General features: G+C 42.8%; 3 protein-coding genes across 6 annotated transcripts; 1 reads left to right on the top strand and 2 right to left on the bottom strand.

Moving 5' to 3' along the window:
* Nucleotides 1-3,177: 3,177 nt before the first annotated feature.
* On the bottom strand, nt 3,178-17,701 carry CPN1 (carboxypeptidase N subunit 1). 2 transcript variants are annotated; one of them, XM_054983377.1, is made up of 9 exons: nt 17,235-17,701; nt 15,305-15,501; nt 14,148-14,303; nt 13,082-13,264; nt 7,531-7,642; nt 7,080-7,219; nt 6,566-6,665; nt 5,647-5,765; nt 3,178-3,470 (listed from the first exon to the last, which is right to left on the bottom strand). In XM_054983377.1, exons 1-9 carry the CDS (start codon nt 17,455-17,457, stop codon nt 3,339-3,341), a joined length of 1,362 nt encoding a protein of 453 aa, XP_054839352.1. In that variant the 5' UTR covers nt 17,458-17,701; the 3' UTR covers nt 3,178-3,338. The 2 variants fall into 2 exon arrangements, with proteins under 2 accessions (XP_054839352.1, XP_054839354.1); XM_054983379.1 differs by lacking the exon at nt 17,235-17,701 and adding an exon at nt 16,798-17,215.
* A 635-nt stretch (nt 17,702-18,336) lies between these two features.
* Nucleotides 18,337-78,814, bottom strand: ENTPD1 (ectonucleoside triphosphate diphosphohydrolase 1). The gene is made up of 11 exons (XM_054984155.1): nt 78,768-78,814; nt 51,740-51,846; nt 41,574-41,701; nt 36,096-36,213; nt 35,719-35,869; nt 32,761-32,920; nt 27,395-27,631; nt 26,285-26,545; nt 22,767-22,874; nt 22,511-22,648; nt 18,337-22,315 (listed from the first exon to the last, which is right to left on the bottom strand). Exons 2-11 carry the CDS (start codon nt 51,756-51,758, stop codon nt 22,109-22,111), a joined length of 1,527 nt encoding a protein of 508 aa, XP_054840130.1. The 5' UTR covers nt 51,759-51,846; nt 78,768-78,814; the 3' UTR covers nt 18,337-22,108.
* An 18,863-nt stretch (nt 78,815-97,677) lies between these two features.
* Nucleotides 97,678-116,177, top strand: TCTN3 (tectonic family member 3). Of its 3 annotated transcripts, XM_054983172.1 has the most exons (14): nt 97,678-97,860; nt 99,812-99,950; nt 100,948-101,069; nt 102,281-102,411; nt 102,686-102,794; nt 103,319-103,437; nt 105,021-105,056; nt 105,500-105,574; nt 105,683-105,808; nt 108,916-109,011; nt 110,501-110,595; nt 112,713-112,890; nt 113,472-113,594; nt 114,644-116,177. In XM_054983172.1, the coding sequence occupies exons 1-14, from the start codon at nt 97,692-97,694 to the stop codon at nt 114,875-114,877; spliced, it is 1,752 nt and encodes a 583-aa protein (XP_054839147.1). In that variant the 5' UTR covers nt 97,678-97,691; the 3' UTR covers nt 114,878-116,177. The 3 variants fall into 3 exon arrangements, with proteins under 3 accessions (XP_054839147.1, XP_054839148.1, XP_054839149.1); XM_054983173.1 differs by lacking the exon at nt 105,500-105,574; XM_054983174.1 differs by lacking the exons at nt 97,678-97,860; nt 100,948-101,069 and having other exon boundaries at nt 99,876-99,950.
* Nucleotides 116,178-118,195: the final 2,018 nt, after the last annotated feature.

The following is a 118,195-nucleotide window of genomic DNA, read 5'->3' as shown; positions in this document are numbered from 1 at the left end:
TAAAACGGAAGCAACCTCTATCTTGCCAGAGATGGTAGTCATTTAATAGAAAAGTAGGGTACAAATCTTTAAAATTAATTAAATAATCTTGAAATTCTGTTCAGCATCAAGGGTACAGAATGCCTGTACAGAAGGGTACAGAAATCCCCCAAAATTTAGGAGTCTAGTTATTGAGTAAAAGAATGATGTGAAGGGCTTGCGACACTTGGACATGTTGTCTTCAGTCTTGGTTTCACAAATGCAAAACAGGAGTAATAGTAATTTGTTTATTTTAGATACTTATACTCCCAGTTTTCTCCAGAATGGGGGCCCAAACAATTTCTTTCTCCCCTCCTCCATTTTTCCTAACACTAAACACTCTGAGGTAGAGAAGGCAGAGGCCAAGGGACTGGCCCAAGGTCACCCAGTAAGCTTGTATGTCAGAATGAGGATTCAGACCTGGGTCTCCTAGTATAACCACTACAAGCTGTTGTGAGGGTAAACATAAAGATTGTGGCACATTTTCCAAACAGGAGTGGCATATAAATGATGGTGGTGGAAAGTGCTGTCAAGTCATAGCTGATTTATGGCAACCCCTGCTGGAGTTTTCAAGACAAGAGACTAACAGAGGTGCAGAGAAGTTAGCCGTGTTAGTCTGTGGTAGCAAAATCAAAAAGAGTCCAGTAGCACCTTTAAGACTAACCAATTTTATTTTAGCATAACAGGTGGTTTGCCATTTCCTGGCTATGCATAGCTACACTGGTCTTCTTTGGATGTCTCCCATCCAATTACTAACCAAGCCTGACCCTGCTTAGCTTCCAAGATCTGACACGCTAAGGTTTGTCTGGGCTGCCCAGGCTGGGGTATATAAATTAGAGTGGTATGTATTGATTAACTAGGAGGAAAGGTAGTGATCAGATTTCTTGTTATGTAAAATAACTAGTACCAGATGCCTAACATCTAAATGCCTCATGCTATCTTTCTTTGTGTTAACATGTCATTGTTTGCACCTACAATTCTGACTACTGGATACAGTGTCCCGTGTGTTTTCTCGTATGTTTTAATGAAAGCTATGCAGTATACGGGGGCGGGGGGGGCGGCGGGATGTAACCAGTTGTTATGGCCCATATAAAATCTAAAACAAAAAACCCATGCAATATCTTTTATTGGACCAGACCCTTTTAAAAAGTTTCTTTGTAGACTTCTTTTCCATAGTATTGTTCTCCAGTGCCTCAAGAGGGCAGCATCATTTTTTCTCATGTTGACACTATTGAAGAAGACAGCTGTAGGTTTTCTAGAGGTGTATAAGGAAGTAACATCTACGGACATCTGTTTTTTTTTGCTACTGTTGACTAACATGGCTACCCTTCTAGAAAGTTCCTTGAGATTGCCTGACTTTTATAATTGCAGCAGTGTATAATCTGTTACAGGAAAAAAATGCAACGGCACTTTAAAGACTAACATTATTTCAGTATGATCTTTCATGAGTCACAGCTCACTAACTTATTTTTATAGCCTCATTTTCTGAAAAGCATAAGCATTTGTGGTCCGTTTGCCAAGTATCTTGCTGTCTGAGAGGGATTATTCTTAGAATTCAAATGTCTCTCCAACTGTACACATTGTCAGACAGCAGCATTTCTGTGAAAAATCATCATACTGAATTAAGAAGGTAATTTACTGTTCTCTCTTTCTAATCATGTATGGAGTTAAATGGCCATTATTACAAACTTATACACTGTATCTGTGAGGCAGAGATGGTCATGGACCTTCCCCCTCAGCCTCCTTTTATACAATTTGCATGAAAATGTTCGGAAATGAGTGCTCAGGTTAGTATTAAATAGTCTTAACCTGGTCCACCAACCTAAAAACTCAGTTTGTCTTAAACTATGAAAATAAATAAAAAATGGAAAACGTGGCATACTTTAGCAATGATTTCTAAACATATTTTGAATATTAAAAAAGAGAAAATATGACTGTTGCCAGAATGATAGCTGAGTTACTTTGCTTCAAACATCAGTTTTTAATAGATTTAAATTTTTTATCATTATTTTGAAGAGCTTTTAGTTAAAGCATTACTTTTGAAAGTGTGTTGATGTTATTGTCATTAGGTTAACAGTATGATTGATGACTTAATCAATGAATGAATTCTTTACCTCTTTCTACAATAAGCCAAGGTGGAGGATAGGAGGAGAAAAGACTTTCTCAGGGCTACTGTTGTTGTGCAAATAGCTTTCCAAAACTGATGATTCAGGATACTGACTTGGCCAGAGATCAGCATTTTAAGGAGGGCCGGAAGCAAAAGGAACCAATTAGAACATCCAGTTTGAGAAAATGCCAGTTAAAGAAAGAAGCCAAGTGGTTATAGCAGGTTCTCTTCACTCACAGTATGAACACAACTTCTCAGTTTGTGTAATAGATATGCAACTGGAATGCTGCTTCAGCCATTAGTTTGGCTCCTTGCTGCATTCTTCAGGTGAGCTGACTAATTTTTAAAAAATCAGTAAATCTATATCGATTATTTCATGAGCAATGTGAATGAATTTGGCTTAAATGGACCGGAACCAGTGCCTGTGACAAAAGCATGTTAACATTCCTCAGTAACCATGGATGTTTCCTCAAGGGGTGCTAAGTTGTTACGAAATGTTCCACAAAGCTTGGAAAAGGTGGTCCCACCTACTGAGAGGAGGATGTGATAAAAAGGACCATTTTGAGTTTAGGACAGACAGTAAGAGAAACAGAGAGAGAGCTGTGAGTCGGCTGAAGCACCTTGGAAGTGCAGAATCTCGTTCTCACTCTCTGTGGGGGTCTGATGCTGGGTACTGGATCTGCTGTCCTTTAAGAACACCTTTTTGCCTCCACCTATAAACTATTTTTACATCTGGAATTGGAAGCAAAGAGGTATGCTGGAGCAGCCAAAAGTAATAATATATTCAGAACTATCCATAGATGGCGGTCTCCCTTTCAAGTTGAACAATGCAGAACAGGTTTCTTCAGAATTCTCCCCAAAGAGGATGAAGTGCAGACTGTATCATATAGTCTGGAACAATCACAGTTAGGGTGTTCTCAAATGGCTTCTACTGTTCTGCAAATTTTATATCTGTCTGCATTCCTTAACCTACACTTCATATATAGTTACTTGTGGCCCAGCTGTAATGCTTATCCCCTTCTTTCTGAATGAATTTTCTGTCAGCACCTGAGTTAAATATTAGACATTTAATAAACAAGGAGGTCTGAGCTCATTCCATGCTTGTGGGGGACACGAAAGGGTGTGGGTGCCTTTTGGAAAGTTCATCTGCAGAGTTACTGACATCTCATGTTAAACATGACTCCATCAGCTTCTGTCTAGCTGAGGTCTGCCTTCACCGCAGTGTCTCCCATGGGGCAGCTCGTGGCACAACTTTCTTATGCAGACCTTTAGTGGGGGGGCCTTTGTCAGAAGCCTTTTGTCCAGGGGTGTTGTTTGCTGTGCTCTGTCTGAGTTGGAAATTTACCTGAAAGAGAGAAGACCATTGGAATGCAGCTGCCATCCAATGCCAAACCACACAGAATGTCCCTCTTACATCAGCCCTCTTCATATGTTCTATTGCACATGTATTGGACACGTGGCCTCAGAGCTTCACATTTTCTGAACAGAGCCCTTTGAGCATACAAGTGCACGTATGTGCATACTGTATACACAATCAGTGAGACTGCTGCAGCATTCCTGATCACATGGAAGATCCTATGCATGTACAGTTGCAAGCATATAGCACATGTTCAAATCTTCCACTCAAAACATGGAGGCTGGGGCACGGCCAACAACTACAATCCCATTCTCCTCTACATGGGATAAGTATTATGCTAGTTGATGTACTCTTGTTTCAGATGATCTAGATGGACCAATGGTGATTGATCTTAAGGCAGCTTTCTTTGTTCAAGCTCAAATTGTGCTTTGTTGCAGAACAAACACGTATCATGATAAACTTTACCAGTTTAAAGGGGGTCTTTTTAAAAGTGCTACTACTTATAACATGGACAATTACATTTTAATTGCTCCTGCAATAGTAGCTACCTACATGCAGCAAAAAACATACTGATGACAAAGTAGGGATAATAAGAGATAATTGTACACTGCTGTACAATCTAAGTAATGGCATTAGGCCCTACACTCTCACATTTATGTGTACAAATACTTAGGACCATGAGGTTTAAACATTAAAAACATTCATTGCCTTGAATTTCTTGCTTGAAAGGACAAGATCTCAGTAAGTTTTAATTGAATTTTTGGCTGTTATGCAACAGGGAGGCCTTTGCTAGGGATTAAGCAAGTCAGCAATTTGTCCATCTCTCCTCCTCCAAATACATTGCTCAGCCAAGTTCCTGAGTCATAGCTTTATTCCCCAAAATCAGCCTCTTCCTCTGTCAGGGAGAGGGTTTCCCTGGCAGTAAAGCCTCTCAGAAAATTATCAAACTATTTATTAAAAACATTCCAGAGAAATTGGCAGCCTTCTGAAAGCAAAATGAAATGGGGTGGGGGTGGGCTAGAAGATCTCAACCCCTCAGAGAAGGTGGGGAGAGCTAGGAGATACATAGCCACATAATCTGAGGAAGGCTATAGGCTATGTGGGTGGCAGCACGTAGCCTTGAGATCCAGGTGGGTGGCATGCTACATGAGGCAGAGGGTAATGAAAGGTACATTATCCCAGGGGGAGTGCTAGGCCAAACTTGCTTAGCCAATATAATGAATTAATGGCTCTTTATTGTTTATTCCCTTGTGTAAGAACACAAGGGCCTAGGCACTGAGAACAACCTGGCCTTTCAAGTGGTCCCTACCAGCCACTGAGATACAAAATCCACCTCCCATCCACCATCTCAAGGAGATAATAATGGGAGACAACTATGCAGATAATAATCATTCTAGCACCTCAGGATAAAAATCATACCCCATCTTATCACTCCAGCACTGTCATATGGAAACCTGTTATATTTTGTATGAAATAAGACAGCTGAGGCAAAACACTTGTAGTAGGACCCAAAATTATACAAGGTCCTGGGGGAAATAGACAACATGTTAAAGAACTGGGGTGGGGGGAATGGATATGTGTCTTTGAACTTTCTTTAGGTAGATGACATGGCTACATTCTTTGAGTGTTGCCATGTTCATCCCTACAGAGCTATAGAATATAGAGGTGAGATGAAAAGTTCTGTTAACTAAAAAGTCTGCTCATCGTTTAATCAACAGAGGCTTGACTAAGTAAGCATTTAAAATGATCAATTTTGTAACTTTGGCAACTCAGAGGTAACAGCCTTAGGAACTGAACTCTTTGCTTAGCTAAAGTTCTGGTGGGACACGAGATGTGCTAGGAGATAATGCATATATGAGATGGCCTCCTGTAAATTGAGCTTGGACCACTGGTTGTGTATTTAAGTGAAAAGGTAACAAACAAGGCAGTACCAAAGGGATCTCAGTAAGCCTCAGTGCCCTCCCCCCAGTTTGAAGGGGGAGGCACATGTTGAGTGTGGATGGCACAGAGATGTTTCCCATATTGCTAGTACTTGACCAGTTGTGTTTCAAGAGGTTACCAGTCAAAATGGGAGTTTGTAATTGCTTTCTCTCTGCTGGTCTTACCCTAATTCATGCCCTTATGGCCCACTTGAGGGAATCTTCAGCCTGGCAGCAGAACTTACCACTAAAGGTTCAGCTGGACCCACTGTCACCGTCATGGTCTGTGGCTGATAACCATCTGCTGATGCAGTGATGTCATAAGTACCCGGCAGCAGCAGTCGAAAATAGTCACCCTGCTCACCTGGAAGAAAGAGCAAGATGCTGAGAAGATGGAAATTATTAAACAAGAAAGCTCCATATCATGTCTGCTATAGTGAGGGTGTGCTAATTGCTCATCTAGTAGGTGTGTTGAGTTACAGATTCATTAACTGTCACTCAGCCATTATGTGCCAGGTCAGAGAACAAGCAGACCATTCTTAGAACTCAGCCATTAGATGCCAAATCTGTACCTGAAAAATACAATAAAAGTTCTGAACATTTTCATATCCAACCCTGGGAAAGTTGATTCTCAGGGTCACATGGAGTAATAGCCTTGCAAATTGGTGGGCAGCAAGGAAGGGGAAAAGGAGAAAACACTCTCTTCTATCAGTGCAGCGGGCTTCTAGATCCAGTCCTCCATCTCTAACCGTAATCGTCTCTGGTATCTCAGAAGAAGATGGATGAATCTTGGGGTGAGAGGAATCCCTTTCTGAGTCACGGACCACTTTTACCATATGTTATTTATATCAGAACAGAGACTGTACAGTACACCACAGACAGCACACAGTCTGTATCAGCCTTCTAACATCTGCTATATCCCTTTGCTTCTGTAGGACATATTGAAGGACAGGCTCTGCATAGCCATAAGAGGGGGGCAGGGTGTTCATGCAATGCTAAAAGCAGAATAATGTACTTTTCAAAGCAAACGGACATCCTAACTAATGGAGGATTTTCATTCAGCTTGATTTTCATTTAGCTCACACAAGCTGGAAATATTAATAAATGTAAAACAATGTAAGTTTTACTTAAGAAAACAACCCTGTGCTCAAGCTAGGTACCAACCAGAGGTGACATCATGGCCAATTCCTTGGACAGAAATGACAGCACCTGCCAGCTTATTGTTGTTCTCATCTGACACCAGACCTCTGATGCCTTGGTGAATCTGCAGAATACAAATGCAGAGAGACATTACAACTGGGAACTTGGCACTTGAGGAGCGTACAGCAGCATTTTCCTAATTCTATGAAACAGTGTTGGACTGTTGTGAACATGGGGCCTCTGGGACAAGCCCAAACTGAGGCCCTTTCCAAAGACTAGGAGGGTATCTACATAGAGAGGCATCAACGGGTATAGATAAAGCTAATTATAAAGGGTCGCAAACCCTCTGTGACCCCCTTTAGGAAAATGATTATTTATTGCACATTAGCACTTCAACTTGATTCAAGCACTAAAAATTATACACATTGATTCTTTGTTGATTGATCTTTTAATTTTGGTCTCAGGAGGGTTTTAGACCCTTTATAATTAGCTCCGAAGACTAGGAGGGGACAGGGTGGCTTTCAGGCAACTTCATTACCTCCTCCAAGTAGGTGATCAGTGCCTCTCGGTTTGCCAGCCACTCACGTTCCAGTTCCTCCTGTGGTGGGAACTTATTGCAGCTTAATTCAAGGGTAATCTCAAAGCAGTTGGTGTGCAAGTAATTGAAGTCCTGCATCCCTGCAAGGCAGAAGGTTGGGGAACAGTTGGAAGAACTGTCAGGGTATTAAACAGGGACACAGCAGGATTCTCCCCACACTCCTCCAGTACATTTCTTTATTTTAAATGCACCCCACCTTTCAGTACCACCCTCAAGGCATCTTAGAATACATTAAAAATAAATTTATTGGAGGAACCACACTTAATTTCTAAGCATAACCAACTGAAATACCAATCCATTTCTGTTCCACTCCCCTTTTCCATTTCAAATCTTTGCCTCCAAAATGTGCCTCCTACTCTTAATCTTTATGGCCTTGCCACATTGTCCTTACCTTTGCTGAGTGAATACCAGGAGGCTCCATTGGTGATACCACCAGGAAACATATCCCCACAGCTCAATCCTTGGTGCATCCATCCATGGGCATAGGAATAGGCCTTTGCCAGCTGCAAAGAAAATGACAAGTTGGTTAGTTGTATACTTCTAGCTCTTTGCTCTTTCATCCGCACCACAGAGCACATGCAACAGATCTAAAACTATTCAATGTGAGCAGAGGAAAAAAATTGTAACGATCATCCTTTGGAATTCTGGAGCCTTTTGTTACCCTGCCCCCCCAGCCCCTCCCCCAGAGTGCAATAATATCCTGTCCTTAAACTCTGACACACATCAGATCAAACCAAGAAAAGCCAGCACTCAGTGAAAGATGCCGTCACAATCAGAATATAGGGCTTGCTTTGTCCGGCTGGATCAATGCCCATTTAGTCTAACATTCAATTTTCCTGACAAGTTACTTTTCCATAGGAGAAGTGTTATTTACACAACAGGGTATTCACAAATGGGACTTCCTTGCCTGTATTCTAAAACTGAATAATCCCAGGAGTGCTGCCCTACATGCTCTTTCTGAAAGTGATTTTAGTTCCCAGCTCGTGAACTGACTCTTTTAAAAAGCCTCTTTCCAGCCATTTTCCAGCAGGACCAGAACTGCAAATAGCCCCAGCTGGGAGAAAACTGGCTGGGGAGGAGAAGGGTACAGCACTTTTTTTTTTTTTTGCACTTTAACCCCCACCCCCCACTGTAGTTTATGTGCAGTCAGCACAATCTGCTTTGTAACGTAGACCTGGGTTGCTGCAGTTTGACCCCTAGAGTCAAGTTGAAGGCAGACAAACAAGGCTGGATAAACAACCTTGCTAGAAAATAGACTTATATGGACATTTTGGCCCTGGTGTCATACTGAATGCAGCGAAGCAACTACTGCAAGGCATTAAGGAGTCATAAGAAGCTCAAACATAAAGCAACCTACTTCATGGTGATTCTTGTAGTGTAGGGCAAAATCCCGACTGGTCCACAGCAGCTTCTTACAGTTTGCACCTCTGACCATTCCCTCCCGTCTGCTTATGTTCTGTTCATCCCCCTCCAGCTCCCTCCAGCATGGTATCCTTATTTCATCTCCCTGCTTTCCTTAGTTTTACTTTTGCTGTTATACAGGTTTTCACCACCCTATTCCATGTTCTGATGCAGGCTGTTCTATCTATATACTTCCTAAAGTTAAACCTGTCCCTTGATATTATGCAATTAAGTTTAATCATAATGATGAAAGCTATTTACCAGACCACACAAAATTTTCCTGTCAGAAGGATTTTAATTCCACTATGTGTCAGGCTATGGATGGCAGGCTATGGCAGATAGATCCCTGTACCATTGTAGCAAGAAATCCAGGCTCTTGGTTAAATGGCTTTATTCAGAAATAAGATCATTTCCACAGATATGTCCATAGAGTTACTCAGAAGCAAGGTAAGCATTTAAGCAGTAAGAACAGGTTGACAGGAATGGTAACCTGCGGGAAAATCCTTCCTCTTAACACATACATTTGCTCCTTCCCCCTCCCACCAGTAAAACAGGACTTTTGGCACGAACTCATCCTGAGACCATCTCACATATTTGTACTACCAAGTCGAGACACTGAGAAAGCAAGAGATCAAAGTTGAGACATAGCAGTGCATGGGAGTGAGTAGTATACAAGGTCAGAAGCACTGAGAGTTTCTACAGTCCGTTAGATAAGACACCTGCAGCTTCAATAAGCCTGTGAAAGGAAACAGTTATGGCATTGGCAATATGACATCAAGTTATAGCATGAAACATTGGTTCAGAAACAACAGGTCAAAATTGGTTCAGGAACAGAACTGGTTCAGGAACAACAGGTCAGTAAACAACAGGTCAGCATTAAGTAGTGGCATGGATGGGGCACAGACATGACACTATGCTGTGTTTTGTTTTTCTTTCTTTGTTTAAAACATTTTTATGCTGCCTTTCCATCCGAACAGGGTTTCCAAGGCAGTGTATAGACAAACTTTAAAACTTTTGAACATTAAAACAGCATTTTTAAATAATATATATTATATATAATATTTTATATGTAAATAATATATAAAATAATTCAATAAAACATATAAACACTCATAACACCAAAACCAGGGAGGAGGGCCAATAACATTTATTGGGGATATGCCAAATGAAACAAAAAAGTCTTTACCTACCAGCAAAAGACAATGATAAAAGGAGACAGACAGATAAATCTCCCTGGTGATGGAGTTCCAAAGTTTTGGAGTCATGACTGAGAAGGCCCTTTCTCAGGTTGCCGCTTAGATGATGGGGGTACCCGAAGCAGAGCTCCTGACTGGAGTGGACAGGTAGGTTCATATGGGAGACAATGGTCCTTAAGGTATGCTGGCCCCAAACTGAATAAGGTTTTAAAGGCTAATATCAGTACCTTGAATTGTCCAGAAGCAAATTGGGAGCCCATGTAGATGAAACAATGCTGGAGTGATATCGTCCCTATGACCCACTCGAGTCAGCGCTCAGGCTGCAGAATTCTGTATCAACTGTAGCTTCAGGACAATCTTCAAGGCAGCCTCACGTAGAGCTCATTGCAGTAATATAATCTAGATGCCACTGGGGCATGCACCACAGTGGCAAGATTGTTCCTGCCCAGGAAGGGCCACAGCTGACACTCTGGCCACCACTGCCACCTGGTTCCAGCAGCACCCCCAAGTTACAAACCTGCTCCTTTAGGGGGAGTACAGCCCCATCCAGAACAGAAGATATCCCAGTTCCTGGGCCAATACTTCCTCCCACCAGTAGCACCTCCATTTTGTTGGTATTAAATTTCAGTTTGTTAGACCTCATCCATTCCAAAACTGTCTCCAGTTCTTGTTGATAGTTTCCACAGCCTTCCTGGGAACTGTTGGAAGCACAAGATGGAGGTGAGCGTCATCCACATTTCAGTGGCAGCTCAGCCCAAATCTCTGGATGACCTTTCCCAGAGGCTTAATGTAGACATTGAAAAGCATGTGGGACCAGTCGGAGCCTTGCTGGACCTCATAGGATAGAAGCCAAGGAGAGGAGCAGTTGTCACCCAGCACCACAATCTGAACCTTACTTTCAAGGTAGGAACAAAACCTCTCCAGAACAGTGCTTCCTAGTCCCAACCCAGAAGGTGGTCCAGAAGGATACTATGATTGATGGTATCACATGAAACACACATGAAGCTGCCTTATACTAAACCAGACTGTCAGTCCTTCAAGCTCAGTGTTGTCTACACAGAATGACAGCAGCAGCTTTCCAAGGTCTCAGGTAGAGGTCTTTCACATCACCTAGTGTCTGGTCCTCTACGAAGCCAGCTGGGTGACCTTGGGTGAGTCACAGTTCTCTGGAGCTCTCTCAGCCCCACCCACCTCACAGGGTGATTGTTGTGGGGTAATAATAACACTTTGTTATTATTATTATCTGAGTGGACATTAAGTTGTCCTGAAGGGTGGTATATAAATCGAATGTTATTATTGTTATTATTATTTTAACTGGAGATATCAAGGATTGAACCTGGCACCTTCTACATACAAAACAGAAGCTCTTCCTCTGAGCCATACCCCATCCCCAAAAGCTGCTGAGAGATCCAGAAGAATTAACAGGGTCACACTCCCCCATCCATCTCCTAGCACAGAAAGCGGTCATCTACCAGGATGACCAAGGCCATTTCAGTCCCATGAGCAGACCTGAAACCACATTGGAAGGGATTCAAACAATCTGCTTCATTCAGGAATCCCTGAAGTTGTCCAGCCACCACTCATTCAACCACTTTGCTCAGCAGTGGGACATTTGGGAGAGTTATTCAACTGTCCTGGGTGCAGAGTAGGTTTTTTAAGGAGTGGATGCATCACTGCCTGCTTCAAGGTGGGGCAACTACTCCCCTCTTAAGGAGGCACATTTACTACCCAGTCTGCCAGACCCCCACCCCCCAAAAAACCCTCAGATTTATGCAACTAGGCAGGGCAAGAGCCATACAAGAAGGCGATAGGTCTCAAACGTCCAAGAACCCTGCTCACATCCTCAGACTGGACAAGCTGAAAATTATCCCACACAACTGGACAAATTGGCACCCTGGGACCATCTGATCATGTCACTGCTAATGAAGATTCCAAGTCAGAACGCAGGCAAGAGATTTTATCTGCCAAGTTTTTAAGCATTTCATCCATTTAATCCAAAATGGTGTATTTGTGTGGATATTTTTTTTAGGCCCTCCCTCCTCTTGTTTCAATCCGCAAGGAAGAGCACAGTCCAAATTTTTGAGAGCTGTGCTACAAGTTCCCAAGAGTGTATCTAACGCCTGGATTCGGCTGGAGTCTGGAAACCTGAGGTTTGAAGCTAGGGTGGGCATCCAGTCCATTCACATGTGGATGAAAGCTTTTTTCTATCCTCAAGGTTTGCTCCCTCTGATTCTCCATGATGAATTTAAATCCAGCTGGCTTAAGGCGGTTTATAGGTATATTACAAAAATAGGTTTTTCTCCTCAGGTGCTCCTAACTCAGGGGGCTGAATGAGCCAAAGGGTTAATTAAACAAAGAATAGAAGACATAGAGCACCAATCTGACATCTCTTGAGCATCTAAAATGGGGGTGTTGATAAATGATAACGGTACTCTTGAGCCAGCCAAGTATCTGGCCTCTGTGGAAGTAAATAATTTCAGAAGGGCATTTTCTTTGGCCAGGTGTTCTGCTTTTCCATCAGCGGTTGTTGAGGGTAGGTACAACAAAATCCCCTATGCAGAAAGGCTATGTCTATGCCCTTTGGGAGAGGTAGAGTCTGCAGAGCACATGTTCTTCAGTTGCCCATTTTATGGAGAGGTTCGTTTAAAAATTATTACCCCACTATTAGACAGGATTCCCAGTCATATAATTACAAATAAAGCAAAGCTCTGCTGGCTCTTAGCTGATAAAAACCACATGATCACATAGCAAGTAGCCAGATTCTGTACATTAATTTTTAAACAGAGTGAAATGTATTTTAAAAGTTTTTTAAAAAACTGATGTTTTTTCTTTTTATTGATAAGTGGTTCAGTAACATAATTTTTGTATATTGGTCTTGGTGCTGTAATAAAAATGATGATGGTGGTGGTGGTGTGGATAATTGAAGACTTACTGCATTATTCATTGGTTTGTCCTGTTTATGAACATATATGTGTTTATGAAAGATATTTGTGATGGATGATATACCTCAGGTGTTGTGATACTAGGCATTGTTTTTAGGTCAAATCAATGAAATCATTCCTCTTAGATATATAACTGAAAAGATGGCTTTATATGCTTTTTGCATAATAATATACATTTTTGTTATGATCAAACAAACAAAATTCTGATTAATTCATTAGCCTCACCTGTTAAGCACTTTAAATTGAACACTTTACATGCTGAGCTCAACTTGATGGAAGGGGGTAATGTACACCAAATGATAATGTGATCCTTGCACTTGTTGGTCTTCTAAGAATGACCCTATTCTGTATGTTCATTGGTTCCCTCCATTCCCTGCATCACATCTTGTTTTTGGCTTCTCACCTTCTGGAAGAGGGTGTCATCAGGAGTGGGAGTGTCTGTTCTGTGCCAGGTGTTCCGGCTCCTTTGCACCTGAGCTTTGTCATATGGGTAATTGGCAACAACAGCTCCTCCATGAAGATTGGCTGAGAGGACAAAATTGTAGCTTTTCATCCACTGAATCACAGCCAGAGTCTCTGGTTCTACCTATGAAGGAACAGAAGCAGGAGAGGGGAATGGAGAAGCATCTTTCAGATTTTCAGTCTGGTTACAGCACAGAACACAGTCTTCCAGGGACTTCACTACTTCAGAATGCTGTGGTAGGGTTGTCTGACTGAATGTCTTCCTACCAAAAGCTACAGAAACCTGCCATATCAGAGATAAAGGGTGTAGCATAGCTTTCTCTCTGGCATGTCAGTTTTGTATGTGCAAGGAATTTTTTAAAATAACAGTGTCATCACACCTGTAAGTCCCCTGCCTGTGTGCTGAAATAGTATAGTTCCAGGAACTGATGTATCACAAACTCTTTCTCAATGTATGGACTGGCTGTTAGTGAAAAACAAAAGATCATGGCAAATGAGAAACAGGAGAAAACTTTGTCTCCTATACCTTTGCAAGAAGCCAGTTCGCAGTCCATGCTGATCCCTGCAAATCATATTTACCAGTGGGAGGGACGGAAAAAGTCACGCAAGTGGAAGCACTCAGTCTGTGCGTGCTGGAAAGTTGACATGATGTAGTGGCGAGAGTGTCAGACTGGGATTTAGGAGACTCAGGTTTGAATCCCCACCCTGCCATGGAAGCTCACTCAGTGATCTTTGGCCAGTCACTTTCCCAGCCTAATGAACCTCACAGGATTGTTGTGAGGATAATATGGAGGAGGGGAGAATGATAATAAACAATATAGACAGCTATCTGATTCACCGAAATAGTACATCCAAGCCCCTACATTAGTGCTGAAAAGAGGGAAGAGAGAAAAGACTTGGAAAGATGAGCTTGAACTACCGCATCCTAGAGGAACGGAGTGCCCTAAAAAGAGTGAAACATGTCCAGCAAGCATCAGGCTTTGGCTAAATTTGGTACACAATGCTACCTGATTTCTCCAGTTTTCTGGCAAGGGGATGTGATGGTTGGCCCCACCATGTTTCTCATTGTAATACATGATGGTGTTGAGGTCGGGAAAGTTACGGTTCAGGTCTACTCCATTGGCATTGTTTCTTCCTGTGAGGTACCCCAAAGCACCTTGGCTCTAGAAAGAGAATTAATACATCCACATGTCAGCCTGAGGCCTGACTGAGTGCGCACCAAATCCTACTTCATAGCTGAAACTGAGGGAAAGAGCAGCAATTCTAATATTAAAGAGTCGATAGCTCTTCAGGAATCAGTGAATGTTGCAGCACTACAGCTGGCAAGGAAAACACAACTAAGATATTTACTGAGCAGGGCCTTCTGACATTGCCAAAAACTGTCAGTACCTAATCACTATCTTTTTGGAGTCAGAGAACCTTGTGGCCAGACTGAATTAGATGGTTTGTCTCCTGGGCACAGGATGGAACGAAAAGATGTGAAAACTTCACTATGACCAATACAGATTGAGGATTATCCCTTGGTGTCCCAAGCTCCACTCAGTATAGTCTCTCATAGAATCATAAGGTTGGAAGGGACCTCTAGGGTCATCTAGTCCAATCCCCTGCACAATGTAGGAAAATCAAAAATACCTCCTCACTACACCCAATGACCCTTACTCCATGCCCAGTGACCCTTCCTCTGCTCTGGCTTAAAGGGCCAAGAGTGACAAACATTTCTAGAGTGATACTGAGTGCCTGTTCCTAATTCAGGTCCTGATGGTCTGGGAATAGGAACAGAGATTTCCAGATAGTTTTCAAGTTCAAAGGTTCCAGCAATACTGGATGTCTATCAATGCAATAATCATGAGTCTGGGGCTTTGATCTTGGATCTCTGATGTGGCTGTTACCCTATGACGAATGGTATAAATGTGTTAAATGGGTTGTTCTTACTGTGCCTGTTAAAACTTGTTTTAATTTTAGGCACTCCAGGTAGTCACCAGAATGCACCTGGACTGTCTGGAAGTCACACATTAAATCTTTAAGGAAAAGGCCCAGATCAACAGGTTTGGTTGCTAATTTCTCATGTATGTTCCTCCCTCAGTACTCCTCCCTTCTTCTCCCAAATACAAAATCCGTCTTTCTCCATGACTGCTGAGATAATGAAGAGATGCTTGCCTGGTACCTGGGCAGCTGCCACCTCATATCCATCAGGGTTCATTGAGGGCAAGAGGTGAATGCGCGTCTCGTGGATAAGTTGGGTAATACGTTGGTTGCCATGCCGATACTCTTCACACAGGAACTCTGCAAGCTGAAGCAACAGCTCCCGACCCAGCACCTCATTTCCATGCATATTTGCCACATACTTGAACTCCGGCTCCACTAAGAAAGTGAGAGACTTGCTTACATTGAAACAGAATAGAGGGAATACCATACCATAGAGGAGGACTAGGTTTCCCATTGGCTTTCCAAGATAATGGTTGTATTTGTGCTGCTTTGTGTTCCTGTGGTGGGTTTCACTGTATGTCATCATGACCAAGCCAGAGATCTGGGATTTATGATCTATTAGAGGTGCAAGTAGCAGTGGCCTGTTTGGCTGGCGGTAGTGAGGAATTTGCCATGGATTCAGGAGCCAGGAATTTTGTGACACAAGATTGAGAAGCCTTTATCCAGATCTATATGATCAGGGACTCCAGTCTATTATTATGCATAACCTGAGGCCTCTTTCTCTGTTGATTCTGCTTCTCTCACTGGTATATCACATTCCTGACTTCAAAAGCCTCAAGGGGGTTTAAAACTAAACTACAAAATCAAACCAATCCTCCAATTTGGCCTGGACTCAAATTCTTTTTTTGAAAACTGTTTCCCCCATACAGTGGCCCCTTTAACTCTAAGCACCATCCAAGGTGGAGGAAGGTGAAAGCTCCCTCACATTCCAAAAGGACACTTTCTGCACAGCCCCACAGATAAGGCAGTGTGGGGCAGCTAAACACACAGAAGAAGTGAAGAGGAAGTGGGGTTTATTACCCTAATAGTCTCAGATCAAAGAGAGCGAGGTCAAGGGAGCTATAGTGCACACAGCCCCCCTCCCCATACACAGCCTTGCATGTGGGGTCAGCTTCTTTCTTTCCTATCTGCTCTTTTTCAGAGCGTTAGTCCCTCTTCTTGGTTACCTTGCAGTCATCTTTATGACTGGGTGGCCTCCTTACCAATGCAGAAGAATACTTGTCCTTGGGCAGGGGTGAACTGGCCCTTTTAACTTACCAGAAAAGTTTGTGGTGGCCCCTGCCTGGAGAGTCAATAGTAGCAGGGCCAGCCATACTGCAGGTACTGCTCTCCAGGCCTGGGTCCAAGGCAAGTGGCCCCTGCTTGCTCCAGGGTTGTTTTAAACATCACTGTCTACCCCAACCTTGGAAGCAGAAAGTCCACCTCACAGGACTGTTGTATGCTTAGAAACCTGCTCTGAACTCTTCACATGAAACAAAAAATAAAAAGTCTCTTACCACTTTGGTGCCTAAACTCCCATCCTGTTTTACCAGCAGCAACATCTTGAACTAATACCTTGCCTTGCCCCATGTTCCCCCGTTTCCCAAAGTCATACCTAGTCATAGCAGCACAAAAAGCAAGAGAGCACCAAATGAAAAAGAAAATTATGGATTATTCCGTTATCAAACAAACCCCAATCCAGGATCTGCCACAGCTCTTTCTGGAGTCAATGTAGAACACTGGTAGGGAGCTGGACTTGAATCCTGGGGAACTGAGCTTAGACGCTACCTCAGCCCACTTGTGGCCATTTATGTCTCAGTTTCTCAGCATTGGAACAACATGTCCGTCCCCCCCCGCCCCCAGCCTTGTGGGGCTGATCAAAGGCAAACAATTCAGAGTCTGCAAACTAAAATAAACACAAAGCAAGTTATTAGGGCAACTCCAGCACAACTCTTCCTCTCCCTGGGCTTATGGAAGGTTGTGCTTCCCACGCTAGATGGACTTTGCTGGCACACGGGTTACTGCTGGCATAGAGCCAGGGCAGCAGGGAGCCCCAGTGCTCCTGGTGCTGATACAGAACAGCAGTGCAAAGAGAAGCAATTTCCCAGCTGCAGGAAAGGCACACTTACAGGGCTCATGGATGCCAGGGTAGTCGCTGAACTCCAGTACATACAGGTGGCGGCCCTGGACGCTGTGGCCAATGCTGTACAGCCTGGTAATATACGGGCATGCACCCTGCACGTCAAACAGGGCTTGCACCAGCTCCTCATAGCGGTGGTGGAAGAAGTTCACGGAGGCAGCCACCCTCACCAAGAGCAGGATTTTCCCAAGGAGACAGAGCCACTGAGACATCCTCCGGAAGGTGGACAAGCAGCACTTTGCACTGAGATGATGCACGCAGCCCGGATTCCTTTCCTAGAAGGAACTAAAGTGCAAGCTGAACCAGCTCTCTCCAGTTTCACAGCCAAGTGCCAGCCCCCTGCACCTGTGGTTGTGGTGGTGGAAGGAGGGGTAGCCCACTGAATGCCCCTCACAGCTCAGGAAGAATTTATAGCTCTGAGCTTTTGCCTTGCTCCCCTCTGCCCCCCTTCCTGGAGCAAGAATCACTCAAAGCCTCTGAACATTTGGAAAGTTGTACAGATTTCTGGGCATTCATTAACTGAATAGTAAACAGGGGACTGACTCGTGCTGCAAGTCAGAAACTAGATCAAAATCTCACAAACAAGGGGCATTCAGGAGATTGTAGTATCTTCATTTATGTTAGGGCTCAGCCTGGGAACCACCTGGAGCCTGTGTAGATAGGCAAATCCACACAATAGGACCAGCTACAGCTATGAATTAAGGTGGGGTGAACCTCACACTACAGGAAAATCTATTTTTCAAAACCATCTCATTTTGGATACCCTCAAGTTAAGGGGCATATTCAGTGCATAGTAACATAGAGATGTCACAGTCTACAAGAGACAGTGAAAAGATCCCTTCACTTATTAACATATTGTTTCCACAAAAGGGAGCCACAAGATAATCCAACTGAGGGAGGCTAAGACATTAAGGACCACAAATTGGAAGTCTCCATGGTTATTGTATGTCATCTTTTCTTAGAAAGTTGCCAATGTCATTTTTAAAAAAGTACTCAGCCTCCCCCCATTTTATTTACCAAAGAAGAAGGGTCTCGTTTGATGCAACCTTTCCTACCCTCCTTTGGAAAATAATGGAAAGAAACTTCACAGGTATGAATCAACACATCTTTAATACAAATATAGAGGTTTACATGTGCATGAATAGTCTGCTTCCTTTGGACTGAAAAGCAAAGTCTGGGGACAAAGTTTTATCAAGGATACTGTACAACACAGCATGGCAAGAGCACATCCCCTGCATCCGACCATCCTCTAGGACTGCAAACATGACCATTGTGTCTAAGCTGCTGGCAAGAACAGATTTTATACTCCTCAGCCATAGTGCAGAAGAACTAGCAGAAATGACAATCCTTGACTTGACTTGCAGCCTACCTCCTTCCCCATTGTTCGTCTGCATCAGCATATTGCTGAAGGGTTTTAAATCAACCCCCGGGACCAAAAGCAGGGTAGGCAGTACATGAGGTGTAAGTTAATCAGATGAAATGAATTGCTAGAGGCTGAAATATTAGGGCAGGTTACATGGCGTCATCTTCAGACAGTAGGGTTCTGATGCTGCATGGCTGCTAGCAGTAGCAGGAAGGAAGGAGACAACGGGATTTTGTCTTTTTGATCCCAAGCAAATCAAGGCATAGAAGTGAAGACTTTAGAACTATGACACCAGACACGGGTTTTTAAATGTGTTGGGGATACAATTTTATCTGGGAACTGTAGTTGAAAACAGCGTTATGTCCCTAGCACAGGAAGGCAGGTGAGGTGAAGAGCTTTTCAAAGACTGTTTTCAAAGACAGAGCCGCCTGGGTTCGATGGAGAAGAGGAACTTTAAAATTGTTTTCCTCCAATCTCAGTGGAGAGAGGAACACAGGACGCTGTCCCTAGCGCAGAGATACAGAGGAGGGGAAGAGCTGGTAGCCATTCAGTTCTGATGCCAGCCACTCAATCGATCCCTGCAGACATTCTTCTGTTAGAAAACTGCCCTTCTGCCTTTGTCACCATGGTTCATTTCTACAAGTTACATGCATTTCCTATAAGGAAAGCAGTAGTGTACGAGTAGAAATATCTGTGTAAACTATACGAGTCTTCACATGAGGTGGTGGCACATGCATTTTATTTCCATGCAACTGCGCATGCACATATGCAAGGAAAACTTGCCCAATCTTAGCAAAAGAGCATTTCCTCTTCCTACTTCCTTGCTATAAGAAGTATTAGGGTGGGAGGCAGAGAGAATTGATTTGAAAACCAAACTGCCAAATAATGTTTTACTTTTAATTCTCTTACTGAAATATTTACTTGCAAAGGATTGCTGACATTTAAAGGATCTCTTCATGTTTTAATAATAATATTTGATTTATATACTGACCTTCAGGACAACTTAACACCCACACAGAGCGGTTTACAAAGTATGCTATTATTATCCCCACAATAATAATCATGCTGTGAGGTGGGTGGGCTGAGAGAGCTCCTAGAAGCTGTGACTGATCCAAGGTTACCCAGCTGGCTTCAAGTGGAGGAGTGGGGAATCAAACCCGGTTCTCCAGATTACAGTCCTGCCACTCTTAACCACTACACCAAATTTACCATTTAAGACTATACAGAGCAGAGATACCGGAGAACAGGAGGAGTGTGTGTGGATTTTTCTCCTGGGAGGTGAGTTCTGTTACCTCCTGCCTTCGGTTCTCAAAGGGAATGTGCAAAGCCTCCACACTGAATGCTGACTGCCACTTTCTCATTGGTTCCTCTGCCATTCCTCAGGCAGACTGTCCATTTTTTGTCATGACTTGTATGGTTAATATTATAAAACAATTGCTTAATGCTGTATTATTTTTTTAAAACTTTAAAACTTTTTTTTTTTACTCTTGAAAAACTGCTCTGAGAAGAGAGAAGAGGATTTTATGACTGATACCAGCACCAACCAATTCGAGCTAAAGCGGCAAACTCAGCTTTGGCTACAAACTAGAAACAAAGTTTCTCCTGAGTTTGATCTGAGGAAGACTTAAATTTGCAGACAACTGTATTTTCATCACTACTTTGTATTTAGTAGGTATCTGTACCTACCTCAATGTCAACATGCATTGGAATGAGGACAGCTATGATGGATTAAGCACCAGCACAGCCACCTTCATCTCTCCTAAATGCTAAAAGGCACTTCAGGACCATGAATGTTAGAAGTATGAATGTTAAATATGTGCTGACTCAACAAAGTCAGCCTCTGAATCCTTGACAGCACCGTGCAATATTTTCAAGGCTCCTATACTCCCAATGTGACCTCCCTCTCTTCATCTCTCTTCTACCCGGGGATCACAATTAATCAAAAAATCCCATGGCATTTCCACAGCAGGAGGCTATTAAAGACTGGCAAAGCAATCTAAAAACAGGATATGCACCTTCTATACTTCACACTGGCAAATGATTGCCCATTGGTCTCCATATGAAGCTCAGCCTGCCACATAAACCCTCCTGCATCCAGTTAGATGTATGGATCCTTGAAGCTTGCCTTCTTCCTGCCATTAGGAAAGCACTTAAATCTGCAGACAACTGTATTTTCATCACTGCTAGAACAAAGTCACAGCAAAGAAGTCCCTCCTTTCAAACCTTTCCTCCAGCCAAATGGGAACTGGGCATATATGCAGCTTCCCTACAGCGGCAATACAGTGGGATTTCATAGAAGTGGCAAGGAATGGCAAATGGCTGGTTAGATGGGGAAACTTCCCATTGCAGCTTTGGGCGAGCAGCATCACCGGAAGGACAGAAACTTTCTGACAGGCTTCAGCAGGTTAGATAGCAAGTTGTCTTCCTTGCCAGAAGAGGGCCAGGAAGGCTTTGACCATGTGAATCCCTCATTTCCAGTTACATCAAAGTGCAAATCAATCACTATGTTATTTGATCCAAGAAGAGAAAAGTCTCTTCTTAATTAATGAGCTGCATCCCTCTGTTAGTGCTGGAGAGTCTGGGGTGCAAGGATACATCCTGTACTCCGAGAGCTTCTCAGCTGGAAGGATGTGAAAGAAGTTGCAAAGATTTTATTTTCCCCACCCCCATCCTTCACAATTTCTGAAATTTTCTGCTGCTCTTGATGACAACAGCTATGCAGCCAATAGGAACCAGCTGTTTGCAGATCACCTTGATTAACCCAAACAATTCACAGATAGTCCAGTAGCACACAGTCCTCTGACCACATAGCAGCGACAGCACTCAGAAGCGGACATTCTCTCCCAGATTAATGTTTTGTGAAAGACGCGTTTTTGATCGGCAACCGGTGTCAGCTTCTGCAGAGCAAGGGTCATTCCCTTTTCCTGGCTGATGCGCAGACATAGCAATCAGGCTATTGTCAAATGGCTTTGCCTCCTGGAAGAAGGCAAAGCTTTGCACAGATTTCCACACACAGATAAGGCTTGTAACTGCTGGTTCAATTGTCATACATGGGGCAGAGCCAATGAGCAGCATTTTGTATGACTTGTTGATCTTCTCAGAGGAAGTGAAAGGGAGTATGTGACACAGACAGCAGTTGCTCCTGCCATGTTGAGTCTCACCCTGCATGGTTCATTTTGGACTGGATGCCTCCCGGGGTTGCATTCCTGGGAGCAAGTCAATACACAAAAGCACAGACCTGAGAGAAATAGGCATTTAATACAACACCCAAGGCCCCTACTGCCAGCCCCCATTCAGAAACAGGATGGGACGCAAGTCTCCAAAATGGGGAAGAGGACGGAAGAGCAACATGTTGTTATTTTGAGTGTTTGTCATTGCTGAAGAAAGTGGTGCAAAAGGTCTTCGATGGAGTCAGTCACTTCAGCAGAATAAATCAAAACAGCACTGCTCTCTGACCTTTACTGAAGTTCAGCTCTGGGCTAGGCTAGGCCAAACCCAACTTAAATAATTGCCTTTCTCATGCACTTTGGTTGATGAAAAAACAAGAAGCCTAGGAGGAGCAGGGCTGCTACCATAAGGGAACAGATGACCAGAAGGCTAATATAGGTAATGTGGGATAGGGGGAGTGTATAGGGCTTCTCTGCAGGGATCATGTTGGTAAGGTTCAGCATGTAGCCCAGAGTCCATCCAGCATCACTGTTACCAATCTGAAATGAGCACAGAAGGAGGGAACAAGAGTCACTCATGACAGGAGGAACATCCAGAGCTGAGTCACTTTCCAGAGAAAAGTGTGTAATCAAAAACGCAAGCCCACCTCCACCAATGAGAAGAATGTGCTTTCCAAACTTTCCACCACCACCCCTTTTGCCACTCCCAGTTTATGTCTCTGCACTTTAAGATACCTTTCCCAGGAAGTGGATGTACGACCAGTTCTCCTCAGTGAAGTGGTAGCTCTTGCCGAGCAGTAACATTATGTAAACTCCTGCGAAGCAGTACTCGCTTAAGTACTTCTCTTTTACCCCCGGAAACTCTGCCTTCACCTGGACACAGAGAGATGAACCAAGCTCATGAATCCCTTACATTATACTGTATGTGTGCCAATATAATGCTTCACCTCCTTGGGGCTGATGCATCTTATTGCTTGGGGAAATAGTGTACCTCATCCCAGGGTTTGGAGCAGAAGGCCTTGATTTTCTGTACCGCTTCATCCATAGGTGCTGTTGTCACATTTAGAAAGTCCATTACATAGTAAAAAGCAGAAAATGCCTAAAGAGAAACAAAAATGAACACATTTAGAAAAGTACAAGAAAAATGGAACCAGGGCTCTCTATGCATTAGTTCCCACCAATCTGAAGGCAGCCTTGCAGGTAGCTGGCTATAGATTACAGGCAATAGATTCCTACCGCACCCTTGAGGGCACAGAGGCTGAAGCTAAACCTAGACAATTATTGCTTTATCTCTACTCCATAAATACAGTGCATACAGAACCTGACAAATCCTTGCTGTGTCCATCTTAAGTGATCTAATGTTTTCCATGGGCTGGGAGTTTCCATATAGTGCTACACCACATGGCAACTCACAGCACTTTATGTGCATCAGACCTATTCTCAGGAGTTTTGTAGGAGTGTTGTGGAGATGGAACATTTACTGTTTGGGCTGGGCACTGATAAAATCATTAGCTACTGATTAAAATCACAAGAAATATAAATGCTCTAGAATAAGCACCAGCCACCTCGTGGATAACACAGAAAGGTCACAAAATGATACAGATGCAAGGATGAGAACTTGCTTTCAATTCATTAATGATGTTGCAAGCACTGATCACATCCTACAAAGCAAATGCAACAAGAACAGATGTACTGACTGGGAGGAAAGAAATCGTGTTTTCTCAGCAACATAATACAGTGGCTTACATGCTAGGAAAACAAAATATGCTTGCACAGCAAAGATGCAAAGATATCTATCTTTTAAAATATAGAAACATCCTTAATTTGTATCGCATTAGCCAAAACGCTTCCCTCTTGGCTGTCTTGTTTCTGATTACTTTAGAAAGAAGTTGTGAAAAACTGTGCTGGTTGTTATCTGTTCATGTGGTTCTGCATATGATTTATATCCATTGTCTTCTGTGGTTTGGCTAGACAGCCCCTGCAGGCATTTTCTAGTAAGTGCTCATCAATTTTATTTTCTCCTGCTTTTGGTTTGAAATGTAATTAAAATGTACTTTGGCTGGTTCTAAACCACACTGATTGTGATGTCATGATGAGACCCTCAACCTCAGAAAGTTTTTTCCATAAAAAGGATGCGTACTTGGGTTCTCTTCTGCAGCCTATATATTTACTGGATCCACCACGCTAATACAGAACAGCCAGTTTTTCTTTCAAGGGAAGGGTAACTTTGCCTCTATGAACATGGTACTCATAATTTTCTTTGAATGTCTGAAATGCAGATAGATAACTGTTCACCTTCATTATCTTTGGCTAGAGTGCTATATTTGCATTTATTTTTTGGTGCCTGACTTCGTTTTTTGCTTTTAGTATAGTATATTTATTTAGTGTAGTAAATCCCCCCACCTTTTCTTTAAGAATATGTCTAAATTTTGCCTGGATTTCTCAAAAAGCATACATAAACCTCTATTACTTGGTTTCAAAACTATGCTTCAGAAATGCAAACGAACAGTGAAGTTCAGATCCAATGCGTGAAACACTTTAAACAGTTCAAAATGCTGTCTAAATACTGCTAGTGCTATTGTTAATTCTAGGTGGTCCTTTTGTGTTATCTACATCTCCATTCATCTGGATCTAAATAAGCATTAAGGTTTAAGGCCACAATTGTGAGAAAAGCCCTGAGTAACTTGGGATGTGCTCTGTTACTTCATCTCCAAACTTACACAATCTCTGCAACAACAGTAATCAAAGCAGTGCTTTCTAACAGTGGATCACCTGCCTTATTTCCCCGAGTGTGGGGTTAGGAGGTCTCATTTGGGTGGCCTAGAAAGGAGAGATAGGAAAGGTTCAGACTCATTGATGAGTTTCTCCCTTTCTCTTTATGTAGATAGTATAGGACATCGACATTACTTAGGGGTTTTCTGCATAGGTTTTTTTATTGCTTCTGGCCACATATTTCTTTGGTTTATCCCCTGATTTCCACAAGTTTGGACATTCAGAATTGTCAAACCATTCCTCCCCCGTCTTCCTTTACACCCCCCAGTTTTGTTTTTGATCCTTTTTAAAAATCATTACCTTTATATCATTATATTGACTTACCATCATAATAACATATTCAGCAGGTTCTCTGAATTACCATCTTTCATTTTTTAAAAATATCTAACTCCTTCTCTTGAGAAGAAAAGGGAAAAAAGAATCTCTGCAATGGAAGATCTAGGGACTTACTATTTTAGTGAAAGCTGGGAATTCAGAGAACTTGCTGTATCTATAAGTACAATGGTAGGCTGATACAGCGACATGAAAATGATAATTTTTTTAAAAAAATTGCACAAACCCTGGCAGCCCAGGAGAAAGGGGGCAGGGTTACCATTTCCGGCACCAGAAAAAGCAGCGCAATTTGAAAGGGACATCATACCAGCTGCTGCTCTGGGCTCCCACCCCACAGAGGTCAGTTTGCCCCACTGGTGCTGGCCTCTCCCTCCACACACTGGGTCAGCTAGGAGGGAGTGTTCCAGTTTGGACTGTGGGGGCCAAATTGACGCTTACGGATGGGTAGTGGAGCTGTTCCTGTTTTATGCTTCCCCATGCAAAGACAGGTAGCGTGTTCATTTTTGATAGATTTTTAAACATCAGCCTTTATATTGATATAAGCTTGCACAAAAGGAGGGGAATTGCTGTGATGCAACTGATGACTTCACCAATGACAACAGCACTCTCGTTTGAAAATCCTGATTATTTAAGACACATTAAGAACAAAATAATTTGACTCCAGGGAGGGAAGATATGTGGAATAACTGTACTCAAACCAATTCCAATCCTTGTGGATTGATTGCTAAGAAAATCAGGAATAAGTCAAGCATACGGAAAACCGTTAAACTCCCATTGATACGAAGGCAGGTTCTCAATATGCCTCCCTCTGTAATGGATCCTCTTTACAAGTCCAGCTCTCTGTGCCCGTCTGTTGTGGTGAGAGCCAAGTGGTGACCACAGACCTGCCCAATCGCCAGAATAGTAGCACCTTTGGAATGCCCTCCCCTTTGAAGCTCGCCTCATACCTACTCTGGTCTCTTTTAGGTGCCAGGCCAAAACATTTTTAATGCAGTCTTTTAACTAGGGTGGTGATCTTTTAAATTATTTTTAGACTCTTCTTCTAGCCTGGGTACAGTTAAGGATATCATTCAGGCTGCCAAATGTTTTATGCTCTAGGTTCTTAATGGCTTAATTTTTAAAAAATTATGTTTTTATGACTTTATCTAGTTTAATTTTGTGAGCTTCCTCAAGCTGGTCTCTAAAGAGGCAGCATATATTATTTCTAAATAAATAAGTTGTGCATGTGCATGTTATGTGCCATCAAGTCACCTCTGACTTATGGCAACCCTATGAATGAAAGACCTCCAAAATGTCCTGTCATTAACTTGACTTGCTCAGATAAGTTGCAACAGTAGTCAAATTGCATTCTCCAGTCTCAAACTGTCACCATCTACTGGATGGAGAAAGTGTTAATAGACTCACCGCAAATTCACCTTGCACAGGAGGTAAAAAAATGCCATTGAATGAACATTTGGAATAGGGGCAGTGGGTAAGATTGAAGATTCTCTGGATGCTGCCCTGGCAGTTTTCATAGTTCCCAGTGCCCTCAACTTCAATATTCAAGAACGATGGGGAAGGAAAAGTACCAGCAGTGCAGGGGTTTGTGAGCAAGTCAGAAACTTTTACTGTCCTCTTATAACCAGGGTGGAAACATGGATCCGGGTATCTCTCAGACAGTTTTCCCTGCAGAAAAAAAATAAAATAACCCAGTGAGTTACAAGTCATATAACCATCACAAAAATAACCAGCAATAACCAGCTGAGTCAAAGACACAGCTGAACATGCATTTGGGCATGGCTGGAATCAGGGCAAGAGTGCTGTAACACAAATGTCTACAATTACAATGTCTATCTAGGACTAGAGCAAGATTTGGGTCCAGTAGCACCTTAAAGACCAACTAGATTTTCCAGGGTATGAGCTTTCGAAAATCAGAACTCCTGATATCTGACTGAAAGCTCATACCCTGGAAATCCAGTTGGTTTTTAAGGTGCTATTGGACCTGAATTTTGCTCTTCTACTACAGACCCAGCTACCCACCTGAAATTAACTAAGACTAGGAAGACCAGTTTCATATCACTACTCTGCCACAAAGTTCAGTGGATGACCTTGGGCCAGCCACTCCTTCTCAGTCTAAACTACCTCACAAGATAATTTGTGACAATAAAAAGTAGAAGAGGGAACCACATACACTAATCCAAACTCTTTGGAGGAAGGGTTGGCTAGATAAAACATTGTTAAACAGTGATCCCTAGACCAACATTGCAAGATAATGTTATTCTGGCTCTTTTCTATAGCTGCAACCAAAACATGATGGGTTCCTACATTGTGTGAGTTCTTTTAAAGAGGTCCAATTTTCTTGGATGGTGTAATCCCAAGAGTGTCCCTGGGGAAATCTCTCCAGGGTCTTAGAAGGCTCAGCATTTACAATATCAATAAATGAAACAAGCCTAACAGAAGTGGAGCTATAAGAGCTGCCTTCATCAGTTTCATATCCCCCTCAAAATAATCCAAGTGTTTGCACCCAATACTTGCCTGGATGTCTTTGACCAGCTTCAGGCGTAGTGCCTGGTCCTTCCCGTAACACAGAAAGCTGTGCGTATATACAGTGTAGTTCTTCCCATACAGATAGAAATTCACAATATCTCCTTGTGACTCGATCTTTTCCTGGTCTGGTACAAACGTTATCTGTGTGGAAGCTCCTCCAAGGTCCAATGCCCCTGTTGTCCCCCGACTGGAGAATATATGGGGCAGAAGTCTTGGCAAGATAGACTGCAAAAACAATATGTCCAGTGGGAGAAAGCTGCAGGGTCAGGCCAAGAGACAGAACAGCCAGGTTTGGGGAGCCACAGAAGGGAATCTGGCTGAGGGAAACTGAGGCAGGGAAAAAGGAGATGGTTAGAAGTATGTTTAGCACAGGCAAGAAGTGAGGCCTGAAGTACACATGATGCTGAAGTGCCATTTTGGAATGCCAGATATGTAAATTGGTCCTAAAAAGTAACCTCAGGATGCCCCCCTCCCTGCATATGGATCAGGGCTATAGTGCTGGTGAAGGGGAACGTTAACTCTTCCACAATGCCATTTTCCACTGAAAAAAATATTTATTAAATTTATTTTTAAAATGTCTTTACCACCTTTCCCAGGGTTCCCAAAGCCGCAAACATTAAAACATTTCAAACCTTGAAAATCACACACACACACACACACACACACACACACAATATTTAAAACTATTAAATAAAACAGAAAAACATATAAACACACAAATATGTGCCCCCTGGCTGTGTCAAGCTTCAGTAGGGAAAAAGACAGGCAATAACTTGGTACCTACATTTTTCCCTATTTGGGGGGGGGGTGTCACTTTTGATTAAAGTATTGACATGCTGGAGAGAAAGTGCTAAGCTCCCCCTTTCCTGCAACACAGTCCCGATCCATTCTAACACTCACCCAATCACTTTTAAGGGTCAAATAGCAATTGTTCCATTCATGGAACTCAACATCATGTGTAATTTGAACTTGAGTTAGGAGGAAATAGATATGTTAGGAGACTGCAAAGATCATTTGGGAGTGAAGTAAAAAGAGTTGAAATGTGTGCCATAGGGTACAAAAAATCCACACCATAGTATTTTGTGTGGATTACTAGTGATAAGTCTTGGCAAAGATGTATAAAATACTGTTCTTCTCTAAACTGGGGTTCTGCAAAATCTTTTATAAGCAAGGTGAATTCCCTCCGAAGCAAGATGGTACAACTATCTGCATACCTTCTCAAGAAGCTTGAGATGAAGGAGAGATCATTGCAGATACCATGCTGGGTTGACAACTGAGTGGGTAGTACAATGTCAGGGTGTGAATTCATTTATTGCAGCAAAGTTGAAATGAAAGTAAGGGTCCCAGTATCCTCAAAAATTCCCTGGGCTTCTGCAGCATATGATGGCTATAGTGTGATGACTGGAGTGTTGCCCCTTAAAATTTAGTGAACTGGAGTGTGCTGTTCCTCTGAGTGCCTTTCAGCAGGGGCAAAGCAAAGCAGAGACCAAACCTTGAGCTATGACAGTGCTTCATTCCCTTCATACAATAGCAGCTCCACAATTGCTTATGGCACATCCAGACCCATTCACACAAAACCTTTCAAACCATGGCTTCCACCACATGCTTCAAAAGTTTTTCAGCTGCATGAGCCAAGATCAGCCTTCCTTTCCCTCCACCTCCTCTCAGATCATAACAACCTTGTGTCTCACAAAAAGCTGAAAAGCTTCCCACCAGGAACAGTTCTATTCTTTCAGCTGCAGTCTCTTGCTATCACAACCTTCGGGGAAGCAGAGCAGGACAGGAGCTGCCTTTGAAAGAATGTCACAGATCACGGCAGGAGGGGGAAGTCCACAGATTCTAAGGTCAGTATAGACAGCAGCCTTTTGAGGAGCTAAATGTTTCCACTGGAGGCAGCATAGAGAAGATTGTTTCTTGGACACATTCCTTTCTATCAGGATGTTAGGAAGGCAGAGAAAGAGGATTACTAGTTTCTGATAAAATTACACTTCCCCAGCCATAGCAAATAGCAATACAAAGTCACCTGCAACAAACATGCAAGTCAGAAGAACGAGCTCCAAATGCCCCACAAGGTAATAATGGCAGTGTGTAATGACACACAGAATACGCAACAAAGTGAATTAAGGGATCTCATCATTACAGAGGGTAAGGAATCTAATTCCCATGGATCACCTGTTCTTGGTTGTGTTTGTGTTGTGATAAGCAGTCTACCTACATTTATTTTATTTATTTCAAATTTGAATTCCGCCCTCCCCGTGAGCAGGCTCAGGGTGGATAACAACAAATTAAAAATACAATTAAAAATTCATCATTAAAAACAACACATTTAAAACAGGATGGTGGACAGCCTTCACAGGGAGGGTTAAGATTTATACACCCCTTTTTTTCAGGCCGGCGGAGGCCCAGCCTCAGCCATATGCCTGGCGGAACAACTCAGTCTTGCAGGCCCGGTAAAAAGATAGTAAGTCCTGCTGGGCCCTGATTTCAGCAGACAGAGCATTCCACCAGGTGGGAGCCAGGACCGAAAAGGCCCTGGCTCTAGTTGAGGCTAGGTGGGCCTCCTTGGGGTCAGGGACCACCAACAGCTGTTTGTCCCCTGATCGGAGTGTCCTCTGGGGAATATATGGGGAGAGATATGCTGGTCCTGTAGATACGCTGATCCCAGTCCGCATAGGGCCTTATAGGTCAATACCAGAACCTTGAATCTGATCCAGTACTCCACTGGCAACCAATGCAGCCTTCTGGATGCCAGAAGACGTCAAGGCATCATCTAATACATTCCGTTGAACAAACATCTATGCACAGGATAAGTCTTCACTGGAAGAGCCATCCTCAAATACAGAAGCTGATACAGTAATTGTTTAGATCAGGAGATGAGGAAGGGAAAGCAGCGAGGACTTAATAAATCATTTAACTCTGCATGCCAGTAGTATGAATTGCAACTCTGCTTAAATATTGTTTCCAAACTTATGCAAACAGCATCTAAAAAATCTTCACTCATTTCCTTAATTTGTATAATGAAAGCAAAAGGGAAAAGGAGTGAATTCTTCAGAAGAAGAATTCTTCTGTTCCCCCTCCTTCCTTTCTTTCTCTCCCTCTGCTTCCTCCACTCACTGTCTTACTGATGGCAGCCATTACTTCTATGAGGTGCCAAGCTTGTCCCAGTGGCCAGGAAGCCAGCCAGCCAATGGGCATGTTGCTGAAAATCCCACCCATCCTTCCCCACTGCCAATCCTTCCTCTAGAACTTCAGTGGACCCTGGGGACTATTGTTATTGGCTGATTCCGCACAGGTTGGATAATGCACTTTCAATGCACTTTATCAATCGTTTGAGGTGGATTTTTTGTTCCGCACACGAAAAAATCAGTTCCAAATGATCTATAAAGAGGATTGGAAGTGCATTATCCAACGTGTGCGGAATCACTTATTGAGAGGCTGGAGACCCTGAGATATCCTAAATACTGATCGTTGAACACTGCCAAAGCAGCATCCAGAGTGCTGCCTGGGGACAATGGAGATTCTCAGTGGCCTGTCTACCTGGCCAGTGCAAGGTTCACTCCTGATACTGCCAAAGCAGCCATGACTACCACCTGCAGCACAGTAAATGCAGGGTCAGGAAAGTGGGAGAAGAAGAGGATGGAGATTTTTCTGCTGAAAGAGAAGCAATGTGTGATGGGTTAGCATGAGATGCCATGCTGGAAAGGTGGGGCGGAGCAGCAGGGCAGGAGCTTCAAAAGGAAGATGTGCAGCCCAGGGAGAGGTGGGGCATTGGAGAGCAGAGTGGTGGAGGTAGAGTGAGAGAGTGAGACGAGAAGAAGCAAGGAAGCTGAGGTACAGAGCTGAAGGAGCTGCAAACAGCTCGGCTCGGAGACGAGGCAGCAGGGACGGAGGTCCAGTTTCAGAAAGCCAGTAAGAAGGGAGTGGAGCTGCTTTGTGCAGAGCCCAGTCAGACTACCCAGGACTCCTCGTCCTGAACGATGCTATAGCTTACCCGCTGGGTAAGACATCCTGCATTGAGCTCAGGAGGAGCCCAGGTGGGAGCATGGGAGACCTTAGAGGCCAGGAAACCCCAGTCAGGCCAGGAATGAGCTGTAAGGCTGCCACCCACTGTTAAAGGGGCTGTGCCTGCTCTGAAGCCACTGGGGCAATCGTCACACAATGTAAAAGCAGATTTAAATAAAAGCAATTGCAAACTTATAAAATACAAAATTTGCACATCCCTAACTGCAACAAAAAAGAGCCTTAGTGGCACTTTGAAGAACTGTTGTGGCATAAGGTTTTGTGGACCACAGCCCATGTCATCACAGCTATAGCCCACAAGTGGTTATACCACAGTCCACAAGATAAGCAATATATATGAGGGCAACACAGTGAAATAATAGTATCAAGTGTTATTGAAAATGTAACAACAAATGCAACATGCTACAGTACCATAATGGCAACAGTGGCACAGTGTTCCAAATGGTCTCCAAGAAACAAATAAGTTAACCCGATCATGGTACAACACTAGAACGGGGGGAAATAAATATTCCTTGGATGGGCATTTCATAAAAGTGGCACCTGAACAGAAAAAAGTTATATGTAGAACAGCATCTGATGACTGGAATAACTAGAAAAGGAACTAGTCCTTGAGAGCTCTTAGTCCCAACAAATGCAACATGCTACAGTACAGTTCCATAGTAATACAATCTGAACAGGCAGCGGTGACCAATACAACCAACCAAGGTAATGGAGTACAAGGTGAGTGCTACATATAAAGTCATAAAATTATTTTCATATTAAAGGTACTTATGTTCTTTTTTACAGGTGTCAGGAAGAAAGCCTGGGGGCACAAGACCCCAGTGACTCTACAAGGAGCCAGGCAAAGAACTTGTTTCAAAACGTCCTCCTCAGGAGTCGCAACACAGGTAATACCTGATAATAATAAATCACCACCATGAAACTCTTTGGTGGAAAAGCAAGCACCTCCAAAGGTGTGGCCGCTGGCAGAGGAAGCCCGATGGGAAAAAGTAATTTGTTGTTACTTTTTCAATAACACTTAATGCTATTTTTTCACTGTCTTGCCCTCATATACATTGCTTATTTTGGTACTCCCTTGAGGGTTGCTCCTGTTGCTTTTTTGACAGTCCACAAGATGGCTTTTATGGTGCCTCGAATATGCTGCTTGTTTTTGCTGAAACAGACTTACGAGCACAAAGGAACGTCAGCATGGATTCCATTTCCATTCCTAACAGTCCCTCGATGTTTGGATGCATCTGGGATTCTCAAAAATAGTAAGGCGTCTGTGCTGTAAAGGGGGGACTCAAGGCAAGAGCAGGGTCTGCGGTGCCACACCACCTCCTTTGTGACATTACCTCCTTAAAATTGCCCAGCAGATAATTGACAGTGATCCAGCCATAGGCACCTTCTTCCCCACCGCTGAGGATCCTGGCACCCTGGAAACTGAAAGGGTATAAGCGCAGTGCTGCTTCCACTTCAGAGAGGACCTTCTCAGCAGCATCCTTGTTCTGCATTCTGCATGTGGAAAAAAGCAGGGGGGAGGCATGTTAATGCAGCTCCATTAGGGCCATTTCTGATGTTCGTTTCCTTCTTGGTCTTTCAGAAATGTGTGCTGGAAAGTGCCCAGACATTATGCGCACATTTGCCGTGGATATGGCAGATGCTAGAATGAAATGTATATTACAAAGACAGTTAGAAGTGCTTTGAAAGCTGTGCATCTCACTTATATCGGAGAATGCACAAGGACATGCATTTCTGGCACTTTACTGTCTCCCTCTGTACTGGCATTTTAGAAACAAAAGTAGGAAAATGCAAGTTCAGAAGCAGCACTTGTGGCACATTTCTTGTACATTCCTTGCTTGGGATGTGTGATAGGCAAAAAGCTCGCCTCTGGGGACAACTACAGCATCACTGCAGATGGCATGCAAAAGAGCTGTCTGGACTATTAGTAACCAATAAGGGGACCCTGATTCACCAAAAGCTCATAGCAACACCTCAAATGCATTTGTCTCGTAAGTAGAGGTGGGCAAGGACTGGAAAACGGACCAAAATTTAACACAGACTGGGCCGGTTCGGCGTTTGCAAAACAGCAGGTCATGGGATGCCCATTTTCCATGGACCCCACGGATTTTTTGCTGGTCCGTTGGTCCATGGTCTGTTAAAGCCTCCCTGCCCCACTGGCAAGTGGTGCAAGGAGCACTTTAACATTTAAATCCCCCTTGCTCCAGCTGACTGGCGGACCCACCAGTCAGTTGGAGCAAGGGAGGGTTAAAGTGCTCCCGGCATTGCTCACATGCGGCGCCGGGAGTGCTTTAACATTTAACCCCCCCTTGCTCCAACTGACTGGCGGACCCACCAATCAGCTGGAGCAAGGGTGGGGTTAAAGTGCTCCCAGTGCTGGCCTGGATTGACAAACTGGTCGGTTCATGAACCCGGCACTGAACAGTGAAAAGTTTGTGGTCCATGGTCCGAGAAATGCCACAGATCACAGACCCACGGCCCATGGTTTTTCCCTGGTCTGTGCCTATCTCTACTCATAAGATATTGCCAACAGGCATCCATTTTGGTTCATATTCCCCCCCGCCCCTCTCCCCACAACTGTAATGATGGGAGCAGCTCCTCTCTGCATGACACATTAAGCCAAAATACAGGATTTTTGACTACAGCAAGAGAGACTAGGTCCACACCTAACTCAAAAATGCTAATTGGAGGATGAATAAGTTGGTGTCTAGGAGAGGCCATACCTTACCCAATATCTGACCATCAAGCCTTTCAATGATTAATTACTGTGCCTTTAGCCACAAAAGAAACCTGTTGTATCAGCCTCTGCTAAGGAAAGAATGTCCCTCACATCATCATTTCCCATTGAACAGGTTCTTGCCTGCCGAAGCTACACATCACTGATCAGCCAAAAAGACTGCCTCCAAATAATCCCCTTCGTTCACTTACTTTCTTTGAATTTTTTTCAGGACCATGAATCAGCCCTTTTCCCCCTTCAGCCAAGCAGGTGACACACCTGATCACCCCTATCCTTGTCTTGAAGGGGCAGAAGTGCCCACAGGCAAAAAAAATGCATCTCAGCTTCTGCCCACCTTTGGATTATTTGCTGCTCAGGCTTTGGAACCCTGTCTTGGCAATCAGATCTTCCGTTGGACAAGCAGCTATAAATAAATCTGTCTCCTCTCTCTCACTTTACCTCTCAGCCTCACATTTCCCCTTCATCAGAGCCTATGCAGATGCCTTGTCACTGTCAAAAGACCCCTAACTGCCATGGTGTGGGTCATTGCCAAGATAGGGGGCATTCTTTAAACTGTGTAGAACCTGACTCATCATCTCTCACCACAATCAGACACAGCGGAAAGAAGGGTTTCTTTTTTAGGCTCAAGCAATTTCATCGTGGATTGGAAAGTGGTCACGTTGATACATGGCTAGGGTACACACAATACCACACACGGTAACAAAAAGTGAGGGAAATGGAAAAATGCTATCTTGCCACCACATTTCTACTTGCTTTGATATGCTGGGAATTCTAGTGCAGTGGTCTTCAACCTTTCTAGACCAGGACCCACTGAGCTGCATACATATGGCATGAGAATCATGTGACAAGAAGAGGTGGAGCCAGAGTTACCAGTGTCAAGACAGGACCAAGTAGGCTAGGAACAGGAAACACAAACTGAGCATCACATGTACAACTGTGAGAAACAAGCTAAGGGTGAAAGTCATGGAGGAATCATCTCCATCACTGACTGACCTAATCTTACTATCCTGCTGCTCCTCTCAATACATATGCAAAGAGGAATAGGAGCTATGGTGCCCTTGCTCTCTTCACAATCACACTAGCAGCACTCCTTTCAAATGGCAACCCACAAAATGGTGGCTCTGGAGGGGCTCACAACCAAGCAGATGGGGCTTTGCTGTCCAGCTGAGGGTTCTTATTCATGGGTAAAGACAAATATTCTAGTGCACAGAGCAAACACAGGGTGGGAAAGCTATACTGCATCATTGTGCTAAGCATAAAAGGAAGTTCTTTCGTGAACTTCCCATCTCTGTGACGCGTGAGTGCTGAGACATGTTTATAAGCAACAAGGAATTGAATGCACCAACAGCATGCTTGTGAAAGAAAGAAATTGTATGAAGCTAATATACAACTAAGTCATCCCAGGGATAGGCAGAGGAGCAGCAAAACTGGACAGAGATGCAAAACCTTTATCACTGCTAATCCCAGAGAAACTTTGAAAATTGCCAGCTGTGGAGCTCATCCCTGACACTCCTGGGCTCTCAATGGAAGTGCAGATAGTATTCTTCTTTGGTACCTCAGTAACCGCATGCCAGCTGTCGCCCCCAAGTAAACAGGAGTCTCTTGAGATTTTCCTGCTGGCACTACCGCCTTTGCCCTATCCATGCACTGCTTTAGGGACATCCCAGCTTTTTCAGCATCATGGGCATATGACGAGATCCCTGGCCCTGGGAGGAAAAAAGCAAAATTTGGTCAACCCTCTTTAGTCCAGGGCTATGTATACTCTATGCTAAAAAAAAAAAAAAAGTTCTATTCCAAGGTAGTTCAAATTGTTCACCAAGAAATGCTGAATTCTAAATCGTCTGTCTACTGCTGAGGACACTTTTAAGGGAGGAAGGTAACAGTGTTTGCCTTCTGGTGTCTGATCAGCCCCAACCTTCCCATTTTTCTTACCTTTAACTTCGCACACTTCAACCTGCTTCACTATTCCTGTGTCATTCGCCTTCTCTGCTGGCCACTGATATACATACATGCTTGTGTGAGAAGAGCCGGCATCCAGCACAATACCATACTACAAAAGAAACAAAGCCACAATGTCATTCCATATAATGTAGCTCAGCTCATTAGGATGATGTGGCTGAGATGTACTTCTGCTTCTGGAATTATAATTCATAATATGTTTCTATAGAAAAAGCACCTTGGATAGATGGGAAGGGCGGGGGAGAACCCACAAACTATTTTTCTGTTCCTGCATGTCAGGTTGTTTTTTTAAAGTAATGATTCTTTTACATTTTAAGTGCTGCTGAGCTGTTTCTGTGTTTCAGACTAACAGATGCTGTCTTTGCCTCCTGTCTGGGACCCTTAAAACTCTGGATTTCCTGACTACATTTCTGGCTTCAAACTGAACTTCATCCATTAAGGATGTCAGAACAATCTGACACCGGTGTGGGTCATTCTGGGATTCAGCCTAGAGGAAGAGGGATGGATCCTTTGGCCCTCTGCATAAGCAACACACTTCACCTTAGAAGGGGATTCCTGGGGGCGTGGGATCTCTGAGGGCAGACCCCTGGAACCCTTTTCCCTCTATGCTACTTAAACTTTTTCCAACAGGTTATTTGCACTGGGTTCAAAGCAATTGGGAAGCAGGGGAAAAATGGCTTTGCTGCAAAGTTTTAGGGAAGATCGCAGCAAAGCCTGTATGGCTGCAATGTGGGTGGGAAAGCCTGGATCTTCCTGATCCCACCCACAAAGCATCCATTTTCCTTGCTCCTTTGGCAGCCACTCCTCACCTCACTACCAGAAGGCTTTTTAAAAAATCAGCAGTTGAAAATCATTATAACTTTCTGTGTATCAAATTCTCTGAATTCCCAGTTTTCATTTCAAGAAAGAGTTAAGTCTCTAGCCCCTTTGTTGCGGAGATACAAGGGGAAAGACATATCTTTAGAATTAAAGGGGCCAGATACTTAAAAAAAATAAACCTGGGAATTCAGCAAATTTGATACATGAGTTATTATAATGATATTCAACTGCTGCTTATAAAAACTGAAAAAGATATGACAGCGGGAGGACAACTACTGCCAGGGGAATGAGGTAGGGAAACTACGGGGAATCCTACCATGTGTTAAGCCCTATAGCAGCCTCAGCAGCAATGAGGCAACCACACAAGCCTGTCGACACTTTTGAGAGATGCAGTTAGAGAACACCATTGTCTAATGACTGGTTGTGGCAGTGAAGTTCCTACTGGAAGCCACAGGGATTTTTTTTTTTTTTGCATCATCAGTGCCTGTTGTAATGAGACCAGTGGGAAGGAATCTGCCTTCATATGGGTACACTGGGGCAACAGCAGGGACATCTTATAGAGAGCAGAGAATTCAAACCAGCAAGTACACAGAAATGCAGTGGGGAAGGAGTACAGTTACAGCATCCTGTGACTCAAGAGTTTAGAGCAGCATTTCTCAGACTGGGGTCTATAGAGCCCTAGAAGTTCACAAGGGTGCTCCAGAGGGTCCACAAGTCCTGGCCAACCATCACACCAGCAGTTAGAAAGAACTGCCAGGGATAATATGTGAGGTGGCCACCATGGAGTCTAATTTCTCACAAGATCCCTAGATCTCAGGGACATGCAAAGTTTGCCACACACACTCTGAAAAGGGCTGGGAAAGCAGAAGGGGAGACACCAGAGGCGGCAGAGGGCTATGAGAGAATCCATCCCTCTAGAGCAATCTCCACCAGCTCTGCCGTTCAAAACTATGCTTCCCAGCTAACATTGAATCTCCCAACACTTGACAAACATGCACCCAGGCGTCTTGTGAAGAGAGACTCTGGAGGAGGACAAAATAGGTGTCAGTTAACTCTTCCCCTCCAGATCTGAGGCAAAGGTGCTGCCTAATGCATGACAAGCACCAGTTAGGGGTGTGCAAGGCCTGCCTGTTTCGTTAAACCTGATTCGGTTTTAACTGAATCAGGAAACCGTTTCGGTATTCAGGGAATATCGAAACAGCAAGCTGATTCGGTATTCGCGTTTCGGCTTGATTCGGCCATTTTTTAAATGAGAAAACCTTCTCCCGGCTTTCTGGGAGTCTGGGGGGGCATTTCCTGTCCAAATCACACCACACTTGGTGGAGACCTTCTCCTAACTCTCCTCTAACTACCTCCCAGGTTTCAGAAAGATTGGACTTTGGGGGGCCATGTTATGCCCCCCCAAATAAGGTGCCCCCATCCTCCTACACTCTCCATGGTTCTCTATGGGGAAAAACAAATAATCTTTCTAGGTGGCTTGGGGTGGCATGCCACCAACTTTCAGGGGACTTGCTCCCACCTGTCCTCCCACCCTCCACCAAGTTTCAGGCAGATTCCACTTGGGGGGGGATTTTATGCTAGGAGGGCACAACAGGGCATGAAAGCAGTCTACTACACAAAATAACTCAACTCACATCACCGTTTTTGACAGCAATTGTGTTGGGTGATTCTCTGATGTGAAGTGAGTTGTGTTATTTTTGTGTAGTAGACTGCTTTTATGCCCTCTTGTGCCCTCCTACTGTGTAACCTAAAGCAGTTAAAGAAATAAAGTGTTTTTGACAGCAATTGTGTTTTGGGTGATTCTTTAATGTGAAGTGAGTTGTGTTATTTTTTTTTTGTAAGATACTGCTGGCATGCCCTTTGGTGTGTCCCCCTGCTGTGCAACCTAAAGCTGTTCAAGAAATAAAGTGTTTTTGACAGGAATTGTGTTTTTGTGATTCTTTAATATGAAGTGAGATGTGTTATTTTTGTGTAAGATACTGCTGGCATGCCCTTTGGTGTGCCCCCCTGCTGTATAACCTACAGCTGTTAAAGAAATAAAGTGTTTTTGACAGGAATTGTCTTTTTGTGATTCTCTGAAGTTAAGTGAGTTGTGTTATTTTTCTGTGTGGGGGACTGCTGGTATAATGTGTCACAATGCTTTGCCTACTTGTACTTTGAAAGTGAGAAAATATTTTTAAAAAAACTTTATTCAGTGTGTTTGTGTTTTATTCTTTGTTGTGCAGTTGGTTCCCATCACAGAGAACAATGGGGCTGGCCGGCCAGCCATGTCTGTAGGTGGGGGGGGGAATTTGGGGGAGGGTGTCTGTGGTTCAGGTTCTCTTTCACAGGGACAAGCTCGCACTCAGGAGTGTGCCCACCATTGTGGCACCCTTGGGCTGTGCATAATTGCCCAGGGAAAGACAGTTTAAAAGTTCCCATCACAGGGAACAATGGGGGATGGCTGGCCAGCCTGCTCCTGGGGTAGTGGCTGGTGTGGGAATGTTGGGGAGGGTTTCTTTGGGTCAGTGTGGGGCTGTGGGGGGGAGATTTAAAAGGGGGACTGTTCCTGTGGCCATAGATGCCACATTCCGTGGGTTCCTGCTGTGGGAGATTTTCCCATAACAGGAATCAATAGAAAGTGGCTGGCCACAGGACAGGGGAGGTTAGGTTTTGGGGAGGGTGTGTGTGGTATTTGGCAGTTTGGGTGCAGGTGGACTGTGGCTGTGGCCATTGGCAGCCCCAATCCCATGTGTTTCTGCGGTGTGGAAGTCTTCCCCACAGTAGAAAGACAAAGTGGTGTGGCAGGAGAACCACCTGGGGGGGGCATAAAATGGCCCCCCAAAGTGGGATCAGCTTGGGCCTTGGTGGAGGGTGGGAGGACAGGTAGGAGATGGGCCCCTGAAGGTTGGGGGCATTTTGCATGCAAAATGCCACCCCTAGCCAGACAAGCCTCTCTTATTTCCCCCATAGGAAATAATGGAGAAAGGGGGGGGCTAAGAGCAGCATCTTTGGGAGGCCCTAAAATGGCCCCCCAAAGTGAGATCTGCTTGAGCCTTGGTGGAGGGAGGGAGGACAGGTAGGAGGAGGTCCTCTGATTTTGCATGCAAAATGCCACCCCTAGCCAGACAAGCCTCTCTTATTTCCCCCATAGGAAGTAATGGAGAAGGGGGGAGGGGCTAAAAGCAGCATCTTTGGGAGGCCATAAAATGCCCCCCCCAAAAGTGGGATCAGCTTGGGCTTTGGTAGAGGGTGGGAAGACAGGTAGGAGATGGGCCCCTGAAGGTTGGGGGCATTTTGCATGCAAAATGCCACCCCTAGCCAGACAAGCCTCTCTTATTTTCCCCATAGGGAATAGTGGAGTGCAGGTGGATAGGGGCACCTTCTTTGGGAGGCCGTAAAATGGCCCCCCAAAGTGGAATCTGCCTGAAACTTGGTGGAGGGTGGGAGGACAGGTGGGAGCAAGTCCCCTGAAAGTTGGTTGCATTTTGCTTGCAAAATGCCACCCCAAGCCACCTAGAAAGATGACTTGTTTTTCCCCATAGAGAACCATGGAGAGTGTAGGAGGATGGGGGTAACTTATTTGGGGGGGCATAACATAGCCCCCCAAAGTCCAATCTTTCTGAAACTTTGGGGGTAGTTAGAGGAGAGTTAGGAGAAGGTCTCCACCAAGTGTGGTGTGATTTGGACAGGAAATGCCCCCCCAGACTCCCAGAAAGCCGGGAGAAGGTTTTCTCATTGAAAACAATGGCCAAATCGTTTCGGCAATCTCTGTTTCAGTATTACCAAAATTTTTCGGTATTCAGAAAAAGTTTCGGTAATACTGAAAAAAACCGAAATGTCCCTGATTCGGTATTTTTAACCTAATCAGAATACCGAATTGCACACCCCTAGCACCAGTGAGGGAATGGCACAGCCTGAGCAGATCTGCAAAAATTTTAGAATCAGAATAGGGATCAATAAAGATTGGGTCACTAAAGTCTGAGAACTGCTGGCCCAGCACACAGTTTTTTCTGGACTGAAGACATACTTCACTCTCACATTCAGGAAAATGCATATAAGCTTTAAGAAGAGTAGGCAAGTTTGCTTGCAACAGTTAATACTGCCCCTTTCTTTTGCCTAGTCACTCATGCGTCAGAAAACAGATAATGCTTTCTGAGCAGTGATGATGGCCCTGAGATTGTCCCATGCCTGCATCTGTTGTGTAAATAACCACAGAGAACCTGTGTGCTCGGGTGATGTCACTGCATGTATGACATTACCAGAGGAGGGATTAATGTTGCATTGGGACATTTCCATGGTGGCTTAAGTTTTCAAAGGATCCTTCAGCCTCACTCACAGAACACTAGTGTGCTCCAGCATTCAGTCTGGGAATCAACAGCCCAAGCCATTAATACTTAAACACACGAAGATTCCTTAGATGGAATCAGACCACTGGTCTATCAAAGTCAGTAATGTCTAATCAGGCTGTAAGTGGCTCACCACAGTCTCAGGCAGAGGTCTTTCTCGTCACCTACTACTACCTGATCCTTTTAACTGGAGATTGGAGGGACTGGATCTAACACCTTCTGCATGCCAAGCAGATGCTCTGCTCCTGAGCCATGCCCCCCTCCCTTTTGTAGTTGTTCAGTAGAAGCCTCTTCTGTGACCTACTTTGTTGTTTTTTCTGGTTGCATGATTCTGTGCAACGATCACTGCAATTAAACCAACTAGAGCCACTCCAAGCAGAAGTCCTAGGATGAGGGCAGATTTGCTGGGGAAACGTCTCCTTGGCTTGGAACCTGCAATCATAGTAAAGAGAAGGCGGATATGATGATCTGATGAGCTAGAGATGAGCAACTGCAAAGCATACACCCTCCTCCTTGACAATGGAGCCTTGCCTAGCAAAGCTGCCAGGCAAGACCTATCGTCTTGTCTTGGGTCTAGATGTTAGATTTCAGCACAGATGTAGAAGCATTTCTGTCTCTGCTTTGATGTTTGCACTTCTAGTGAGGGGCATTCATGGTCTGATACAACTGGAATTTGATGTCCCACAACAAATCGCTTCAGGTATCTGCTGGCTCCCCACCTTGCTATGCAGTTGCCAGCATTTTGAGAAGCAGCACTACTCTCCCACAGTAATTTTAAATTATATATTATTCTGATTTTATGCAACAGAACTATGCACTGCTGTTGAGAGCTGCTGGAATGGGGGGACAAGACTACAGCTCAAACTGAGTGGGAGCCTCAAAATAAAACACAGGAGGATCATGGGAGTTGGTCCCCTGGTGGTTTTATCAAAACCATAAATGAGACAGCACCACTATTAAGAATTCTAGACATCCTATGGTGCAAGAATTCTGGTCAGGACTCCTCTTTAATGCTCATGTTAAAATTAGTGGCACAGACAAATGCAGTAACTAACTATGTAGGAACTCAGGCAAAGTGCTACAGAACTGAAATGGGCCAGCGTAGCTCTGTTTACCTTTAGCAGGATTTTGCAATGTCCCAGAGCATCACACAAGTACCAGAAGATATCCATACATAGACATATAATATTTCTGGAAATGTTGAACAGAAGGGAAAGTGGGATAGAAGCTGGGGCAGAAGCTGTTTTAAATAAGCAATTCCTGATACATTTATAAAGTTGTTCTTAATCTTTTATTTTAAGGTCTGAAAACATACCAGAGAGGGTGCTACCACTAGCACCTTTTCTCTTGCCTTTGGCATGACTTCCTCATAACCTTCTGCCTGGAGCCAAATCTGTTGAATTTTGATGCCTCATAAAAACAGATCGCTTTGCCCTAGTCATTTATGAATTATTAAATCTGCTTAGCTTGGTTGGTTTTGATGTATCCAATTTTCCCTTGCTTGGTCTTCAATATTTACAGCTGTTTTATCATTTTTTGCTACAGTTCTAAGATTTTAGTTGTCACTGTAGCTTTTTATCATTTGAGTGGACACAGTAGGCTTCTGTTTATGCTGCTATTAGTTTTCTTTAGTAGTGCTATAGTTTTATTGTGTTATTTTTATTACAGTTTTACAGTTTGCTTGCTTGTACACTGCAAGCCACCTAGATTATTTCTCAGCTGAGAGTGTGGGTTAAAATTAAATAAATAAAAATAACAACAATGCAGCACCCTATTTATTTATTTAAAACATTTATTAGCCATCTTTCTACCTTGCAGGAACTCAAGTAGCTTACAATATAAATAAAATAATCATAAAATGAATAAAAACAAAGTTAAAAATAGAACTGCCAATGAACATAGAAACAGTATTATACATTATTCTGGGTGGGTGAATAGAAAACAGAAATCAACACTGCAGTAAATAAAAGAGAAAGTTTGCATTATTTGGGCTTATAAATAGTAGTGTTGTAACTTACTGTGAATGAGTCACTCTCTACCTTAAAATGTTACCTAATTAGAAATTTGGCAAAATACTGTTACTTAATGAGTGTGATGTTACAGTGTGTGTAACCAGAGAGACACATCTGTGTGAGGGAATCCCACTTTCCAACTTCATCTAGATTCATACTAAGATTGCCTGAGCACGAGAAAGAAAACCCTCCTTCACCGCCTCTCATTCCTAGGCTAAAGGAGCAGCTAGCTTAAGTTCTAAAACTAGCTTAGGGAGGCCCCTGGCTGGGCAATGGTAACACAAACAAATGGCAAAGGTGATCTGCTAATAATGTGCTGCAGCTCCTCCACAAACCCTGACAGGAATACTGAGGGCCTAACCAGGGCTGCTTTCCCATGGCTCTCACTACTGCTATGAAAGTGGTGAAAGAGGATGAGGAAACAGGCTAAAGAGATAGAGCAAGATAGTGAAGCAAAGTCTCCAAGGTTCAAATCCCAAAGCATTCAGGCAACCAATAACCCAAACAATAAATCCAAGGGACAACAACAGAGGTGAAGATGTGTAACATGTGCCAGAAATGGGACTTTTCTACTCACAAGACAATGATAGTCTTGGGAAGGCAAAACCTCCTTGTAGGGGTAAAAGTACAGCTCGTCTGGGCATGGTTGAGCTCCACACCACACTGCAAGGGTATAGCACAAGCACAGCCTAGTAAGAGTACTCTTTGGGGACAGATTTTGGCTTCAGTTATAGGGCCAAAGACTTGAATTCTAAAACAAGTTACTTTTTCTAGAGGCTTACAGGAGGGGTGAGGCGTCTTAACAGGAAAGTCATAGGACTGGCCAAAAGACAGGAAGGATATCTAACATTCTGGTAATATTTCCAATGTGGAATGCAGGCGAGGAGGTCTTTGGATGGGAAGCAGGTGTGTTGGAGGAAGTCTTCCAGTGCAATCCTAAACACAGTTATCCTGTTCTAGGCCTAGAAAGGTGTAATTTTGATTAGTACTGCACTTCTAGTTACCTCACTGAGTTGAGCTTTCAACAAGAAACTCAAACCATTCCAGACTGAATCAGTCTGAACTAAGAATCTTGTAGTAGAATGTGCTAGTGAAAATATAGGTCTTTTTGGCAGGATCTGTAACACAGCATGATCCTGTGTGTCCAAATGTACCTTGATTAATAGCTTGGAGAGGTTCTGATTAATAGTCTGACTGCCTGATCCTAAATGGAGCTTTGTTTCTTTCGCTGGAATGTTCTTATTTCTCAGTAACTGTGATGGGATAAGGTTCCGTCTTACTTACTCTGCCTTTTGTTGCAGAAATGCCCAGGAACTCTGTTTCTTGGCTCCATAGGCATGCAGTAGAGGAGTTGGTACAAGCCTCAAGGTGGAGGGGGGACAAAAGCCAACAAAAACAGAGGCTTGATGGCAACAGGGAATAATTCCCTGAACGGGGGATTCACCTGCAGGAGTAGGGTCTGAGAAGAATGTTTAGCAGACAGCGTAAGGAACTGTAAGTGGCAATTCTAAAGAGAAAGCAGCAGAAACAGAAAGTTTTGAGATGGCTGAAGGTGAAGCAAGTTGGGGCACAGGGTCTCTCTGCCGATCTGATGCAGGATAACAGATCTGCTGCCTTGTAGAAATACCTTTTTGTTCCACTTATGCTGTGCTTGGAGTTTAAAAACAGAAAGTAAATATTAAAGGTACCACAACTCTCCAGTGCTTTGTCAATCAAAGGAAAGTAAACCCTCATAACAGTATGTTGATGCCAATATTACCAGGCGGAGGGGCATGCTTTAAAAGAAGAACCTTCAAAAGAGGACATCCCTATGAAATAATTAGTTTCACCAAGGATTCTCAAAAAGAACATATTTCATAAGCATATTTCCTCTTTCCCCCAATCTTGGTAGTTTTTCCATTCTGAGCATCAGAAAAAGTTTATTGCCATTTTTCCTAGACCTTCACGACTTTATCCAGGCACAGTGAGAAGGAACACCACAAGCACATGTTACATAATTGAAGCTTGTAAATGCCAAAAAGTTGAGCAGCTCTGCAAGGATGGAAAGGAAAAAGTAACTCAGGTCCCCCAAGCAAAATTCGTTAGTTAAGAGAATCAAACAAGGATCACCAGAGCTTAGCAGCAGAAATCTAGCAAACCATGACTCCGTACTGGAGAATATTATGCAGTGTTTTGTAATGGTTAGAATGCTGGACTAGTAGGAACCTGGGAAAACCCAGGTTCGAATCCTTGCTCTGCCATGAAAGCTCATTGGGTGTCCTTGAGCCAGTCACACGCACAGTAGGGCTGCCAAGTCCCCCAGGATTTTTACTAAATTGGCCCCCAGCATGACCTATCACTTCAACATTGATCTGGCAATGACACCATTCCCAGTGCAACATGGGAGTGCTCTGGAATGTACAGGAGCATGCTTTGCCCCTCACCGCCCTGTTCCTGAGCCTTTCCCCCCACTGGCCAGGTGAGAGGTGGTACGGGGGTGGTGGGGGAGGCAGAGGCTGGGACTGACAACCCTACTTCACAAGGTTGTTGTGCGGATAAAGAGGAGGAGAAAAGAATGATGTAATGTGCTTTAGGTCCCCACTGGGGAGAAGGGCAGGGTATAAATGAAGTGAATAATAAACAAAGTTAAGAAAAGAGCATAACTTCTGAGTATAATCAGAGTTCCTTTCATTCACCCATAAACAACTAAAACTAGCCTCTATATGATATTATGAGGAAGGATGTCCAGCTCAGAATGGTTAGGCTAGAGTCCAAATATTTCTCCTTTTAAGAAGAAAAAGACTGCCAAGCAGTATCCTGCCAATCAGGCAACATGTGAGGCTTTTGGCAGCAAATCCCCCAAGCCAGAGCAGTGTGTTCTGGACCGCCTAATCCTCCCCCCTCCCCACTCATATACACAAACTGAGAACAGCATTGGAATCTTCTCCAGTTCTGAAAACTGAATGCCAGTTGCAGCAGATGGCAATTAGCATAGCTGGCTGTACCTAGAAGGCTGGGGAACTGGCTGGCTAAACGACATAAGGACTCCTGAGCAAAGGGAAATCCCAGGATGGCAGGGAGCCACCTCCTTGGCTGCTCAAGAAAGGAGGAGGCAACTGGGCATGAGGCCTACATGGAGGAGGGAGGGGCAGTGGCTGAAATGTTGCATATCAACATCTCAGACCAGCTGAATCCAGCTGGCTCAAATCAGATCTTTACTGGATTCACCACTGAGCAGAGTATAAAGCAGGAGAAATATATCCTCTACTTACATTCTCTGGTGTAAGCCTGGGGTGAGGAGTTACTGCCTTACGATTAGCTATCCCTTACAGTAGCTGCAAATGTCACATCCTGGGCTTTCCCTTCTGCACTCTTCCTTGGACAACAATGAAATATCATGTTCTTCCCCTGTGTCACTCTTTCAAAGGCAATACAATCACATTTAGGGACAAAGAAATATATAACATCACAGAGCAGAGTCACCTGGGAGAGGAGGACACACAATGCTGGAACTGATATGGCCTTTATTATGCATTGTAAGACATTCACTATGATCCTTGAAAGAGAAAACTCCTTTTAAAAGTTGTTTTGTTTTGTTAAAATTAAACATGCAATTCTATTGTATTGTCGAAGGCTTTCACGGCCGGAGAACGATGGTTGTTGGGGGTTTTCCGGGCTGTATTGCCGTGGTCTTGGCATTGTAGTTCCTGACGTTTCGCCAGCAGCTGTGGCTGGCATCTTCAGAGGTGTAGCTACACCTCTGAAGATGCCAGCCACAGCTGCTGGCGAAACGTCAGGAACTACAATGCCAAGACCACGGCAATACAGCCCGGAAAACCCCCAACAACCATGCAATTCTATTGCTTGTTTTCAATGAAAAGATTGCAACAATCCCTTTCAAGACTGCATGACACTTCAACACACTCTTGCAATTCCGAAGCTCACAGTATGCAAATGCTTTGGGGTGGCCCCTGCTCCAACCAAGGCTCACCATAGTGCTGCTAATCAATGAACTGGCTCATGAGCTACTTGTGCTGCTGCTCCGTGGCCTTGGCAGAATGCATGCCAGCTTGCTCAGGGCTTCACAGAAACCACAAGGACACTGAAGTCAGGCAGGAAATGTGTCAATGTCCCAAATGCACAGGAAAAAAATTAATAAGCCATCAATTTATCTTTCTTACAGGAAATCTTGGGGATGGAAATGTTTTGGAAGTTCAGAGAACAAGAGCTACTGACAAAAGACTGATGCTAAAAAAGGCCCTTGCCAATTTTCCATCCGAAGCTGTGGCAGTCCTGCAGTTCCAAGCTGCAGAGCTGCAAACACACTGCTAAGGTGAAGGAACAGCCAGTACAAAGCCCCTGCCTCTGTTTCCCACAGGGAACCATCCATACAGCCCGGAAGTGAGCACACAGGGGCTTTGTGCTCAGCATGGAATCCCAGCTTTTCTGTTTGTGTTGGCAGCAAACTCGATAGTTTATTTCTGGCAAAATGTCGTCAGGGAGGTTTCAGGCAGGAATTCCCTATGACCCAGCCAGCTGAGGCTGACAATCCCCCCATTCACCACATCAGCACCAAGGACATTCCTTCCATCTGGAGACAGTCCCACTGTTTTGGTCCCTACTCCAGCATTGCAGACAGCAGTTCCCAGCAGCGCTGACCCTAAGCCTTGCTTACACAAAGCATGAGCAACAGCAGAACAAAGCAAGCCTTGCAGCTCCCAGCTTCTCTTAAATGAGTCCTCTCAACAGCATTCACCATTCCCTGGTTTGTGTTGCAACTCATTCTGGGAAATGAAATCTCAGCTTAGATGTATCTCAGACAGTATTGTCAAGAGGGTATGCTGGAGATATGATTGGTTTGTCATAGGTATGTATTGAGGGGAAGGTTACTGGGCACAAATGACTTTGGATAAAGTCAGTATCAGAACTCTTGTTGAGTATTTCACCAACATATCTGTACCTTCTCTTTTGTTACCGGATCCTTTTAGCATCAGAAATCACTGCCACAGCATGAAGCAGCAACTACTAATTTAGATCGTTTTCAAAAAGCTTTAAGCAAATTCATGCAGGATAGGTCTAATAATGGCTATTAGTAATTATTAGTATAGTTTATTTCTAGTCCACCTTTCTCACTGAGATCCATGGTGGATTACATACTGCAAGTGAATGAAATATAATCAATAGCTAGGATAGTCACAAAAACATCTTTGTCATCCCATACAGCTACAAACACTGTAAGAGGGAAAGAGGGGCTTCATGCTTCCCTCCTGGGCTGTTTCTGCCAGTGGAATGGCTGGATGATGGGGCTGTTTGCTCCTTTGTCCAGCTCAACATGCCCTGAGAATGGACACGTGGAGCCTTCGTCTGGCTCCACATGTCCATTTGCAGGGTATGTTGAGTCAGATGAAGAAACAAACAGCCCTCCCCCCTGCCCCACAGCCATTTTGGTGAAAATGGCAGAGGAGGGAAACATGAAACAGCGTTTGAAGTCACATGGGGTGACAGACTTTTAAAACATTTTAAAAAGTTCGTTCCTATTCTAATGTGGGGCCCCTGTGTCATGACATGTATCAAACAATGTGTGTTCTGGCCCTTAGATGATGGAGACAAACAATGAGGGACGTGTGTTGCCCTCTTAATACCTGGAGGGGTCATATAGGAGAAGGCAGCCATTGAGACATATGGGATCACTCCAAACAGGGTTTTATAGGTAAAAACAAGTGCTTTGAATTAGGCCTGCTTGCCATGAAATGAACTGACCAGTGCAGATGTTTCATAACAGATATTCTTATGGACTTAGACCTGTCAATAAAACCATAGCAATTTTAATCAAGTTGATTTAGCATCCTTTTATAGTCTGCTTTCACCCTGAGAATATTTAAGATTCATTTTAAGCTTCTCCATGTTTTATGCTGTTTTATGATCTGGCTGAGTTTTTAATGATCATTTTTAATTAGTAACTTTTGTGGTGTTTTATTTTTTTTATGATGTTTTGTTTTATAAGCCAAGAAAGAGAAGAAAAAATGATGACGCAATGGGAAAACAGATTATATTCAATGTACTCGTTATTTCAATCCCTTTCATTAGAGGATCTGAAAGGCAATCATCTCTCAGTGTTCCCATTGGAATAAGACAGTAAGAAAATTCTAAGAGACAGTTGCCTTATAAATCCCCTGACAAAACTGCATGGAAAACACAGAGAAATCTTTGAGCGAAATAAAGTATCTTTTCCCACTGCACCATCTTTTTTCTTCTCTTTCTTGGTGCTGCATTGGTGTAGTCCTTTTTTCTGCATTATTTTATAAGCTGTTTTAGGCAGGTTCCCTAGAGATGTGGCATAAAAAATTTCCAAATACATAAATAGCACATTCTGTACCAAACTCTATTCAAGCACAATCATATGTAGACTAGATTACAGCAGTCTAACTCAGGGCATGGATGGAAATAGCTGAGAACCTTCCAGTGATGGGAACTACTAGCAAATTGGGTAGAGCTGGTTAAAAGCACACTGGGCCACAGCCATACCTTGGAATCCAGGAGTGATGCCAACCCAGAATTATCCCCCAAATCATGAACTTGATCATAAGGGCAGGCATTTTCAGTCCATCTGTACCACCTGGATTTATTTTAAATTGATCAACAATTATCCAGTCCACCACAGCTCCCATATATTCCTGCATTGGCTGAAAAGCAGAAATAGAGCTGGTTTGTTCTATATACTCTCTGAAGTGTCATGTAGATGGTAGAGCATGGAGGAAATACTGACCTTTGAGATTCTGAGAGGCAACAGTCTTCCAGCACCACCTTCTGGAAACTAGTTCCCAGAAAGAAGCAGAATGACTGCTATGCAGTGCTATCAGTTCTCAGTTTGAACAGGTAAGCCATAAGGATACAATAGATGATAGTGCTAAAAGCCACCAGGAAGGCCAGGGGAATCAACAGCATCATAATCCCCCTGTCTCTTTCCCAGGGCAGGTAATAAACCAGGGGAACAAAAATGTCTCTGTTGTAGAACCAGATATAAAATGAAACTGACTGTGACACTGAGAGATCTCTGTCTTTTGGTGCTACACCTCTGAAGATGCCAGCCACAGCTGCTGGCGAAACGTCAGGAACTACAATGCCAAGACCACGGCAATACAGCCCGGAAAACCCACAACAGCCATCGTTCTCCGGCCGTGAAAGCCTTCGACAATACATAAAACTGAAATAGATCCACATAAACAGTTTAATCTGAGATTATGTGGAATTGCTTAGTCACCATCCTCTTGAGCAACCTGCCCAAGAATTGCAAATTAGAGACTGACCAATAATTGCCAAGGTCAGCAGCTACTAGAAATGAATTCTACAAATGCCAGACCACCAACTCCTTTGAGGGTTCCGGCCCAAGGGCTGGCCCCAGGAGGAATTAACTATCATGTTAACCAAGCCAGACAGCCTCCTCTGACTATCTACAACAGCCAGGAATAGAAATGGTTAAGTTGCCATATAGTGGTCAAAACTTCCCTAAGCATCTTGTCTACATCCTTAGCTGGTATCAAATGAAGTTATTCCAAGCAACTGTGACTAGACCAAGTCATGGAGAACTGCAGTACAGCCTTTGAAACTGTATGCCGTTCATGTCTGAATGGATGTGAATGACTTCAACCACAAAACGATTCACTGATAAGTTGCAGTGGGCGATATAGGTTTTATGAGTTAATAGCACAAGACTGAGTAAACTTTGTAGCTAATTGGTTTTCTGGATGATAATACATAGATGCAGGGCTTCTTTTCAGCTGGAACGCGGTGGAATGGAGTTCCGGCACCTCTTGAAAATGGTCACATAGCCGGTGGCCCTGCCCCCTAATCTTCCGACAGAGGGGAGTTTAGATTGCCCTCCGCGCTGCTCTGGTGTGGAGGGCAATCTAAACTCCCCTCTGTCTGGAGATCAGGGGGCGGAGCCACCGGCCATGTGACCATTTTCACTGAGGGCAATTTAAACTTTAAAAATCTCCCCCCTTGTTCCAGCTGACCCAAAGTGACGTCATTGTGTGGTCCTGAGTTCCACCACTGAGTTCCACCACCTCTTTTTCCAGAAAAAAGCCCTACATAGATGCAATGCTGCTGGAGATTACTTTGCTACTTGTACTGCTATGGGATAGGGTTTCAAATGCTCTCTAAGCCATATTTGGCTGGATTCATTATTTTCAGCCATCAGGCTCTAACCATTGTCTCAACCAGTTCACCTCAAGGAGATCCCCAAATAACCAGAGAATTGCTTTGATTCTAGTCAGTAAGAGACAGAGTGACCAGAAGAAAACTACGTTAACAGCCTGCATCAATTCAGTGTACCTAGGCCTCAACAAGAGAACTTGCAAAGTCAACTAAAAACAATACAGTAATATAAGAAACCAACCAGATCCAGCTGCCTCCAGGGCAGACCATCTTAACCAATCCTCCAGTGCTGCAGAAATAATGTTACGATCCCTGCACTCACCTGGTATAATTGTGTCCATGTTCTTACGTTCTGATAGTAAAACAAAGCTTCAGAGTCAACACTGCTACATTATCGCTTGGAAGGTGAAGCACCTGAGTAAACAGTCCCTGCACAAGAAATTGGGAGAAAAAAAGGGGAAATAATAATGTAGGGATCATCAAGCTATTTCCAATGATACTTTCTCCTGAAGAAATATAACCTGCAAGGAAACCCTTTATTTTCATCAGGAAACAGAATCTAAAACAAATGGCATAAAATTTCCCATGTGCCATGCCTCCTTTCTCTGAATATGCCATGTCTGTCCGTGCTAAGCCCTTCTGAAACCATGCGGTACACAGTTTACATAGCTAATTGTCTGAGTAGTTAACATCAAGAGCTGTTTTGCCTAGATTCATCAACCACTGGCTTGATTAGCTTTCCACACAGTAGCATGTACTTGACAATTCTGGTTCGGGTTTTTATATAAAACCTTGGACAAGAAAAACTTTAACATTATACACCTTCAGCAATTCATGGCGTCACTATACATAAGGCATAGTTTTTTTCTGTGCAGGGGCACCTTTCACATAGTAAGGAGGCCACCTTCATTGTTCAAAACAAGTCCAAACTATGATTTTTACATGCATCTACAAATCTTTGTAGTAGGCTTAAGCAGTAACAGGCAAAATCATTAATTCTGTTCCTGACAAAGGATTAGTTTTCGTTTTCTCGGCCATGTCGGACGCTCCTCTCCGCAAGTCTGGGAGGAAGCGCCCGAGCAGCCTGACCGGGCGGCTGATCTGCGAAGATTAGCCCCCAGGACTCCCAGTGAGGGAGGCAGGGTCCGGGACGCGGCGGGAAGAGCCCCCTGAAATCGATGCAGGGGGTAAATTGCCCGTTTGTTCCTATGGAGGCCGGCAGACGTGCGCGGCACCTCAAGTGCTGCCGGGCCATGGAAAACGGCAAAGAGAAGAACTAGGTGGAAGCCTGTAAGTAAAGCGAATCCCTTCTGTTATTACAAGCGCACACGAAGGAGTGGTGGGATCTGAAGCTAAGAAGGATCGTTCTTCCCCCTCGCTGAGTTTCAGAATTTGGTCGGCAGTGCCCCCCCTAAAATGGCAGCGAAAAAGCAGAGTCCCGCTTTGGGCAAGTCAATTTCGGCTGCCCTGCAGGGGAAAGGAGAGTCGCTCGAGGACTTGGTGAAGAGGTCGGTTATCGAAGCCATAAAGCCCTTTGTTGACAAGCTGAATGAAACAGATCAAAGGGTGAGCTTAATTGAGAGCGAAGTGAAAACCATTAAGGAAGTAGCGGGGGGGGGCAGAGAAGTCTGCTCGGGAAAATGCGTCACTTGCGAGGGCAACGAATAAAGAGTTAAAGCTGGTGGAGAACCAGCTGATCGGGCTACAAGTGGAACGAACACAGACAATTTTGCGCCTCCAGAACGTGAAAGAGGAGGAAAATGAGGATTTAAGGGATCTGGCCTCGGAACTATTGGCGACACCCGCGAGGGCAACTAAAGAAGAGGTAAAAAGCGCCATTTTGGAAGTCCGTTGGACTTCTTCAAAATATGCAACGAAGCGTCAGCTGCCTCACGAGATCATCATCGATTTTTCATCTAAGAGGATCCGAGACACTATCCTATACAACTCATACAATGCGGATCTGGACTTTCTGGGTAATAAAGTTAAGATACTGAAGGACGTTCCATTCTTAGTTCAGAAAAGGAGATTTAAGTATAAAAGGTTTGCAGCTCTTCTGAAGGAACGTGGAATAAAGTATAAATGGCTATTTCCGGAAGGTATCTGGTTTAGTTATAAAGATCAAGCTTACAAGATAACATCAGAAGATCAACTAAGGGATTTTGAGGACAAAAACCAAGAATTTCAGCAAGACACCAAGCAAGAAGAAAAGGATTTGAAGTCTGAAGGGGGGGGGAGGGAACGAGCACTGCGGTTGCAGCTGCTCAGAGAGAACTGCGTCCGAGGCCCAGGGGGGGGAGGAAGATTTAATTTGGATTGTAATCTGTATTTTGCAAGGTCAACCACTCCATCAATATCTTACAAAGTTTTAATTTCTTAATAATGGCAGTATGAAGGGAAATCATTATTTGTAGTGTAGTGTTGTTATATGTTGCTGTTTTTTTCTTTCCTTCCCCTGCCCCCCTTCTTTCCCTCTGTATTGTTAGTTAATGTAGGTAATAAAATTTTTTTAAAAAATTTCAAAAAAAAAATTCTGTTCCTGACAAAGGATTCAGGTGACCCACCTGAACTGTGCACATGATACAATCAAGACAGGAAAGTGACCACATGTACTTAATTCTGAAAACATTCCATTCACACAATCAAGTCAGTAGTTGGTGAATCCATGCAAAATAGATTTTCAGGTTAAAGACCCAGACCACAGCAAAGGGGCCGAACATCACCAAACCAAACCTGGTGTTAAACCTACAACTTCAGCATGGCTTTCTGAGCATGAGTTGCCACATAGCTTCAATAAAATCAGCAGCACCTTAGTCTGCCTTTCCTCCCTTGTACTTTGCTCTTTAAAGCTTAAATGTGCCTTCGCAGAGATCATGCTTCATCCTGGGGCTTCCTTAAGAGGTCAATGTATGTTACTCAGCATGAATGTCTTGTTCTGTTCCTCATATTGCTCCTATTTCCATTCCAAATAATCATGAACAAAGTGTCTTGAAGTATTTTTAACCAAGAAGAAAAAGGGGGGGGCGGGACAGGACAAGAGCCTATTGTAGGATAGCAGATGAAAGTTTCATGCAAGTGTAAAAGGAAGGTCCACATCACAGCAATGCAACAGTGGAAGGAAAAACAAATCTCAAGAAAGGTTGCCAAATGAAATGGGATGGTTTTCCATCTTTAGAAAGGAGCTCTTATACAGAGGCCCAGGGCTTTTTTTCTGGGAAAAGAGGTGGTGGAACTCAGTGGGTTGCCCTTGGAGAAAATGGTCACATGGCTGGTGGCCCCGCCCCCTGATCTCCAGACAGAGGGGAGTTTAGATTGTCCTCTGCACTGCTTGGAGGGCAATCTGAACTCCCCTCTGTCTGGAGATCAGGGGGCGGGGCCACCGGCCATGTGACCATTTTCAAGAGGTTCCAGAACTCCGTTCCACCGCGTTCCAGCTGAAAAAAAGCCCTGCAGAGGCCTACTTGTTGCCCATCAGTAGCAAGTACAGTACTGACAGTTTGAAAAAGAGAAAGTCCAAGAGTTGTGATCATCCTTAGAGATATTTTAGAAATACTACCAAGAATTTGGATATGATAGTCCTGGGATTCACTCTCACCTGTTTAGAATTGGGGTAGCAACATGTCACATAGAACCTGAAAGCTGTTTTACAATTTTAGCCTAATCTGTAGATCTGCTCATTATCATGTGACAAGGGTGTTGGTGTTAATTCTTTTCCATGTGTGATGTTTTTGAAACTATGATTCAAATATCTATAGATCTTGTTCCCCTCAGGGTATGCTCTCTGTGATTAAGTGTATGGGAAAGACTGGATGCAAGTGGGTTTAATATTGTGCATTCTTTACTGAGCATCGCACCTACTGAAGTGTAGGGAAACTTCTTTCCCACTGTTCCCAGACTTAAGGTGGTACATATCTGCAAGGCTTTTTTTCTGGGAAAAGAGGTGGTGGAACTCAGTGGGTTGCCCTCGGAGGAAATGGTCACATGGCTGGTGGCCCCGCCCTCTGATCTCCAGACAGAGGGGAGTTTAGATCTAAACTCCCCTCTGTTTGGAGATCAGGGGGCGGGGCCACCAGCCATGTGACCATTTTTAAGAGGTTCCAGAACTCTGTTCCACCACATTCCAGCTGAAAAAAAGCCCTGCATATCTGTAATTAATGTTTATAAATAACTTATTTTATTGTAAAACACTTCATGCAGTAAGGAAAAGTGGCATAGAAATATTAGTTCAGTTTTATTTGTTGCGATCCTCAATTAGCCATACACTACAAACAAGTCAACAATACATAAAAAGTAATACATAAAAGAATAATACATTCTATAAGGAATTTGTATCGTTAATAATAAAGAAATCGTTAAAATTTTAGATCAACTGCTTCCTTGTTGAGCATGCCAAGGTGAAAAATGTTGCCACTTTAAGGGTGGTTTTGTCAAAACAATCAAGAAGAGAGTTTAAAAAGTTATCAGATCTACCCATATATTTGGACAGGATTGGGGCAATATATATTTTCCAAATGTGGTACAGAAATATAGTAAGTAAGTAAATTAGAAAGAAGGATGGCAATATGAATCCAAAAAAGGGTTAAAGTTACACAAAACCACTGAAAAAGGAAGTGGAAAAGGAAGACCATGATCTACCAAGAGGAGAAGGACAGAGAACAAAACAATAGAACCCTGGAAACATCTAAACAATCACATCAGAGACATCCACAGGGAACTGATACACATGGAACACAAGCCAGGATGTAAGAAGATCAACATTTAAAGTGACTATAGGCTCTTTCACATGGAGGTTTTCCTGTACTGTGGGTGCCAAACTGCAGTGGTGTTTCTCTGATATTGTTATCCATTTGCTGTTTTTCTTGTCATTTCTCTGTGTTTTCTTAAACCATCTTTGGTCCAATTCTGAGGAAGCACACAAGAATTATGAGGAAATCACGGAAAGATAACAAATAGAGAATGGTGCTGTGAGGACATGTGGAGAAAAAACCCTGCAGTTTGTCATCCAAGCTGCAAGAAAACCTCGGTCTGAAAGTTCTCCAAGTCGCTTGCAACAGTATGAACGGAACTTAGAGCCATGTGATATGCTTAGACCAGGAGGCTGTTCATTGCAAACTCATGGTTCTTGCAGGCACAGAGAGAAAGAGGTGAACAGCAGGTCCAAAGAGGGCTCTGCTATAGAGAGAAATAGATGCAGAACATCCACAGTGCATTTTCTAAGGATAAGTTTAGTCTGTGCTATCAACCAACTAAGCTATACAAACCAGGCTCCTGCCAAGTTCTGTCCATCAAAGTTACCGCTCCTCCTGTATGAAACATCTGCCTCCAATTTCCTGTTTTGATTTGCTTACCAGTACAAGCACAGTATTTTTAATTAGAAGTTTTAATTGTGCAAATTTGTTCAGAGCTGCAAGATATATTAAACCAACTTGCCAACATGTACATTTGGAATTAATATTCAGTACCTACAAAGCAAGACAGTCAACTAGAAAAGGGAAGGACAACTTGCAGATTTGACCTATTGAAAAGCAGACTGTCTGTTGCTAAAAGCCTATGTACTACTGAGCTCATTGCAACATTATTCAGACTAAACATTTCCATATGAGTGAAATTTGTGAGCTCTGATAGAACGTAAGTGTTAATATACACCAATGAAATCACAGCCCACCACCTGAGCTCTTAGCTGTAAGAAAACCACCTCACTCTGTCAGGTCAGTGGCCCATTTGGTCCAGAATCCCAAACAGTGGTAAAGACCTCTGAATTCTGCTATCCTTAACAATATGGTTAGGCACAAATCAGCTCATGCAACAAAAGCAGAACTACGCTGAATTTTCTTGCCCTTGTACTAAAGTCTCAAACAGAGTTACACTCTTTGACTTCAGTTGACTTAGAAGAGTACAACTCTGTTAGGATTGCACTGAACAGAAGCAAAGTTCAGATGTACCCAGTTCCCAAAGAAGTTATAGGAAGCTGATTATGCAGCACCTTAGAAGAGCAGTTGACATCTTGACGATTACAAGCATCACATTAAATTGACTGTAGAGTTAAGTACATTTCACATCACAGAAAGCCTAGGTTTTGCTTGGCCCCTCAAGACCATTGACACTTCAGTTAAAAACATTTACAAAAGCTTCCTGGCTGTAAAATTATTTGCTCTAAAATGGATCTCAAACAGATTCAGTTCTTTAAAGTCATAAACGAGCCAGTACATACCGAGTCTCCTGCCATATCCTTGCATATTAGGATACTTTCTCAGTGTTTTGTGATTCAAAATTCTGTTAAATTTTCAGCTTTTAAATAAGATGCACTGGAAAACCATCATCTGTAATAGGTTGTTGGTTGCTTGCTTGCAAAATAGGCCTAACGGTTAAACAAATTATTCCACTAATGCTAAAAAGGACTGCAGAGGTAGAGGGTTTCAAAAGGCGTACTTCATCCAATAACTCTGCAATCTGGTTATAACTCCCTTTTTTGGACTTTTAAAGAAAGTATTTATGATGTGGCACCACGGTATTCTAGACACATAAGGTAAGATTCCAGCCTCAGCAAGAATTTCAGGCTGATTCATGTGGGCAGACTTCCAAATTCTAGAAAAGAACACAGGCAAATTGCTGCCTTCGTCATCTTCCCAGAACATTAGGGTCTATGGTCTATCCAGCTCAATATCTTGCCTCCAATAATCTGGTCTAAATACTTTAAGCCAAGCAACCATACAACAGTCCAAGTTACTAACAGCATACTGCTATCCACCACACCCACTTTTAGGGACACCATGAGCATAATATAGAGCTATCATAGGGACTCTGCCCAAGGTCACCTTTTTGGTTTCGTTAAGGAAATTGCAAAATAAACAGAGCATGGTAAAACCTCTTTCTCCAGAGCTGGTCATTCCTCTATCACTTGAGTAGTTGCTTCTTGCAGTTTTGGAATGTTAAGCCCGAATCCAAGCACTCATCCTTGCCTCTATCATTTCCTAATAAGATGCAGAAGGATAGTTTAACAGGCACCTTCAAAACTGAAGTAAACATCTTTGCCTGTCTCTGCCAGTTTCTCAGGTCTTTCTAACACCCAAATCCCCAGTCCTCAGCTGTTATGTAATTAAGGTTGCCAGGTGTCCCACTATGGTGGGAGATCTGCCACCAGCAATCCCCATTGCCCACCACCACTCTGTCAACCAGCTGGAGACAAATAAGCTTTAAAAATCACCATCATTGTGAAACAATTACATCACTCCTGGGGGAACTTGGAGGTGATGTTGTGCACCTCACACACACCAGGACTCCTGGCAATTTCCAGCCACTGAATGGCAACCTGTGATCCACAGTGCTCATATGTTTTATATGTGAAAGAGTGTTGTGTAGTGGTTACAGTGTTGGACTAGGATCTGGGAGATAGGGTTGCCAGGCTGCCTGTTATGGAAGGCAACCTTCTGCTGACAGCCCCTGACTCCTGCTGAAATGAACAGTGGGAGCAAAACTGGAGAGGAGAACAGCATTGCACAATACTGCAATGCTTCTACCATAGGGATAGATGAAATGTCTAGAGCATCACATGACGAGGTGACATCACTTCCTGTTGCTCACTGAGAAATGATGTTATGGCATCATGTGATACTACTGGGAGAGTCAAGTTCGAATCCCCACTCTGTCATGGAAGCTTGAGGTGTGACCATGGCCAATTCACATACTCACAACCTAAGCAACTCACAGGCTTGTCGTGAGAATTCCCCACTGAGGAGAAAAGGAGATATAAATGAAGTAATATAAATAGATAAATGTAAAATCTATGTAAGCCAACAAAATACTTCCATGGGAATGACAGTCTCAATATGATACTTTCCACACCAGGCACGGGCAAACATCCATTCAAACTATTACATTATTTCTGCCTTCCCACAGTTCCTCTTGTCTAGTTCTTTTTCTGAATCCAACCATTATAACCCTCAGCAGTAAATTCCACTGTTTTTTCACACTATAAATATGAACTCTTACATAAGTTGTGGGAACACACTTGCTTTACATTAGTTCTTCCTTTACGCACATCCTCCACTGGAAGATACCTTGGACATGCAAATACAAGGGGGGAGGGAAGATGCAACAACTACTAGGAAGGCATAAAAGAAGGGCAGGTGGAAGTCAGTCCCCACGACAAAAACATCTGAGTGCCCTTCTGAAAGGAGCCTTTCCAAGGACTGTCACAAAACTCAGCGAGGAACTACAGGGCTGGTGTAGCACAAGTAGTTGCAAAAATTGAAAAAATGCTAGGGCATGCATGTGTGTGCCTCATTGTACCCTGGCCACTAGCTCCTGCAGGAAGACATAAAACTGTTCAGAAACTGTTCAGTTTCTCCTGGCCACAGGCCTCCAGGCCTCTTTTGCCTTCTGGCTAAACAGGCTCTCTGGTAAGCTAGTCCACACAGTGAAAGAGCAGCAAGGAATGTATATAGTGGTACTAGAACCACTGGGTGCCAAGAGGCTCCCTTGGCTTTCTTTCTGGGCATGCCCTACAAGAGGTCTTACTTAACGGAAAACTTATAAAAAACTATTTCACATGTTATGGAGTACACAGGTTGGGGCTGGAGTCTCACGCTGTAACACTCAGATGTGAGTTGCAGGTTCTCAATTCCCTGTACGCAGTCTGATTCGGATTCAGGCCATGGCATGTGTGAAGAAGGCACTTCAGCCTTTCCTCTAGGCTATTTTTGCGAACCTGAAACTGACCCAGGAAGCATAATGGACCATTTCATGTCAGGAAAACAGCACAGAGAGAAAGGCCAAAGCCCTTCTCCACACATGCTGTGATCTTGATCCAAACTGGACAATGCATATGTGAGAAGTGAGGAGAATCCACAACTCATGTCTGACAGTTACACAAGGTGGAGACCCTAGAAGTTCCCTGTGCTTCCATGACGTGCAGGCTCAGTCAATGGCATGTGGTGTTGTGTATAACCATCTCCACTCCTGTTTGATCTCTGTCTAATCCTATCCTTCTCTCCCCTTCTAAGAAAGCTTGAGGGAAAACTGCTATTTCTATATTTTTATTTAAATCATTTCTATGCTGCCTTTCCACCCAGATTACATTCCCCAAGGCAGTAAAAATCAAAAACCTTAAAACAAGCTTTAGAAACACATCGTACAAAAACAATAAAAAACAACAAACAAACCACATGCGCAGTTAAAATGCATACTCAAGAAGGGTCAGTGAGGGAACACTAGACAAAATAAACTTGCTACACTTGCTGGTGGAAGACAAAGACAGAGGGACTCAAGCAGATCCCTCCAGGGAGAGAATTCTTATCATTTTGATGCCTCATCATGCCTCAGATGACAAGGGAATCCAAAGAAGGGCCCCTGAAGATGACCCCTGTGGTTGGATAGGTTCACAACAAGTAGGCAGTCCTTAAGGCATGTGGGCCCCAAGCCACACAGGGCTTTAAAGATCAAAACCCACACACTGGATTGGGCCTGGAAGCTAATTGGGAGCCAATGTAGATGGGCCAAGACTGGAGTGATATGATCCCAATGATGCACTCCAGTCAGCATTCTAATCAGACAGCACTTCTTCCATGTGCCATTCTTTGATAGCCTTATAGTAAGTTAGCTATGTGAGGGCTGGAGCTCAGTAGAAGAGCATCTGCTTTGCATACAGATCTCAGGTTCAATTCCCAGCATATCCAGTTAAAAGGATCAGGCAGCAGGTGATGTGGAAAACCTCTACCCAAGACTCTGGAGAGCTGGTGAAGACTCAGTAGACAATGCTGACCTTGATGAACAATGGTCTGAGTCAGTATAAGGCAGCTTCATGTGTGTTCAAATGCAGCATAATGTCATAACTATTGGAGCACTCCTCCTGCCAAGCACTACTAGTATGTTGAGATGACCAGAGGTGATGACAACTTGCAATAAGTCATCTTTTCATCTATCTAGGACATCTGAATCATCTTTTTCTGGGCCTCACATCATGCTCAAAGTTCAGCTAACAAACTAATTTTAGATCAAAGGCTTTCAAAAAGCAAACTATGTTTCTTCTTATGGAGAAAGAGTTGTCACTTCAAGGAACACCTATTGTTTTCTCAAAGGCTTGGGAATGCAATTCCCAATAGCAGCAACATAAATTCTGTCTAAGCACCTTTAACTTTTATTTGGGCGTCAGGGGGATTAAAATGTAGCCTACCCAACTGTCTTATTGTGTAACTATGTTCACATCTGGCGAGGAAATGGGATTTACCATAATCAGCTGCAGATGTTTGGATGGGAGTACAAAAGGCTGGGAATAATCACCATGTCTGCACTACACGGGTGATCTGAGTTCATGCTCTCTCATTCACGCGCCATCCTGCCACGACCTCCTTAACAAAATTTCCTCTAGCAACAACTGTTGGATCTTACAGGAAGAGAATCAAACCATTACTCATTTAGCTTGGTTCTATTCCATTTGGAATATTCAGGTTCAAGTTGGGGGAGAAAATTATTTCAAGAGAATTGATTTCTAGTATGATATGTTTCAAATAAGATGTCAATAACAACATATTCAAAAGATCACGGAAATTCAAAATGAAAACTAGCTTTCCATTAAAAAAAAAACTTTAACTTTACTCAGAATTATGGGTTGCAAAGGATATGAAGATATTGGTTGCATTCAGATATCACTGTAAACTATGGTTTGTTCCATCTACTGTCTGTTGTATAAACCCAAGAAAGTAACAAACCAGAGGGATTAAGCACAAACAAGATTTGTGTAACAGCTTCTCTGGATTCCCACTCTTCATTTTTTAAAAAGGAAGTATCTAGCAGAGATATAAGGGGAAAGATATATCTCCGCAACTAAAGGGACTAAACAAATTACTTTAAAAAAATGAAAACTAGGAATCCACAAAACCTGTAATGATTTTTTTAAAAGTCAAAAAGTCCCAGTGGCCTGGGGAGGGGGGGAATGGCCATTTCTTGGGAGCTGGGGCCAGGAAACTGAAGGTAAACTTGCCATGTGGAAGCCCTGTTACTACTGCACTGTATTGGCAGCTTCACCAGCAACAGGAAAACCACACGATCCTGTTCCCACGTGAAAACCACCCCAGTGGGGTTTATTTCTGAGTAAACATGAATAGGATCTTGCTGCAATATTTATGTATAAGATGGCAGCTGTATACATACCAACTATGCTGAAGTATATACATTTAATACATTAGTAAGGTATGCTAAGACCAGGCACTGGAGGTCAAACCCAACTTCTTAGTGACCTTGGAACACTAGAGAGGTGTGGACTCAGCAGGGTCAAACTAGTGAGCTACCGCCAAGTACTTTCCTCCAATACCACCCCGTCCCCCATCAATAGAATCCAAGACAGTCTGCAAAAGAAGTACCTCCCTTCCTGGCAGGATGCAAGGCTGGCTGCAGAGGGAGGAACTTCTGCAGCCCACCTTGGACTTCAGGCAGCCGCAGCACTGCAGAAACAGGTGCAAGACACATCTGCTGCCTCCTCCCACATTGATACTGCTTGGGGGGGGGGGCAAGCTGCCATCTGGAGGTGATATTGCCCTGACTTCAAGGCTGCTGTAAGAATGACTGACAAGGTTCATCTGGCATTTAATAATATATAAATGCCAGTTTTAACTAGTAGTATTACCATTCTTTTTCAAGAGGAAGTATTTGGATATCTAAAGTGAAACCTCTGACTTGACTGCATGATCCACTGTTGGACGTGAAGCCCCATGTTATCAGGGCTTGGGCATAGGGGGTGACGGGGTACATTTTCCTGGGGTTCATGGGGTCTAAGCGCCTTACCATGGAATGGTCTATTTATGTATTTTCAGAAACAGATAAGAATATTTAATGTTGCGACTCATGAGATGTAATATATAGGAGGGATTTTGTGTGAAAGCAGGGCATGTGTTGCTCGTAGATCCCAAGGAGGCTGCAGAAACCCTGAACCAGTGCCTGGAGGCACTTTTGAAGTGGACGCAGAATAATAAACTGAAGCTTAGTCCTGCCAAGACAGAAGTGTTATTGGTGAATGGAAGGTCTGACCCAGGATTTAAGATGTCATCTGTTCTGGATGGGGTTGCACTCCTTTTGAAGAACAGGTCGGCAGCTTGGGGGTGCTTCTACATGCAGGCCTAATGCTGGTTAAGCAAGTGGCAGCTGCAGCTAGGAGCGCGTTTTACCAGCTTTGACTGGTTAGCCAGTTGCAGCCTTTCCTGCACAGCAAAGATATGGCCCCTGTGGTGTATAGCCTGGTAACGTCTACATTAGATTACTGCAATCTGCTCTATGTGGGGCTGCTCTTGAAAAGTGCCCGTAAGCTTCAATAGTACCGAAAGCTGCAGCCAGGATGTTGCCTGGAGTAGGTTGTAGGGACCATATCACTCCAGTCTTGGAACATCTATGCTGGCTCCCAATTTGTTTCTGAGCCTAATTCAAGGTGCTGGTGTTGACCTTTAAATTCTATACAGCTTGGGACCAGAAGCATACCTGAAGGACTGCCTATTCCTATACAAACCTGCCCAACAGCTAAGGGAATCTTTGACAACTCTGTTTTGGGTACTCCTGCCTTCTGAGATTAGTTGGGCAGTAACCTGAGCGAGGGCCTTCTTAGCCATGGCACCAGAACTAGGGACCTCTTTCCCCCAGACTTTACCTGCCCCCTCTGTCACTATCTTCCTCCAGCAGGTAAAAACTTTGTTTTGTCTGGCATTCCCTCAATGATTCCTCCTTCCAGCTGTATGTTTTAATTACTGTTTTATTTGCTTTTGTATGTATTTTAGTTCTATTTTTTTTAAAAAAAATTGTTTTTATAATTATTTGTTTAACTGCTAGCTGTCTCAGTGGCCCTGATTGGACAGAAAGGTGGCATACAAAATTCGTAAATAAAAATGAAAACTTTGTTACAAGTTTGTAATGGGCCCAGAAGAATGATGTGTGAGTCCTTAATGCTCTCATGCTTTATAATGGCTATGACTGTGGAGGCTGCCTCTCCAACCTTCATTATACTACCCATTTGTAGGCTAGCCAGGGTATGCACTTGCCCTGCAGCCGATACTGCTTGGTCCAATAGACATTTATCTGGTTAAATCTGAAGAGATCCTGGGTATTTAAAGAAAACCAACAACTGCCAATCTAGCAAAAAAAATGGAGAGGAGATTTTTAAAAAACACACATGAAAGAGAAATAAAAAGATTAAAAGCCTACTCAGGATCAGGAGCAGTATTCTGAAGTTCTGTGCCCTCTGACCTGCTAGCCTCCACCCTACAATCTGGGCAGCAGCAGGGGCAGGACCACACTGATGCCCTCTTTCCAGGGCCATTTTAACTTCCCAACTGCTAGTAAAGTGTATGAGATTCACGCTCTCTTTGTGTCACTTGCAAGCATCACCTTCTTCATTTAGTTGGATTTTGGGGGGGGGGGACCAATTTATTTATTCATTTACTTATTTATGTCATTTATAGTCCACCTTTCTCACTGAGATTTAAGGTGGATTACATTGTATGAGATTAGTACAGTCAATATTTCAATAAACAATACCATAGGGTATACAAATGCAAATTTGCAAAGACGTAACATCAGCAAAAATCCAATACACAGTTGAAGAAATGCTGAAAACATAGAACTACCCAGTAGGATCATACTTAAAGCAACAGACAGGACATAGTAGCACGTAGTAGTGAAGCCTATGGTCCCTCTCTCTTTAGTGAAACATCTCTTTGAGATCACTTCCCTACAGTATAGGCCTCCTATCTGAGTAAAAAGCCCTCTTGAATAATTCAGTTTTGCATCGTTTGCAGAAAGCCAGAAGTGGGGTCTCTCCGTCCTGACCTCTTCAGGCAGGCTATTCCACAGGGTGGGGGCCACCACAGACAATGCATGTATACAAGCAGCTGTTGATTTTGCCCGTTCAGGGTAGCACCTGCAGGAGACCCTATTCAGATAGGGTGACCCTATTCAGCTGCCATGGAGGAACATAGGGAGACAGGCGGTCCCATAGATGTGCCAGGCCAAGGCCATGAAGAGCTTTTTATGTGATAGACAATACCTTGAATTGAACCCGGCAACTGATAGGTAGCTAATGGAGTGACTGTAGAATGGGAGTAATATTCAAGCTTCTGCTCACTCCTGATAATAACAGAGCTGCGGCGTTCTGCACCTACCGGAGTCTCCTAGTTGATTTAGATGGGAGACCTATGTAGAGTGTATTACAATAGCAAAGTCTTGATATTACCATAGCACAGATCCAGATGGCCAGATCGGCCATGCTGAGGTAGGAGGCCATCTTCCAGGCTAGAGTGAGGTTGCAGAAGCATTTTTTGCAGCTGCCTTAACTTGCTTTTATAGTGTCTATACCGGCAAACAGTAAAATGATATGCATAACAATTAATTTGTTTCACTGACTTTTAAATTTGCCCTCTAGGGAGGCTTTAGCCACATAATAATGCTTTCCGGATCACTGCTAGGAGGAAAAAGGGCATGGACAGAACAGAATGGGCTTAGAAAGGTGTAACTCTGCTTAGGATGGTTCTGTAAAGTATTTTGTCTGCTGTGCATTCACATTTCATTCTAAAAAATAATATTTATGCTTCGCCCCTTTTGTTAATATCCCTCAGTCTCAATGCCAGCAACCTTCTCTCACTCTGCAAGCTAAGATGAGAGGTATAATTTAATGGGACTGGCTGTAATGGGTTTCAAACCATGAACTCCTGAACTTCCCATCAGATGCATGTTCTCTAGAGTACAGAAACAGCTCCATCCTCATCTATTTATTTAATCAGTCATTCTGCTTTGGAGTGACTGACAACAAATGATGCAACATACTAACACAATAAAACCTCAAACTAAAAACTTTGTATGCATGTATATGATGTAGAAGAGAAAGAATTGGGCTTTTTTCTACCTGCTCTCCAGAGATTTTTGAGGTGTTCTTGCAGCTGCTGGGGAAGGAATAGGAAAAGGGCAAATTCTCCAACAGGATCAGGGGCTAGTTTCTCAATTATACAATCAAGGGCTCTAGATAGCTTCTATGTCAATATAGCACTCATTGTAATAACTCAGAGCCTCTCTCAGAGTCTCTCTACACATCTTACACAGGGAGGCTCAAATGAAAGATCTTATACTTGTTCTCCCATTGTGGATACACATGCATTGCTAGGGAGGCAGAGCACACTTGAATATAAGACCACACAGAAAGTAAGTCACTTGAGCGTCCCTGTGTAAGATGTCTCGTGTAGAGAAACTTTCATAAAGGGGCGCCAAGCATATCATTACATTTAGAAGCAGAAGGAGCTCAGTTGGACTGCAGCTCAGTGGTACATCCCGTGCTTGGCATGTAGAAGGTCCCTGGTTCAACCTCCAGCATTTCCCGTTAAATGATTTCAGGTAGTCGGTGTTAGGAAAGACCTTTATTTGCAATACACCCTGGAGCCAACACTGAGATATAGAGGTCAGCTTCATACATTCCAAATATTATACTCCTAAATCTGCCCATCTAATTCATGCCCATCTAAATTAGATCTGTGTTTTTAAATGTTAAGCTTGAAAAAGTCCACAACTCAGGTTTGTCCTTAATATATCTGTAACATGCATTAATGTGGCCCATTCCCTCAAGTCTTTCGAAGTTGTTTGCAATTGAAAAATAACATATTATACTGGCCAAGGCCTCTGGGTTCACCTTCCTGATTTCAGAATCCAGAAGGATTTTGAATATTAGTTCCCAGGCCTGTTGCGATGTTGTTTAAAAGGTTCCCTTTAGGACAAGAACAAAGAGCTCAGATATTGATTAGTCCCATAGGAAGAACTATTTACCCACATGGGACGAGCTGTTCTTGTCTATAATATTTGAAAGCAATTCTATTTGTAATATCATAGACTGTTTGATTGCATCTATAATTACTGTTAGGACACATGGCTCATTGTGTTAGGTACACAGGCTATCACTAGCAGGTGCAATTCCCAAGTACTGTTTACTATGAGAAACCAGCTTTCAATAATTACCATGGTGAGGATGACAGGTAATCTGAAGACCGGAAAGAATATGGGGGGAAATCAGTAAAAAGATTTCTTCCAAAACGCTCCAGTACTTTGCATGTTTCTGGACAATGGTTTCACAGTTGACTGCATCCAAAAGCAATACAGATGGACTTCCGAGAATGTCAGCAGATTCAAAAGTGCTTACATGTGCCACAAAGGACTACAGAAGAGTCATACTCCAAAGTAAGGGTTAAGATGTTGGGAATGGCCCAGGATAACCTGATCTCTTGAAAGCTAATTAGTACTTGAATGGGAGACCACCAAGAAGTCCAGGGTCACTACGCAGAGACAGGCAATGTCAAACCACTTCTCAATATCTCTTACCCTGAAAACCGCAGCAGGGGTTGCCATAAGTCAACTGCAACTTGATGGCACTTTATACACACAGGTAAGAAGAGAATAAGCATGTGTTTTAAAGTGCTGTGAACTGATTTGATAATTTGAGGGTCAAAAAGCACAAAAATATATCTAATGAACCAATGAATAAAGTAAGTGAAACTAACAAAAGGCCTATATGTCTGATGCTCTACAGTCTATGCCAGGCCTTGACAAATTTTCTTTGGCTCTAGGAGGCAACCCAAAAATTTAGGAGCCAGGCATACTTAGGGAGTGTTGTATTTATTGACTAGTGAGTGCCACTACAAAACCTAGTAACAACCTCTTCACATGACGTTATCAAAGCAACAACAAAACTATTTCAGCATATAAATAAGGGGTAACCTTGGTGGTTATCACCACAACAAGAGGCAAATCCTAGTTTAACTTCTGTTTGACTCCTCATAATTCCATTATTGCTTCAAAAAGCTCCATTTAATTGAAGCCAGTATAGAAAGCAACCAGTTAAGAAATGAATTCATCTACCACCATTCAATGGTATAAAGTTGTCATTCAAGCAACGGCATGAACATACATTTTTTGTGTTGGACAACAATTTTTTAAAAATTTCTGATGTGAAATGAAAAAATAAGCTTTGGGATGGATCCAGCCAACCTTTTAGCTTAATTTCTGACAATTCCCCTCAATTCCCTCTCCACTTGACCTTTGTCATTCAGGTCCCATGTTCCTAATCATAACTTTTTTGGTGGTCAAAGGGAGGGAATCTTCCTCCCTTTTTCACCAGTGGAAAAAACTGGTTGGATCTAATCCTTCGACTGAAAATTTCTGAGAGACACTGCATTGTTGAAAACATTAGGAGCCGCAATGAAACTTCTAGATGCCATGGCGCCAAGGTTTGTCAAGCCCTGACATATGCCGTGTGGCCACTCTGGACCTAGATGACTATGGAGGAGTCAATGAATACTGCTGACAGAGCATGGTAAAATATTGCAGCAGGACAGCAAACACTGAAATGCAGGTTCTAATTCTGCCACAGCTTTTGGACAGCGATCTTAGGAAGCATGACTCACTCACACACAATCAGAGCTTGCTTCTCATTTCCCTTGTATTGGCATACAGTAGGATTTTCTGGTGGCCTTTAATCTGAAGACTCTTACTACAAAACAAAATAGCTTCATGTAACACCACACGCACAATTCTGTTCTTTTATGTTGACCAGGAAACCATTATTTGCTCTAAGTAGCATTTGTTCATATGTCTTATCCACTCAGAAAATGCCTTGCACAGACAAGCCAGCCATCTTTCCAACTGCACCTTCTGTCTGAAGAGCTCAAGGCATTGAAAGGTGTGTGCTTCAAAAGAAGTTTTTCTTTATAGTTCTTTGAACTTCCTCTGAACACTTCGTTTTAACTGGTTTGCTTTCAGCTAGCTTAGGCTACTCGACTGTTTTGCATCCAAAAGTTTCTGGGACATTCCACTGCTCAGTAAGTGCTTGTAAACTCTCTGAAAATGCATTGCCTAAAATCCTAAATGAAAACAACCACATCAAGTTTTACAAAGTAACATGACACTGCTGGTTCCTTTAAGACCCTGGCCAAGGTTTCCATTACATTTCATCTCCATTATGGAACATTCCTCAAACATATTAAGATGCAAGTAACTGTCCGTTCCTTCCTCATAAAAGGTGAATGGCTTTTAAATAGTTCCAGCTGCACTCCCTGAGAGTAATGCAAAGAACTATACTTTGCATTGTGTTCAGGTGTTTTCAGACTATGGAAACACATTCACTCTGCTCATGACATTTTGTGGGTTTATCTATCTGAAAATCTTAGGGAAAATGCAAGCTGAATTTGAGCATTTTCATTTTTCTCTCCACATCGGTCTGGTTCAAAATGAGACAATAGGTGATACATGATCATTTTGATAACCACCAGAAAGCCTCAGCTGCTTTATTCCAACTTGAAAAGGAACATTTGCTATCACGAAAGAAAAACTCATTCTTACTTATCACAGCCTTCAGTCTGTTTGGTTTCTTGCTAGGGACTTGATACAAAGATCTTAACTATTTTCTGGGTTGTCTAACCTGGAAGCAAACGATAAACACCTGCATGGTCTGTATAGCATCCAGGCAGACACAAGTAATTAGAGAAATATTTTGCCAAACACATAACATGTTGCTTTTCTGCTGTGTTCTGTGCTACGGGAAATTCTGTGCCGTCTAGAACATCATCAATGACACATGGAGGGGGATATTGACTCTACTGCACATTAGATGACGAAGACTCTGAAGTTAGTTTATAAAGAGTAAACATTATCCCCAAAGTGGATTCATAAACATGCTGGAGAGGACCTAAGAGCAAATGCACACAATACACAATTTACTTTATATCTCATTTTGTCAAGAGTGACAACACACACTGCTATACTTGGTTGCCTTTGCAAAGCAACATCCAACAGCAGGGTGAGGTCTGCATCTACTGCCACCCTCCCAGTCCAGTCTGCTTTAGGTTCCCTATGCAAATGTTACTATATGATTCCTGGGCAGCATCTGTGTCACTGGTTTGCACCCCCGGAGACTTCTATGTAGCGGCAGCATCATCACACCTGCACCGGATAAGGCCAAAGCACTGCCCTCCACCCCTTCCGATGGCTGCTAATTGGTTCCAAAGGCTCCCAACACAGCTGCTGATCCATGACAGTGGTCAAGGATAGGAGTATGCACAACTCCTACATTAACCACTGCTGCACCCAGTTCTACGAGGCGTATGACAGGTGGAAATGTGTGAAATAAACGGATCCAATATATTCCTTAAAGAACTTGCAAGCCAAGCACAATATGTGGAATATTTGTTTTAAACAATGACGCCTATTTGTATGTATGTGCGTGCGCGCAAGTATGCATGCATGTACATACAAGAGAGCTCTAGAAGATGGAGGGGCATAATGCTGGTTTGTTGGCCTGTTTCTCCACCTCTGGTGCTTCCGTCAGATTCAAAACCCACAATGGGATCTCAGTGTTGGGGATGAAGGCAAGGGCTCAGTCTGTTTTGGCCAAAGGAGAGAGACACAAAATAACTAGCATGATGGGTGAAAATCTCTCGACTATCTCAGATTAATCCTAAAATCCAGTGACACCAGATGGAAAGGCTAAATAACTAAGTCTCCTGTGCCTGCATCTCTTGAAGATAACTCCAGCTGACAATGGCATAACATCACCATGAGATTAGCACAATATAACACATGCATAACTGGAAAGTTGGTACGGCTATGTCACATGGGCTAGAATTAGGCAACCTCATGGCATCTCAGGGGAGGTCTTGCCTGGGTCCCTCCCAGGCCACAGTTCCACTTCCAATGGTGGGTTACTGTCACAACAGAAAAAGAAGTGCTCCCATTGTTCTCAGTGGGAGGATAAATTACTGATCCTTTGCCTCCGCCATCCTGTCTACGTAGCTTCAAACAATTCACTGGATTCCTCTGCAAACTCTACAACCAATCATCATCACCTATAGGAATCTATAACATGAATGCAAGAACGTGCCTTATATTGAATCAAACTGTTAGTAAGTCCAGGTAATTATTGTCTACTTTGACAGGCAGTGACCCTCAAGGGTCTCAGGTGGAAGTCTTTCTTATCAGCTACTACTGATTGTTTTAGCTGATGATGCCAGGGATTGAACTTGGGGCTTCCTGCATGCAAAGCAGTGAGCTATGGTCCACCTCTGCCAGGACAGATGATAGGATTACAGCTCTCTGACCTCCCACAAATTGGAATGTTTATGATGATGGGAACTCTGGAGAAAGGCCGTTTGTATACACAGCTAAGGCTGGAAATACTGGAAGAGCATATTCCTAACTCCTGTCTTCTCTGAATCCTTACAAGCACTCCATCTCAGAGTACCCAACAAGAACCACTACTCCATTTCTCCAGCTAGGAATGCAAGGACAATGTATTGCCTGCAAGTGTCCCAAGCAATGTGTGATAGATGCAGAGGAGTTAGCCGTGTTAGTCTGTGGTATCAAAATCAAAAAGAGTCCAGTAGCACCTTTAAGACCAACCAATTTTATTGTAGCATAAGCTTTCGAGAATCAAGTTCTCTTAGTCAGATGCATGGTACAGAAACATGGTACAGTTTCTGTACCATGCATCTGACAAAGAGAACTTGATTCTCGAAAGCTTATGCTACAATAAAATTGGTTAGTCTTAAAAGCAATGTGTGAGTGAGTAATTGCTGCAGAGGTCTTTCCTCTTTTGTTTAAGTGTGTTTATTATGTTTTGTCTTACTGACTCTTACTTCCTCAGCAGTTATTTCCAATGCCTTCCATACAAGATGCACTGGGTGAGTATGCTCAGTCCAGAAAAAGAGTCACCCCTTGGAGATATGCCTACATAACATTGCTCTGGGTTTCTCAAGAACAAGTCATGTCAGACTAACCTTATCTCGTTTTTCTGAGAAAGTTACTAACTTGCTGGATCAGGGGAATGTTGTAGACATAGTTTATCTCAATTTCAGTAAGGCTTTTGATAAGGTTACATAATATCCTTGTTGACAAATTGGTAAAATGTGGTTTGGATCCTATTACTATTAGGAGGATCTGTAACTGGTTGATAGATCACTCCCAAAGAGTGCTAGTTAATGGTTCCTCATCCTCTTGGAGAAGTGACAAGTGGAGTTCCTCAGAGATCAGTCCTGGGACCTGTACTGTCCAGTATTTTTATAAATGATTTGGATGAAGGAATAGAGGGAATGCTTATTAAATCTGCAATGATACTAAATTGGGAGGGGTGGCAAATATGGTTAAAGACAGAGTAAGGATACAGGATGATCTTGACAGGCTGGAAAACTGGGCTAAAACAAATAAAATGAATTTCAACAGAGATAAATGCAAAGTTCTGCATTTAGGAAGGAAAATTCAAATGCATGGGGGAGACTTGTCTTGACAGTAGTATGTGTGAAAAGAATCTAAGGGTCTTAGTAGACCATACACTGAACATGAGTCAGCAGTGTGATATGGTAGCTAAAAAGGCAAATGTAGTTTTGGGCTGTATCAACAGAAGCATGGTGTCCAGATCACAAGAAGTGATGGTATTCCTCTACACTGCTCTGGTTAGACCTCACCTAGAGTATTGTGTTCAGTTAAATTGTAGACAAGCTGGAACGTGTCCAGAGGAGGGCAACAAAGATGGTGAGGGGTCTGGAGACCAAGTCCTATGAGGAAAGGTTGAAGGAACTTGGAATGTTTAGCCTGAAGAGGAGACGACTGAGAGGTGATGTGATAACCATCTTCAAGTATGTGAAGGGTTGTCATACAGAGGATGGTGCAGAGTTGTTTTCCGTTGCCCCAGAAGGTCGGACAAGAACCAATGGCTTGAAATTAAATCAAGAGTTTTCAGCTAAACATTAGGAAGATCTTCCTGACAGAGAAATCCCTCAGTGGAACAGGCTTCCTCAGGAGGTGGTGGGCTCTCCTTCTTTGGAGGTTTTTAAGTAGAGGCTAGATGGCCATCTGACAGCAATGCTGATTCTGTGAATCTGGGCAGATCATGAGGGGGAGGGCAGAAGGGGTTGCATCAGTGCTTAGTTCTCGTGGCCTTCTTTCATGCCCGTGGTAATGCCGATTGCCACCTTGGGATCAGGTAGCCAGTTTGGCTAGGGATCCTGATGGTGTTTTGCCATCTTCTGGGCATGGAGCAGGGGTCACTAGGGCAGTCAGGGGGAGGGTAGTTGTGAATTTCCTGCATTGTGCAGGGGGTTGGACTAGATGACCCTAGAGATCCCTTCCATCCCTATGATTCTAAACCTTCATGTGCTGATAAGCCCCCATTAAGTGCTGGTGAGTCCTAACCTTGATAGCCCAGGTGAGCCTGATCTCATCAGATCTCAGAAGCTAAGCAGGGATGGCCTTGGTTAGTAGTTGGACGGGATACCTCCAACGAAGACCAGGCTGCAGAGGCAGGCAATGGCAAATCACCTCTGTTAGTGTCTTGCCATGAAAACCCCACCAGGGGTAGCCATAAGTCAGCTATGACTTGAGGGCACTCTCCACCACCAAGTGCTGGTGAAAGCAATAGTAAGCATAGCTCCTTTTCTGGGTATGCACCAGGCACTGTAATCTAACCACTGCTCTGTTGGCCAGACATTCATGACAACTTTTGTCTTGCAGGATTACAGCCAGATCACATGGAGCAGGAGAAACAGAAATTGCAAACAGTTTCACTGCAACTTCATACAGAGTATGATCATAATGATTACATAAAATCTCTCAGCTAAGCCCACATGCTGTGTTTAGTACGTTTTTTTATCCTACTCTTTCTCCAGGGAATTCAGGGCAACACGCATGACTCTCCTTCCCCATTTTATCTGTCTTGTCTGTTGCAGCTTCTGAGTATTACTCATTCCCCTGCCTGTCTCTCTATTGGCCCTTTCGAACAGGGCAGAGGAAAAGATGGACTCACAGAGCCAATCCCAAGTGATACCTATAAGCCAATCCAACTGCTCCAATGATCTGTGTACATTAGTTGCTCCCCAAAAGTTTCTTGTTCTAGCAGGGAACCATCTCACATCCTTGCAAGCAGCTCAACAGACAGTTGTTTGTTTGGCAATGTTGTATGAAAGGCATATAGGGAGAGACCTATCTGGTCTGTTATATGCCACTGCAGCTTTCAAAGGCACAGGGCCTTGCTAGAACAAGAGAGTCAGCAACCCCGTTCTGACTTGGTTCCAACAGTCAATCCCTCAACCTTTTGAATAAACATTTGGATCATTCCCTACATAGCTGTGTCTCTGTGTTGATGGGGTTTGGTACATAGAGGGCTGGATCCCACAATCTGCAGATGCAAGGACTATGAATCCTTTCCCTCCCCTCAGCAGTCATTTCCAATCCTGGGAAAGTTTATTCCCTGGAGTTGCAGGACCTGCAGTAGTCTAATAGCTACAGAGATCAGGAAAATATAGTGGGGGAGTAAAGGTAGAAAAATCACCTTCTCCTTCCATTAGGGGAGCCAAGGCCAGTGTCAGTACATGGCAAGCTGGTTCAGCTGCCAGGGCCCATGGCTTCTGGTGGGGCCCACTGCTACTGGTTCCCTACTCGTGCATCTTGTCCGGTACCTGCAGTCACACACTTCCACTGCCTGCTTGTGAGTGCTTTGTCACTTCTGCTCCCGGCTGCATATGCTGCCTAGTGCTGCTGGAGAAGGTTATATGAATGGTGCACTAAGCATCAGCATTTTTGGTGGCCATGGCAGTGGCACTCCTAGCTGTACCCAGCACCATTGGGGAAAGGGCATGCAGGTAGTGTGCGAAGCTGTGACTGAAGCTGGTGGAAGAACTTGTGAGAAGGAAAAGGAAGAATGCACAGGCAAGTAGGGGCACATGGGTGGGAAGGCAAGAAAGGGAGCCTAGTGGTAGGCATGCAGAATCCCTGAGCAGTCTCTGCCCAGGGCCCTCCAAAACCTGGAACCGGGCCTGAGTGGTGCAGTGCTGACAGAAAAAAGAAACAATTACATCTCCTTCCATAAGACTAGACTTCCAGGAATCATTTCTATAGTTTTTCATATCCTTCTTACTCACACCCCTCTGTTTTCCTGTGGCTGTAGTAGGACAGAGGACCAGCACACCCCCTCTGCTCAGCACAGCAATTTCTTCTCACAGTGCCTTCTTCATGGCAGTCAGGTAGGACTACTGCCACCTAACTGCCCCCACCTTTGGAGAGGGCTCCCAGAGAGACTGTGTGAAAGGGTTTATCCTTAGGAGGCATTCAGGCGGCATGGAAGGCCCCATTATTCAAAGGGCTTTTCTTTGGAGTGTTCAAATTGGTTGGCTGGAGTGATTCAAAACCAGTCTGAGGTAATCTGAAACAAAATAGTCTGGAGTTGGGCTTGTATGTTGTTTAGTACACTCAGGGATAATTTTGTGGTGGTATTCAGTAGCACTTTTGTTGGGGACTCTCTTGAGGGGGGAGTTAGTACAACCTTATCAAAAATCCACCAAGCAGTAGGGACTGTGACGTGATTCTTGGAGTCTATACTGTAGGGTTTATCAGCTTTTATATTTGCATTTGCTGTACAACTTGTTTTTTATTGTGTCTGTTTTATTACCACAAGCTGCTCTGAGCTTGGATGAAGAGGGTTTCACACCTTGAAACTTTTGACGCCACATGGCTCTTTTGATTGTGTAACCCATCTATCAACAGTAATGTGTTCCTCAAATACACGAACTGGTACTGATCAGAGCATGACTTTCCTGAATGCTCCAAACCTGAGTATTTTCCCTTTTGTCACTCTAAGAAGAAAGGCTGCAGAGGTAGCAAACGGGGGAAAGTGCATTCCCTTCTCCTTCCTCTCCTTCAAGTTAAACGCTGCTAGGAGAAATAACTGTTTTTGCTTGAGTGGAATATGAACCATTACAGATGATGGTTTGGGGGGGGGATCCCATCATGCCAGCCATAATACTACCCCCTGCTTTTCCTGTCTTGAAGGGAAGTAGAAATCCACAAGCAGGCTACCACACAACAAAGAGGTTTTCATCAGTGGTCCCTGTCTGTGTGGCTTCTGCAGACAATCACATCATGTCATAATTCCCTGAAGAGCACAGGACATTATGAGGTATTCCAAGCATAAGATAACATAAGACTTTGTGAAATCAAAAAGAGTCCAGTAGCACCTTTAAGACTAACCAATTTTATTTTAGCATAAGCTTTCGAGAATCAAGTTCTCTTCGTCAGATGCCTGTATCAGGCATCTGACGAAGAGAACTTGATTCTCGAAAGCTTATGCTAAAATAAAATTGGTTAGTCTTAAAGGTGCTACTGGACTCTTTTTGATTTTGCTACCACAGACTAACACGGCTAACTTCTCTGCATCTATAAGACTTTGTGGTAGCACAACTTTGGTGCTGCTTGCAGAGATACTGTAACCAGCACGACATAACTCTGGCGTAACCAAGACTCAGGAAGTACCCTTTCAACAGAAAAGCTATTAAAGGTTTGATTTAATAAGAGCTAACTTATATTAGTCAGCAACAACTGCCACATCATATTCAGACCCCTGCTGTGAATATCCTATATACCCCAGAGCCCTGCATATCCGGAACCACAGATGAACAAATTCTCACGCTCACAGCTTCTTAAGTCATACTTATTCTTTGACAGAACCTCTGCCTCACAACAGTGCTTTCCAAAAGAAAAACAGCTCTGCCAGCTTGCAATGACACCAAGAAACTCTCTACCAACAGTATAGCAGAATCTATATTAGGAACTTCACAAAAAGGTGAAAAGCTTTCAAGTTTACCAGAGTTCAGGCTGAATATTAAATTTTCAAAAGAGGGTTGGGGAGATAAAATGCTATTGTTGGGTATGATGGATGGCCCAAGTCTGTAATAGTTTTTACATAACGCGGAACAGGTATGACTTACAGTGCAATCCTAGAAGAACTACTGAAAATCCTACTCAGGTCTATTCAATGGGGCTTACTCTCAGGAAAACATTCTTAGGATTGCATTATTAGATTAACAGTGAAATCCTAAACAGATTTACTCCAGTCTAAGCCCATGGATTTCAGTGGGGTTAGACTGGTGTAACTCTTCTTAGGATTTCACTATAAATTGCACAGGACACAAAAGAGATCTCAGATTACACCAAAGGCTACAAAAGGGACGAAAAGCCACATTCGCTACCCTCATTTCAATGATACAAAAGTCAGCTTTTTTCTTCCAATAATACAAAAGTCACTTATTTTCTTCTCTCTCCAACACAGGTATTTTACACAGAGTTAAAATAAAAAAGATAATCCTTACATTAGCAAAACCAGAAATTAATCTTAGGTGGTACACAGACAAGGATTCAATGGAAGTCAAATTGGGTAGTTTTAACCAAGCGGTCAGAGGGCATGTATTTCCCATAGACAATATCTCATTACTATCTTCCTCCACTCACCTACCCCTGGCCAGCTAAATGCGGTATTCTCCAAAGGAGACAGAAATTGCAGGTAGTTACATTAGATCACTAGAAAAAATCCAAAGGCAACTGTAAAGCAATACCTTTATTAGAGCCATCAGAAACATCACAAAATAGTAGACAAGCCTTGGTTGCTTTTCATATACACCACTTGGAGCCACTCACATGCACACACCTGCTCTTTCTCAGCTGCATTGATAAGAACCAAGAGTGCTATGGGAACTTTCACACAGAAGTGCCTCTGAGCCTCACTCACAATCTTTGAGTGACCTTTAATAGTTGTCATTTTGTACATGCTAGCCAATGTGAATTTTATAAAATGCCAGCATCTAGCCTCTTGTGTAAAATACCCCAAGACACCACTTGGTTTTTCTTATTCAGACTAGATTACACACATATTCAGCACTAACTGCATCCCAGCAGCCTCACTCCATTCAAGGTAATAGCAACAGAGCCAGAGAGATCCCTCTGTGAGCTGCCACTTTATATGTCCCCAAGCCCTCAAGATTTGATTGGTCTCTGCCCTCCAAAGCCAAAGGACCCCATTCTTTAACTAACACACACACACACACACACACACACACACACCTCTTTGATCCATTTTCATTGGCCTCTTTGTACACAGTCCAAACTTGGAGCTGAAGTTCATGCCAGTTTCCCAGAATGGAAGGAATGCTGGAAATTGCAAGCAGTAGAGACCCAAAATAAATCTTCTTAATAATGAACTCATCATCTCGAAAGCAACACACACACCGGGGGAGGGGGGAGGTCATCCCAATAGAAATGCCTCTGCAGCCTGCGCCCCTTGCAGATGCCTTCGGAAAGCTGTGAAGGGACTCCAAATGAGTACACTCTTGAATGGCAAACCTGAACGTCTGATGAATATTCATGAACTCCTCCAACTTTTGTCTGTGAGCAGGCTGACATCCCAACCACTCTGAGGCCCCCCGAGCCCCCCTCCACCCCCGCGCGTTTCTTCCTTTGGGTGGGGGGAGGGAGTGTGTCTGGATTTGCAGCGTGAAGTCGGAGAGCCTGTTTGCCGCGCTTACCCTCCGGCAGGTCCATCAGTGCCCGTGCCCACTCCCGCTCCCCTCTCTTCTCGGCCGGCTCTGAGAAGGGCACATGCGGCCGGGCTATTTAACGGTCCTGGAAGGAGGGCGGGGTTAGCTCTGCTGCCTGACTGAGAGGGAACCTCGAAGCCGGCTGTGCTGCGCGCGCTCTGCGAAGGCGCCCGGCGGGCTCCAGGCTGCGCCGACCGCCCCCCTCCGGGCCTGGGCCTCAGTTGCCAGAATGAGGCCCCCCGCGTTCATTTGGGGCAGCCTCAATCAAAGACGTGCGTTGTGCCAGTCTCGCCATCCTCCGGAGCCTCCCAAGGGTTGTAACCTGAGGCAGAGGCATATCTGATTGTGGCAGCCGGCCTTTACCAGCGAGGGAAGCAGTGCTTTGCAACACACCGAACAATGCCTTCTCCGCCTTTGAAGTTGCCTAACCCTCGAGAGACCGCTCGGGAGAGGAAGGGCTGTTCACTGCACGGCCTTGTCCTCCTTTCTGCCGGCTACCACCCCCACTTAGAAATACAGAACTAAAGTTGTCCTCCGAGAAGCTGGCTCCATGGCGGCAAGCGAGCTTTGTCAAATAAAGACCGTTTATGTAAGCATCAGATATGGAGAAAACGGTTGAGCAAGAATGGATGGTTTCTTTTTTAATCCACCGTTCAGAGCACTGGGGGTGCTTTGTTCCAGCCACAGAAACTAGCAGCTCCATACCTTCAACACCATCCTCCAAACCAGATCAGCAGAGGATCCTGGAGGGTTTTTTTGCCTTCCTCTGGGCATGGAGCAGGAGTCACTGGGGGAGTGGGGGGAGGTAGCTGTGAATTTCCTGCATTGTGGGGGGTGGGGAGGGGAGTTGGACTGGATGACCCTTTGGGTGCTTTCCAGCTCTGTATTTCTCTGTAATTGCTACTAGAAATGCACATTTACCTGCAAAACTTTTTGCTTGCCTTTCCATTGTCTGCAGGGGACCTAAAGCTGCTAGTGATACATAGAGAAGCATCTAGTCAATTAGTTCGTTACATTCTCCCATGCATCTTGGTACAGAATCTCAGCATATACAATTCTGTTTAGATGTGATGAAAAGCTCACACAGGAAGCCCCCTCCTATACATTTTTGAAACGTTGTTTTTGGCCCAGAGGTTCAGAGTGGGTGAATATGTGCTACCCACTCGCAAATAGCTGATCTCCAACTGAGACACTGTATAAACTTAGCTTGAGCAAATCAGCAAAGCAGGCATAGCTGAGGATCTGTGCTTCACTGAGTAAAGACACAACGGGTACAGAGTCTGAAAATGAGGTTACTTTTGAAACAGATGCCTTAGTCGATTTGGAAAAAAACTTGCCTGGATGAAGATCCCTGCAACCCAAGACACATGCGTATCCTGCAGCCAGGAACAAATGCAAACTGGTATAAACAAGATCGCTGGAACCCCCTCCCCCCATGAATAGGGACATAGGATTCTTATCTCACTATGGTGGTGGTGGAGAGTGCACGCAAGTCATAGCTGACTTATGGCTACCCCTGGTGCAGGTTTTCATGGCAAGAGATTAACAGAGGTGTATAGATGCTAATTTTCTGCATTTCCTACCCCTAAGCATTTCCCCATTGCTCTACTCAAGCTACATTGTTCCTTTGCATCCTGACTCCTTTCCTTGCAAAACCTCTCCCACCTTCTCACTGGATTAAGCCTCAGAAGTCTCCATTCCTATTTGTCTCTGATGAAGGGAACTTTGACTCTCAAAAGCTTATGCCCTGGAAATCTCATTGGTCTTTAAGGTGCTACTGGAATTGAATCCTGTTGCTCTAATGCAGACCAACACAGCTGCACACCCGAAACTGGCATAAGCAAGCCTCACTTACTGTTCTAAACAATAATATTAATTATTGTTTTTACTATGCATAAGCTGTTAAAGAAGGGCCTTCCTGCATTGCTAGTTTTTGCTTTGTTTTTCATGTAAACCACTTTGTTTTTTATTTGTGTAGGTTGCACAGCCCCTACAACACCATCTCTGATGCTACGTTCTGTTCCAACAGAACTCTATTTTTCTACCCAAGAAAATGCAATGCTCGCTCCCACTAATGTGCTTATTACAATTGTAATTGCACTGAGGAATGTTGTAATGCAGTTCTCCTTTCCACCCTCATTTAATCAAGTTAATTGCTCACATGTACCATGTCATTTTCTGAACTTCCTTCATAAATATGTCTTTAAATTACATCCTCCCCAGCACTTCACCACATGTATAGAACTTAAGCGAATACCTAGTAAGTACTTTTAAGTCTTGTCTCCTTAGCTATCTCAGTTCTCCAGCATGACTATTCAGCATGGTGTACTGATTAGAGTGTCAGACTAGGATCCATGAGATGCAAGTTCTCTGCTGCGAAAGAAAAGTGGGATATAAATATCTAATATTTATAGCCCCCATTTTATGAAATGACCTGCCTGAGGAGGTCAGGAAAGCTCCCACTCTTTGAACTTTCCACAAATTATGCAAAACCAAATCATTCAGGATGGCTTTCTGCTCAGATTATAGAGGCATGCCATAAGAAATAACTCGGAGAAATGCCTTAGTAAGGGACAGACTATAGACTATGCTATTGGGTACTGTCTGCTGATGTAGATTTGCTCTGACTGGGTTTTTTCCAGCTTGCTGATAGACGTCATGTTAATTAGCTACCCTTTGTTTCAGAAAGGTTCCTTCTCTGTGTTGCGGCTTTATGCTTGTTTTCAAATTCTCTGCTACCATACCCTATTGTATCTGTCCATTGAAAGTCCTAACTGCAGATTATATTGTATTTTGCTCACTGAATATCCTAACTGTTGATTATATTGTATTCACTTGCACAGTGTAATCTGCCTTGGGTCTCAGTGAGAAAAGCAAACTATAAACAAACAAGTTTAGGTAATAAACAGCAACAAGGTTTTCTTTTCCCTTTAGCCCATCTGTTATGCAGAGGTGCATTCAGGACATTGCACTATTGTTGCTGAAACAACACTTGCAAGAATATCTAAATGGCAAAAATATTTTTAGAGCATAGTGTGAATTGTCACATGGAAAGATTTGCCTTTTCTCGGTTGAAATATCACTCTTACTGTTATGTTTAAGTTCACTTGTTTTTACTGGCATATAGTAAATCCAAAAAAGCCAAAAACACAATCTGTGTAGTACCATTCATTAGGACCAGTCCAATCACACATAACACTGTGCAAGCTTTCAAGGTCTCCAGAACCCTTCATCAGGCTGGATGTTACAAGGACCAACATGGCTGTAAACAATTTAGCTAGAGTAAATCAGGCAAAGAAGCTAAAATGTTCTAGGTATTATTCATTTTGGTCCTCTCTGCCAAATTCACTTTAACCTTATCAGTTCTCTAGCATTCAACAAGCAAGACTTCTGTTTAAGCAGAGGGAGCAAATGCCACTGATCTATCTGGAAGATTGTATTCCATGGAGTAAAACTAGAGAGCAGGTGGCAAAATAAGATAAAGCTAAAACACTCAAGTCAAGGGAAATATAACTTTCTCAATATTAGCATATTATGGAGTTTTCAATTCATCAGGAAAAAAGAGGTTGCTAATGCCAATAAAAACATATTTCACATTCCCTCTCATGACTTGAATTTGTGCTTTAGAAGTCAGGGTTTTTCCGTGTAAGCTGTAGGAACAGGATGTATGTGTGGTTTCTTTGAAAAGAAGCTTAATTTTCTTCCTACCTTCAGTATAACGGGGACTTGAGAGATGTAGCACAGCTGAGCGCCAAAGGAGTTATATCTTTTGTCTGGAAGCCTATTTACCACAGTTCTATCTTGCCTTTCCGAAAAGGAGTTCAGAGTAGCACACACTTTTTTATTCCTCCATTAAGCTCGCAAGGTAGATTAGGCTGAGGGCAAAACCAGACATCAGGGTCTTTGTGGCTGCCACAAGGACACCATCACCATTTTAAAGTAATTTTAAAATGCTATGAGGACCTGATTATGCCTACAGCGTGACACTCTTGCCCAACCCTGCACCTTTTCAAATGCCAAAACAGCTGAAGGGAGGGGGTGGCCATTTCATCACTTGGAAAGGCAAAGGGGAGAACAAGAGCACCCCAGCCCTCTGTGCCCAGTCAGAATTGCCCCCTCTTTAAAATAGTGTCATCCTAGGCTTGCCAACTCCAAGTTGAGAAATTCCTGGAAATACAGAGGTGGAGCCTGAGGAGATGAAATTTGGAAGGAGAGGGACTATAATGCCATAGAATCCAACCTCCAGAACAGCCATTTCCTCCAGAGGAACTGTTCTGTGTCATCTAGAGGTCTGTTGTAATTTCAGGAGATTTCCAGGCCCCAGCTGGAGGCTGGCAACCCTTTGTCATCCTCATGGTGGTGTGAGGATGCTGTCACATCTAGTTTGACCCTAAGAGAAAGAGCAACTGGCCTAAAATCACCCATTAAGCTTCATGGCTGAGCAGGGTCTTGAACACAGGGCACCCTATTGAATATTTAACCACTACAGCACACTGGCTTTCCTCCATAGCAGAAGCGAACAAAACTAGGCAGTTCCTTAAACTGGATCTTAACTAGCAGATAAAAAAATGAGGAAGTGCAACAAAACAATATTTTCCTAACATGGGGAAACTTCCTGAAGGCTACAGAGTTTCTTGGTATTTTTAGTTTTGCTCTTTACTCCCTATATTTGGGTTGTTTGACAATCCTATTAATAGGGTATTTAGTAATAGATCTAAGTGGTCCAAACAGAAGATAGAAAGGAAACTTCTAAAAACCCTGTCTCATACTTTTTAGACACTTTTCTTTTGGAACAAGAATATGATTCTATTCCCACACGCTCCCCCTGTTATGAGAATTTTTTGGCTTTAGTGAACACAGATATCTTCCTTTCAGGTTAATCCAGTTGTTTTCCCAGCAAACAATTTCAGGTCACTGGTTAAATCTGATTCCACTAACCCCTCCCGCCACAAACTAATGCCTTGGAATGGTGTGTGATGCAATTGTACAAAGGGCCCTCCCTCCCTCTATTTCATGAGTACACTTGGTTTGCATTGGTTTTAAGACCAGTGTTTGAACAATGGAGGTACTGGGGAGGAAGTTCAGAAGCTTAGTTTACAACGCTAATTTCAGGAGGATAGATAAGGATGGGAAGACTTTTGAATCAGTAAGGAGGATAGGCAAGTTCCTAAGCACTAGGAATCCAGATCTAAGAAATGGTGAAAAGCAAAAATATATAATACATCCAGGGCCATGATAGCAAAAGGACACATGGAAACTGTGATGACCATCTGAAAGACAGGTTCTGGCCTCTATATAGTTCATTTACAACTCTGAAATCAAGAAGTGATTACAAAGGAGTAGCTGTGTTCGTTTGTTATAGCACAATAAAACAGAAGTCCAGTGGTACCTTAAAGACTAACAAGAAGAAATTATCATTCAGTAGAAGTCCAAACTAAAGCTAATTCTGCCCTGTGTTCTGGCTTACTATATTAAGTAGACAATTCTCATGAATCCAGATTCCAGTTTGGTTGTAGTTTAATTGCTTGGCCCTTTTCTGGATTTTTAGTGCATCCAGTAAATTGCATTGTGGGCAATATACTCCTGTGCTTACATAGTCAGCTCTTTCCCTCAGTGTCCAGAAAATGACCTCAGTCACTCTTGTACCAACACAGATATGTTTTTTTCCTCACTGCAAGCGCACCTGGAACTCTATCTTCCTCACAGTAAAATGCTCGCCTTTTCTCTTTAGCCAGGCAGTCAAGCATTACTTCATAACCTGTAGTCCCTTGAGCTACTTCCCATCAGCAATCAGGACAGGAAGAAATACAGTCCACTAAGCCAATTTTCCCCTAGCCCACACCCTGAATAACCACATAAAAATGCCCCCCTGCATATATTGCCCCTAGTTTGGAGGATATAATGATTTACAACCTATGTGGCAAGGCAAACCCATTTTTAAAGTTCCTTTTTGGTTTCTAATTGATTATACTGCACTACCTCTTTCCTTATTTCTGTCTGCACAACATGGTTTAAGGCTGGACATAGGGAAGTCTGAAGTTGCCACATATCCTGTTGGAGGTAACGTTTTAGAGGCTGCCTTATAGTAAACTCTATTCCCCAGAGAGAAGGAGAAAACTATTCTGGGCTTCTCTTTTATTTTGCAGTCCATTTTACTAAGTAGTGCTTAAAGTCAAATAAAAGAACATCCTGTGCCAGAGATGCAATATGTAATATACTCTAAAAGCCTTGGAAGTGCCCATGACATCTTTGGGAGTAAAATATGAACTTGAAATTGTGTGTGCCTGCCCACACAGGACCCTGTACATGGTTTGTGGGCCCATAACTTTACTCGAGTTCTTTCTTTCACGGAAGTCTTTCAGCACAGACTATGGTTGCCAACCTCCAGGTGGTACCTGTAAATCTCCCAGCAGTACAACTGATCTCCAGATGACAGAGATCAGTTTCCCTGGAGCAAACAGCTGTTTTGGAGAGTGGATTCTATGGCGGTCCATCCTCCAACCTTGCTCTCCCCAGGATCCACCCCCAAAGTCTCCAGGAATTTCCCAACCTGGAGCTGGCAACTCTAGCACAGACATCTTTCAGTCTCCGAAAAAGAGAAAGGGATTGTCCTGTGACACTGAAGTATGTGAACACCCAAGATTCAACCTAAAGGACCAACCAACACATGGCACCCCAGATCCATGATCAGATCCCCAGATGTGTATTTGAGCGGCAAAAAACAAATGTAGCAGGAAGGGACTGATATGGATCAGGACTGCAGTGCTGTGGAAGGGGAGAGAGTTAACTCTCCCCACCTCCACACTGTTTCTCTGATCTGAACTGTTGCCCCCCACAGTCTGCTTTAAACCCCAGGAATTAAAACTACTCATAATTGTACTGTGTGCGCAGGAGGGAAGAGTTACCCAATCTCCACCTCAATGCAATGACCAAATCTGGGCCCTCCTGCTCCTCTTTCTTGCATCCTAGCATTCTGCATGATTTTACCCTGACAGCCTTGAGCTACCTGTATACTGCTACCAGCTTGCTTCTTCCTTCTTTTTGTTTAGGATACTTTTCTACTAAGACCTCAAAATGTCAGCTTCATAGTATGAAAAGATAAGGGCAATTCATTTTCTTGAGTGTCCTGCTATATAGAAATTAATACAGAGAAGCAGCTGGATACTGATAAGCTTCCAGACCATCTGTGGAGGAAGTTCTAAAACACAAAAATAAAAAGAGGAAACCGGGGGATTCAATATGGAATCAGTGTCTGGTCAGAGAATGAAACCTAGAAATAAGAACAGAAAAGCTAACTTATTGCTGGCTATCCCTATACTGCTGGTGCACCACAAGGGAGTAGCAAGGGGAAACATCTCCTGTCCACAGATAGTGGCAACCTGATAACAACACTGAAGACAACAAAGTTCCATCATTATAATTATTATTAGGGCAAAAGATGTATATATTTACACAGATACCACTTGGCCTAGTAGTTTTAAAGGTGTGTTATTTAAACGACTGATTTAGGTATATTTATTTACCTATGTTGCAAATTTTTATCCCACTGTTCTCCTCACTAACTACCATATCAGGTAGGTTAGGTTGATAAAGAGAGATTAGTAAAAGATCACCTAGTGAGCTTGTGGTAAAATAGGAATTTGAACCTGGGTCTCCCAGATCCTAGTCTGACACTCCAACCACTATACCATGCTGATCCTCCTACATTTTATATGGGATGCTGTCTTGGAAGCTGTGCCCAGAGTATTACCGTCTGTTAGACATTTGTTAGCATTTGTCATGACAAAAAAGGGCTAGCAGCAGGGACCTGCAAGAACCAGTCAGTAATTAGAAGGTGAGAATTGCATCTAGCGACTTAAACCCCATAAACTAAGTGATAATTGATACTCATAAAAGCTTCAGTGTGCACATATGCAAACTATGATTACGACAAAACTGCCACGTTCTATGCAAATGAATGGATATGTTTTGTTATAAAAAACTGTACTCTACAAAAATAAAATGATATGATGTGAAAAATCATTTATGAAAATAATCTACCACATGCAATCAGATATTTTTGGTGCATTCTCATGGACGCAAAAACATATGAGGCATTCTTTTCCATTATTTTCTTTCCTCTGTCAGCAAGCAAATAAAATTTTGGTTGGTTTGGTCAGTGCCAAATAGTTATCTTCATGCAGACAGAACATTGCAGCAAGTAAGTACATTTTCTAGACAACTCTGTACAAATACATGATGGAACTTTAAAAATCACCTTATACCAGAAATGTACCGATCCATATCTACAGGCCTTCAGTCATCATCCTAATCCTAATCACACCTAATCCTAATCCTAATCACACCTAATCACACCTAATCCTAATCACACCAAATGCAGAATGCAAAGTGATAGTATAGAGGGGATACAGGAAAAAAAAGATTGTATAACATAATTGCATACATTAGAAATTATATATAACAGAATATATAAGACAAAAATATTTTCCCCCAACATTCTCTTCATTATATATTATTCATTATGCCTATAAGATATTTACGGTACATTTATATTCAACATTTTAGGTATCAGATTTCATGACTAATCTGTTTTGCCACTACATTATTGGTTTCATCATTACTACATATTCAATATTACATATTTTTGCCACTTCTATATACCTGCAATAACTTTTAACAAATAACAAAGTTTAACAAACTTTTAACAAATATTTTGATAGGTAATATATCAAAATACAAAAGGTAAGTATTATATATCTCATAATAAGAAAATAAAAGATGTTTCTGCTCAAAATCTACTTCCTTATACATTTGTATTTAAGATGTTACATTTAAGTTTGCTTCTATAATGCAATGCATTTATGTACAATTTTTGAACTGTTTCTCATTCTAAATGTCAGCCCTGCTTGCATAATTCACATTCCATTTCTAGCTCAAATCTCGTGATTGATCTGTTTCTCAAGTAGGTTATTAATTTCACCATTATTGCATAATCAGGAAGTTTATTTTCCCATTCTTCTAGGCTTGGACAGATGTTTAATTTCCATTTTCTGCACAGATGATTCTGACCACTGTCGTCATATATTCAAAATCTCTTCCAAAACTTTTGATAGTTTATTAGGCAATATTCCTAATAGCATATTCATAGCTTCCATAGGAAATTTAAATTTTAATATATTCTGCATTTTTCCTTGTATTTCCTTCCAATATCTTTTTGCATTTTTGCAAGTCCACTACATACGATAGAAGATTCCATCTATATCTTGACATTTTCAACATTTTCCTTTGTAGTTTTTGTCTACTTTCTCAATATCCTTCGTAGTAATATATCATCTGAAAAACATTTTATACTAGGGCCGTTTCCAGATGGCCCCCCGCCTCGCGAAACGTCGCGCGTCGTTGCGCGTCGTTGCGCAGAAAACGCGAAATATCGCGTTTTCTCGCGCGAGTTTTGCGCGACGTCGCGCAAAACTCGCGCGAGAAAACGCGATATTTCGCGTTTTCTGCGCAACGACGCGCGACGATGCGCGACGTTTCGCGAGGCGGGGGGCCGTCTGGAAACGGCCTAGTTTTCTCTTAACTCCTGGCTGGCTATGAACTTAATTTCTTTTCCCCATAACCGTTCCCATTGGTATACAGGTATTTGCTCTCTAAAATTCTGCATCCGTTTAATCATACATTTTTTCACTTGTTCTGTTTCTAGTTGAAGTAACAGCTTATATATCCTTCATAGTAAATGATCTTTTTGTTTTGTAATCAGCTGTTTGAACTCAGTTGTTTCTCTTAGAGCTCCATCTTCTGTGTTAATAATCTTTGTCAGTCCTTGGCAGGTAGAATCCCCCAGTTCTCCACAACAAACATGCAGGTGTATTGGTTGAAGTAATTTTATTAGATTCAGCAAGTTCAGGGTGCTCAGACAAGTGCATTGGCAGAAGTGATGTAACTGGGGTTGGTGATGTTAGTTATAGGGAACGTTCCCGCCTCAGGATAAGAGCCGTTAATTTTTTGGACACGAAAGAGCCAGGGAGGTTGTCAGGGAAGAGCTAGGTTTAGACTAGACAGAACAAAGAATGAAATCATCTCAGTTCTCAAGAAAGATATATTTCAAGCTGGCCACAACCAGCCTTCAAGGACACTTCTGGAAGCAGCAGGGAAAGAGAAAGTAAATACTTGAGAGATAACCTACTGCTTTAACATCAATAAGAAACTTCTCATGCCCTCAGAGGACCAGTACAGAACACAGAATACATTCATGGCAGATATACAGACAGGCATGTATGACAATCTTCTTTAATCTTGAAACTGATTGGTAATATAATAACCATTGAATATTGGTTCCTTCATTTCTAATATCTTGCCAGGACTTTAGTTTTCCCTGAGCATTTGCCACTTTTATTTCTTATATTCTTATCATGGCGAGCTTTTATCAGGGACATAAGCAGAGAATTTGGAGGACTCAATAAGTTCTGATGTTTAAACCATATTCTCAAGAGTCCATCTCTAATTATAGGGCTCCTTTCTTGCATTATAATCATTTTGGTTGATTTCTTTATCCATAAATAATTATGTAACCCTTCATCTCAGGTTTTACTATTCTTTGTCTTGGATTTTTGATCCAAACCGCAATCCAGACTAGACCTGCACCTTGATAATATAATTTTATATTTAGAACTGCTAACTGCTAGCCAATGCACAGCTGCCAGCAGCCCAGCGAGCCTCAAGACTGTGCTACCAATCTAATTTCTTTATGCATGTTATGACTCTTTTTTCTTTCTCCTTCTTAAGACAATACGCCAAATATCTGCCAAGTTTGTTCACATGTTCAAAATATCTTTATTTTAAAAATTTTAATTTTTTTATGTACCTCTTCCATTTCTAATTGATTTTTAAATTATCCATATCTAATTGATTTTTAAATTATCTGATTTCTATTAATGTATTTTTGTTAGAATTTTTTTGTACTCTTGCTCCAATCTCTGAATTTTTTTCTACTAATATCTTTGTTTGTTCTGTTTTTTTTGTCTTTTCTTCTTGGTAGCAGCTGCTAATAAGATTCCTCTGATGAAAGCTTTACTCACTTCCCAAATTGTAGCTGAAGACATTCCTTCTGTATTATTTATTTTTAAAAACATTTCCAGATTTTTTTGGACTTATTCATTATATCAGCTTGTAATAAAAGAACATTGTTCAGTCTCCATCTTCCTCTTGCTCTTCTATTCATTCCATTGCCAAACTACCTCTATAGGGTTATGATCTGCAAGTGTTCTTGGTTGAATCTCTGCTTTATCTAGATTAATTGTTAAGCTTTTTCATATCCAACACACGTCTATTCTTGAGAAAGGTAAAAGGTAAGGTTAGTCCTCTGTGCAAGCACCAAGTCATTACTGACCCATGGGGGGTCATTGCATCATGATGTTTTCTTGGCAGACTTTTTGTTACAGGGCGGTTTGCCATTGCCTTACCCAGTCATCTACACTTTACCCCCAGGAAACTGTGTACTAATTTTACTGACCTCGGAAGGATGGAAGGCTGAGTCAACCTTGAGCCGGCTACTGGAACCTGGCTTCTGCCTGGATTGAACTCGGGTCATGAGCAGAGCTTGGGCTGCAGTACTGCAGCTTACCACTTTGCGCTACGGGGCTCTCGTACACTCTACGCCACAGGGCTCTTGTATTCTTGAGTACCAAATGCAAAAACCTTGTCATGTGAATGCTGTCATAGAAGTATCATATTTCCAGAGAATAAGTATGAGTATTCATTGACTAAAGCTTGCATCAGCCCACATTATTTTTAGAACAATAGCTACCTATACACAAAATTAAGACATGCAACACATGTCCCAGAAAAGACAATTAATATGCTTGCCCAGGAGAGAGAAATGAAGAAGTTACCTCCACAACATGGAGCTTCAAGTGCAAGAGCAGATTGTATACTTTTTTAGATATATAAACTAAAGAAATATAAAGCTGAAGAACTAAAGCCCTTAAAGTTTTAGAAACATCTGTTGAGAACAGTATCAAATTGATATTTACACCTTAGGAAACATCTGGAAATATTGCAGCAAGCTCAAAGAGCAAAACAGAAAACAGAACCTCGGAGTGAAATAATGATAGGGAAAGGCCGTCGGGAGTCCCATCTTATAACATCAAATCCAGACACTCTGAATTAAGTGCAAGCTGGCACACAATTACTATAGAAGACTGATGGAGTGGATGTCACTGCAAAACACAAGCCTGCACAATATGTACATGCTATTTAGTTGTGAAATCCCAGATGGAATTTATTTTGACTGTGTCAAATACAATCTTATTTCCTGTTTTCCCATTTGTTTGTAATTTTTGCTTTTACAAGCCACTTAAGCTTCTGCTCTCAAACAGCATTAAAGCCTCATCATCACCACCACCAACAACAACAACAAAAACAAAGCAGTGGAATTCCTATGGATTTAAAGGGCAATTTTTTTCTCAACATTGTTCTTTTTAATTGATAAACATTTAGCTAACACAGATAATGTTAACAATAATCCAGCCCAAACAGTAGAAGTGTGTGGCCCAAGTTATATACAAGTACACCCCAAGTAGTGCTCACCCTGCACAAATCATTATAGCAAAGAGCCCCAGTAAGACGCATGGCACCAATTACGCTTTCATCAAAGCAATTGAGTTCACATCAGGTAACGAAACCATCCTTTCTGTCAGGTCCTGTCATGGGCATCACCCTGTGAGACGCCGGCCTGCCTGATTTCCTTACAGGACCTTCAGGGAATATGTGGAATCCCGCTTGGTGGAAGGAGGGGGGTATACTTCACCCTCACACCCTCTCAGTCCACCCACAGGTCCCTTCAACCTGACAGAGTCCTGCCTGCCTTCCACAACAGCTGTCTCCATCCAGTTGTCGGTCTGACTCCTTCTCATCCTCTCCATCTTCTTTCCTTCACCTCCTCTCCATTGCTCTCACAATCTCACTCCTCCACAACCCACCACACCCTGTAGGTGGACTTCCCTTTTATCGCTTCACTATTCCCTTCTCCACCTGCCAGCTACCCCCTCCTACACTCTAACCATGCCCCTGGCTGACTCAGGCAGATGCACCTCGGTTTGCTCTTTTGGCTGCATTGGGAAGGCACACCTATGCCTCCTTGGCTGCCTGCCAAGTTTTTCCTGCAGAGTGCCTCAGGCAGCTCCACCTGGGGTTGTTTTGCTCTCAGCTTCACCTGGACCAGGCTACTGCCTTCTAGCTGGCCTGCAGGCTGGGGTGTGGCTCTGTGCTGCTTTGGTTGCCTCTCCTCTCTGGCTGGTAAGGCTGCTGTCTGACTGCCTTTACTTCCTGCGCCTCCTCCCTCAGGTCTACTCCCCTCCTGGGGGTCCTTACTCTCCCTGCCTGGCCTCCTGGCCTCCCACCGGAGGGTGGGACTAGCTGGCTTCCACCTGCCTCACCTGACTCTCTGGGGCTTGAGTGTTTCTTCCCTGTCCTCTGTTGCTGGGTGTGGCAGGGTCTTGGTGTCTGTCTGGGCAGCTGCATGGTGGTTGTCTGGCTGTCTTCTCTCCCCTTCTCCTCTTAAGTTTGGGGGCAGAGCTTCAGATCCCAGACACTTCCTACATATGTCTTTAATTTTGCTTCCTGGAATCAATGTATATTACACTAGTAATCTTTCCAGCAATCCTGTACAATGTTGCTGTTCTTATCTTCGTATTGTAAATGGAGAATGGAGGCCTTACCAAGGCCACCTTGTGAGTTCACAGGAGAGACAAGTAAGACGAAATCTATAATAAAAAATTAGTAAACAAAAAAATCTGTTCTGGATTTAGACAGGTGATACCTTCTATTTACTCTACATGAGAACGATCAGACTGTGCCACTAACTTCACAATACACTGCTTGTTTACACAGAAGTAAGCCCCATACTTGTTCAATGATATGTACTCCCAAACACATGTGTAGTCAAAGCTGCTTTTATGTGTTGTGGGCTGTGTGTACTTGCTGCTAAACTACTTCTGTCTGGTGGCGGTTTTTTTCCATGACAATGTTTTGCAACCATTCTTTCCAGCACAGTCTTAAATTGAGCACATCTTCTGAGCAGTATACATTCTGTCACCCAAATAGGATGGAATTGCACTAGCATGTGGGCTGAGAACTCTTTGATTACTCCTCATTCCAGTTATTTATAATGTGGAAACTCAGGTCCTGAAAATTGTTACAATTAGAAGCTCCCAGTATAAGTCAACTGTATTCTCAGATCTCTTCATTCATTTACAAATGCAAGTCTCCTTTCTATAGCATTTTAAAAATCATGCCTTCATTGTTTATATCCTGTCTCCTGTAACAATATTTGCTTTTGCTCTTAGGATCACACTGTTACTTTAGTTTGAGTGTTGGGCTAGCACTCCAGATGGGTAGATGAAAAATAAAATAAAACAGGAATCCAGTGAAACCTTAAAGACTAAAAGGATTTATTCCAGCCTAACCTTTCATGAGACAGAGCTTACTTCATCAGAAGCATGGTGTACATCTATCTCTTAGGCAGCTGAATGTATATTTAATGCATCTGATAAAGTGAGCTCTGACTCAAAAAGCTTATGCTGGAACAAATTGTATTGGTTTTATGGCTGTGTCTACCCTTATGTTTGCCCAGTTCAAATGTATTTGGGCAGTGCTATCCTGAGGGCTGCTGAAGTAGAGGCCATTGGCGTCCAGAGCTACAGGAGCACCACTAGTTCATTCCCTAAAAGCTTTTGGTGCAGGCTGGGGACCAGGTGAAAAAACGGCAGAGGGAATGTAAGGGCTGCAACCACACCAGTGTCCCTAGCAAATGTGCTGGCACACCCACAAGATGCTGCAGGGTGTGACAGCAAGGCAATGACAAATGGGGGGGGCATACAATGTATCAGCTGCAGGCCCCATGGGCAAGTCTAGACACTCCCAGCAGCCTCCCTGACAGCCTTCCACCATCCCTCCCATTTCCTGCAGCCCCCACTACACCCTGCCTGATAGTATTGAGTCCACTTGCTGCAACATGTGCTCTTCCCCATATAGGAGGCCGAGCTGACACTCGTCTGTGGTGGGTTTACCTCCTTCAGAGGGTTCCCAAACATCATGGGTACTTGAGGTCTTTTGTGCCAGGCCATGACCCTGCATCAGGGAGGCAGGTCAGCAGGGATGTTCACCCAGGATCTTGGCACTGCCATGCACCCCTTATGAACACATGTCTCCCTCGCCCCATATAATCCCTCCTTCTGACGCCCAACTCCACTTCCAGGAGCACCGTCCACCTCTGAGTGTCCAGCCTTCAGTGCTCAGGCATCTCGTAGGTGGACCATTCATTGATAGGAGAGGGCTGTGGTCGCCCTTCACTCTGAGGGATCCCCCTAGGGCTACACTTCCCTAGAGGCTGGGGAGGCGTCGAGTTTGCACTTGGGGTGGGGGAGTAATCGTAATCAGTTCCTCTTCAGCTGGGACAGGCAGTGGGTTCAAAGCCTCAACAGAAGGCATCACCTGAATGGATTATGCACCTCTCTAGGTTCATTCTGCAGCAGCTTGCCAGGGCCATGGGAAGGCTGGCAAACTTCCTTAGGGAGCCACCAGGCAGGGATCACTGTGGGCTCTAGTAGCTGGCATGCTCCTGATGATGGCTGGTGCCCAATCACTGGCAGCCAGTGACTGTGTTGCTGCGTCCCCCCTTCCTATGCTGGCACAGAGAATTTTGTACCAGGGCATCAGCAGGTGCCCACAGCAGGGCTACGCTGGCACATTTCCAGGTTATGCCAGCATATCTCAGAAATACACCTGCATAACAATCAGTTCCCTGAGTACTCCCCCCACCCCCGGATTGCAGATAAGTAATAGCTAAAATAACTACAGAACTCTCTGCATTATTTCTTTGTGCTTGCATTTCCAAAAAGTTTCAGAAACCTGTCAATTGGTCTCAGGGAAGTAGAACAGAACAGCAAGCCTGTTGGAGAATGTTTAGATATGACAATATGGTGACCCCTAGTGGTTCAGACTGAGGGAGACCAAGGCATTAAAATGCTATCAAATCCTATGATAGAGAAGCCAACAAAAACAAGAGACTTGTGGCATCCCTTAAAATTTATTATAGTATAAGCTTTTGTGGTCTTCAGCCTAGTTCATCAAATGCATTAGAATTTTTCAGTCTATCAGCAAGATTTTTGTACACAGAGAGATGTAAGAAAGACATTAACTTTTCAAAGAGTCCAGTAGCACCTTTAAGACTAACCAATTTTATTGTAGCATAAGCTTTCGAGAATCTGGATCTATTAACTTTTCAAGAAAGCATATAACCTTATTAGATCAAATATAATAACTGCACTGATATACCACTCTTCTAGACAGATTAGTGCCCTACTCAGAGCAGTGAACAAAGTCAATGTTGTTATTATCTCCACAATACAGCTGGGGAGCTGGGGCTGAGAGGAATGGTTTATCCAAGGCTACCTGCTGAACTCATGGCAGTAGTGGGATTCAAACCAGCAGACTGCTGATTCACAACCCAGCCATTTAACCATTATGTTATATATGAATGTTTGGAATTTGATTTTATGCACTCATTTTTTAAACTGTTGCATAAACGTGCTCAGTGAGTGATAGGAGCTTCCATAACATGCTGTTTTCTTCTCTCTGCTCTTAGAGATTCAGAGTTTCTCTCAGTACTTTTCTTAAACATCTATATGGACTGTTCTTCATTTTGACATAGGATATGTAAAGTGAAACAATAGCCTAATGTTGCAGTTTCCATTTCTGTCCTATTTCCCCCAGCATTCCAATCCCCCCTTTCCATTCACAACATGCTCCTCTTTCCAGAATCCCAAATGGGTGGAGGGGAATGGGTCACTCCAACCAGCAAGCACCTGGTTGGAAGGCATTTTTTCTTGAAACACAATCTGTATATATTTTCAAAGAGCACTGAGAAATCCAGCAATCTTTAGTTCAGTACCTCGTTCATAAAGTAAGCTGTATCATGCAGCTCTGAGTGCTGCCTATTCAGGGCTGGAGACTCCACTGTAGATAGAGTCCTCCCTTGCTGAATGCCTCTTTAAGATTTTCCCACTGCCTAACATTTAATTCAAATTGCTAAAAAGTGCTCCTTGTCCTAAGTATTCTTTGACCCGAGCATACTTTCCTTAGATTTCCCCTGCATGCTAAATATAACTAGCAGTTGTTATGGAAGTAAGTGTTCTTACTTTTTTTTTTTTTGCATGCTTCCACATGATTTGCTCAGGTTTGCTCTTGTTGCTATTAATGCAGAGAGTAGGTCCATGAACCCAATGTTCCTCCGTCAACCTCCAGCTCTCAGCCTGAACATATTTATCTATTTACAAAGTATGACTATTTAGATCTGAATGGATTGCATTTTCTGCCTTTTAAAGAGGCTGAAAGCCAAAGATGTTGCGTTTCACAAGCAAGAAGCTGTACTTTTCTGTTATTTCTGTTGTTCTATATTATATTTCTTTAGACCTAGGTGCTACCAAGGAAGAGCTCTTCCGGGGGGGGGGGTGGAATTAAAACCCCAGAAAAATAAATGCCAAACAAGATCTCATAAGATTACATTACAAGATCTGGGCTGCTGTTCTGAGGTTACTGAGCAACTCAGTACAACTGCAGTCCCTACGGTGGGAAGGTGAGCATGCAAAGTGCCCATCATTTCCTCCATAGGGGCCTGTTGGCCAGCAGTACAACCAAGAGAGGTGCAGAGGAGCCTCCCTCAACAACACTGCTCACCCAATCTGCCTGCCTCCCCATAATGCTGGTTATGAAGATCTTTGGAAAATAAGATCATATATGGTTGTTGTGGGTTTTCCGGGCTGTATTGCCGTGGTCTTGGCATTGTAGTTCCTGACGTTTCGCCAGCAGCTGTGGCTGGCATCTTCAGAGGTGTAGCACCAAAAGACAGAGACCTGCCAACATCTTTTCCACACTGTGACACTGAGAGATCTCTGTCTTTTGGTGCTACACCTCTGAAGATGCCAGCCACAGCTGCTGGCGAAACGTCAGGAACTACAATGCCAAGACCACTGCAATACAGCCCGGAAAACCCACAACCACCATCGTTCTCCGGCCGTGAAAGCCTTCGACAATAAGATCATATACTCCGTGCATCCAATGAAGTAGGATCTGATTCAAAGATTATTATGCTGAAATATAATTTACTTAAGTCTTTAAGATGCCACAAGACTCTGCCTATGGGTGCTATTATTGCTTGAGAGTGACAGATAACTAGACACTTCTTGTATGCTCATAAAGCACAGTGGAGCTGCATACTGTCTTACCGAATCATCACATAGTTCTCCTCACAAAGAAATTAGTTTTTACGGATCCTTTAACAGAATGTATTTATTTAGAGAGTTTAGGAGCTAAGCGGGGTTGGCCACCATCAATACGTGGATGGGAGACCACGCCCTCGAAGTGCTTCGGCTGACAGATATCGTGCACGACCGTAGAACTTCGAATCCCTCTTTTGCGGAGGAGCGATGATGGTTCAGCATGTTTCCCCTTTGCCTCAAGATTACGAATCAGGTCCCGGATCATCCTATTCCTCGCCGTTACTTCACTCGGTTTGGGATTCGCGCCCTTTTTCAAACCCGAATTTTCCCCTTCGCGGCCCCACACGCCACCCGGACCCAGTTCCTCTCCGCGGCCACACTCGCCACCCGGACCCAGTTTCTCTCGGCAGCTTTGCTAATCTCTTTGAAGTAAACGTCCCAACATTTCCCGTAAATCCACCACCCCCTCCTCCGTTCAAGCTCCGCCTCCAAATAGGCGCAGATAGTTTGCGCCTGCGCAATAGGGTCTTAACGCCTATTCTTCGGGCAGAGGTGAGATTAGCGCCGTAGGGGAATCTTTCTTGCGTCATAAATGTGCGACTCGGGTCTCTTAGCAACGAAGGAGGCGTCTGTGATGGCCGCAGCGCAGTCAATAATCTTGTTGTTTCTGGTAGCGGTCCTGGGGAAGGCTGAACCGGAGCAGGAAAACGATACCCTGTACTCGGAGGAAGATCCCACGAATAAAACGGGGCCCAGCGAGATACCCGAGGTTCGGAGGGAACAGAGAGCTGGACGCAGAGCGGGTGAGGTAGTCGCTGCTCTAAGAATTCGCGAGAGGTGTAAGAGAGGAATTCGACCAAAGGTTCATCTAGTCTAGCGTCTTGCCTCCTTCATGGCAGGCCTGATTCTTTCAGGAAGGCCATTAGCAAGCAGGAGTCCTTCCCTCTGCTGTTGCCTCCCAGAAACTGGCATCAAGAGCTACGCTGCCTCTGAAAGCCTAACTATTATAGCTGCCATAATCAGAGCAGACCGGGAAGCCAAAATGACGCTGGAAAAGGGACAAAGCCCCTCCTGCTGCCAACCCCCGCTCCTTAATGGTGAAGGGCCAAAGAACTGGTTAGAGAGAAGTGTCTGGGCTAGCAGAGGGTGAAGCTGGGTGCCTCTCTGCTGGTCTTTGTGGGAGGGAAAACTCAGAGCAGCAGCTCACTGGGATTCTTCCTAGTGAGGAAAATTGCCAGTCCACCCCTGATCATAAGTAATGTTTGTTGATCATTCTGTACACCCCCAACTATAAATTTTTCTGGGTCCTTTTTAAAAACATCTGTGACGGACTGTGCTTTTTGAAAGTGCTGTACAAACAGCTGAAGGATTGTCAAGGGTTAACCCCTCACAGAGACAGAGAGCTTTGAGTGACAGGCTAATCCAAGGAATCTGAGTAACATGCGCTGGAAAGAGGAGGATCTGTTTTCAACCCAAGCTTTGAGGAATCCAGTGTGAAGGAGTTGGGATTGGGAGTAGTAACTGGAAGCAATTTAATGCCAACAGGAGAACTGGGAAAAAGTTGGCAAGTAATTTTGGGAAGTAGGTGCAGACTCCCATTTGGGCCAAAGAAAGGGGATAGATATAAGGAGAGGAGACTTTCCCTACGCAGTCAAACAGGGAGGTAGCTCTGGAGAATGAAGAGATCCCCAGTTGAGTGTGGTTGCAAATTGCCTTTTGGGAGGCCTTAAGATTCAGTTAAAAACTGAAGGAAAGCACTGTTGTTTGAAGAGAAGGGGTTTGGGGTACTAGAAAGTGGGTACCAGCATTCTTAAACCCAAAAGAGAATGAGAATCCTAAAAGAAAGTGTACTAGAATGTTTGGGGAAAACATGGGAACAAAAACATCAAAACATAAGCATTTAAGTATCTGTGAAGAGCATAAGAACTAAAGCCTGTGCATGTACTGATTTTTACCTTTGAGGTTTTTATGTTGAATTACCTCAGAAATTTTCAACCTCTGATTTCACCTGACCTTTCCCCTCTAAAATAAATAAACTAGTTATTTTTTAATTTTAAAAACTCCTCTGGTGCCATTTCTGCTGTTTAAGGACAAAGAAGAGGGAAAGAGAAGGAGGAAATGACATGCCATCTGAGTTAGTTACCATCACTCCTTTGAGAACCTGTGAATCCCATAAATTAATCATCTGTTTAGTGAAGTATTCATTTTGTCTGTCCTGGCAATTTCACTAATCAGCTCTGGGCTAATTGGGGGGAAGGGAATACACTATATACTTTCTCAGCCCCATGCATAATATTAGGAATCTGCCATGTTCCACCTAAGGTGTTTTTCTAAACTAAAAAGTCCCAAATGCTTTAGCGTTTCCTCATAGGGAGCCTGGTCTAATTCCTTGATCATTCTGATTTTTTTCTGCACTCTTCCCAAGTCTTTTTGAGATTAACACTATATTTAGTATGCAGTGAGAAAGCCAGTGTGGTGTAGTGGCTAGAATGTTGGAGTAGGCTCTGGGAGACTGGAGTTCGAATTCCTACTCTGCCTTGAAATTTGGGCTAGTCATGCTGTTTCAGCCTAATTTACATCACAAGGTTGTTCTGCAGATAAAATGGAGGGGAGATCCATGTACACTATCCTGAGCTCTTTGAGGAAGGGCAAAATAAACATTTGATAGGTTGATATAAGTTACAAAGCCCCTCTCATGATTATTGGCCTTCTTCTGTAGTCCTGAATGTTGATTCTCTTCATTCGTCCCTGCAGGCAGTTTGTCAGCCTGCCCCTGTGATCTGCACCCAGGCTTCTGTGACCTCAACTGCTGCTGTGATTCAAGATGTGGCTCCAAATGCAGTGTGGAGGGCTCTGAGTGCCCCTTCTCCTTCTGTCTTCCAGGCAGCACCAGGTGAGGCAACTAAATCTACTGTTCTTCACTGTGCAAGGAATAAGGACTTTGGGTGGGGTACAATTTTTTTCTACTTGGGAAAAAGTTTGTTTCATGCATTTGATGTCCTTTAAGGCCAACATTTGTTTAAGAAGCTAACTTAATTGGTACCAGTGAGGTGGTGGAGGCTCTGGAATGCTTTGGAGCATGTGAGATTCGGACACTCATACTGGGAATTTAGGAAGAAAGAGATTTTTTTGAGTCAGTGTAGTCTTGTGAATTTTAGTGTTCTCTGTTCTGTAAGCCCACAAGTGAGACCTAGGATGCACTCATGTCCTGTTTTTTGATATTTTGGAGAGATCTTGTAGGCAGAATTACATGGAAAGGTCCAGTTTCACCTCTTTATATATCCTATCCTATAATGATTTGAGCAGGGAGAAAAGGATGTTCAGGGTCTCTGTCTGGACCACTATTAGAATAGCCTTTTGATTTCTTGCGTGTGTATGAGAGAAGCAGAGAGCGGGGGAGGGAAGGAGTGAGACAGACAGACTGCAGCTCATCAGTTCAGCACATGTTTTGCTTGCTGAAGGCCTGAGATGCAATCCATGAAAGCCTATGACCTCAGCCTGAACCATTCAGAATGAACAATACTGGATTAGGTAGATCAGTGGTCTGAGAGAACATGAGAGAGCTTTACATGTTGAAAAAGCCTTGTGTATCTGTATGCATTTTTAAAATTGGACCCTGAAAGACTATAGATAATAAGCAGATTCACAGAGCTTTTATTCTTCAGACTGCCTGCCACAAAATCAGCATGGAGTAGGAAGAACAGCTCTCTAAATAAAGGTGCTCTGTTCTTCATTGTGTGCTAGTGACAGGCCAGTCCAGTAACCCTTGCAATTAATCATGTATGTTGAAAGTAATTGTTGTGAATATATTGTTGACGTGAGGTTCTTTTAGCTATTGGATCATGCTACCTCTTCTGCACAGTGATTTTGCTTAATTGTTTTCTGTTTAGGGCTGTGAGTTGGATGTGTTTAGAGAAATCTCTCATTTTCCAAAATAACACCCCTTACTTTACTGAAATAGTTTCTGATTCTAATGGATGTACGTTGCTCTTCTGTGTGCAGCTAAATAACTGTAAGTAGAAAACGCAGTCTGGAATATAACTCTCTATTTTAAGATTACTATTCTTTTTGGCTGCACAAATTCTTTGATGTTAGGTTTAAGTATAGACAAATAAACAATACAAGGTAGTTCATTAGCATTTACTGAAGACACAGGGGAAATAATGGGGGTTTCGTTTGTTTAGCTTTTTTAAAAAAACTTTGTGACCATTATTCCGCAACTTCATATATATGCCCTTTTATACTCTAATATTTCCATCTTGTCCTAACAGTGAATGTGTACCCATCTTTCTTAAAACCCTTTTTTGCCTTTCCTTTAAGAAACAGTAAGATATTAACAGTTCCATCTCCACTGAATAGACATGAGTAGGATTCTGAATGGACCTGCTTAGGAATGCTCTTTATGATACAGATATGCTCTGTCATATCTGTATCAATCTTTTAAACTACCCATAAATCAATTTCTTTCTCTGTGTACATCATGCCTTCAGCTTTCAGCTCTTCAGAACATTCTTCTATTAATCTTGTCTGCTCACAAACAAAAATGTGTCCAGAAATGAACTCAGTACTGTAGATGATTGTCTTGGATAAAGTGTGTCTGATAATAAAATTGAAAATACCACGTTCCCTTTTCATTCCTGTTTTAATATAACTTCCAGATCCAGCTGACAATTCTGTAGTCCATCCTTTTCTATGTATAACACTAATCATTCTGAATTTGAACATTGAATTTTGAGTTCTCCCCCCCACAATTGTTTCATGGTTATCTGATCCTGTTCTCTGTTTTAGTTGCTAAAGTTCCACCAAAGGTTTGCATTGTAACAGCTGATGGCTTCCTAATTCCAAGTGGCCTTGATGACAGGACTGAGCCATGCAGCTCTGCCTAATTTGCCTCAAAATATCCATAATAATTATAATAACATTTGATTTATATACCGCCCTTCAGGACAACTTAACACTCACTCAGAGCGGTTTACAAAGTGTGTTATTATCATACCCACAACAATCACTCTGTGAGGTGGGTGTGGCTGAGAGAGCTCCAGAAAGCTGTGACTGACCTAAGGTCACCCAGCTGGCTTCAAGTGGAGGAGTGGGGAATCAAACCTGGTTCTCCAGATTAGAGTCCCACTGCTCTTAACCATTACACCAAACTGGCTCTCCATTAGTACCTTTGCTATAATATTGAGGTTTCTTTCTTACTTTTCCCCTCATTTCCTTATATAGCAAAGCTGAACTATTTCCAGAAGCCACGGGTAATTACAAAAGAAAATTTACCAGCACTGTTAGCACAATATGAAGGGCCATCATTCATCTTACCAGAACAAACAGAGCCATCTCCATCTACCTTTTACCGGGTGAGTTGATTCTGCTATGGATAAGGATTTTTTTCCTGAGTTCTTGTTAATGAGAGAGCTAGAGTCAAGGTAAAAAGGCTGAAAGTTAGGTTCCCCCCCCCCCTTTTCAGTCTGCATTCATGTAATGTGTCTTCTTTTCCCAGCGTAAGCTTTCCTTGTGGCTTACAGAGACTCATCCTTTATGTAGAAGAATGGATGATGATGTTCTGCTTTAGCATGTATTCTTGTTTTGCTGGAATCGACTCCATCTGTCAATTTTCCTGTTTCATTTAAGGTGGGGGATCCAATCCAGATTTCCTTTGCTGCATCATCCATATTGAGTGTACTCAAACAACCGACAAGCATGTTTGCCAGTCAACTTTGCGTTGATGAAAATCCCGCTGGTGAGCCTGGGACCTTCAGCAGTGAGCTAACAACTGTTACCAGGGGTTTACAAATTTTATCTGGGCTTCATCAACAATTATTGTTTCTAGTAGTTGCTGAGGCTTCCTGATTCACAAAGGGAAAGTGTGCCCGTTTTTTATCGTTGCCCTCAAGGGGGTTTTAAAATAGAGGAGCATCAGGTGTCACTGTGTTTGCAGACTCTTCTGTTTCAACCTGTGCCATCAATTCTGCTTCCCAGCAGAAGATACAATCTGGCACTGTAATGGAAAAAGCACTCTTTGCCTCTCTGTGTTGCCAGCAACCTTTAAAATGCTGTATAAGAGGTTTTTGATCCCTAAAATAAAATTTAGAGTTGGCACAGGTGACTTAGCAACTGTATTTGAGAATCTCTATCTATTTTTGTTTTTATTTATTAAAATATTTAAACCCCACCTTTCTTCTTGGTGCAGAGTGGCTTCTAAGGCTGATGTTTGCTCCTTGCTTCCAGTTCTTGTTCTGTTTATATAACTTGTTCATTTCCTAGGTTTTCTGGAGAGTAAAAGCACAAGCTGCATTCGCATCTTTACCAACCTGACTAGAAGCTGTACCACTGATCCTGCATTGAATGCAGCTTCATACTACCGTGACTTCAGTGTGCTGAAGGTTTCAACTCTTTGCTCTGCTTTTGGCTTCATTGTTTTGCCATTTTAATGCAGTCTTGGCAATTGTTTCTAGTACAAATAATGCATGTATGTTTACAAAAGACTTTAGAACTTTTTTTTACTGCCTTCTTGATACATCTTATTTCAGTAAGTTCTTCCTTTTTTTTTAAATAACTTATAGAAAATGTCAGGAAAGAACGAGTGTTTTTTCTAGACTCTTACAAGCCTAGAGAGAGTCTTGTTTTTTTTAAAAAACAACAACAACAACAGGTGTTTAAAAAAAACACCTTGGCTATTCCTAAATAATTTACAAAATGAAAGAGGCTTCTTAAAGAGAGAGTAACTGTTCGCCAATGTCCTACCACAAGCTCTCTCCAAGATCAATATACTTTCATAAACTTGTTCTAGGTTTTTACTTTATAAACTATTTAATGTAAAGTGCTCTGTGCTCTTATTGTGCAATGCAAACAAGTTAATAAATATCACATTTCAGTATAGTTTACAGTAATAGTTACAACCAGTTCACAAAGTTATAATCCTCTTATATATGTCACTTGTCACAATAACATTCAAATAAATATGCAACCATAAACATATAAGTAATATCAATTTCTAAGAAGTTTGGTAATTCTTTCAAAGTGCAGCCTTTTGAACTACAGTTCTCTTCAATATGGTGCTTGTTAATTTCAAACAGTTCCAACACACATTTTGCTGATTGCACTCGCCCGTGATTTCTTTCTCTTGAGGGTTGCTTGGATTAAACAAACAGAGCTTCGTTGCTCTAAATTTCCTCTTCCAGCTCTCTCTCTCTCTCCACAGGGGGAATGCAAAATCTGCCCAACAAACTACTAGCTTTTTGGTTTGTTTCGCCTACTGGCAGTAGCAACCATTTGAAAAGGAAGACAATTTGTATGGTCATTAGAGAATATGAACTCTGTACTTTAATTGCCCTTGAAAAAGCTTGCACGTAGGTGCAGGCAAAACAAACCAAAAAGCTAGCAGTTTGTTGGGCAGATTTTGCATTCCCCCGTGGAGAGAGAAGGCTAGAAGAGGAAATTTAGAGCAACGAAGCTCTGTTTAATCCAAGCAACCCTCAAGAGAAGGAAATCATGGGCGAGTGCAATCAGCAAAATGTGTGTTGGAACTGTTTGAAATTAACAAGCACCATATTGAAGAGAACTGTAGTTCAAAAGGCTGCACTTTGAAAGAATTACCAAACTTCTTAGAAATTGATATTACTTATATGTTTATGGTTGCATATTTATTTGAATGTTATTGTGACAAGTGACATATATAAGAGGATTATAACTTTGTGAATTGGTTGTAACTATTACTGTAAACTATATTGAAATGTGATATTTATTAACTTGTTTGCATTGCACAATAAGAGCACAGAGCACTTTACATTAAATAGTTTATAAAGTAAAAACCTAGAACAAGTTTATGAAAGTATTCCTGAATAATGCCTCTCTTCCCCTATATAAGAGAACATTGCAAAAAAGACAAAACCATCAACTTGAAATCAAAGGTTTTCAAAATCATTTGCTGCCGTTTAAATACTAGAGTATCTCTTTTCTGTTTCAGGTTCCAGTCAACTTGACTGTTTTCCAGCCTTTACAGGTACAATTATTTCAAGAATAATAATTCCTAAGTATTAATTACACTCCCTTTTGAGCTGATGGACTTCATTTTTGCCCCACTTTTCTCCCAAAGTGTTTTACAATATTTCTCCTTTCTCTGTTTTGTCTTCACAATAACCCTGTAAGAGAGTTAGTCTGATAGTGTGTGACTGACCCATGGTCACTCAGAAGCATTCATGGCAGGGTGGGACTGGCCTTTGAGTCAAGTGGAGCTTGGCTTTATCTCAGAATGGTTACCAATCCGAGAAAATGGAAAGGAAGAAAGGTTTAATATATCAGATTGCAAGCATGGGAATGGGAAATACGGGGTGTGGTTTGGAAGCTGGACAACTTGCCTGGATTTTAATGGATAGGAAGAGAGTATGTGGGGTAAAAATAAGGCACTCCTTATTGAAAACTGAAAATATGTATTGTTGTCCCCAGGTCAAGATAATTCCTGTCTCAATGCCTGCACCTCCCAGGATGATTGGCAGTACATGCTACAATGTTGTTTCTGAGGTATCTCATTAGTTCAACAGATACCTCATCAGCAGAATGGTGGAAAGCTGGGCTGAGGTCAGTCCCAAAGTATACTTCCTCCTTCTGACCTGTTTGTCATGCTTCCAGGTGGTCTATAAAGTGGAGTTCAATGGGATCCATGGAATTCAGAATGTTTCTGTCCAGTTTAACCTGGCCAACATATATGGAGAACCAAGATCCATACTGCAACAGCGTTTTTCTCTGAACTTTTGGGTTAGTGCTTGTTCTTTTTTAAAATTTATTTATTTATGTTATTTATAGTCCACCTTTCTCACTGAGACTCGAGGTGAATTATGCAGTGTGAGTCGGTATGGTCAACTTCAAGCACATTTCAATTAACAATGTAATGGGGTATATAAATGCAAATTTACAGGGACTGAAAACTAACAAGAATCCAATACAGATTTGAAGAAATGCTAAAACGGAGCATAAGCAATTCTGAGACTAACAAATTAAACAACATAGAAACTATCCAATAGGAACATACTTACAGCAGTCGTAAAGTCTATAGTCCTTATTCCTTTCTTTATGTGTGTCTTTTGAGAGTACTTTCTTACAGTACAACCCTCTTATCTAAGTAAAAAAGCCCTCTTAAATAATAAATTTTTGCATCATTTTGCATAATTTGTGGAAAGCTAAGAGAGTGGGAACTTTCCTGACCTCTTTGGGTTGGCTGTTCCATAGGGTACAAGCCACCACAGAGAATGTATGTGTATGGGCAGCTGTTGATTTTGCCCATGTGTAAGGTGGCACTTGCAGAAGGCCCTGTTCAGATCAGCAAAAGTGCTGTGGTGGAACATTGGGAGAGAGACCATCCCACAGATAAGATGGAGCAAGGCCATGAAGAGCTTTGTAACTTGGATTGATCCTGGTAATTGATAGGTAGACAATGGAGTGACTGCAGAATAGGAGTGATAATCATGGTCCTCTTAGCTCCCAATAATAACTGATCTGCAGTGTTCTGCACCAACTAGAGTCTCCAAGTTAACTTAGAGGGGAGACCTATGTACAGTGCATTACTGTAGTCAAGTCCTGATGTTATTGTGGCATAGATCCAAGTGACCAGATCAGCCATGTTGAGATAAGAGGACATCTTCCAGGCTAGACTGAGTATGTAGAATGTTTTTTGCAGCAGCCCTAACTTTTTTTTCCTAGCCATAGTGCTAGTATAACCCTAAGGCTTTTAACTGAGTCTGCAAGAGTCAGACAAACTCTATGGAAAGTGGGATATACTTTATCCTATAAGTTCTCTAGCATGTTTTCTATCTCGTCTGGGCTCAATTTCAGTTTGTTCATTTTCAGCCATTTGACCACTGCTGTCAGTCAGCGACCCAAGATCTCTACTGCAGTCCAAGGCACATCCCTCATCTCCCATTTCTGCCTCCAAATGCCTCAGCAAGATGGTTAGTTTACGGTATCAAAGGCTGCAGATAGATCCAGGAGGAGCAACAAACAAGGATGGCCTTTGTCTATGTTCAGGTGGAGATAATCAATTAAAGCCACAAGAGCTGTCTTCTTGAATGGAAGAGAGTAGAGTTTGGTAGTGTAGAAGCTGAGGCAATAATTTGTAACTGGACCCTCACTTTCAACCTTGTTAGACTGGGATCCATTATCGGTGTCCTGTTTTTGTTGGCTTCAAGGGTGCTGGGGGTCTAAAAGTTAGATAAGTAGTCTGATATGGAGTGGGATTATATGGGCTATTTTAATTTTTGGCCTTATATGCTTAGAATGGAAATGATTGTATAAGTCTAAAGGTGAGCTTCTTTCATCTGTGTCAGGCTGGTGAATTGGGGAAACATTTTCTAGTTCTAACAATCAGGATGGGTTTGTGGTCCACATACTAAACTGAAGTTGCTTAATATGAGGGCTGGAAAAGAAATGTGTAAATGCCTGAAAATGCTGGGCACTTCTGAATGTAAAATATAGTTTGCAGACATTAACAGATGTTAGAAAAAATTTCTCATCCAGTTGGCTGATGCTAGCAACGGCTGGAGTTCCTTCTGTTTCTCAGATTTTAAGCTTGTAATGCTCCATCTACATGGAATTGGGATGTGTGGTTCCTGATCTTGATCAACCCTGGCATATGATTCCAAGATGGTGGCTATGCTAAATATTCTCATACCTAGTACATTTGTACCTTTTGCATGTGGACCTCTGAGGCAATCTCCCCATACAATACATGAGCAGGCAGCCAGCTGCTAAAAAAAATGATGTTAATCTGGAATGACATTCACAATCTATAAAACTAATCCCATTGTTTGCACTACAATATAAAAGCCCCATGACTTTTATGTGTTGATTTAATTTGAGACTGGAGTGCTGAGGTAGGTGTGTTCAAAGTCTGATCCATATGAGCATGACAGAGTTTATAAAGAAGTATAAATTTCCTGGCATGTCATAAGGGTCTGGCAAAATATGTTTCTGTCTCTCTTAATACATCAAACAAAAGCTTGATTATCTCTGCTTTTCCATGTTCTCTCTCTAATTTTTCTAGTGAAATATTTTCTCTTGTCTAGTTACGTGCAAGGCTTTTTACTCATATAGGAGGGCTGCATTGTTAGGAAGTGGTCTCAGAGAAATTCATCAGTCAAGAGATAGAACACAGTAGTCTATGGCTCCCATCTCCTGCTTGAAGTATGATCCTACTGAATAGTTCTGTGTTCAATTTGTCTGTCTTAGAATTGCTTATACTCTGTTTCAGAATTTCCTCAACTCTGTATTGAAGTTCTGCTAGTTTTAAATCTTTGCAATCTACCCTTTGCAATCTTTATATCTACCCTAATACATTGTTTATTGAATGTCCTTGAAACTGACTACTAACTCACATCGTGTAATCTGCCTTGAGTCTCAGCGAGAAAGACTAACTATAAGTAATGCAAATAAGTATGTCACTTTATTATCATTTCCTTTTTTCTCCTTTAGGGAAGAGGTTCCTTATAGTCGCCCTCAAAATTTCCATGCAAATGGGCTTCTTGCAATTCTTGTTGTATTAGAATATTGCATGGGTATGGCTGCTGGCATGCATGGATGGCTACTTAGAGTTACTGTCAATTTTGTTCTTTAGCGTTCCCTAGTATAGTTATGTGGTGATTCCACCAAATGGTTTGCTGCTGACGTTTTGTGTTATTAACTATATTTGCTGGGACTTCAAAACACTATTATATAAAAGTATGGACTTAGTTCATGCATAAATGGGTTCAGCTGCCCTTTTTTGGATTTTCAGGCCCTGGCCATTATGCCCTTATTAATGACAGTGGGCCACAGTCTGTGCAGAGAACAATATCCTTGATGACATTGTTTCCCCGTTTTGTTCCTTGCAGAACAGAAGCCCTTTTATCAACAAACAGAGAAGTGGTAATCCTGGATATATCACTGGAGCACCGCTAGTAGCTTTATACAATGACACTCAGCAATACGTATCCTTTCTAGTACTGTGCTGTACCTTTGCCACGTGGTGTGCTTACAGCCTTTAGACAATTGTTCCTTTGGAAGACCATTAGTTTCTCAGTGCCCTGCCCTGCAAATGCAGGAGGGGGGATTTTTGAGAGGTCTTTGTGTTATTCTTTGGATGATTATATGGATTCATATAGAATCAAGGTAGCACTAACAATCTAGAATTACTACACAATTAGGCTTAAATAACTATTACTCAGTATTCTTATATAAAAAATGAAAACAAGAAGTTTATGTATCTTGGTTTAGTGCTTCCCAACCTATGGGTCACAGACCAGCCATCCTCAATGACAACTCCTGCCATTTGCACTCTTCTCTTTCTTTCCTCTCCTTTCTAGCTTCTCATATTTTTGTCTTGCCCTACCCCTTTGCAACAATAATGATGGGGTGTGTGCAATTAATAGCTTTACAATACTGGAGGAAGAAGGGATGAAAGGCTGGAGAGTGGGCGGGAGCTGTTCAGCACATGAAAAAGTGAGAGGAGGAGAGAAAGTGGTATGTGTGAGCATAGGTTTTGTCTTGGTACAGCTGCTTAGCAGCCCAACCTCTTGCCCAGCCCCCTGCAGTGCTTCACTGCTCTCTAGATGCTGTGGGAGATGCACTGTTCTAAGCAACTTAGTGCTCACCTCTTTGCTGACATCTACAGTCTTCCTGCATCTCTTCAACCAAGTGCCCTCCTCAATCTCTTGAGCTAGCCCTGGATGTGTCACTATACAGAGTAAATTTGGACTTGTGGGTCACCATACCCAAAAGTCTGCCTTAGTTACAGCTGGCAGAACTACTTGCAACATATTATTTTGGTCCTTTGGTCTCAAACATTATGACAAAGATTTGGATCTGATGAGAGATCAGGGAGAATGAGTGTGTACAGCGTATAATCCAGTTACAAAAGAATCTGCAAAAGGGAAGTTAAACTTCCAAGATATTATGGCATACTTATTTGTTTATTCTCAAGCACCTTGCCTGGCATTGGTTATCTTTTGAGGTCTTTTCTGCCACTTTCTGATTTTCACCTCATTGTTTCAGAATGTTGCCATTTTTTATTTTAGATTTGTATCCATTTATTCTTTTGTTTAGAGGCTGATCTGTTTGTCCTACTTACATAAACAGATGATTACTTATATCTCATTGAAGTAGAGCAGGTAAATAAGGCACTGACATTACAAGATCTTGTAAAGGTGTTGCCTGAATGGATGTAGGGACAGAGTTGGCAGCTGTTTATTGCAGATTTTGGTCCTAGACTAGGGTGTATGTCAGGTGGTCTGTTGTTGTTGCTGGAGATCTGTTTTTATATGCGGAGGGGCTGCCTGTAAGCAAATAGGGGCCTGCCAGCTGAGGCCTGTGAGAAAGAAGTATCATTGTCCTGGATGCGTTGTAGATCATTGCTCTACAGAGTTTCTCTGGTTTCCATAATCTTCTCGTTTAGCTTCTTGACCCTTTTCCTTATTTCAGGTAACCGTTTTGCAGAATCAAGATAATGGACAATGCTCAGAGAAGAGATACAGGATACGGTTTAGAGAGAGCATGAGGAGTGGCTGCCAGTTCAAGTAACACTTCTCCTATCCTCTTACATGCTCACATCTTCTGTCTAGATGCCATAGCCTGTCTTAGCAAGCCAAGGCTGTCCATTTCTTGCTTGGTACAGAAATAATGGGTTAAAATGAAAGCAAAAGAGGTTTTGGTCAAACATTAGGAAGAACAGAGTGGTTCCTCCGTAGAACAGGCTTTCTTGGGAGGTGGTGTAGTCTCCTTTCTTGGAAGTATTTAAGAAGAGGCTGCAATTGCTGAGAGTAATGATGATTTTCTGACTCAATGTGAATGTATGGAAATTGGGAGAGGGAGGGTGTGAAGGGATTAGCCGGTGCTAATTCATGGCCCTTTCTGATATGTCTAGGGTATTCCAGATTGCCACTTTGGGATCAGGAAGGAATTTTCCTGCAGGACATATTGGCTGGGTTTTTTGCCTTTCTCTGGGCATAGAGCAGAGATGTGACAGAACCGTAAGACTCAGTATGGTTCAAGAACACTATCTAGAGTGTCTGGGTTCACAGACCCCTGGGGTTTACATGAGAGTAACGCCTAATCCTCAATTCCACACTGGTGCTACCTGGCCAACGTAATCCTTTTTTGACAAAGGACAATTGGTTTGGGTCAGGTTCCCTTTTTGTCATGGAAGTTCAGAACCATTAAAATGGTGGGACCATCCTGATTATCTGATTGGTAACAATAGTCTCTGACATCAGAGCTGGAGCTTTGCTTGGGATCAGTTAGATCCACTCACCGAGGAGGCTGGCTTAGGTCAGACTTCATTGCCCATAAATATCGGGGAGCTCTGGACTTTTCTTTGTCCCTGCTTTGGAACAGCCTAACAACTGGAGACCCCAAGACCAGTATATCGGGGGTTAAGGTCTCTTCTATCTTAGTACTGTAAGAAATTCTGTATATGCTCTGAGGAACCTGCTACAACCAAGATAAAAAAATACTTAGCTGAGTTATCTTAACATTATTACTTTTATTTGAGAGATTTGTGTGCTGTGTGACAGTGTGCTCTTCCCTGTGTTTTGTATTTTGTTCTCTTTCCTACCCCTTTTGAATGCATTCACCACTTCCTCTTTTTTCTATAATAAATCTTATTTCAATAACAACATTTTTTGGCCTGTAGTATAATTGCTTTGTTATTTGCTAGAACTGAGCTGTAAGGGCATCACTACTCAACTTAATTGTTACAGTCAGAAAGGGAGAAAGTGGCTTTCGTTGGGAACTCCTATATGTCACCACTCAGGTGCCTCCTGAAAACATCTAGACTGACCCCCTGAGAATGTCCCTTCCAACTCAATCCTAGCAAAATAATAAAACAACAGTGTGGAAACCCTGGAAAATACCTTATGGCAAATTATGTAATGCCCAAGTGGTCTGGCACATAGGGAAGAAGCTCAAAGAAATATCCCAGAGAAATAATATTGTACTGTACTAACCAATCCGAAGCAAAGCTCCATCTCTAATTCAGAGGTTATTGCTACCAATTAGAGAATTATATCATGACGGTCCCACAATTTTAATAATTCCACACTTCCATGACAGAAAGAGAATCTGGCCCCAACCAGTTGTCCTTTGTCAAAAAAGAATTAAGTTGGCCAGGTAGTGCCAATGTGCAATGGAGGATAAAGCATTATTCTCATGTAAGTCCTGGGGGTCCAAGAACCCCGATTCTTTAAGTTGTGCTCCTAAGCCATATTGTTTCAACATTCTATCACAAGGGATCAATGTAAAGGTGAGTAGAGAGGTTGCTGTTATTTTCCTGCATTGTGCAGGGGCTGGACTAGATGACCTTTGAGGTGAATTCCTGCTCTACGTTTCTAAGAGTTGAAGAATGTAACACATGCTGTTTTTCTCTTGCAACATATGCTGTGCTTTTATTGAAGGATTAAATTATGAATGTTTCAGTTCAGTGATCTATGGTTACCTTTGCAAAGGACCAGAATCTCTTTCTTAATCTCACAGGATATCACCCTACATGGAAAGATGAACTAATCTGTACAGTCTTTGTGTGCTGATACAACTACATATAGTCACTCTTTCAGACAGTGTTTCTGCATGGAAATTGAATTTCATTGACACTTTAGACAGCATTCTCTCTCTCTCTTTCTGTTTCTGTCATTTCCAGTGCATCTGTCAAGTTGGAGGAGACAAATTGTGTCCACTTGCAGAATAGTATGTATCAAGCCTTCCAGGGGCCACATTACCCAGGGAGGCTAGCCATAACTGGTAATGCTGATGCAAGCAATCCGGGAGAATGGAACAACATCTTCACCCAAAGATGCACCATGCAAGGAATACAGCCAGTGAGCAGCAGGTTTCATATCTATATTCCCCTCGTCAACCATGTCACAATATGTGAGGGATGAGTGGGCATTGTCTGTCCTGTAGGAGAAATCTTTCTTCCCAGTAAAATGAAAGTTGTCCATTGGCATTTAAAGATTAACAGATTTTATTCCAGCATAATCTTTTGTGAGTCAGAACTTCCTTCATCATAAGCATGTCTATATCTATAGATGTGTTTGTACATATATTCATACTTAGTTACACAGAAAGGCTGTCCTCTGGAATCTTTCTCTTCAGTAGTATCAAGGTGGAGCATGTTTGTATTTTGCCTGGGCTATTAGTGGAGTCCCTAATACACCCACAAAACCACCTCTAGCTGGGCTGAAAGTGCCTGTTCTATATGCTTTTGTTCTCTTCCATGAAAAGAGTAATGGGGGTAGTAGAAGCCTCCCATAAAGCACTAGTTATCTCTTATTCCTCCTCATGCTTTGCTTTCATTAGGACACAGCTATTGCAACATGTAATTCTAGACCTTCCCTTGCCACTGCTGTTACCTGATGAATTAATGCCCATTGGGGTTATCCTTTATTTTCCTTTCTAGAGTGTGCATTGTATGATTCCCATTTCCCTGGAGATCCAAGTGATATGGGCCCAGGTGGGCCTTCTGTCTAACCCACAAGCTCAGGTTTTGGGAGCCCGGTACCATTATATCTGCAAGCTGCAGGTGAGTCATCAAGAATGTATTAGGGGGTGACAGTGGTTTTGTTTCTCAATATTTTGTTTTTTTTTTCTTTTCTTTTTACAGGGTATAATGTGGAAAATTTAAGTCTAGTACTTAACCAGATTTTTTAGGGAAGTTGTATGGCAAAACCACCCTGACTTGGCTGGTCCATGCTAGCCCAATCTTGTCAGATCTTAGAAGCAGGATTGGTCCTGGTTAGGAAAACCACCAAAGAAGTCCAGAGTCACTGTGCAGGCAATGACCAACCACCTCTGTTCACCTCTTGCCTTGAAAACGCTGTGAGATCGCCATAACTGGGCTGTGATTTGATTGTGCCTTCCTCTTCCATGGAGGAACCTGCTCCAGTTTAAATGGGATAGTGAAGGAAGATAGGAGAAATATTATTAATGAATATACTAGTCCAAATTAATCTGCTCTTTATTGACAGGAAGTGCAAGAGGCTTCTTCCCAGTGTAGTGCAATGCCAGCTATGGCCACTCTGGGGCTCTGTTGCCACTGCAAGGCTTGCAAGGGAGATGAACCTCAGGCCCTGCAGCCATAAAGAGAAGATAGAACAGGTGTCAGAGGCAACTGAAAATGTGTGTCTGAAGGCCCTCAAAACTGCTATACGCGCCTTGTGTGCCATAATGTTGCCATTCTGCCCTTGTTCCTGCTTCCCTAAAAGAGGGCAGCTCTCAGTCTACTTAGTGATAAAGTGAAGAAGCGATTACTGTGCAAGGCAAGGGGGCTAGAAGAGGATGCCACTGTTTCCTTCATTTCCCTTTGGTATAAAATGTGCCCCCCCCATTCTGACCAATAAGAAGGAATGATAATCCATCACACAAAGCTTCTGTTATGGTCCATCTCCTTTCATGAAGGCCTCCATTTCCTGTTAATTGTCTGTCTGTTGGAACAGTCTTTGATTTACAGTCAGTTGTAAGTAGGGGGAACAGAGCAGTTTACGCATTTATTCCTCTGCCCCCAGAGAAACAGGCTCTGAGGAAGTAACTGAGCAAGACCTTGTGGATCCTTAGATTTTTCTTCCCTTTTAGTCCCTAGGTACCTATATCAACATGTTGCCATTGATGACTACGGTTGCCTTCACCGATGTCACCAAGTGGCCAGAGCCACCACGTAGCCAGCCCAGAGTCTACTGGAAACTCCCATTTGACTTTTTCTTCCCTTTCAAAATGGCATTCAGTGGCGTTGGGAGAAATTCAGGAAACCAAGCTGGCACCCTGCTGGTGACCTTAACATTGTGTGGATCACTTATCTTGAACACTTGAACTGAAGAACCATCTGCAAGGGTCATATCAAGCTGATTGTGCTTTCTATGACCTAGCCTGGAATTAGGATTGATAGCTCCATGGATGAAGGATTACTTTAGATAAAGCTAATCCTCCCAGCGAAAGGAGCAGTATGGAACCTATGTGTTAGATGCCTGAGACACTTGGAGTCCAGAACCACTAGCCCATGTTATATACACATGTCACTATAGCCAAAATCTGGCTTTCATCCCCACTCGGGTAATTATTAATAGTTGTGCTATAAGTGATTGTGCTTTGTCTCGTCATGAGTGAATTTTCTTACTTTACCTTAGACTCGCTGTATTTTAGTCTGATCCAAGGTGATACTGGCACAACTTCTGCATATGATCTTATTTGTGTCCCCAAAAGCCTTTCTAGGAAATTGCTTTCATGTGAATAGGAGTCTTTCTATCTTGAAGGATACCATAAAAGTAGGAGGAAACCTGTAACTTCAAGTATGTTTTCCTTTGCTTGTTAGGGGTAAACTTGGGACACTTGGTAATTCACACCTTTGAAATAAAAGTTAGTACTCTATCTACATGGATAAAGAAATGGTATCATTTCTGTACTGATGATAACTTAATCATGTCCTCATTGCTGTGACTTACCTTTTATAGTTCCAGTTCTTGATCTTTGTACCTGTTGCTGTGGTAAGAATCAGCCTTTCCCAGAGGAGTTAAAGTTATTATTGATATGACAATCACTGAACAAGATACGTCCACAAGAATGTCTGTCGCACTAGGATCTGGGAAGTCCCCATTGGGGTAAAAGGTGGGGAATGAATGAATACAGCAGAAGCTGGTGTGGTGCTGCATGGGGATCTTTCATTGTATGGATTTTAGGTACATTTAAGTATTATGTGTATATGTTGTATCAACATGTGTATTTGGTGGGAAATGAACTTGTGTGTGTGTGTTGCAACTTAAGTTCTACTGAAGTTTCTCAATCTTTTATACTTTTAATAAACACTCTTACCAGGTTCAGTATATAAAACACTCAGAAAGATGAGGTATCTTGTTACAAAAGAGTTTGCATATATGAAGCTTCCACATGCATCTTCTCCCTCTATGTGAACTATCAGGTTTTGCAAAAGGCTACCTATGTGATTGTCAATACCACTTTATTAGCATTAGCAGTTTTATTCTTTTACTATTATTTCACATTGTGGTATGTAGATGGTGTGTCATGTATCTTTCTTTCAGTAATGAAACTTCAGAAGCGATTACAATGTTTTGTTCCTTGGCTTTCCTTTGAATAAAAAGGAGTGTGGTACCTGGAAGTTTAATTGGAAACTTATTTGATATCAAATTGTTGCCTTAAGAAAAGCTCTAACTAAATGAATAGAGATTCAGAGAGATGGGGCTAGAATTCATTATCACAGGGTAAGAATGCCAATGGCTATATAGATCCAGAATCCTCTAGCCTAGGTATGATTCAGGGCATCTATGGAATTCTACTGTTATAGGTCCAGAGACAGCTTAGGTGGAAAGTACTACCATTACAGATTACCAAAGCTACCAAGGCTACAGACTACATACTACCAAAAAGCCCCTGTGTGCTTTTCATATCTGAGGCTATTACTGCCATATATCTCCTCTCCACTCTTTTTGAGGGGATGGAGGGGTAACATATAGCATATCCACTGCAAACAGTTAAGAAGTGCCATACTTCAAACTACTCAGTAGATTCACAGTAATCTGTAGACGTAACAGGACGGTGACCTCTTGCCCTGTCAACTCTAAAATAAGGATACCTATTGGAAAAATTAACCTCAAAGTCCAAGAGGGAAAGGTTAGTCATTTACAGCTTTCCCATTTGAGCATGATATGAAAGCATATATGATAATGCCTTGGCCTAGTGCCTGGCTTTTTTCTGTCCTCAAGTCACCTGGGACTCTGGAAAGTGCTTTGCTATAACTGCTGGCTGTTTTGTTTATCCCACATGAGCTTGTTTGGGTAAGGAGGAACTAGAACTATTTTTCTAGGCATGTCTGCACCAGTGACAAGACTCATAAAATGTCACAGAATGTTTCTCGGTTTCTTCACATGAAAGGTGATGACTCATTAGAAAAGTGTTATGACCCTCATGATCGTATAAAAGTGTATTCCAGACACTTTCTGTAGCATTATCTTCCCCTCTTCCCCCAAGTCTCTCATAGCATAAGACTCAGAGAATAGACTGAGATACATCATGTTGTTGTTAAAGTTAAGTACTGCACAGTACCTTGATTCAAATTGATTGGAAGCCCATTGTAAAGTGCTCACATCTTCCCCAAAGGAAGAGCAGGAGCTGTGAAATAGCAGCACACCATGTAGATTGGAGGATCCCTTATTGCAGAGCCTTTTCTTTGTGATGTCAATTTGACTTTTCCACTTTGATAAGGAAAATGTGTACTAGGGAGTGTGGAATATTAAAAGCTAGTGAAATAATTTATGTGCAACTACTGATTTTTTTTATTACGAAATGAATTTTAGTAAATTTCATATAACTTCAGTGCCTATTTGTTCATTAAACTAGCAACAAGAATTTGTTCTGTCTCTTTAATTCATTTTGTGTGGTTGTGCATACCTGTACTTCTCCCTCTGAGGCGGAGGACATCTTGGGTGATTCCCACCATCCAATCAGGGAGGCAGGAACTAACTTTCTTCCTCTTCCGGTCTAGCCTGTGGGACCACCCTCTCTTCAGTTCAGTTCCCGCCTCCAGGGAGAGCAGTTCTATGCTAGGCTAGTTCTGCTACCTACATTCCATTCTTAACTTAGTCTATCTATTCTGCTTAGCTTCTGCTAGATTTCTTTTACAGTGCCTTAATCTTTTCTATTGCCTAATTCTTTCTACTATTGACCGCACTTTTTTACTGTGCCTCCTGTTCTTTGTCTTCTTACTTTCACTTTCCTTTCCCCCCCTCTCTCGAGGGGAAAAAAGGCAAAAGGAGCCATGGCATCTAGGGAGTCTTCGGACTCAGAAGATAGCTTCTTAGAACCGACAGCAGGTTGCTCACATGGAACCGTCCTGCTGATGGCAGAAACGCAACTGGCTGGCGCCGGCAATCCTCCAAGGTTTGCACGGCCTCCCCAGCAAGAAAAGTCTCCGGCTGAACCTAAGCCTCCAAAACGGCCCCGTCTTGATCGCCGGGAGGCAGAAAAGGCAGCGCGCCCCATCCAGCTGGCTGAGGGCGATGCTGATCAGCGGAGCTCCATTTCGGTGGGAAACGCTGCAGCGGCAGAATCTTTCCCACGCAAACCTAAGGACACGGTTGCCATTCTCCCGGCAGGAGAAGATCATCTGGAACAAAGAGG

Source organism: Eublepharis macularius, chromosome 6 (genome assembly GCF_028583425.1).
Source record: "Eublepharis macularius isolate TG4126 chromosome 6, MPM_Emac_v1.0, whole genome shotgun sequence".
Taxonomy (NCBI): domain Eukaryota; kingdom Metazoa; phylum Chordata; class Lepidosauria; order Squamata; family Eublepharidae; genus Eublepharis; species Eublepharis macularius.
This window is presented reverse-complemented; position numbering and strand designations above follow the sequence as displayed.

Excerpts from the sequence above, each read along its gene's own strand:
- CPN1 (XM_054983377.1), bottom strand. The coding sequence starts at position 17,457 with ATGTCTCAGTGGCTCTGTCTCCTTGGGAAAATCCTGCTCTTGGTGAGG. Across the intron at positions 14,304-15,304 it reads ATGAGGTGGCAGCTGCCCAG|AGCCAAGGTGCTTTGGGGTA; the intron begins GTACCAGGCAAG and ends TTCTCTTTCTAG. Across the intron at positions 5,766-6,565 it reads TGGCCATGATGTCACCTCTG|GTGAGCAGGGTGACTATTTT; the intron begins GTTGGTACCTAG and ends TCTTTCTTCCAG.
- ENTPD1 (XM_054984155.1), bottom strand. Across the intron at positions 35,870-36,095 it reads TGAAGTGTGCGAAGTTAAAG|GGCCAGGGATCTCGTCATAT; the intron begins GTAAGAAAAATG and ends TTTTCCTCCCAG. Across the intron at positions 26,546-27,394 it reads AGCTGGTCAAAGACATCCAG|GGAAAACTGTCTGAGAGATA; the intron begins GCAAGTATTGGG and ends TTTTTTCTGCAG.
- TCTN3 (XM_054983172.1), top strand. The coding sequence starts at position 97,692 with ATGGCCGCAGCGCAGTCAATAATCTTGTTGTTTCTGGTAGCGGTCCTG. Across the intron at positions 97,861-99,811 it reads GAGAGCTGGACGCAGAGCGG|GCAGTTTGTCAGCCTGCCCC; the intron begins GTGAGGTAGTCG and ends TCGTCCCTGCAG. Across the intron at positions 112,891-113,471 it reads CCATGCAAGGAATACAGCCA|AGTGTGCATTGTATGATTCC; the intron begins GTGAGCAGCAGG and ends TTTCCTTTCTAG.